General features: G+C 39.1%; 4 protein-coding genes, 1 long non-coding RNA gene, 1 other non-coding gene and 1 pseudogene across 9 annotated transcripts; 4 read left to right on the top strand and 3 right to left on the bottom strand.

Annotated features, from left to right (window-relative positions):
• The first annotated feature begins 22,602 nt into the window (after window positions 1–22,602).
• On the top strand, window positions 22,603–33,258 carry LOC131328856 (uncharacterized). The gene is made up of 4 exons (XR_009200559.1): window positions 22,603–23,115; window positions 26,353–26,402; window positions 27,328–27,900; window positions 28,313–33,258. It is a non-coding gene; the product is annotated as an uncharacterized LOC131328856 (long non-coding RNA).
• A 7,224-nt stretch (window positions 33,259–40,482) lies between these two features.
• On the top strand, window positions 40,483–52,395 carry LOC131328501 (DNA polymerase zeta catalytic subunit-like; annotated as a pseudogene).
• On the top strand, window positions 46,405–46,512 carry LOC131331620 (small nucleolar RNA snoR100). Its single transcript, XR_009201430.1, has one exon. It is a non-coding gene; the product is annotated as a small nucleolar RNA snoR100 (small nucleolar RNA).
• Window positions 52,396–55,102: 2,707 nt separating the features above from the next.
• Window positions 55,103–59,003, top strand: LOC131328857 (uncharacterized). The gene is made up of 2 exons (XM_058361815.1): window positions 55,103–55,960; window positions 58,327–59,003. The coding sequence occupies exons 1-2, from the start codon at window positions 55,336–55,338 to the stop codon at window positions 58,950–58,952; spliced, it is 1,251 nt and encodes a 416-aa protein (XP_058217798.1). The 5' UTR covers window positions 55,103–55,335; the 3' UTR covers window positions 58,953–59,003.
• Window positions 59,004–71,548: 12,545 nt separating this feature from the next.
• Window positions 71,549–89,711, bottom strand: LOC131329830 (O-fucosyltransferase 10-like). Of its 2 annotated transcripts, none has more exons than XM_058363205.1 (10): window positions 89,159–89,711; window positions 86,771–86,849; window positions 86,510–86,577; window positions 82,729–82,817; window positions 77,320–77,517; window positions 75,593–75,797; window positions 75,325–75,492; window positions 74,487–74,654; window positions 73,402–73,592; window positions 71,549–72,432 (listed from the first exon to the last, which is right to left on the bottom strand). In XM_058363205.1, exons 1-10 carry the CDS (start codon window positions 89,588–89,590, stop codon window positions 72,237–72,239), a joined length of 1,794 nt encoding a protein of 597 aa, XP_058219188.1. In that variant the 5' UTR covers window positions 89,591–89,711; the 3' UTR covers window positions 71,549–72,236. The 2 variants fall into 2 exon arrangements, with proteins under 2 accessions (XP_058219188.1, XP_058219190.1); XM_058363207.1 differs by having other exon boundaries at window positions 89,331–89,581.
• Window positions 89,712–112,050: 22,339 nt separating this feature from the next.
• LOC131329419 (ubiquitin-fold modifier 1) lies at window positions 112,051–135,730 on the bottom strand. 3 transcript variants are annotated; one of them, XM_058362519.1, is made up of 4 exons: window positions 135,498–135,730; window positions 135,266–135,363; window positions 132,006–132,038; window positions 112,051–112,468 (listed from the first exon to the last, which is right to left on the bottom strand). In XM_058362519.1, exons 1-4 carry the CDS (start codon window positions 135,569–135,571, stop codon window positions 112,401–112,403), a joined length of 273 nt encoding a protein of 90 aa, XP_058218502.1. In that variant the 5' UTR covers window positions 135,572–135,730; the 3' UTR covers window positions 112,051–112,400. The 3 variants fall into 3 exon arrangements, with proteins under 3 accessions (XP_058218502.1, XP_058218503.1, XP_058218504.1); XM_058362521.1 differs by lacking the exon at window positions 112,051–112,468 and adding an exon at window positions 113,001–113,189 and having other exon boundaries at window positions 135,498–135,667; XM_058362520.1 differs by lacking the exon at window positions 132,006–132,038 and having other exon boundaries at window positions 135,498–135,667.
• A 2,972-nt stretch (window positions 135,731–138,702) lies between these two features.
• On the bottom strand, window positions 138,703–142,514 carry LOC131329346 (pathogenesis-related thaumatin-like protein 3.5). Its single transcript, XM_058362438.1, has 4 exons — window positions 142,125–142,514; window positions 140,697–141,122; window positions 140,301–140,538; window positions 138,703–139,128 (listed from the first exon to the last, which is right to left on the bottom strand). The coding sequence occupies exons 1-4, from the start codon at window positions 142,405–142,407 to the stop codon at window positions 139,002–139,004; spliced, it is 1,074 nt and encodes a 357-aa protein (XP_058218421.1). The 5' UTR covers window positions 142,408–142,514; the 3' UTR covers window positions 138,703–139,001.
• Window positions 142,515–144,179: the final 1,665 nt, after the last annotated feature.

The raw sequence follows: 144,179 nt of genomic DNA on the forward strand, positions 1-144,179 counted from the left end.
CATTTTAAATAGGAGCTATAATTTTAACTAGTAGCGTCTTTTGAAAATGAGCTATATATAATCATAACCCCAAAAACACCGACGATAGTTATTTCAATTTTTGAAATACAAAGTGTGAGAATTTGTAGTATTATCCAAAGAAATAGACTGGCCATAAAGATATTAAAAAAATTCACGATTGTGTTAAAAAAATTAGAATTATTTTTAATTTGGAAAAGATTGGATATAAAAGAGTTGAGTGATATGATATAGAAATTTCCAAATTAACTTCCCCGAGAAACGAGAGAGGAAAAGCCCGAATTGGTGATTTAAATGTGGTACATAGTTAGAGGGAGAGTGGTTGATTATTAGTTGTTTGTTGATCATGTAATTTGTTTACAAATATGTATGGTGTGATATACTAGCTAGTGTGAGAGAGAAACCCCAGAGAGAGGGAGAAGAGTTAGAGAGAGAAATCCACTACATGGGTTTGTTCTTACAGAGTGACATATATTGTTGTAGTATGATTGTTTGTGAGTACTATTAATTTTTCTCTCCCATGCTCACCAAGTGAATGAATTTGCTCTCTCTTGAATTTGCTTTCTCTTAAACCTCACCTAAGTACTTAACTTATTGAACAAATTCAACAAATAATTGATTAACATAAGTACCTCTATACATAAGTATCTCCTCGTAAATATATGATGGTTTATGCTATTTGCACAGGCAGGCAGGCAGCACACAGGAAAAATTTTAAACCTTTCTTGTGCATGAGTGGCGAAATATACATGAGTGGCTCATTTTAATATTTAAAGGTTCAAAATAATGTTCGAAATATATTTTAATGTTAAATGCATATGTTATATATTAAATATTTCAATTATATGCTGAAAAGTGTGTGTGGTGCAGTTGGTTGAAGCTTCTATGCAAAACTAAAGAGACCAGGTTCAAAACCCCGTAAGAGAAATAAAGAGGGATTTTTTTCCTTAGGAAAACGCCACTTTTAATCTCGGTTTTTTCAAAAACTAAGATTATTTCTCTCTAAACAACCACGGTTTTATAATAAAACCGAGATGTTAAGCTGTCAAAGGTCACGGTTTTGTCATTTTTAATCACAATTTTTACTTTTTTAGTCACAGTTTTAATGAGTTTTAATCACGATTTTTATCACGTGGTTAAAAGATATGGACTTTTAGTTACATCTTGATAGACCACAGTTTTGAATGCGAGATTAAAAATGAAAGATCACACTAAATGACCGAGATCTTTATCTATTTTTGTAGTAGTGGAGAAATATCAGATAGGAGGAGAAAAATGGATGGTTTGATTAAAGTCTGGGTTTTTAACCTGTCGCTCCTTTCCAAAAGGAGCTTTAATCTATAGCTCATTTCCAAAAGGAGCTATAATACTTACAACACGCCTTTGTAAAAGGTGTTATAAATCTGACTTGGACTCTTTGCCACGTAGGAAACCTATAACGCCTTTTAAAAAGGAGCGATAACATATTTTTACAAAACGTTTAGAAAGATGGGTATTCTCCCAATTTGATTACAATTTATGGCCATTTCGGCCAAAAACTTGAGTTATGTCGGTGGGTGAGCCTGGTTTCTTGAACTGTGGCCCTGAAATATGATAGTGAAAATATGAATCAGGTTACATGACCCGAAACCAAATAAAAATATGAACCGGGTTATTGATATCCTATCAACTTCATTTTTTTATAGAGATGCGAACTACGGAGTATTTGATTAATACATTTTGAAGTGCTCAGATTAAATTTGTTATATATTGGTTAAATTCAAGAAAGAAGATAGGAACGTCTTATGAAAAATTTCCTACAATTGTCAAATTAGACGGAATTAGGTGCAGATGCAATCTTTCACAAAAGCCAAAGTGATTATGTGCAACAAAATTGAATGTTGGGGATGTATTTGCACCCAATTGCGAAAACTTACCCCTCTGTAATTGCGAAACGATTCCCAATACCCACTCATCTCGTCACAACGGGTCCTGCCCTAATAAGGTCAGGAGGGGGGCCGCTATTCGCAGCCCAATTCCTGCTACCCACAGCCAATTAAAACTTTTACCAATTACAGACAAAAATGCCCTCATGCAATTTGACCATTATACCCCTAAAACCTCATGTTATTTGACCATTTTACCCTCTAAGAATATTACATACAACCACATTCCTCCCTTTGATTTCCCTGATTTTCCCTCCCCGTCCTTCAGAGAACGATGTCTCCTCGCTCCCCATTCAAACTCCTTCATTTTCATCCCTACCTAGCTCCTACCACCCACCAGCAGGCCCCGCCCAACCAACCCTGCTTGTCTTCCTCCCCTCCTCTTCCTCCTAAACTTTCAATGGAAACCTCGATTGCTTCATCTCCCTCCATTCATAAACAAGAAATAGTTGATCCATCAATATACCACGATTTGGAGTTAGAATATCACACAATGGAAGTTGAGAAACAAGTTGATAGCACAGATGTTGTAGTGACGGAGCAAAAACCGCTGCAAGAGGTAAGCCTGCCCTCCATTTTCAATTTCTCTGGCCCGACACAGTCGGACACACAGTGTCGAAACTTTACTAACTTTTCGGACTCTAATGTCTAAATTATGTACAACTATTCGGAAATTAATATCCGAATATTGTCAACATTTTCGGACTCTTATCTCCGAATTTGGTACCAGTTTCAGATGTTAATATCCGAATGAAATTGCAGAGAATCTTATGTTGACCTGGTTTGTCTTTGGGTGTTACAGGGTGACACTTCAACACTTGGTAGTTATGTAGGGCCATCGATTATACTTACTTCCACTCGTCCTCCATACGATTATACGAAGCATTTTACAACGAAGACAGTGAGTGTTTTTTGATGGAGCATTTATCATGTGCAATCTTATATTATGGGCTATAATTTTTTTTTATGTGTGTAGGTTTTTCCATTCGATGAAGTGTTGGTAGATTGGATAAGATGCACCGGTAAACAACACTGATTTATCATTGTGATTTAGAGCTCTAAAAAATGTATTAAAAATCGCACACCTAGGATGAGGTTTTCATGTAAAAGGAGCAGTAAGTATATGCCGTTTGTGAAAAGGTTAATGGGAAGAAGGTAGCTGTGCGAGCACCAAAAAATGTGAATACCCATTTGAATTAAAAGCTGTAAAGGGCAATGATGGTTGGACTGTCTCTATCCACAATGGCATTCACAACCATCCTCTAGCGGTGTACTTGGAGGGCCATTCGTATGCCGGGAGGTTGTCGGCAGAGTAGACTAGCACGATGGTTAATTTGTAGTCTCTTTGGTGAAATCCAGAGAAATCCTAACCCATTTGAAGGTTCAAGATCCTGAGAACGTAACGTCTATCAAAACCATGTACAATGTACGACAAAAGTACCGAGTGATAGAGAAATGTGGGAAATCTCAAATGCAACATTTGTTGGATCGGCTAGAAAGTACAAGTACGTTCATTGGACCCGTGCGAACGAGACTAAGAATGTCACGGAGTTGTTTTGGTCTCGCCCATCTGTCGGGGAGATGTTACGTGTTTTTTTCTGAGTGTTAATGATGGATTGCACATACAAGACAAGTAAGTACAAGTTTCCTTTGCTTCAAATTGTTGGTGTAACATCGACGGAGATGACTTTTTGTGCAGCGTTTGCTTTCATGGAGTGTGAAAAAACGAAAAACTACACTTGGGTCTTGGAGAAGCTAAAAGGTATGATGGATCCCAACGCGCTTCCATCTGTTATCGTCACGGATAGGGAGTTGGCGCTTATGAATGCCATCACAAATGTTTTCCCTCATGCTACCAACCTCCTATGTAGGTGGCATATTGGCAAGAACGTATTAGCCAAGTGTAGAAAGATGTTTGATGACAAGATGTGGGAGGAGTTTATTTGTAGTTGGGGCCTAGTCGTCATTTCAACGAGTGTTACACAGTACGAGGAGCGCCTTTGTATTTTGAAGCGTGATTTTGAAATGATACCAGCAGCACTTGAGTACATCGAGAAAAATTAGTTGGTACCCTACAAAGAGAGGTTTGTAGGAGCTTGGACGGACAAAGTCATGCATTTTGAGAACCTAACAAGTAACAGGTAAACACTTCATTTGCAACTCTGGCACTTTCCTTAAAAATCTCTATTTTCAATCTATATGTCAAATTTCAAGTAATTAAAGTATAAAACACATACTTTTTGAATTCTAGAAGGCCAAAAGTAGATTTTGCACGATAAGTTAAATTCAAAGCAAAATGGTGTGTAGCCAAATCTAGGTTGGATTTGACATTCCATTCGGCATATAGGTTGAATCAAAGTAGAATGCCAAAAGTTACCATTTCTACGGTACGTAAAATTTGAAGCCATGAGTCGTTACAGAGATGCTTGCGCGTTCCAAATTAAATTAAGGTGGTTGGGTAGTAAAAAAAGACAACTTATTTTTTTGAATTGAATACATAAACCATTGGCTTTTATAATAACAAGATCTAAACAATGTCCCGAGAGTTCTGATTACTAAAATGGAAAAACTCTCTGATTACTAAAATGGAAAAAATTTCTTACGTGCAGTTTCAACAAATCTTTGAATCAAGACTTGAAAGGTAGAATAATTTGAAGATGGAATCAAAACTTGCAGATTGGGAAGCTCTTTCAATCGATTAGAGATAGACCTTGAGAGCCCAAGATCAATCACAGTCAAATTCAAATAATTCGTGATTTCTTTGGAGATTTTACCTACAAATTGATTGCAAGAAGCCCAAGTTGTCCCAAAGTTGTCTCAAAACCATAGATTTTCCCAAGTGGGTGGGAACAAAACTAGTGAAATCATTGTACAATTATATTAGGGTTATAGAGAGGAGAATTAAAAACAAAAATTGGGTGATGGAGGATTGTTGAAATTGCACACAATTCCCTTCCAGAGAAACAGAGCGTGAGATGGGAGGGGAAAGAGAGGTCGGGTGAGATGGAGAAAGGAGAGAGGGAGTGTACTATTTATATTCTAATCTCAACCATTTATTTTATTTATTTATTTGATCAAACACAAACATAATAGCCATTTATGTCAATGGCTGGGGTTTTGTGTCAAAAGTTGTGTTAACGATTATGTCTTTAGAACTGGCCCTCTTCCCCGAAGATCAAAACCGCTCTCTCAAAAAGTACTTTAAAACAACTCGAAGAAAATAATAATAGGACAAACAAGAGTATCAAATTGACAATTGCTGTGATAAATTTGGTAATTTTGATGGAAAATAGTAAATCATCAAACTAAAAAAGGAGAAAATTTACAACAAAAAAAAATGATATACTCCCTCCGTCCATTTTTAAGTGTCATGTTTCGTAACTCCAATTTATTAAAAAGACATTATCATTATACATTTCACATCAATTTTTTCCTCCACTTTCCCTACTTACCCATCATTATTACACTTTTACTCATTTACTTTTTAAAATAAATCTACTTTTAGGGACAAAATAAACAATACACCAACTTTTACCCACTAACTTTACAAAATGGAAACTTATTAAGGGACAGCTCAAAATGGAATATTGAACTCTAAATAAGGAACGAAGGGAGTATCTCTTTTTCGAATATCGACATTTTTCTAGATTGATAAAATTAATCAACTTTGAACATGGTGAACATAACCACAACTTTTTATAATCAAAATATATTTCCCCTTGATTCATTACAATAATAAAGTGAATCAATTTTTGATCAGACTAATCATTATTGCCTTTGAAGATGATCATATTTTTAACTCCACCGTAAGAGTAGGCAATTCATATGTTACATAATTTTTTAGTAGAATCATTCGTTTTCTTCTCAATTTACTATTTTCCACGCTCTCAATTCTTAATCTACCAAATTTACGGTTGGTAACCATTTTATTTTTGGTTTTGGTTTTTGTTTTTACTGTTTTGAATATTAATGAAGAAACTTGTTTGGTAACTGTTTATATTTTTTTTTCATAAATGTTTTTAGAGTTTTTGTAAATTATGAAAATTACAAAAAGGTGTTTTCTCCTTTTTTTTTTTTGGAGGAATACAAACATAACAAGGAGATCCCGATCATTTTTATTTCATCCCATCCTGATTGTTTCCTTCTCCACCATCCTTCCACCCGCCCCATCTTCCTCTCTCCTCCTCGAAAAAATTTTCAGTGCCAAGCAAGTACCACATGGTGCCCGCTCGATGCATCCGAGCCGTCCATCGCATTTTTTGACAGCTCGGATTTGGAGAGAGAACGTATTGGGGTGAGAAAAAAGAGAGGGTTTCAATCCGAACTGTTAAAAAGTGTATTGGACGGCCCAGATTGTAAAAACTCGAATTTTTGCCCTATTTTTTTTTAATACAAATTTATAATGTTAAATTCTTAATTCAATAACTAATTAGATTGAATTATTAAAATACATTATTATGTGTATAATTGATATTATTTACACACTTGTATAGGATATATATTTATACATTAGATATACAAGAATCCATACTCATCTCTTCTCATATCTAGCCAAAATTCTATCAAAATCAATATTCCACTCCCCTTTAAACTCTCCCTAAACTATATCTCTCTCTCCTCCCGCATTCCACCACCTCCATACTTATCCTTAAAACCCCATTCCTCTATCACAATACAACACTCCTAGTCCACTGCAAAAATAGAAACAAGAAAAGAGGGATCACACCATTTCGTTTGTCGTCCATATCATGTACCTCTGTTCATGGCCTTTTTCTTCCTTGTTGATGACATTTTTAGGCCTGAGTTTCTTCGTGAATGTTGTAGAGGGCGTCGAGAGCTTCGACTTCAACCCAAGAATCACCCAAAACGGTCAAGGATTGATAGAGTTATTGCCGTCCAAAGTTCATTGAAATTTTCAGAGTTCTGTTTCCAGACAGCACACAGGACTTATGAAAACTCCCACTTTTCTCCTAGTTCGACTAGTTTTCAAGCTTAGGCTTCTTCACAAAAGTTGTAGAGTGTTTCAAGATCTTTGCGTTAGACACAAGAACCATCCAAAACGGCAGAGGTTTGGTCAAATTATTTCAGTCCAAAGTTGCTGCTAGAATATATACCGATCTTTCGCCACCAAACGAAAACCTACCGGACTCCACCGAATCGTTTTGTCCGGATTAAAGGTAGAATAATCGCTCATCTACTTTCTCCTAAGTATAATTAGTCGTCCCTATATGTTGAGTTTAAGGAGTTATAATGGTGAAAATCGGACTACGGATTGAAATCGTGAAATCTAAACAATACTCGAAAGTCGGAAAACCCACTGTTGCATGCACGAAAGGTTGAGGAATCAGAAATGTTTGACTGTAATTTCACTTAGACCCCTGTGCTATTTTTAGTTTTCAGATCTAACCCTAGACAATGTTTCTATTTATTTCTACCACTATTTGTTTATAGAGTACTGCTATGGGTACCGACGGTACCCATAGGGAAAATGCACCGACGGCCACCGGACGGCCGTCTCCGGTCACCGGACGGCCGATCCGAGCCGTCCAAAAATTTTAAAAAATAAAACCGAGTGGCCTTACGCGAGAATCAATGGCATCCGAGGTGTGTAGGGTACTTGATCCGAGCACCCATTTTTCGTGTATATTTGTATATACGTGTATATACACGAAAAAGGGGTACTCGGATCAAGTACCCTACACACCTCGGATGCCATTGATTCTCGCGTAAGGCCACTCGGTTTTATTTTTTAAAATTTTTGGACGGCTCGGATCGGCCGTCCGGTGACCGGAGACGGCCGTCCGGTGGCCGTCGGTGCATTTTCCCTATGGGTACCGTCGGTACCAATAGGATTTCTGTTGTTTATATATTATACATGTAAAGTAATTGATGCATGCTATGTACTGATATGTTGTACTTGGGCCCTAATTGGGTTACCTCTCTACTGTATTTATGATAGAATCATATCTTAAGTTGTTTCAATGTTATTTTTATGATTTAGGTGTTAATTTAAATCAATGATGTAACGACCCTGAATTTTGGTCAATAAAAATTTCGTTAAATATTTGAATTTTATTTGAATTACTTATTTTTCTCTTGTGTGGCTATATGATTACTTATTAATTTCCATCGTAGTTAGATTTTTTGGTCATTGGTTAAACTCGTGACTAGAAAAACCCTACGTGACCAATTTAGTTAATTTCCAACCGACTACTTGGAGAAACCGAGCAACCAACTTACCTAGTTACTAGATGAACCTTTTGAAACCTTTGGACCTTTTGAACCTTTTGCCTTTGCCCATTGGTCCATAATGGTTAGGGTAATCTTTGTCCATTGGACAATAGGCCCCCCATTTAAAAATTTTTGGTAAGTACAAGATATAATATTTTTATGGTTTATAAAAAACTTGTGCTAGTACTTATATGCATTGTTTATTGGGGATTCTCCCACCCCTCCATTATCCATTGGTTAATAACCACAAGGGTAAATTTTGTCCATTGGATAATAAATTTTTTATTATGAAAGTACATGTAGTCATTCAAAATCTTATTTTAAAATAAATGGTACTTGTACTCTTTTGTCCAATGGTTATTAACCGCAAGGGAAATTATTATCCATTGGGTAATAACCGCTAGGAAAGTTAGTAACCATTGGGTAATAAAGTCTTTTGACCAAATAAAGTACCGATGTGACTAGGGAACCTTCCAATAAAGTTGATGTGACTAGTCAACCTTTTCAACCCTAAAGAATTACTTATTTATTTTCTTTTATTGTTTTAGTTTTATTCTTTATCCTTTGGTTAATAAATTTTAGGGAAACTATTATCCATTGGATAATAGAAACCCAATTCTTTATATTAAAAGGATTGTTTTAAAGATTTGAACAAAGTACTATAATCTTTTGAAAGTAGACTTTTATAATTACTTTAAAAGTACTTTTTGAATATATTTTACTATAAAAAGTACCCTAGTAACTATTGTCCATTGGACAATGATTGTTAGGGTAATCTTTACCCATTGGACAAAAGCTTTTCCTTTATTATATTTGGCTAAGTACATATATATAAACACATGGGTAAGTTTCAAAAAGGACATGTAGTCTTTTAAAAGACTTAAATTATGATTTAAAGTACTCGTACCTTATTATCCATTGGACGATAACCGTTAGGGTATTTATTATCCATTGGGTAATAGAGTTATTCTTTCACCAAGTACATGGGCTTATTAAACTAGTCATTTTTTTCCTAAATTGCCCATGTGATGAAGTACCAAAATTTTATTTTGAAAGTACTTAGTAGCCTTGTAGCCTTTAAGGCCTAATATTCTCCTAAATACCTTTTTATTATTTTGAATTGGGGTTTTTGTACCCAATTGGATTTGTTTAATGGGAGGTGTGATCTACCTAGATTACAAGTACCCTAGTTTATTTATTTAAAGGGGCATGTGCCTAATTGGATTTCTTTAATAGGTATTTGATTTTGGAAAATCTTGTACTTTGTACCTTTCTTATTCTTTCTTGCATATATATGTATATATGTGTGTGTGTACTTGAGAGAGAGAGAGAGAGAGAGAGAGAGAGAGAGAGAGAGAGAGAGAGAGAGAGAGAATGCCGAGAGAGAGAGAGGGAGAGAGAGGAGGAAGGAGAGAGGAAGGTTGGTGGTACCATGCTTGATCCTTCCTTGATCTTTCTCCATCCTTGGAGAATCTTTCCCCTAACCAAACTTAACTCCCCATTTGTACCTCCATGCTTTGTTTAGTACCCAAATCTTGTACCATTGTCTCCTATCCTTCCAACAAATCTCCCATAGTCCAATCCAAGGACTAAACTAGCCTTGCAAGCTACCATATTAGGCCTTAGTCTTTTTATGCCTAATGACAACCTATGATGGACTATTATGACATAATCCTAGCCTTTATTAGCCTTAGACCTTGACTACAAGCTAAACCTAGGTTATGACTACCTAAAAAGCCTAAGATCTTAGTTGATTACATAGCCTTACACCTAAGATTTAGATTGGACAAGCTATGACTTGGTTGAAAGGTTGATTTGAAGACTTAATGGAGCAAAATCCATGGGAGATATAGAGAGAGAGAGGGCCGGCCATAGAGAGAGGGGGAGAGCCAAGATTTTTCCTATAAATAGGACCCCATTCCAAGCTTTGAACTCACACCTTCACCTAGCAACTTCTCTCTCTAGAAAAATTGTGTTCTTTCTTTGTTCTTTCTTTTGTTCTTCATGTTCTTGAGTAGTTCTTGAGTTCTTCAAGAAACTCAACCTAGGCCGCCACTAAACCGCCACTCGACCACCCTTCGATCCATAAAGTAGTAGTAGTTTAGTCAAGTAGAAGTTTCGAGAGAAACCTTTCTCTTTCGAAGCTACCGGAGACCACCGTAGGAAGTTACCCCGTCCGACCACCGACGTACTTTCCGTAGCCGACTAACCTTCCGTAGCCGACTACCGCCAAGAAGTAAGGTAGAACCCCTTGACCCTAACTCTACGTATAGAACCGTATGATATAAAGTAGGTTATCTTTATTTACGTACTTATCGTTTGTTTAGAAGTATTCGTATTTTGATCTTTAAGATAGTTATGAGTATGCGTATATGAGTTGCTTGTATTACTTGTGGTATGTGATAAAGCATAAGTGATTTCACTCCAAAGACGTCCGTACATGTGGCGTTGTGCTTTGAATAAAGCACAAGTGATACACTCCAAAAGCGTCCGTATATGTGGCGTTATGCTATAAGTAGTGATTGAGCGTGTTAAAGTAATATAGAATTGGATGATCTTGTTAGAAAGATTCATGTCCTACCGCGGAGTCTTTGTATGTAAACGAGACACGAGAACCGAAAAAGTAGAAACATGACACCTAGGGTGTGGTTAAATAAAAGAAATGTTTTCCGATGAAGGAAATATTTTGAAACTACATAATGACCAATTTTGGGAGGCATTATGTGAGTCGTGTGCGTGTGTAAAAGAAACATTTGAAAAGGGTGAACTGTTTTGAAAACTGCAATGTGGCCGGACAGGGTAGCCCATTGTGTGGTGTGTGTTGAAAAACCCAATGAGAACCCGGAGCGGCGGAATCATTGCGGATACTCGGGAACCCGGAGCGGCGGAACCGAAGTTTTTAGATTTCGAAAACCCCAATTGGGAACCCGGAGCGGCGGAACCGAGGGTTTTGAAATGTGTGCATTCCCATGGGAACCCGGAGCGGCGGAACCATGGTGAGGTATGGCTTGGTTATCCGCGGTATGGAGCCAATGCAAATATTTTTGTGTGCCAATGGGAACCCGGCGCGGCGGAACCGAGGTTGGGTGTGTAGCTTGGTTATCCGCGGTACGGAGCCAATGCAAATGTTTTGTGTTAAACAAATGTCTTTTGAAAGATTGTTTTATAAATGAAAATGTTGACACGGTCTACGACGAGTCGCGTAGGAGAAATACGAAACTTTTGGACACTAACGTTAGTTGATTAACGAATTGGGATGTGTCATTGTTAGCTGCGTATATATGTATCATGTGGAAATCGATGTGTTATTTCCTGTTGTTTGTAAGTATGGGTTAGCGGGTATGGGATTACTCTGCTGAGCTTTGTAGCTCATGGTGTTGCCTTTTTGGTGACCCTGACATATTATATCGGTGATGACGCTGGTATAATGTGTCAGATTTTGTAGATGATCAGGGTTAGCAGATCACCGTGGAGGCTTTGGAGCTGAGGAGCTGGCAAGAATAGAGGAGCTGAGGAGCTGGCAAGAATAGAGGAGCTGAGGAGCTGTAGTTAGGAACCCTAGAATCCCCCTTCGTTTATGTAAATATTGAACTCTTGAGAGAGTTTTGTTGTAATAACGAGCCAGACTCCATTTGATTTTATGAATAAAATGTCCTTTTTAACGTACCCAAAATTCAGGGCGTTACAGATTTTATCAATAAATTGTCTTCTTAACGTACCCAAAATTCGGGGCGTTACAAATGAGGACACGGCCTGCACTTCTTAAATAATTGTGGTTTGGAAGTAAACTATAACTCATTTAAAAGTTGGAAAATACTAGTGTTAGATTAAAATATTAGTTGTTACAGTTAAATATATATATATATATATATATATATATATATATATATATATATATATATATATAAAGAGAAACTAGTAACTATTAGATTTTTATGAAATAATAAGACCATTGTTTTCTCATAATAAGTGAATGTTATTAGCTTACTAGTTTACAAATATAGAATTACCTTTACACTCAGCTTAATGACTAAATTACTTGTTCACTTAATATCTTAAAGGCGTCGGCCTATCATAAAACGCTACATGTTTTACTTACTCGCAAATTATTAAATATTATACTTATTGTCTCATTGAAATGTACCATGTTTGAGCTGTTGTTGATTGTATTATGTTGTACGTGCTAGAATGGACTTAGATTCACAGGGTGATTACGAGTAGTGACTCACGTAGACGATGTTAAGTAAATGAAAAATGGTAAAGTTGATTGAGGATGTTGGGTGCCGGTAAAGGACCCTGGTACGGTAAAATACCTTTAGTTGAGTTGGGAACGGTAAAGGACCCCGAGTACGGTAAAGTACTCAGAGTGTGTGGAGGACGGTAAAGGACTCCGGGTACAGGATTTGGGATACGGTAAACGATCCTAAATGCAGTATAGTACCCAGTGTGTGTGTGAAGGACAGTAAAGGACTTCGGGTACAGTATTTTGGGAAACGGTAAAAGATCCCTGAATATGGTATAGTACCCAGTGTGTAGATTAGGGGTATGGTAAAGTACCCAGTGTGTAGAGTTGGGAGACGATAAAGGATCCTGACAATGAGATAGTGCGACCCCTAATGCTAAGTTGTCATGGTGAGCTGTTCCTTTATTATGGTTGTAGGCGAATCCAGACTTAGTACATAATTTAGTAGTATTCGCTTAGAACCTTGGTGCAGGACAAATAAAGGGAGAGTTATTCCATGGGACGGTCAAAGTTGGTGGATGTGGGAGGAAAGGATCTCGTGGAGAGGTTCCTTAGATTTCATGTAAGATAATGGATAGTGAAGAAAAAGACGATGTGCTATTATTCTATACCATCTGTATATTATCAATTGTTATATTGTTGAACTTCTAATTGTAAAGTAAGAGTTGGTAGGGTTAGGATTATTCTACTGGGTGAATTATCACTCACGGATACGTTTGTATCCTGGTAAATCGGTTGCTTTGGCGATTAATTTGCCAGAGGGTGCAGGATATCAGGAGACCGAAGAACAGGATCCTCTACAAGCTGATCAGTACTAGGGTGAGGACCTCCTAGCTGAAGAAGGGGAGTTTGTCGAGTCTTGGATGTCTTACCCTTAGAAGCTCTGTTAGTTTAAAATACTGTTATTTGAATTTCCAAAGATGTTATCACATTAGTCATATTTTATTTTATTTTTTGGGTTGTAAGACAATTAAGAAATTTTGACTTTAGTATTTGAAATTTTCGCTGCTAAACTCTGTTTAATAAAAATTTCATTTCTTAAATCAGTCATATGAATTATTAAATCCATTAAAAAGGATTTAATTAACTTATTCGAAAATCGGGGCGTTACACAGATGTGCCGAGCGGGTACCACGTGGATATACCCACCCGGCACCGAAAAATTTCTCATAATCCCCACCTCACACCCAACCACCACTTCTCTCCCATCTCCTCCTCACAAACCACCACCACATCTCTTCCATCTCCTCCTCACAAACCACCACCACATCAAACTCCTCAGGGCTTAGACCCCACCAAACCCTCTTTTCTCTTAGCCCGCATGAGCTTCGTCTTCGACCAAATTGATGCCATCGAGCGCGACCGCTCCGAAAAGGACGGCGCCCTCCAGCGTATCCACCCCTGGCCTGAGTCCAAAAAGACCAAAATAGATGGAAAAAAAACACGGCCTAAGGTTTACCCCGAGCGAGTCGAATGAATCGGGTGAGTTAGAGGTGAATAAGGAGAGAGAAATGGTGGGGGTTGGTTGATAGGAAGGTGGAGGTGGTGCACCCGTGGCCGGAGTGGATTGAGTTGATTTTCGGTTGGTGCAGCAGAACTACTTTGACATAAAAGGAAGGATGAGGACAAGATGGTGGAGGATTTAGGGTTTAAGATGGATGAGGTTGGTGAGGTTTCATTCGGGGTTGATTTCACTAGGGATTGGAAGACTGTGCAGACTGCCTGCCTCAACTTCGGGCATGATCAGTTCGATATCTTGAGGTCTATGTCTTTGGTGCCTTTGTTGTGTAGCCTCCCCACTCATTGCCAATTGATTTTGAATTGATTGCTTTAACATGTCTTAATGTGTGGTCTCTCCATTCATTGCCAATTAATTTTAAATTAATTGCTTTAACATGTCTTAATGTGCCTATCATCCATGAAAAAAGACATCGATATTTGTTTCAATAAGCATATTTGTCTCGAGAAATGTATGATTAGAGACATATGGACGGATCCTGACATCCATATGATTTGACTAGGCATTAATTGTGGATATCCTACCACCTAGCTTTTTGTTTAGAGTGGACGGTTAACACATTAGAATGACCTACAAAATGAATGGCTCGCATGTTCTAATACGATCACTGTGGTTTTGCGTCATATGATGGAAACATGAGAAATCATCACATGATATGATCTCAATATCATGAGGTTTGTTTCTTTTGGTGCATTTCTTTTTTTTGCTGTCTCAATGTGCTTATCATCCGTGAAAATAGACATTGGTATCCGTTTCAATAAGCATATCTGTCTCGAGAAAAAAGTCTCGTTAGAGCAATCCATAAGTGATAGAAACATATAGTAGAATTCTATAAATAAGATGTTATTTCTAAGATGAGTGAAGACATCTAGAATTCCATGTATCATAAGGCATTAGAGCATCCACAATGTAAAATTCAAAATCAAAAAGTTGTTAAAGTTAGCAATGTTTGCTCAAAAAGTGCTCACATTGTAATAATCAAACTTAGCAATCTCTTGGCAACTCATCAAATCTTGGCCTTTGAATAATCAAAACTAGCAACCTTTTGCCAATAATCAAATCTAATGGTCCCCATATTTTCTCAATCAAGTACACTTATCATTACATAAAAACCTTCTCTCTCTCTCTCTCAACAATATTTTCAGAAAATTATTTTTAAAAACTATTTTTTTTTCAAAAACTTAAAAAAACCAGTATTTACAAAAAAAAAAATTACACAAAAACTATTTTTTTAAAAAAAACCGGTTTCTAACAGTTTTTCAAAAAAAAAAATTCACTAAACTATTTTCTTAAAAAAAAATAGTTTTTTTCTTTCAAAAAGAGTATTCAAATAATTGTAAAAAAAATTAGTTTTTAGAATTTTGTAGTTTAAAAAGGTGATGTGGCAAATTTTGGTTATCCAATTTTGATTATTATATTGTGGATCTCTACATTGCTAACCTTAGTAATGTCTTAAATGGATAACCAAAAAATGATGTGGCAACTTTTGGTTATCCAATTTTGATTATTACATTGCGGATGCTCTTTTTATCAAATATCTAATCATGCACGCCTATTTATCGTTTGAGGTATTTTACTTCGAATGGTTTTATCCAATGGCTTGTCTAATGTTGCAGCCCTTATCAATCAGCAGTTGTGATGGATTCTAAGCACAGTGGTGTGAAAAAACTATGAGGCTCTCACCTCATGTGGCTTGCAAACCTCAACTGTGCTTCATGAGCTGTGTCTTGCCTTAAGGTGTTTGAGATGGTTCTGCTGCACCTCGACTCCACTTTAACACTTAGAGTGCCTTGCCTAACCAAGCTTCTATGAATTTTTTTTAGCGAAGTTGAATCTACGTGTAGTTAAAATTACAATCAATCCTATAAAATGACACCTTATTTGATAAGGGAAGACTATCCTTTTTAGAGGTACGTATCATCTATATGTTGGAGCAGTCAAAAATCATGACTAAAATCTCCTTGGGGTTCAAAATAGTGCCCAGAATATTCATGAGAATAAAATGTGCTGGAGAGGTAAAGAATGGTTAGCATTTAGAATGAAGGAATACAGGAGTGATTTGGAGGGGTCGAGGAGGAGGCATAAAACGTGACCAAGCCTGAGTCATTTGGGCTGCCTACGTATCCCGGTGTACTGGGAATCAGGTCAAACGTAGTTCCATCTTCTCAGGGAGATAGTCTCTCCCTCTCTCTGAAAATCTATCTTATCTTTCTAGAGGAGATGACTTTCTCTCTCTAGAAATCTGTCTGCTCTCTCTAGAAGTCTATCTGTCTCCTTTTTCTCTCTGTGTGTGTCTCTATTTCTCTCTCTCTCTCTCTCTCTCTCTCTCTAGAAATGAATACCAGCACGGGTATTTATAAGCAGGGACCAAAGCCTCTACCGGACCCATCCTGCTGTGGACCCTGCCCGTTTGCGGGCTTGCCGCGACCCCATCAGTCTGCGGCCCTATCGCGGGACACAAGTGGGCCTATCGCAGCCCTGTCAGTTCGCGAGCCTATTGCGGCCTTGTTAGTCCGCGACCCTATCTCGGGACCTTGGAGGCCCTGCCGCGACCCTATTCGCAGGAGTCTGGCGGCCCTGTCTGTGGGACCCTGTGGGCCTACCGTGACCCTACATGCTGGAGCCTGGCAAGCTTATCGTGTCCCTGTATGTGGGAGCCTGACGAGCTTACCGCGGCCCTGTATGTGGGAGTCCACGGCCCTATCGTGGCCCTGTCTGGCATGTCACGGCCCTGTCTGGCATGTCACGGCCCTGTGTGGCATGTCGCGGCCTTATCTGCTGGAAGTTGTGTACATCTCCAACAGGCACGAGCTTGACGCATGTCACTCATGTGCAGGTGCTACATGTCTTCTACTGATATGGTGGTCAAAGTTTAGACCTGGTCAACTAAGGCAATTTTGACCTTCCCTACACTATATAATATGGAAGGGATGTTTTTGAACTTATACATAAATCCAATGGCCAACTCTAATGGATGGTTCAGATTAACTAGAACTTTTCGCTCAAGGGTTGAGATTGAGAGCTAATTACGCGAACGGCCAAGATTTTTTTAACTCACCTAAACTATTCCCACCCATATATTTTGCCCTGAAATAGAGACCCACGTTCTCAGCTCCCCACGCCTCTCCCTCAACCGCTTCCCACACACCCACCCCTCTCTTTCAACCGCTCCTTCTCCACTACTATGACTTCCCCCTTCACTCCTCCCTTTTTTAGTTTCTCCCCCTTCCTATCCACATAATTGTTCGAGCACACACACACACACACTCTCTCTCTCTTTCTTAGTTTCTCTCCCTTCCTATTCCACAGAATTGTTCGAGCGCGCGCGCCCACACACACACACACTCACACTCTCTCTCTCAAACTGCATTATTAGGTGACCCAGTATAAAAAATGGCCATGGCCACAGGGCCTTTGATTCACCTCAGGATATGATGCCAATTTTTGGTCTGTTTAATGTTTGACGAAATGTCTCAATGAAGTGCTTCATGTGTTTGTCAAAGAAGTATAATTTGGTTTAATTTTTCTTGGTTGGAATTACTGGATTTAATGAGCCACGGTCACACGGCCTTTGTTGTGTACATTTTTTGGCGTTTTAGAACATGTACTTCAATTGTCTTCTAAGTGTTTGATAAAATGTGCTGACTAAGAAATTGTGCTTTCGTAATCTTGGCTTTACTGCCTTCTAAGTGTTTCATAAAATATGTCATAATTCAAGTGTAAGTTTTTTGCTTCAATGTTCATTGGTGGTCCATATTTTAATTTGCGAAGTGTCTAATTTTTTTGTCAACTTTACCTATTTTTAATTTTTTAGTACCTATATCACTGTTTTATTCCTTGAGTTATCTCTTCTATCAACAAGCTTTACTCATTTGGGTACTAAACTCATGTGTGCAAACCAATTATCATAATACATTGGAATCCCGGGCTTATAGGTAGGAGAGATTAATTCATTTGTTATCTCTAGTCGAATTCAAGTGGTTATTACCTAATACCCCTTTTGTCTTGCCTATACACCCAAGCAGATTTTGTCCATGTTAAATGGAACTAAAATATTTACTTCAACTAAGCCATCCACAGTGGCATAATCAAAAAAGGATAACCAAAAGTTGACACATCAGCTTTTGATTATTCACTTAAGAGGTTGTTAAGCTTAACAATGTTAAGCTTCACTATGATTACTTCTAGTCCATAATCAAAATATGGGGTCCACTACAATTTCATTCTCTCTCCCCCCTGTTTCCCGCATTCACTTCTCTCCATTTACGTTTTTTATGAGTTAAAATATATCGATTCCCTTTCTTAATTTTGAAAAAAAAATCGGCGACTTCCTTGCCTCTTATTATGATTTTTTCCTTCTTTTTTTTTTTTTTTTTGGGTGAGTAGTAGAAACAGGAAAGAAGAGTGAAACACCTTAATCCGGCGACGATGGATTGAATTGTAGATGATCGAGAGATATGAGTTTCACTTTTGGAGGAAAAGAAAGAGAAATAGTTTGTTGGTGAATTGAAAAAGATATAGAGTAGCGAAAAAGCATGGCTACATAAAATTTTTATTCTTCAATTTTATTTTTTTAACCAAAAAAAAAAGAGTGGGCGAAGAAGGGAAGAAGAAAATACTAGTTGAAACACGTGTGTATACAAATTTTGAAACTAGTTAACTTATGTGGTGTAGGATCCACAACTTTTGATTATTGAAATAGATTGTTAGTTTTGGTTATCCAAAGCCCAAAATTTGATTATTTCTAAGAATGTTGCTAAGTTTGATTATACCATTGTGAGTAATCTTTTGCACCAACATTATTAACTTTAAAAACAATTGGCATTTGATTATACCACTGTGGATGGCCTAAACTCAACTTTATAAATTGGCAGTTAGGACAGACTATAAGAACTGACAATACTCGTAGAATTGACTATGAGAATTGACATCTGTCTATGAGAATTTTGTATTTTTCATGAGAACTGTCTATAAAAACTGTGTATTTTCTATGAGAACTATGTATTTTCTATGAGAATTGTATATTTTAGTGTGTGATGAGGTCAGTTCATATAGCCCAATTCACATAGACACAATTCTCAGAGACAATTCTCATAGACACAATTTTCATAGCCAATAGTATTTTTATCTGAATTAATATAGGTCAGGACTATTTTAAAAAGATTGAATAAAATTAATATATTCAGAGTTGGGATGAAAGTATGAAACCAAAGCTAAAAAAAGGGGACTGGCCTCTAAAAACCCCATTTGTTTACCAAGAGCAAGTCAATGTGGTTCTAAAATGGCTATAACTAGCCATTTGCTCTTTTTAACACCAAGACTGGATAGTTCTAAAATAGAACCATCTCCTTTCTTTTTAATGGTTAGTTTTAAAAAAGAATCAAAGAGTTTCAAATATTAACTGATTTTCACTACACCTCATTTTCTCCCAACTTTTTCCATCCTAATTCAACTACTACTTATGTTCAAAAATAATTGTCATGCATGTCCGCCAAACGAGGACTTTAAAAAAATATTTTTTGAAAAAAATTATCTTTTATTTTTAACTTTTGTCCAGAAAATATTTTTGAATTTTTTTCTTGAAAACTACTGTATGTAATATTTATAGCTAACTTTCCCTTCACCTAATTTTTCCCGACCACCATTCTCAAACTACTATTCTCTCAACCACCATTCATTGGATACCATTAACAATCTTTTCTTTCAAACTACCATCATGAACAATTTAACCCAAAGAATATTGTAGGGAGATTTTGACGGATCTTCCTTCGATGAAGAAGAAACTGCAATGACACAACTAATTATGGCCAGACAAGTATCAAAAAATGCAAAGAAGACGTCACAAACAAGGATAGGAATGGAGCCAGGGAGGGCCCAGTAGGGGCGGTCGCCTCTGCAAGAAGAAAAAAAAACACTACTATTATATATTAAAAATAATAATTCATATGAAAGTATATAGGCTCTGTGTAGAATTTTGAAAAAAAAATTATAATAGTAACCTTTGAAATACGAGGATACTAACATTAATTACTAAATGCTAAGGGTTAAAATATAACAAAACATAAAACTAGAGGGTTAATATTGTGAATATTCAAGTAATAAACTTCCACCTTAGATGTGTTTAGTATTTTACAGTTTATTTCTTTTTGCACTAAAATCTCAATAGCACACCAAACACCACCACCATCTCCCCCCCCCCCCGCTCTCGGCACAAACATCTCCAATTGTTATGACTTCAAAGGCAATTTCAAAGAAAATAGCAACGGGAGAGAAGAGAAGAGATTTTGGAAACCCTAAGTAATTTTGGTGAAATCTAAATTGTAGGTATGTCTTTCTCTAATTATTTTTCTAGACTTCTAATTCTTTGTTTTTTGACTGGTAAAATCAAGTAACATGAAAGTCTATGTACCGAATTCGTTCAGTTGTGTTGAATGAAAAAAAAATGAACAATAAAGAAAAATAAGATACATACATTAAGATCGATCCCATTAGTTAAACTGATTTATGCATTTATGTTATTTTGAGTTTTAATGTATTTACATTATTATGCATGTGTATTTATATTTTTTTTCTTGCATGCATGGTCGCTCCTGCATGATGAAATTTCTGGCTCCGTCCCTGAACAAGGAGATCATGTTGGTTCTACAAGTGGTCGAGCTTGGATCCCAAATAAACAACCCCATATAGGACTTTGTCATTTTCCATCCCCTTTAGAACATTGAGTTTTATAATGGGGTGATGAAAATGGCTATAAAACTCCATTGGACTTGCTCCAAGTAGTATCAAAGGTAAACAGTAAACACCATCTCCAACTTATTGTATGGTGCATTACTCCCAGCATTAGTCCAAAAACACATTACTAAGCTGATCCGTTTCATGCAACTCCATTGGACTTGCTCCAAGTAGTATCTCAAAGGTAAATAGTTGTGCATTGTAACTGTGGTAGCGTGATTTTTCGGCAAATAATGTGGTGGCCTCCTATTTTACATGGATTGCTAACCATTAATGCAATTCTTTATGCAGTAACAAGATAAGATAAGATAAAAGGAGTACCATAACGGTCATCAAACAATAATGCAAATTGGGCTACTAAACGAACTAAACTACTCAAATTTATTTATTTTTACTGGTGGGGTGGTAACTAAGTTGATAAGCATTCTACACCCCTATACACATGCTGTATCAGGAGTCAAATTTAACTGGCAAAAACTAACAACCAACATTTATAGTATGTCTAAAAAAAACCTAACCAAATTTGATACTGTGTTCACTTGTTCAAAGCTCGTTCAAGATCGATTCAGTACTTATACAAACTAAGCTTGAACATTTTTTTTAATCTCGTTAGGGTTTCAAGCTCGAACAACATTTTTTTTAATCTCGTTAGGCTTGTTCGACATATGGAGGATATAAAAGGTTTAAGCTATCCGAGACCGGCTCGATCAAAGCTCATTTGAGATCGACTGTTCTTGTTACCAAGCCAACTATATAAGCTTGGACACATACTGTATTATTTTTTTGAATGACAAAGAAAACCTCATTATCATAAAGATAAAAAAATTGAGGTTATTACAATAAGAAAAGCAAATGCATTGAGAGAGTTTCTAAGAGTTAAATACTCTCATAGTGTTGCAACTCATATAACTTAACCTACCTTCTAAAACCCTCAAGTTTTTAATAAAAAAGTTGACAAGAGGTCTTGTTTGTTTGGGAGTTTTGAGGAAAGTTTTTTGAAAATAATGAATGTAGAAAGATAGATAGAGCAAATTTATTGAAAACAATGTCCATAAATTTTGGGACTCCAAACGAATAAGGTTAGCTTGGACGTATTTTTAGAGAGATGCTACATACACTACACCAAACCACTACATTTTTTGTGGAGCCTACTCAGGATTTCACAAAAAATACAAAAAAATATCGAAAAATTTTAAAATAATGTTTTATGAAGCCCTGTAAAAAACCAATTATAACGGATATCGATAAATATTATTTCTGGGTTCGTATGTTCGAAACTGCGCAATTGAGCATTTTCGCTCCTACAAAGCTAGAAATAATACTTACTGATACCCGTTAGAGCTGATTTTTTACAAGGCCCCCTAAAATATTATTTTAAAATTTATGGATATTTTTCAATATTTTTTGTGTGATCCGAAATGAGTCCCATAAAAAATATAATGGGATTGTTTAGACTCCGTTCCAGAAACCTTCTTAAAAAATAAGCAGCTTATTTCATATTTTCAAACTCAAAAATAATATAAATAAAAAATAATTTTTTAATTTTATTGCACCGTATTAAAGATCGTGATGAGATCTATTAAACAAGATTCATATTGATGGAAGTGTTGGTGGAAGTGGTTGTGGTGGTGGTATGACGGTTGAATGTAAGTAAACAAAAATTCAGCCAGAATTAAGTAGCTCAAAGCTACTTAATTTTTTTCAACTTTTTAGCCTATATTTTAAGTGGTACTTAATTTGTTAAGTAATATGAAATGTGATTATCAAACCTACTGAATCACTTATTACTTAATTGATTCAGTATTAAGTGTTGAATTTAGATTATCAAACAAACCCTTACTACACCCCTGAATGCAAACTTGGGGGCGAAGTTTCAAAACCCTCTTCTGGAGGCAGTTATAAAATCCCTCTAACGGTGGTGAACCAAATTTCAACTCTTCTCTCCCCCTCTTTTCTTCGTTTCCCCTTCCAGTTTCTCTCTCCTGTGGAGTATACGTAATGGAGATTTTGCACCCGATTCGAACGTTTTCAGCGTTCGTATCGTCTCCATCTACCACCCCTTCCTTGGTCGACTCCTGTATTTCCGAAACTCTATCCCTTCCGCGCCCCTACCCTCCTCGTCGGCTGGCGCCCCAACTTCGCCTCCCACCAGGACAACCCCGCCGCCACCCTCCAACTCTGCGTCGACTCATCTACTCCCCCACAATCCCTTCCTCCCTGAATCGACTTTCTCGCAAACCCCGCCCACACCTTCGTCGACGTGGGCATCCCCAAAGACGTGGAGAACCTTACGGGTTACTACGGTCTGACGGTGGCGAATGCCGTTGATTTGACAGTGCCGGCATCGCAGGCTTACGGCGCGAGGGAGTTGAGGAATGCCAGGTTGGCGGTTCTTGCGAGGCAGGTGTTGGGAGCGGATGTTGTGAAGCCGAGGAGGGTTACGATGAGTAAGTGCGATAATGACTATCTTTACCCTAATCAGGTGCAGTACGCTTGCATTGATTATTTATTCTTGAATGCTGCTGGTAGTTAAGTGTTAGGGTTTTGAACTATTAATGGAAAAGGGGGTTTTGTGGGTGTCGTGAATAGTTTTTTTGTTTTGTTTTTGGGGTGGGATTTCGGGATGATATGTGGTTATGATTGAAAATTGGATGGTTGGGCTTCTGGTGAATCTTGAAGATACAGTATGTATGGAGAACTTATCTTTGATTTTCATGTGCAAATGCCTGCTAATGTTGTTTTATGTTAGGCCTCAATCCCTTCCTCCCTCATCGAATGCCGCGGTTTGACGGTGGCAAATGCCCTCGATTTGAGGGTGCTGGCGGGCGGCGGCGGAGTTTTTTCTGTATTGTGTCTTGCCTGCATCATGTAGTCGTATCTGTGGTTCACAGCACCCCCCTTGACTACTACCATAGCCCTTAGCACTATCATTCTCATTTCAGGGATTCAACAAAGGACAAGTAACCTTTTCCCGTGGGAAAGTATCTCACAGATCTAGCATTAACATAAAAGCAGTCTCTGTGTTTTGTAGGGCTCTAATGACACATATGTAGCAGGAAGTTGTGCTCAACCCTTTGCTGATTGCAGAGAACTTTGTTTTCATTGGTGGCAAAGAATCAAACATAATACCTTCTCAACTGAAAATAACAGTCTTTTGTATAGTGCCAGGCTGCCAGCATAAGAAGCGTGGTGACTTCCATTATGCAGCGTGTTTGTGTTGAGTGCACCACTTCTGAGACAAGCCATCAATTCTTGTCGGATAGTCAGCAATTCTAGTCAGACAGTTAGAAGGTATTCATAACCATAAGACAGATTTCATAGTCGTAGACGTATATAGCACTTCATCCTTGGAAGTTGGATTTTTACACCTTGAGCTGTACCACTTGATGCACATCTGATGTTACTGATAAGAAGTACGTTTGATCTAGCAAGTTATAGAGAAACATCCTAGCCATTAACAGTGCACAGTATTCCTACTTGAGACAAAAAGTATTTGATTATAATTTTGAGGTATTGACCAATCCAAAACTAAAATAAATAGAAACATTGTTCCAATAAAGGGAACCCAAGGACCATATTCTTCCCCAATGGACTTGGGTTCGGGATGTCGGTGGCATGTTGATTACATATGGTTTTGGTTTGAAGCTTGGTTTGGAATGTTTTGGAGCTGTGCCCATTGAATGTTCAAATTCTCCTAGGAAGAGTCATTAAGTTTCACAAGGTGATATAATATAACAAGACAATAGAAGTTAGAGGGAGGGGCCTCTCACGTACCCGCTTCTATATGTATATCAATTTTATGATTAAAGAAAAGGATGGCATTTTGATCACAAGGTCGCAAAGAGGGGGGGAGGGGGGTGGAAGAGGATTGAGAGCTTAGGTATTAGTATTACCTAAGCATAAATCAAAAGTGTGGTCAATTAGCATATGACACATCGATATTTGACTATTTTGGAAAAAATAAATTTATCTGGATTGTTGGATTGTTCTTCCACTAAATGCACCAGCATGCTGTCACTGAAGATTATTTCTGTTTGATTTCCTTGTCATATGATGTAGGCTTTACCTTATTTGTACATTCTGTGTGCAGATTTAGTTCAGCCTGACCAAGACGTGACAATGTTTTTCAATTTTTTAGTTATATCTTAAAGACGCACTTCCATTTGTGTTGCAGATCTGCATGCAGGTGCTACGCCTAATAATTTACAACACACTTGCGCTTAGTATTGCTTTTTCTGTGTGTCTTCATTAACTGTAGCACTATCTCTTGCAAAATATTATCATCACGGATCTCAGGTGCCACTTGATGACAAGGGATCTAAGTTATAATCTTGTACGCCTTGTTCATGTAGATACATAGGTTTTTCAAATTAGAGGTTCTCCTTGGTGTAACCTGTTAGGCAACTTATATTTGTTTTTACTTGGTTTTAGTGAACCACTTTGATTATTATTAAGTGCTCATGTGACATGTGCTTGTGTATTTTATGATCTCTTTGGGCAACCTGCGCTTGATTTTTCTAGCGATTGTATTCTGATGCCGGAGAATATTTTGCTAGATAGTACTTTGGGCGTTTTCTTGTTCAACTCTAGGATTCCATGTGTTCTTCTTCATCACATCATTTTTGTCATTAGAGCATCCGCATCAAGCTCTTTAAATTTTGGACCAAATTACACCTTAAAAAGCCACTTTGTTACTTTAGCTAGTCACTTTTAAAATGTCTACTGCATCAGGCTCTCTATATTAAAGGTATTCCATTAAAAATATTTTTTACTCTCAGCCTCTTTTAAATTAAAAATTTCCTGTCTATGGCCCTGTTTGGGGCACAACAAATGGGCAAGAAGTTGATGATTTTTGTGGGGGCCATTACGGGTCCTACAAAGATGATTCAGGCGATCAAGTCATTTTAAAATATTTTTGTATGGATTCTTGAAATTTTTTTTTAGCTCAATTCGATGTCAGTAAGGGCTGTTTCAGAATTCATAGGGCGCCCTGTGAATTCTAAAACAACCTACGAATTTTGAAATAGTTTTTACCGATATCGGATTGAGCTAATTTTTTTTAGAAACCCATAAAAAAATATTTTGAGAATGACTTATGGTTTGAATCATCTTTGTAAGACCCGTAATGGGCCTCGCAAAAGAATCAAAACATTTTTAAGCTGGAGGGTTTTATTCTTTGCTGAAAGTAATATTTTATTCAATCACGAGGGAACAGTGCCACACTTTTCTGAATGAGGTACTGTAGCAAAAACTAAATACACCGAGCCAATGACAAGGCTGATGCCGTGCAATTTTTCACTTTTGGCTTGTTAAAATAATCTAACGGGTCTTGAGGCGAGTGTGATACAGATGCTCTTATTATCATCATGAGTATTACCGTTATTTAATTTGTTTTTAGCATGGTTATCTTTTTATGTACTTGTTTATTGAAGAAAACATTATCATTATTATTGTCATAGGTATTTTATTCTTTACTTTGTCTTGTGTCCAAATCTGACTTCCGCTAAATATCCATTTGACTTGTTTATCTTGTGCATAAAAAGTTGATGATGGATATAATTGCAAGTTGCAACTTGTATCAAGGTGTTTGGTGTTCAACAATTTAAGGTTGGGTTCTAGTGTTTACTATCATTAATTCTCCTTCGTATCCATTATTAGTGTACATTTCTTTTTGAATTATTCAGGTGCTGCATGATCAAATTCAATCTCTCTTTCCTTTGAGAAGGCACTGAAGGTATCCTCTCTCTCTCTCTCTCTCTCTCTCTCTCTCTCTCTCTCTCTCTCCGGTGTTGTCTTTTCCATGTTCAAATTTGATCTCTCTTTCTCTTGAGAAGGCACTGAAGGTATCCTCTCTCTCTCTCTCTCTCTCTCTCTCTCTCTCTCTCTGTGGTGTTGTGTTTTCCATGTTAATAGCTGTTATTGCTCATATGCTGTTGTTAATGTAATTTTGGATGTAACTCTTACAGCTTAAAGGTAAAACCAGTTTAAAACGACTCGTTTTTGTTATTTTATTTGGTGGACTTCTTGCCCCCCTTCTACTGAACCTTTTTTAAAAACCCTTTTTCGATAGTATTTTTTTGTTTCCATAAAAAGGAAGATAATTGTATTCCCTTACACGTCACCAAATTTATAGATCTCCACCTCAAGACGCTTGTCTGATGTTATTCAATAATTCTTGCCTACGTGGACTAAAAATTTAGTTCTTTTTTTGTAGCATATCCTTGATTATGGCATTTTAAGCTATTATCCACATGATGTCTGGAGATTTTAAGCTACAAAAAAAGGAATTGTAGCATATCCTTTTTAGCTCTTAGACGTATTATGGCATTACAATTCCTTTTGGTAGGGCTCCAGGCTATGTCTGGAGAATCTTATTTTCTTTCACTTTAGTTACTTTTATCACTTTTAGATATCAATGTAAGGCTGCAAGCTCTGGAGAGTATCTTCTTTTTCTTTCATTTTCCTAGAATTATATGGCGAGGATATTATCAATATTTTGAAACATGTGATGGAACACCTTGACGAAATTTTAAGTTATTATCCACATGATGTCTCTTGTGCTGCATTCATTTCTAGGAACATCTGGAGGGTAGCTTTATGCCTCCATTTACCTTGCATGCAGAATATTTCTGTGTTCTGATGTGGAAAATTCTCATTAGGCATATTCAAACAGCAATTCAGCTTTTCATTCACCGATTTGGATATCCTCCACAATTCCAGATGGCTGGATGTGGGAGTTTCCTAGCCACCTTGGTTCATCCTTTCAGGATGTTCATCTTGTTAAGCGGCAAAGTACCTGTGAACTTGAGGGTGATACTACTGTTGAGGGTTTGTTTGGCTTCACAAATTCGCCATTGAGATTTTTACATTTGTACCTTCATGGATTCCCAGCTGAAATGACATATCATGTGGTCTTGCAGATATACTTAACCAGCAATTCAAAATGTACTCATCTCTCTCTCAAATCCATTCAGACGTGAAAATGGTCCAGTTGCTGATTCCAATTTGGGAGGCGTGCATGTCTCTTGTATTTGCTGTTCTGTCCATAGTTTAGTATGTGGGTCAACTTTTCTTTTCTTGTAATAGGAGGAATATGAAAGGACTGGGATGCATGATGCGGCATTTCCTTTTTTAGCAGCTTTTATTTCTTTTTCGTTTTTAGTGGTTGTAGGTTTCTTACTTGTGCCTCTCAATGTCCAACAAAGCCTTGTATGACAACTACCTGAGTTCAGGTATCCTCCAGTATCTGCTGTTTACATATTTTGTTGCTACTTTTTAATGTGCCATTTAGTGGAAGTAGTGCTAAGGATCAAGCACTATTTCATGCATGTCGCCGTTCAAAAAAAAAAAAAACTATTTCTTGCACACCTGACTTCTTTTCTACCAAAGATGGCTTCTTTCTCCTGCTTTTTGTTTACATCGTTTGCATTGCAAGAGATGCTAGAATTGTGTTTTTTGGTTTTTTATGTGTGATTTTGTTCAAGTGTTATGCTAATAAAGCGAGTTAATGCCGTCGCTGATTTGCTAAACTTAGTTTTGAATTTTGACCATTGTAGAGTTTGCTCTATGAATTGGTTATTTTAATCTGATTTGATCCATGTTTTCCAGAAGTTGCTCACTTTTCCCCCCCTCAAGATTCTTCAGGTCATGGAGAAGGAAGCATTGAGGCTTCTAAGTTGGCTTGCCTCCTCTCAGGCTGCAGAAGATATAAACTCCGACGATGAGCTTGCACGTGAAACCATTTTGACTCCCTTGTTGCAGATAAGGTGCTGGAAAAAGCTAACTTGGATTTTTAGAGTGAATCCCAACAGGAGTGTCAAGATATTCTTGATTCTGTTGACCATTCAAATAATTTTGAAGACTTGAAGGGGGGATCTTCTTCTGCTGATCATAATTACTGTCTACAACAACCTTCATGGGAGAACACAATTCCCCAAGTGGATGGGTCCGCTGATGATCAAATCTCAATTCCTACTGCTGGTAAGCCATCGAAAGTAGAGATGAGCAATGAAATTGAGCATTCTCCTCAGGACAATGAACAGGAAGAAATTGGCTCAAGCTTTAGCCATAAGAGCAAGAAAAGAAAGCCATTATGGGGTTCTTTACCCTTTTCCTTGACTCAAAAGGTTAGAGATGACCTTGAACCTTTTAGTAGATGCTGCACAGAAACTGTAGAAGGTAAGTTTACAGGTTCTGGATCTGGAAATCAGGCGGACAGAGATATGTATGACGCCCAGGATGAAAGTAAACAAGTTGGATGCTCTGTGCGTGACTTGATGAGGAGAAAACGAAGGGTCGAAAAGGCTTCTTTGGAGGAGGAACAACACTAGTTACACTACCCAAAACCCTTAGAGGATCACACGATACAGAATTATGGGAAGGATGAGAGGCCTCAGGAGTTTGCCAACTCTGAGCTTTCTCCAAGAACGGAGGTAACCAGAGCTCATGATGTTAGACATAGCTATCACATTGATGACGTTACCGCTCAAGCATGTGGTGGTTCTACAGACATTACCACCTCATTTCCTAGTAATCCATCAATGTTTTTTACTTCTGCAAATCAAAATTCGGATATTTCTGTAGCCTGTTGTGAGAATGATAGTATGGGAGACTCGGAATGTGTTGATTTTAAGGAACTCATAACTTCTGAGGCATGCGTTGGACAAACCATATTTGTGAGTTCAGATGCAGATTTTTGATACTGATGACAACCTATGTGATAATGAGAGATTGAAGCTAGGAGACCGTACTGGTAAAAGTAGTTTGTCAGCTGCTTCTTTCCAAAAGGAAATTTTAGGTGTAGATGATTGTGTATATAAGAATGCCTAGGATGGAAAAACCTCGATACCCAAGCAATCTAAAAAGCCATCTACAATCATTGGGGTCATGAAGCCCACATCTGACTCAACCATTTTACAGTTTGAGAATTGTGGTAGAGGACAGCATGGACAAGCTACTGACTTATCTGTGCCTATCAGTTCGGTTTCCTCTACTATTGACTTTGGAACCAATCCAATGGAACTCGTCGGCATGACATTTCATAGGAACCCCCCATGGTGGACCTTAATATTATCCAAGGCATTTCGCTTGAGGGAGGGGGAAGTTGCGGAGGAATATCAGGTTGCCTGCCTTATCTTTAAATTATTTTTCTACTGCTTTTATCTTATGTTTCAGCAATAAATCTCATCCATATAATCTTATTATAGCAGTTGAAACAGCTATGTCCGTCCAACCTGGAATCCCACTCACTACATGTGGACATCAATAAACATGATGCCTGAATGTGATAATGATGCTGTCTTTGATTGTATCTAACATCTTGCTGGAATTCGAAGTCAAGAAACTTAATGCCTTGTTTGGATGGATTTTCAAAAAAATTTGGGTTTGCTCTTTGGGATAATGAGTGGAGAGAGAAATTAGGGTAATAATTAGAGATATGGATAATGAGTGGAGAGATAGAGAGAGAAATGAGAATAATGATCAGAGATAGGGGTAATGAGTGGAGGGAGAAATGAGAGTAATGATTGGAAGTAGGGGTAATGAGTGTTTTTTGAGTTGGAAAATATTTTTCAAATAGCCATCCAAACAAGGCATTATCTTTTTGGCCACTAGTGTTAAGATATGAAGCTTTAATGATAGTATCTAGCTAGGAGATTGGTTTTTATGTACATTCAGTCGTCTGAATCTGTGTTGCTCCAAAAAAAACAAAGGTCTTCTGCTTGTCTATTTTAACTTTATTTTTTCTTGATCCGCCTATTTTAACTTTATTAGTAACAGTTGGGTCTAGTTCTACTTCCTAATTTCTCTTCTTTTTTTGTTATTTTGCTTGTTGTAGTATACTTTGAAAATTCATTTATTCCTTTAGTCGTTGATGTTGTGGATTCGACCCAAAACCACACAACACAATCAAATGAAGCATAATCAAGCAAAAACACTCAAAGAAAGCACGACACAAAGATGTGCATGGTTTCCCAATTGGGTACATGTACATCCATGGCTCACTCCAACTTTTTACTATGCATCGAATGAAGGGGAGAGCATAAGATACACCAGCTGCTGCGTAGATATCCTAAGGTTTCACATCACCAATGACAGTAATACCCTTGTTTCGGTGGAACCTAGTCAGAATTCATTCAGTGGCAAACCAAACCGAATCATACTTCACAAACCCAATAGAAGTGTGTTAGCTATAAAAGAGGAGAAAGTTATTAGCCTCGATGGGTGGGCGAAAAGTCCTTGGGAATGTATGGAAGGAAATTGCTTTTGTTATACGTTAAGTGCCTTGGGACTCTACGTATCTTTTCTTTACATTTGTTCATTAGGTGGGCAGAAAAACTGACTGATGGCAAGGAAAAAGCCTCAAGGGAAATGTGCCTTTCCATATTTTCTTGGCATTTTCCTGGCTTAACAACCCCCTGTTGGACTGTCTTTAGCATGGCCAACAGGAAAAGGGCATGTAACCAGAAATGTGGTTGTGAAGAGATGATTTTATCTTTGATTTCTCCGGCACAGCTACTTTTCTTGTATTAAGGTCATATTTCCTAATTCCTACCATGCTGCTGGAATGAACTCTTGTTTTGTTGAGATGATCTCGCTAATTTCAGCGTACAAGATATCCTGTATCTACTTTGTTTAGAAGAACTACGAAAACGGTTGTAGTTAAAATAATATGATTCGTATTTTATCTTCTGATTTGAACCAATCTTGCTGCACTTCGGAATCAATTGTTGTTGAAGCTTATACGACAGAGAATCTTGAACAGTTAGTAATTACACTAAACTATATTAGTCAAAGTGTCTGATACCTAACAAATGGGTTGTTTTTTCATGCTTGTTTGTTGACTGTCCTGTCTTCTTTGTTGTTGTCTTTACATCCTCCAAATAAAAAATCCTAAAGCCCTTGTTTGTGGGCTCTATGGGAAAATATAGTAATTTTTTCCTTCATCCTTTTTGTTACTTTCGAGACTCCTTTTTAAGATTGAGAGTGTGATCTCTGCAGAAGATTGCACAAGAAGTTGCTTTCCTCGCACTGTTTTTCTCATGTGACTTTATAAAGGCAACTTTGTATGGTTTCGAACATTCAAAAATTTGGCAACATCAATGCAACCTATGGGGGGAGAGAGAGAGATTGGTTAATATAGCAAACACCTTACTCCATTCTTGATGTGACCAGTTCACAGGATAAAAGATTGAGAGTGTGATCTCTGCAGAAGATTGCACAAGAAGTTGCTTTCCTCGCACTGTTTTTCTCATGTGACTTTATAAAGGCAACTTTGTATGGTTTCGAACATTCAAAAATTTGGCAACATCAATGCAACCTATGGAGAGAGAGAGAGAGAGAGAGATTAGTTAATATAGCATACACCTTACTCCATTCTTGATGTGACCAGTTCACAGGATAAAAGTGTTGTATCATTACGACCAACAACTATTCTAGGTGTCTGTGACTGAGGGTGGTGTGAGCAGATATAGGGGTTAATACGCCTGTAATGTTATTACTTTAGATGGAGATCTCAGGGCGCATGGGATGCTTTTGTTTACTCGACAGAAGAACCAGTTGCCAAGTAAGGTTCGATATCAAAAACCCAGCCTGCAGGATTTTCTGAGAAATGTGCGCAAGGGTTTGGGTTGCAGCCAAGTTTTGGATCTGTGGTGAAATTGAAGGTAAAAGAAGGTAGAGGAACAGTTGGCTTATCAGAACTTTACATTGGAAGGTTCAGGACTGACTTGCTTTTGCAATAGATTTTGGTTGTGAGGGTTTGTTTCTTGATATTTCGATAGACGTAGACCTTGGGAAGTGTGTGTTAGAAGCGGGAGGGAAGGAGATACTCTTTCCACTTGTTTGATTTACAAGAAGACGAAGAAGGGAGGATTGTGTCTCCTTCCCTGTGTTTGGTTTACCAATAATTGCAAAAGGAAAGTGACGGGGATAATATGATTTTACCTTTATCTTGAAAATCTTGTGTTATTTATCTTGTAAACACTTTTCGTTACAACGTCATAACTTGTATCACTGTACTTCCCCTCCATCTCTTCCCACTTTTGATGGTGAAGCGATGTGCTAAAAAAGATTATACTCTTTCCCCTCTATTCCCCTGACCCTTCTTTTGTTCTCCTACAGTCGTAATCCAAGCAAAAATCACCTCCAAATCCTCACTTCCCCTTGAAAGTCCAAAATCCTCCATCCCAACTATGGATTAGGATTAAATCTTGCTATAGAGATTATAAGGGAGTAGTTGGTAAAGGGACGAGGGTTAAAAGATAGTCTCTTTATAGAATTTTTTTTTTCTTGTCGGGGATACTCTTTTTACAGTTTGGTTGCAATGTGCAATGGCTTTGGTAATTACTGGAAAGAAAGAATCTTGTCTATGCTCTTTAGGTTTCACCTTTGCAAACGGTTAGGCTTCACCCATGGGGCTGGCATTAGCATTTTCCTCATACTACAAAATCAAGTTCTCCAAGTTCTGGTCTTGCTCCGTAGAGATGCTGTATAGTGATACTGAGTTGTCGACTGTCTACTTATGTTTGTCTACTATGACTACAGATATCATAGAACACTAACCATGTATCCGTATGACATTGTCTAGCGAAGATATAAATTGCCAAAATAACTTCAGTTTTGGAAACAAATAGAATTCAGGTAAGATAGGCTGACGGCATATTCAGTGACAATAATTGTCAAAAGACCATAACTACTACCATGAGCATTTTCCTTAAGACCAAAACCGTTTTTAACAGTTGTGTGACATGGTAGCCTTTGTGTAAGGTTTCCGATTCCTATCTAGTTGTTTAGCCATTCGGTATTTATTACATTAACTGGCTACCCTTGTTTAGCCATTCTTTGTTCTCTATTTCCTCTTTTACATACGTGGAGAACAGGTAAACACTATGGCACAATGCCTTCTCAAATGGGAAGTTCACGGTACCCTGTCTTACAATCTTTTGGTGACTTTCGATTGTATTTGAAAGCTCCTGCCTTAGCTTGCTAATGTTACTCCTGCCTGCTAGAGGAGGCCATGGTGTAACTGAAATTCTGAGAAGAGAAAGGCATTGATTATATTCAAGATGGTATGTCTCCTTTCTCTTGCTTTTTGGAACGTTCTACCTTGATACATACTTGCGTTCTTGTCCTTTGTCCTTCGTGCTTTGGCATTAACGTTTTTAAATTTTTAGTCTTTGTGTTAGTTGATAGGCTGAGACAAGGAAATGCATCTGTAATACTAGCGCATCCAACAGATGCATTAATGTACTGATCCGCTCAAGATTTTTTATTGAACCTCATTATTCCCCCGAATTATGTTGTGATAGCAATTTCATTACATCATTTTCATTTGTTGTGTGGCGGATACCAAACCAAACCAAACCGAGCCTTAAGGCCCAATCACTTGGGGTCGGCTACATGAATCATTTTCCTCCATTGAACTCTGTCAAGGGCCACTTGTTCACACAAACCTACTATACTCATATCGTTGCGCTCCACAGCATCTAATGTCAATTTAGGTCTATCCCTCCCCGTAGCATTGCTACCCAAAGCTATCCTATCTGCTCTCTTAACTATTGCATCTTCTGGTCTACGGTAGACATGCCCAAACCATTTTAGCCTATTTTCCCTCAACTTCTAATCTATGGGTGCTACACGTACCATCTCACGAACCGTTTCATTTCTAATCCTGTCTCTTCTAGTCTTACCACATATCCACTTCAACATTCTCATTTCTGCTACACTCATCTTGTTCACATGTTGTTTCTTAATAGGCCAACATTCTGTCCCATAAAGCATCGCTGGTCTGATGGCAGTTCAGTAGAATTTTCTCTTCAATTTTATGGGTACCCTCTTGTCACACAGTACACCAGTAGCGCTCCTCCACTTAAGCCACCCCACTTGGATCCTATGGGACACATCATCAGCAATCTCTCCATCTCTACTAATGATTGAGCCTAAGTATCTAAAATGATCACTCTTAGGTATCTCTTGGTCTTGGATCATCACTCTTTCTTCGTGCGCACTGCTTGTACCACTAAACTTGCACACCATATACTCAGTTTTACTCCTACTTATTCGAAAACCCTTTGACTCTAATGCTTCCCTCCTAATTTCTAGTTTCGTATTAACACCTCTGGCGGTTTCATCTACGAGGACAATGTCATCTGCAAACATCATACACCATGGGATATCCTCCTGAAATTGTCTAGTCAATTCATCCATAACTAAGGCAAAAAGGTACGGGCTCAAGGCTGACCCTTGATGCAATCCTACAGTGATTGGGAATTCACTCGTTTCCCTTACTGGTGATCGAATGGTAGTGACGACACCTTCATACATGTCTCTAATCACCTCGATATACCCTTTGGTCACTCCCTTTCTCTCAAGAACCCACCATATGATGTCTCTAGGCACCCTCTGTTCAGTTTTAGGGTAATCGTAATAGAGAGAAAACCCATTAGGGTTAATTTCATTCAACGTAAAATATATATGTACAAGCTGTATAATAATTACACTACGGTCCTAGATACTTAAACTAATTACATGATAAGACACATAATTACACTAGATACAAATAGATCCATCATCTAACACTCCCCCTCAAGTTGGTGCGAAGATATCAATCAAGCCCAACTTGAACACAATAGGATGAAAACTCTTGCTACCCAGCCCTTTTGTGAATATATCAGCTAACTGATCTCCAGATCTCACAAACGGCATACATATCAAACCCTCATTCAACTTTTCCTTGATGAAGTGTCGATCAATCTCTATGTGCTTTGTTCTGTCATGCTAAACAGGATTATGAGCAATGTTAATGGCAGCTTTATTGTCGCAGTAGAGTTTCATCGGAACACTGTCAGCAAACCCTAAATCAAGTAACAAAGTTTGGAGCCACAAGAGCTCGCAAACACCATGAGCCATAGCTCTATATTCAGCTTCTGCGCTAGACCTAGCGACTACCGATTGCTTCTTACTTCGCCAGGTAATCAGATTACCCCCAAGGAAAGTGCAATAGCCAAAAGTAGAGCGCCTATCATCCACAGAACCAGCCCAGTCAGCATCAGTGAATGCCTCCAATCGCAAATGGCCATGATTAGAGAATAGAATTCCTTTTCCTGGAGCTGATTTCAGATACCTCAAAATACGATAAACTGCATCTAGATGTGATGTACGAGGATCATGCATAAACTGACTAACAACACCTACTGCATAAGTAATATCGGGTTGAGTGTGGGCCAAGTATATTAGTCGACCCACAAGTCGCTGATACCTTTCCTTATCAGTACGCTCCCCCACGTCTCCACTAAGATGATGATTCGCCTCAATAGGAGAATCTGCAGGTCTACAGCCCAACATACATGTTTCTTCCAAAAAATCAAGTATATACTTGCGTTGGGAAATAAAAATACCTCTATCAGACCTTACTACTTCCATTCCAAGAAAGTATCTCAATGATCCCAAGTCCTTAATCTCGAACTCCTGAGCTAGACGAGACTTAAGGTTATGAATCTCACTCACATCATTGCCTGTCATTATTATGTCATCAACATAAACAATAAGGACAGCAATCTTACCATTACTTCGCCGGATGAACATCGTATGATCTGCATGGCTTTGCTTGTAACCAAAACTTAACATAGCCTTAGAAAACTTGCCAAACCAAGCTCTAGGTGACTGTTTCAGCCCATAAAGTGCCTTCTTCAATCTACACACCTTTCCTTCACTTTCAGGAGAAGAGAAACCTGGTGGAATATCCATATAAACTTCCTCCTCTAAATCACCATGGAGGAATGCATTTTTCACATCAAATTGTTGAAGAGGCCAATTCAAGTGGGCAGCACAGGAGAGGAGAGCTCACACAGAATTCATCTACGCTACCGGAGCAAACGTCTCCTCATAGTCAATACCATAAGTTTGAGTAAAACCTCTGGCAACCAGCCTTGCCTTGTATCTCTCAACTGTACCATCAGCCTTTTGTTTAATAGTGAACACCCACTTGCAACCCACTGGTTTCTTCCCTCCTGGAAGTGACACTAGATCCCAAGTGCCATTCTTTTTCAAAGCTGTCATCTCTTCTACCATAGCTCCTTTCTACTTAGGTATCTTGAATGCATCTTGCCAATTCTGTGGAATAGATATAGAGGAAAGAGAAGAGACAAAGGCATGGTACGAAGGAGACAAACGGTCATAAGAAACAAACTGTGAGATAGGATGTTGAGTACAAGATCTAACACCTTTTCGAATAGCAATAGGAACATTGTCAGGATCCATAGGAGGAGGTTCAATAAGAGAAGAATCATTACCAGAAGAGTCAGCTGAGGAATCTGGAACTGGAGTGGGTGATTGTGATTGACAAGGTGGTAACATACATGAAGACTTTCCATTTTTCGGTCTAACATACCTCTGTAAGCCAGCTCCCTGCAGTCGTTGTCGTGCAGGTAATTGTTCCTCAATGTCACCACCAATATCATGTGTTTCCCTTTCAACAGATACTGGTTCCTCGCCAGTGTTTTCCTTTTTCCCCTCACTATGATCATAGAAAAATTTCTCCCCCTCACTATGATTATAAAAGGTAAACATCTCTTCCTCCTGCTGGTGGTCCCCCTGAAGAGATGGTTTGGAGGGAGAATAAAAAACCTCTGTTTCCCAAAAGGTAACATCCATAGAGACAAACATCTTTCTCTAATAAGGATCGTAACACTTATAGCCTTTTTGGGTAGGAGAGTACCCAACAAAAATACACTTATGGGCTTTATGTCCTAGCTTGCCCCCAGAAGGTTTTGGGGCATGAACAAAACACACACAACCAAACACCTTCGGTGGAAGAGTCGTAACTCGACAACTGCTTGGCAGGCACTCAATGGGTGTTTTAAAATTAAGGACACTGGATGGCATACGGTTGATAAGATATGTGGCAGTTAAAATAGCTTCTCCCCATAAGTATTTGGGAACATTCATAGTGAACAAAAGGGATCGAGCCACCTCAGCAAGATGACGATTTTTACGCTCAGCGACTCCATTTTGTTGTGGAGTGTCAACGCAAGTCGTCTGAAAAATAATACCATTATCATCTAGATATGTCCGAAAAATCTTATCAATATACTCAGTCCCATTATCACTCCGAAGAATTTTAATATTTGTATCAAACTGAGTGCACACCATCTTATGAAAAGATTTGAAACAGGAAAATACTTCATTTTTTGAATGAAGTAAGTACACCCATGTGGCACGAGAATAACAATCAATAAAAGTAACAAACCATCGATAGCCCTTTAAAGAAGTAATAGGATAAGGACCCCAAACATCAGAGTGGATAACCATAAATGGAGAATCACTTCGTTTATTAATAGGTGCATAAAAAGAGCGTTTATGTTTCCCAAACTCACAGGCTTCACAAAAAAACTGATCCCTAGGACAATGTTTAACTAAAATAGGAAAGAGTTTCTCTAATATCCCAAACGAGGGATGACCCAATCTACGGTGCCACCGATGTAACAAAGAAAGAGTGGAACTCATATCTGCCCGTAGAGCTTGTCCACATGATAAAGATGGCTGAGATGGATGAGGTCCATGCTCCAGATAATAGATACCACCATGTGCTTTACCACTGCCAATCACTTTCCCCGTTTCCAGTTCCTGAAAGATACAGTGAGTAGGAAAAAATGTCACGGAACAGTTTGCAGAATGGGTAAAACTACTAACTGAAAGAAGGTTAGTGGCAAAGTTTGGAATATGGAGGACTGAAGAGAGAGAGATAGAGGGAGAATAGCGAACGGAACCTTTCCCTGAAATAGTAGAGAACGACCCATTGGCAATTCGAACCTTATCCTTACCAGAACAAGTAGAATAGGAATCAAAAACAGAGTAACAACCTGTCATATGATCTGAAGCACCAGAATCGATAATCCAAGGAATACCGGAGGAGGCAGTAAATGCACTAGCTGGAATACTTGAATGAGCAAAATAGGATGCAGTAGGAGCTGCTGTGGAAGTAGGAGCTATAGTAGAGGAAGAATCAGCCCGAGCCATAAGACGACTGAGAGCTTGCATCTCCCCCTGAGAGAAACCGCCAACAGATTCAGAAGGTGACTGAACTCCTGTACTGAACCCAGAATCAAACAAGGTAGTAAACTCTGAAACATGTGCCTGAGCCTGAGAACGCCCGGGACCACGACCTCGACCTCCACGTCCACTGCCTCGCCCACGAGAAGGACGACCATGTAACTTCCAACAGAAATCCTTGGTATGTCTAGTGTTGTGGCAATAATCACACTGGAGTGACATACGATTTATGGTCCCACTAGTAGTACCATACTGAGACTTTCCACTGCCAGATCCAAACTGTCCCTGCGGAATAGCAACCAATGCAGAACGATCAGAAGTGGGAGCTTGTAACATAGCACCCCTTTTGCTTTCCTCCTGTTGAACAATGGCATAGGCCTCTCCTAAAGATGGAAACGGAACGCGACCCAACACCTGCACTCTAATTGGATCATACTCCACATCAAGACCAGCAAGAAAGTCATACACACGTTCTTTCTCTATTCTTTTTAACCCAGCACCAGCATCAACGGAACAGACTGCCTGAAACCCCTGATAATAATCAAATTCTTGCCAAGCCCCACTGAGATCAGCAAAGTAAACAGCAACAGATCAATTGTGTTGATCCATAGTACGAAGTCGCTTTCGCAACTCAAAACACTGAGCATCATTGCCCTGCTGAGAATAAGTCTGTTTGGCAATAGTCCAAATCTGATATGGAGTGTTAAGAAGCAAGAAAGGACTACGAATATCAGCCTTCATAGAATTAAACAACCAGGTCATGGCTAAAGATCGACGAGACTTAAACGTCTTGAGTTCAACATCAGTAGTAGGCTCAGTAACAGGGCCTTCAATGAACTCAGACATCCCTTTAGCTTCAATAGCTAATGTAAAAGTACGAGACCAAAGTAAATAATTTGTGCCATCCAGTTTGATGGGACAAATATCCAGTGAAGAGTTATCCAGAGTCCCTACTCGACTCAACTCATCCTTGCCACTAGCGGAAGCCTGTTTTTTCTCTTCTGACATCTTGAAAGCAGAACAATAATGCCAAATAAACAATAAACAATGTTCCCAGCAACTTTAGAACTCCAAAAATAATAAATAAAGGTTCCAAAAGCCCTAGAACCTCAAAAAAATCAACTGAATATCTTCGAATCTGACTGAAACAATGTTGAAACTTCGTGAGAGAAGAAAAAATAGATCCGATCGGCGAGAAAAAAAAAGGCGACAGTAGCAGATCTGATCGAAGCACTGTTCACGCGAGCACTGTTCACGCGAAGTACTGTTCATGCAGCAACAAGAAGAACGTCGTAGGTCGCCTAGGTTCTATCGCTCTGATACCATGTTTAGTTTTAGGGTAATCGTAATAGAGAGAAAACCCATTAGGGTTAATTTCATTCAACGTAAAATATATATGTACAAGCTGTATAATAATTACACTACGGTCCTAGATACTTAAACTAATTACATGATAAGACACATAATTACACTAGATACAAATAGATCCATCATCTAACACCCTCTCATAAGCCTTTTCTAAATCTATGAAAATCATATAGAGATCCTTCTTCTTTGCTCTATTTTTCTACCATTCTCCTTAATAAGGTGCTTTGATTTTTATTAGAAGTTCATATTTGGTGTCACGGTGTGTTCAACTCGAAAGAGTTTTTGACGCCCTCACATTGCATCATGCTAAGTTTGATTCCATCTTTAATGCACTTTCGCTTTAGAGGGTTGCCACCAATAAACTCCTTGAGTGAAGCAGTAAGGTGGGGCTTTGTTAGATGGGAGGTACTGAAAGTTGTTACCAGAAGCTTCAAATGAACAGTAACAAACCTCTATAATGGTTGTTGAAAAGCACTTTATTCGAAACCACTACATCACTAAACAGGATATTGGTGTCTACATTGTAGTCTCTTCTTTCTGTGTTTATTAACTGACATTGTTTATTTGTCATACAACTGCAGTTCAGAGAAAACTTGTAGACGAATTCCTTCCTTATTTTAAGAGCAACTGCTTGAAAGATGGAGAGGTGCAGAAGAAGAGCTCAACAAATAACGACTTAGATCTTCACAAACGTGTCGTGGGTGTGCCCACCCACTATCAAAATGATGGCTCTTACTTGTACATGTTGACTGCGGATCCAAAAAAAAAAAATTACTTGTACATGTTGACACCTGTGGTTTCACCCTGTTTGCAGACAGTGTTTCCAGATGGCTATTGCACGGTTTTGTCTCAAACTAGTGAACAAGCTTGTCATTCATTTTATTCTTACATTTCTCATCTAATTGGTAGTTTAACAGTAGGTGATTCAGGACGAAAATCTAATGCTGCCGCTATGGAGTCATCATCCCCAAAAGGTAATGTATTTCCTTTCTTTGAGTGGAAAGAAAAACTCCTTAGATTTTTCCTGATTTCCAAATCTCCTATCAGGCTCCTCTGGCAGTCAGATCGGTTCACAAGGTTCTTGGGTAGAGAGCTGCAGGAAGAGTGTTCCAGAACCTAGGTCGGTATCTGTCAAGTCTCCTATTCTGGGTAAACTTAAACAACAAATCCGCGGAGATCTCAATGCTGAGATGAATCCTTTTGTTAAGGAAGTGACAGAAAAACAGGCCCATGGAGATCTCAATGGAGTATATCGTAATGAAAGCGATTCCACGAAAGAAAAAAAAAATCCTCTGATTGCTTGCTGGATATGTCTCAGATTTCTGGCCCAGATGGGAAATCAAAGTCAACTCCTGTAAGCCAAATTGGATTCCATGATTCAGCAAGTTTTGGTGGGGGTCAGCAGCTAACATTGTTGAGTGTAGAGGTACTTGAAAAAAGCTTCTTCCTATTGCCATTGTGTTTGTGCTTTAATAAAGTGCAGTATAATATATCTTGAATCAAATGATAATGAGATACTTTGGAAGTCAGTTTACGTTTTCTTTTAATTTCTCACACCTTTCAGACTTACTGAGATATTTAAATTGCTAAAAAGGCCTTCTGACATAATTTCTCACACACCACCTCCTTTTCTCATCCCGCTGTTCCTGACTTGCTCTTCCGGCCGTCGCGAGTTTTCGCCGGAGGTGTGGTGGCGGTTTGGAGCGGGCATGGGAGCCATGGGGTGTTGGTTCTTGCAGCTTTGTTCGGAGCTCAGGCCGGTTTCTCTGCTGGGGGTCATCGGTTCTTGGCTTAACAGCATGGCGGAGGTCTGACGGTGTTTGCTGGCACGGTGGTTTTGGTGTGTGGTTGGTGGCTACCGAGGTTGGATGGGGCTACGGTTGGGCTGCACTGCAGTGTAGAATTAGGGTTTTTCTTTTTCCTTTTTTGGTTGGGCTTGTCCCATTAGGTGTTGGGCTTTGGCCCTTTAGGTGTGGGCTTGTCCTATTGGGTTTTCTGGATTGGCTTCTTGCTATTCGAGGTTTGGGTCTCGGACTAGGCACATGATTGTTCTTAACTTAGTTTTAGGAATATGATGCCGTTCTCCTTGTTCCAATTGTCATTGTAACAAAAAAAAGAATTGAGTCCTTTGAAAAAAAAAATGGACATAATATTTACTCTGTTTGCCTGTCTCTTCTTTAGTTGTTTCTTATCATCTGCTTGAAATTTTGTTAGAGTTAGATGTTTTTTGTTCGATAAGAACTAGCTTTGCTTTCTTAGTATCTGTGTGCATTTTGAGGTAACTAGATTTTGAGCTTTCAATGGGTTGCAATTCTGGTTTTTAGGTTCAAGCAGAATCTAGAGGCGAGTTACAACCTGACCCTCATTTTGATGCCATTAATGTCATAGTTCTTGCTTTTCAGGAAGACAATGATTCCCTCTATTTCTGCAGGAAAGAGAATGAGTGCAAGTTTTAAGAGGTATACCTTTCAAACCAGGAAGGAGCAGCTAAATGTTTATGTGCTTTTGCAAAGCAATACTGAACAGGATCAAAGGTATTATTTCTTCCTCCTTTTGTTCTTTTGGCTGGTTTTGACATCAAATTGGAGTCCTTGTGTCGAACTTGGTTTGTTAATGCTATGTAAGGTGGGTCACCTTCGAGTTTTCAACAGAAAACCATGAGGTCTACTAGGGTTGGGTTTGTTTTATCGAACATAAGTGGAACTTGACTTGGAATATGTCTCGTATTGTTGGAATCTATTGTGATGAAAAAAAAACCGACCAGATAATTGTGGAAATTAAAAATAGACTGTAGGAAGAACTTATATATATTGGCAGCAGTTGAGTTGGGCTCTTGGAATCATGACTTGATGCTCGAAAACATTGTGCATCAATTTAGTGCTACACAAGGTGTGATATAAAGCAACAAGAAGAAAGTGCTACGTACACTTAAAGTGGGCTCTTAGAGAGAGGCAAATTTCAAGGGGTCAACTTACATGGATTAATTTGGAAATGTAAATTATTATTAGGGTTAAAAATAATTTTGAGGGCTTATATACAATTTTAGAGGAGAAAAAACTAGCTGCCCAGTGCTACTGGGGCTAAGAAGTATGTATAAGAAGTCTTTAATTGTTAACTGTCTTTGGTATTTTGTTTTGTCTAACGACGACCTGTATTTCTCATTTGTATTATGTTTATGATGGAATATCAGATTGCAAAGTGTTTATGATGGAATATCAGATTGCAAAGTGTTCGCTTCATCTGAGGAGAAGCTATTTAGCCACTTCATGAACATTATTTGTTCTATAGATCCAGATATATTGATGGGTTGGGATATTCAAGGTAGTTCCTTTGGCTACCTGGCTGAGAGGGCGATGCATCTTGGCATTAGTCTGCTTAATGGCATATCACGCACACCAACCGAAACAAAGGTTGCTGCCAGAGTCGGGTGTGTCTGACATAGGAATGTTGGATAATTTGCTTCCAGAACCTTTAGTTTCTGATTCTATTCAACATGGAGATCTAATAATTGATGATGAATGGGGTTGGACTCATGCAAGTGGTCTCCATATTGGTGGTAGGGTTGTCCTCAACAGTTGGTGACTGATGTGCGGTGAACTTAAGCTTAACATGTACACAGTTGAAGCTGTTTTTAGGAGAAGAGTTCCATATATTCAATATGAAGTATTGGCAAGCTGGTTTTCAAGCGGTCCAGGGCGAGCAAGGTACCGATGCATTGAATATGTTGTCGATAGAGCAAAGCTGAATCTTGAGATAATGAATCAACTTGATATATTATGCAGTTTTTTTTAGGAGGTGTGCCCTCTATGGATATATGTAGGACATAAAGAAATGATTCTTTTCTCATTCTTCATTGTGGTGCTAAGTATTCTATGTTCATGATTATCAACAAGGGCCTTTACTTATTGTGGTGTCTTGATTGATGGGGGGATTGTAGAGATGTCATTCTTTGAATTGTTTTTAACTGGATTTCGATTCACGCATTGCCTTGGTGCGAAAGTACTATGAAGTATGAGTATGAGAACACCCTCACTTCTATAGCTAATTTTTGGAGTTAGTTCTGCCAAGATTGTAACGTACATCGTGTCATATGAAATGAAAGTCTAGCACTCCATGAATGGTTAAGGATCGTCTCTGGGCATGAAACAGGGCATTGTCGACCGTGTCAAGTGAGCACCTTGTGCACGAGGGATGGTGTGAAGTGAGTCCTAGCCAAGACCGTGTAACACGATATCTTAGTCACATTGCTCTGTGCACCGTGCCAAGTGAGAATGCTCTCTGGGAGAGTTAGTATAAAACGAAGTCTCACATTGCCTGGGTACCAAAGTAGTGTGAAGTATGAATGCTTGATGGCACCCTTACTAAAATAGCTGGCTTTTGGAATTGAGTTCTGCCCAAGATCCTATAAAATGTATCAAGCCGTAGTAACTGGGGGAAGGGTGGGGTGTGCGACTTTAGCATGCATGCGGTAGGCACTGCCAAGTGAGCATGCTATGTGTGTGATGAGAGGCTGTGAAGTGAAGTCTGGCGTTGCCTGTATGTAAGTATGAGGGCACTCACTCCAAGAGTTGACTTTGGGTTGAGTTGTACCCAGGACCACGTTATGGTTATCTTTTTGCTTCCTTTGCTTTCCTATTTTATTATTTTATATGGAAGGATGACAACTTTTATGATTCATTATGCTTTAGAAACACTATTAAAATTTGAAATATAATTAATCTAATTATCCTTGCCAGTCTGAACATTGAAGATGAAACAACTTATCATGGATGTTCTTTTAATGTTTCAATTCATGCATTCCACTACATTTTCTGCCTTCAACATGATGGCAAAAGCTCATCATTGGTTGTGCATCTATCCAGGATGTTACAATAGTTTGGAGGGTGTTGTTTGAGCTTTGGACAGATTAAATGGGGTATGGAAGGGTCACAATTAGGATCTTATACAGTGTCTTTAGTTACATGCAGATACACAATGGCAAGAGGAATGCCTTGGAAATTTTTGTTTTGTGCTTGTATTTGAGTGGATCAATCTGGGCCTTGCTTGCTTATCTACAATTATGTTTCTATTTTTGCTGCCTATTTAGTATTGCTATCCCTTGAAGTGATTGCAAAACATTAACCGTTCTCTAGCTCATTCTAGTTCTACACGTCTTAACAGTTGGTTATTCAACTTAACCGACGTCTTCGCATCCAAACCCTCTGAAACTAAATGACGAAGGTCATTTTGTTCAATTCGTCTTTGCCTTATCCAAGTGAAATATTTAACTGATCATGAAGAACTGGTTACTGTAAATTGCTGGTTGGTTCAAGTTATTGTTTTGGAAATCTATGGGGGTTCTTCATTGTTAACTTTCTTTTTCTTCCGCAGCCCTCCATCTGAGAGTCTGAATATTATTTATTTTTAGCAGACTTAAGAACTAAGGTTGATCAGTTTCAGTCAATTGAGGGGGAAAGAATCTTGTCTTTTCTTCATTTTCTTTTAGCCAATATGTGTAGAAAAGTAAAAATGTTGCCTTACTTGATGAATGACTTTGCAGATAAATTGAACGTCAGAATTGGCCCGTGTCTTTGGGATTGACTTTTTCTCTATTCTTTCTTGAGGTTCACAGTATCGTGTTGAATCTATGCTTATGAGATTGGCACGCACACAAAATTATGTTGCCATTTCTCCTGGGAACCAACATGTTTTTGTCTCTTGCTTAACTCTGATGGTTTATGATGATGCATTTATCCCTGTTGACTATGAGAATGTTGCTGCACAATCATCATATGCGTGATTCATTAGCAATTTCAATTGATTTCTGGAAACAATCTGCTGTTTATTTTGATAATTTCCTTTGTGGGGTGCAATGACCTCTTGTTCTTATTTGAGTTGTTGTAACAAACCTAGTTGCAGAGGTTTTATCTTGATATTTGATATATAAAAGTATAGAAATTGCTTGGGCAGAAAGTTTTCTGCTACTAGAGGCTGGTTCTAATTTTGTAAAATGGCCAGTTTCTATCTGTTGATTTTACTCCTTATGCCGTGAAATTTTATTTTTTTAACTCCTTATGTCTGAACTATATATACCTAGTCTTGTAACTGGAACTCAAATCTGTTGACTAAATCTCCAGTCATTTTCTAAATCTCCAGTCATTTTCGAAGCTGAACTAATGTCATTGAAATGCAAGTTTTAAAGGAACAACAAAGGGAAAATCTAACATCGAAATTTATTGTATCAATAATTACCAACTTCAATGGTGTGATATTTAGAATATTCTTTTTTGGGGGGTTCGGGGAGGGTTTTTACCATTGTGCATACCGATGCTCTAGACTATAAATGAAGGAAGCATGGTAATATGCACAAAAATTGAATTGGGTCTCTAAGCCTGCCCTCTCTGATGCCATTTGGTTTTGATTTGAAGGCATGGTTCGGCAGCAAACAGGTGGGTGGGTGGGTGGGTGGGTGGGTGGGTGGGGGGGGGGGCCCTGTTTCAGTGGTTTTTTGAGAGCAACCACTTTGTGCATATTGCCACAGGTTAGGTCTGTCTCCAATCCTCTCCGCCCATGCCCCCAATGATTGGGGATTATATGGGTTCTGTTGTTGTTGTTGTGTTGTCGGGGAGGGTTTTTACCGAGCGAGAGCAGCAGAAGTTGGCATTGAAAACTGTAATGCTTGCTTTAAAGTTCACCAATTATGCTTGAAGTCATTAAGCTCTCACTTCTTAACTAGTTCAACCATGGCCTTCATGCATTACCAGAGGAGACCTTGAATACTAAGACATGACATTACGTAAATTAGCAATTGGTTTATGGTAGAGGAGAGATGGTTTAATGCATTACCATACGCATTTATGTCGGTTGTTTAATGTTAATAATGTGGATTAGGCCAGATTGTGCCAAATAGATCGCCACCATCACTTTTGATTCAGCCACTGACTAAGTGGATCAGTCTGTTGTGATCCTTTTTAGGTTATAGTGGTCATGAAAACTCTTACCCAAACTAATCAAACAACAAGATTAGGTTCATATAAAGTTCTGGTCCATTTTGAGGTATGTTTAATGCTTGTGGTTGGATGCTGCTACACTTCTATTTTGCTCATGTTGCAAATTCTTTTTTTGAAAGAGCCTAATGTTGCATTTTATGGCTGTTATGGGTTATAAGAAAAGTTTTCACTTGAGGCTTGCCTCGAGGGGAGGCACAGAAAAAATGCTCTTGGGCGTTGATTTTTATGCAGAGAACCACAAAGGCATTCACCCATCCTTTGGGGGTTCAGGGAGGTTTTTCACACGTTTCGTCCTCACTCTTTTTTTAAGTGAAAAGTCGATTCACTGTAAGTTGTTGGGGGTAAGACGAAGGGTTTTTGCTTACTTTGCGACACTGACTTGGAGTGCTTTTGAAAGTTGGATCTATTAATACACTTTGCTTTATGCCTCAACATTCTATCAACTATTTTCGTTTTCTTTTTTTCGTGAGGCACCTTTTGTATGGCACAACAACTATCCCCACTTTTATGTATTTTTATTTATGTTATTTTTTATAAATGAAAAGTTAAAACGTTTAGGATTATGACTCTAACGCTTTGAGGGTTACAACTTCTATTGATATTTGGTCACAAGCCACATTAAGTCCAATTTAATGAAATTCTCACATTTGATTAAATTAAGGATTATAATTGAAGTCATTAAAATCTCAAAATTGATTAATCATACCATGTATATTCTAGGTCAAAATTATGTGGGATAACTTTAAATTTGATGAACTTTTAAATTTAAAAAAGAAAAGGCATTCATATTGGTCAGAAGTAGATGGGGTTTCTGGTATAGTGGCTAAGGTATGTAGGAGAGTGGAGATTGGATTTTTAGCAGGGCTAGATGGTAGTTGAACCATTAACTGAGGTGACTTGGAATTTGGGTCTGATGGTTGAGAAGAAGTGGAAGTAGTTGGGGCAGGTGTAGATGTAGATGGTGGAGACGGAATTGTTGGAGGCTGGATAGGTTGTCATAGATACAATGAGAGAGAAAGGGAGTTAGAAAGAAACGAATGAGAAAGAGAGTTAAGATGCTATTTATTGAACCTTTAAATAGTTTCTAAGGTCAATATTGGAATTTTAAAAGCTTATTTGAAGCAAAAATGACACAAACTATTGAAAAAATTCTACTTTTCCGTCAATTCTAATGGAAAAACTAACAGTCTCACTTTAGTACATAGTACAAGGGGTGTAAGTGTTTAAAAATATAGTTGACGGGGCGTCGCTGAAAATTGCTCAAAGTACACGAGGTGTTAGTGAAAATTCACCTTGTTTTTTTGTTGTACTTTCTGTTTTGCACGTAGCTTCAAGGGGTTGTAGAATTGCTGGTCAGAACTGCCCTTTGATCTTTATAGGCATGTATAAGTTGTTGAGTTCATTCCTCTATTTTTATTTTTATTTGGTTATTTTTGCCAGATATTTAATGCAAGACAGCTTGCTTTGAAGCTAATAGCGAATGTGACATACGGCTATACGGCTGCTGGATTTAGTGGACGCATGCCTTGTGCAGAACTTGCAGATAGTATTGTTCAATGTGGCCGTAGAACACTGGAAAATGCTATATCATTTGTAAATTCCCATATAGATGGAACGGAAAAGTCATCTACGGTGACACAAACAGGTATACAATTGTCCTTTGGTACTGATCATGATTCGAGATCCATACAATTGAAACAGGTCTGTGATGGTAGATTATTTTTTCTTTGATGATAGAGCCACTTGTTGACAACAATCTGCACCATCGTACTTGCCATGATGAATTTCAGTCTATATTCCAATGTTTTCTTGACCTTGTCAATTTCTGATACTTGGCCAAATGTGCTGATTGCTTTGTGGTTCTAGAATATACTGATTATGATTTCTCATGTAGTAGCCATTCCATGAAACTATTTCCAGACTGAAAGCTTATGGTGTTGGTTCTATCTAAGAAGGCGATCCTCCTGTATTTGGCAAATTATTGATTATAATCAGTGGTTATTAAACGTATCTTCTTCTTTTTTCTGTTTTTGCATTGCCTGTTCTGACTTTGACGGTTTATCAGTCGAAACGGTTTCTTTGGTGCAGTATGTCTGTTCTCCTAAGAGGACGCACTGTGGAAGAATCATTTGAAATAGGACGTGAGATTGCATCTGCAGTAACTGCAGCGAATCCAAATCCTGTCACGTTGAAGATGGAGAAGGTCTATCATTCTTGTTTCCTCCTCACGAAGAAGCGCTACGTGGGTTATAGTTATGAGAGCCCTGACCAAGTCAAACCTGTGTTTCATGCTAAAGGTATTGAGACGGCCTGCAGGGATACATGTGGGGCTGTAGCCAAGATAATTGAGCAGTCACTGAGGATCTTTTTTGAACACAAAGATATAAATAAGGTGAGTATGCACTTTTTAACTTGATGTCTGTAAAATCCTCTCTCAAAAGCTTTTGCATGTTGAATCATTGACTACCTTCATCAGCTATTAAGGCCAAACTCCATATCTGTCAATAGGATATTAAATGAGAGTGTTACAGGTATTATGCATCTTTCATTTAATACTCTACATGCTTTGATCACCTCGAGCTGAATACAACACACATTTTGACATTAAGCACGCATCCACTGATGATGTTTAGATCTTTTATGAATAAGTTGTAATCGTTCTGCCTACACAAGGAGTTTGTATGTGTATCGTATATATCAATTAAAACTCAAGCATTACAATACAATATCTTCTTCTTTCCCTAGAATTTGATAGAGTGAGAGAATTTTATTAATTGGAAAAGGTTTTGGAAAGGGAGAAATTGTTATGATTTAAAAAGGACAGTCCAAAATGATATTGACAGCTTGAAATACTATAGGAAGTAAAAACAGTAACTAGTAAAACTGAGTTATCAGTTCACCGAAAGTGAACCTAGGGTCTTGCAAAAGTTCCTTCCAGCAGTACATTTTCTGTTGTTATTGCTGTTTTGATTAACCCTTTTTTTTTTTGACATGATTTTTTGAGTAATCTTGGGCATCATGATTTTTCTTTGGTGATGTCAGTGTAGTTCAGCAAGAGATACATATTCTGAGTTTTGATTCTGCTTGAGGTGTTGCTTTTTATGTAGCTAAATGTGGCAAGGTAAGAAAAGCATTCCCTTTGTGGTCCAAAATTTTTGTGCTCGTTTGTGTGTAGGTGGTCTATACCTTGCATATTATTTCTGGGAACCTATTGCCATTATGGGGCCAGGTCAGTGCAAGGCATCTTAGCTAAGCATGGCAGTTGAGTTAAGCACTTTCAGAGTGTCACTATCTTCCTGGCGTTTTGGTTATTTTTAATGAAAATATAACCTGTAATAAATTAGATTAACATAGATCTCACTCACTCCAGATTTCGCATCATTTATGAACATTAGTCAGTATTTAACAAGATACCGCGAGTACTGTCTTCAGCTGATGGAACATTGCTAGTGATGCTCCCTCATTTGGACGAACTCTAATGCTTTTGGCTTTGGAGCTACCATTGCTGTTAATAGTATAGGAATCTCCCTGATAAGAAAAGGAATAGATGAAATTAAGGTATGTTAAGCTCTCTGCGTGACCTTTTGACTTGTTCTTCTCCCATGTTTAGACGCATGGAGTAGAACTTCTCTGAGTGCATAAAAGCATTATTATTGGTAACATGCTTGTTAGATTTATATATAGATTCGCTAATTCGTACTCCCTCTGTGGCAATTTGTTTGTCCACTTTTAGGCTTTTGCATATCCCAAAATGTTTGTCCCTTTGACTTTTCGATGGATCAAATTCCCTTTTTGCTCTTTCTTTTGAAAAATAAAGTAACTTTTAAAAAAAGTTAAAGGGGACATGTTGGATAGTTGAATATGTCTAGGTGCAAGCATTGTGTGTTCCCTTAAAAAGTTAGATTCTCAGAATTGGACAAACAAATTGGGACGGAGGAAGTAAAAAAGAGCAAGTATGGTATAACTGTATATTAAACGCACATGGTCTTAAGTATTGTCAAATTAATTTTCATGTTTGAGTTGGTACAAGTTTTGTTTTGCTGTGTAGTTTCTAATGTGTGTCACTATACGATGCCTCTTTTTGTTTGAAACGCGTCGTTATTCCAGTAGTGTCTCGTTTCAGTCTCTTACAGATGGAAACATATCGGTTTGTTTCTGAAGAAATAAATGGAAATTTTATTCCTTACCTTTATGTGTGTACACAGGTTAAAGCATACTTGCTTCGTCAGTGGAAACAGATTTTATCTGGCAGGGTTTCTCTTCAGGATTTTGTGTTTGCCAAGGAGGTTTGATTAGGTACCTATAGCATGAGGGCTTCCTCATCACTCCCACCCGCTGCAATTGTGACGGCTAAAGCAATGAGGACAGACCCTAGGGCTCCTAGGGTGGAACCACTTTATGGAGAACGAGTACCTTATGTCGTAGTCCTCAGTGAACCTGGGTCCCGCCTGGTTGATATAGTGGTGGACCCGCTGGACCTTCTGGCAATCGATTCCCCCTTAGATTGAACGATATTTATTACATAACGAAACAGATAATACCAACATTGCTGAGAGTTTTTGGACTAGTTGTAGTGGACTTGAACCAATGGTTTTCAGAAATGCCCCACCTGGGACAGGAATTTATTGCAGTATTGCTAAACATCAGTCATATGCCCCGAATGCCTCATCGAACTAGAATTGATTACTACTATCTTTCGAAGCATTGTGTCCTTTGTGGTGAGTTGGTCCAGGGTTCAGCCCACTTATGTGGTCAATGTTTAAAGAATGAAGTTGCTGTTGCGATAGCTATTATTGGAAGAACTTCAAAATTGGAACAAGAGATCCAACATCTTGCTGCTGTGAGTACCATTACTGTAATCGTCTACTGTAGCATGGGATTGGTCGCCTTTATTTCCATGACTGCTTGCATCAGATATGATCCATACGAGGGGTGGCTCCAAGAATTTGAGTCAGCAGTGACATACAAGAAGTTAATCCTACGCATTCTATTTTACGAAATGAAGAACAGCCAACAATATTGAACTTTTCTTAACACAAGCAAAAGGAATATTTTAACTCAATTCACACCTCTTGACCAAGATGAGTTTCATATTCTGAAATCGTGTAGAATAGCTTTATTATCAGAACTATTTTACTTGTACTAACTAAAATGAGAGATCAGTTTGCAAGAGCAGGCAGAGAATTTGGCCCTTTGGGGGTGGGTATATAGCTAGTGGATTGGGCTTTTTTGTGTATTGATGAAGTGTGGGTTGGACTTTTTTTGGCCTGCGAGAGGGTTCACTTGAACAGCGCAAGGGGTTCATTTTAATCTCTGTTGCAAGAGTATGTTTTTCACTTCTTCTTTTTGTGCTTGCACCTCCTCATTAAAGGGTGCAGCCGCTCCAGATCTGAAGTTAACCCTTTATTCCAGGTTGTACCTTACTTTCCCTTGATTTTTTACCAGGAAACATTTTGATATGAGATTGTATTGAAGTTTGAAGAACTCTCCAGAAAGTTATGATTTCCATTGGGTCCACGAGATGATGTTTAGGGTGTTGAGATCGTCCATTGATATTTTGGACTTGTGAAATGGTGAATTTTGAAGAACTTGCAAGGCATTAACGTTTTTCATTAGACTTCGTTGTGGTAATTAGTGGATGGTATGGTGAATAAAGAAGTCTGGAAACTTCTAAATGTGGTCGAATAATACTACAATGATCACCTTCTATGATGAATTCTTTGATCACCTTCGATAATACTACAATAATCCTAGAGATCTTGTATTGCTGTTAATACTAGTTCAAATACCCTGATTCATTGCTCTCTTTTTTCTGTTGCTGCTTCTGATTTCCACTTCCAACCACTACAAGCTAGCTCTCTCTCTCTCTCTCTCTCTCTCTCTCTCTCTCTCTCTCTCTCTCTCTCTCTCTCTCTCTCTCTCTCTCTCTCTCTCTCTCTCTCTGTGCGCGCTGTGTCTAAATGTGTATGTGCTTGTGCTGAATTCATCATCAGTAAAGCTACTGGTACAGCAGGAGGTGCACAGCAGCCGCGCACAGATCGCTTTTGCGCCCGTCTCGGGTTCCGCAAAGATGATCGGAGCCGCTCATTTTGTTCAAAATACTTTGTTTAGGGTCCCTGTAAAAAATCATCTCAATCCGATATCCGGAAGGGTGTTTACGAATCATCCAACTTTGCTTCAAAATTTAGGTTAGCGGCTCCGATCATCTTTGCGGGACCCGAGACGGGCGCAAAAGCGATCTGTGCGCGGCTGCTGTGCACCTCCTGCTGTACCAGTAGCAGCGTTCATTCATCATTTATATTTTCTTGCTTTGAGTGAAATCTAATATAATAGATTGTATTGTATTGATGGTTAAATTCTCTTGCAGATTTTTTCGGCATTGTCGTGGTGGAGACTGGACCCGAAAGTGGTGTGCAATGCACATCACTGGCTTGCTCCGTCTTCTATGAGAGGCGGAAAGTCCAGAAGGAACTACAGGCTCTTTCTACCGTCGCATTGCAACGGAGGCAGGTTTATTTCCAAGATGTATGGTTGAGAGGGTGTTTCACTTCCTTTTTTAAAGTTTTTTTTTGTAAAAGTAGGTTTTTTAAGTTAAAAAATCATATGTTTACTCAAATAATTTTCTTATCAATATGGATCTTGTTTGATAGATCTCATCGAGATCTTTTAAACGGTGTAAAAAAAATTAAAAAATTATTTTTCATTTTCATTATATTTGAACTTGAAAAATCTTCTTTTTAAATTTTTTTTTTTTACTGCGCATCTGGAACACCCCATTAGTGGTACTGGTATGCTCTTTCCCCTCTCTCTCTCTCCCCTGGTTTTTGATGTGCTTGGGAAGATGGTAGTGGTCATGAGAGGTGACTGTATACACTCAGCCCATGGGGAGGTTTTTGAAACTCCACCTTCCAATACAAGCATCTCAATTTACCAAATCTATGAACGGCATAACTCTTTTTTCATATTATTTTTACAGGTTTCCCCTTCTTTTTTCCCTTCCCTTATTATTCTCCCTCTTAAAAAAAAAAAAGGTTTCGGCTTTGTTTGTTTTGCATTTTTGGATATTTTAGTTTTGGTAATGGGTGGACAGAGAGAGGTAATGAGTAAAGAGAGATAGAGAGAGAAATGAAGAAGGTAATAATTGAAAAAATAAGGTAATGACTAATGATCGGAAAAAAAAAAAGGATAATGATTATAAAACAAAACTAAAATGTGAAACGAACAAGGCCTTCATTTTTTACCGTTTAGAAAAAAAAATAGACAATCAATTTTGTCACTCTCCTATTTGTTATGCCACTCCCTTTCTTGTTTTTTAGGTGAATTTACTAAAACACCGTCATAAAATACAAGGATGTTTTAGTAAATTCACCTAATATTAGGGGTGATACCGGTCCGGTTTCGACCGGTTTGGGTGTATTTTTCGATCGAAACCGGATATCCGGTTTGAGATTTTTAGAAACCGGAACCGGTTGAGATAAAATCGGTCCGGTTTCGACCGGCTCAACCGGTTTCGGTCCGATTTATCCGGTTTTCATTCATGGGCCATATTTTTTGCTTAACACATCAAAAAATTCACAATTCAACCCATAAAATATCAACTAAAAATCTATAATTCAACCCTTTTTTTTTTGCCCAACAAAAAATGATCAATTTTGAGCCCAATATATTAAAAAAAACCCATAAAAACATAATTAAGCCCATAAAAATAGTTTTTATAAAATAAATATATTTATTAGACCAATATACACCACAAAATATCAACCAAAAACCCATAATTCAACCCCTCCCCTATGTTTTTATATATATATATGTATATATTATACATATATATAACCAGTCCGGTTTCAACTGGTTTTTAAAACACATAAACCGGATTGAAATTATTTTTTCGGTTTATAAAATTTTATAAACCAGAACCGGATCGAAATTATTCAACATGTTTAAAAAATCCGATCTGGTCCGATTTTTTCGGTTTCGAGTAGCAGCCCTAGCTAATATAAACAACAAAGGAGAGTGTGTTAACGCATTAATTTGAAATGTTTTTAAAACACGCTCTTGTGCTCTCGCACTTTTGCCCCGCACGCACGTGACATAGGGCAGTACTCGACTCTCCAACCTCTTTATAGTTAAACTCTCAGCGCAGTCCATTCTCCAACGCTTTTACAGTTAATCTCTCAATAGCAGCGAGCAGAGCATAGACCCATATCCTGAAATACCCACCATTTTCACCTCAAAAAACCACTCTCTTAGTTCTCTCCTCCAATGGCCAAAACCACAACGCCTAGAAAACCCACCAACAAAACCCACCAAAACAAGAACCCAAATTCCCCAAAACAAGAAAAACCACAACAATCTTGGGCAGTTTTCAGAAGCCTCCTCACATGCAAACACATCCAACAACAACTAGAAAGCCAGAAACATCAACAGAACCAGAAATTACAGGAACCACCCTTAGAAGAAAGCAGCAAGAAAACCAAGAAAATGAAGTGTTCTGGGTCCCTCTGTAACAACACAAAGGTAATGCACAGGGCTGAGCCATTATCTTCATCATCCCCCGAGGAAAGCAAGAAAAATGTTCTTTCTTCACTGGGTTCAGGAAATGGATCAAGTAGATCCATGAGAGTTCCACTAATTGGTGAACAAAGTAATGGGGCTATTGTTTCTTCTTCTTCTTCTTCAAACCCTGCTGCTGCTGCTGGGTCTTTCAGATCAGGGATGCCTTTTAGGAGGTTTTCTGGGTGTTATGAGTGCAGCATGGTGGTTGATCCTGTTCTTGGGATTACTAGAGACCCTTCTCTCAGATCTAGTATTTGCTCTTGTCCTCATTGTGGTGAGATCTTTACGAAATCGGAGAATTTGGAGCTTCATCAGGCTGTTAGGCATGCAGGTAATATATAATGCCCTTTCCTTCACCATATCTTTTTTCCCTTTCAAAATTTACTCTGTTTTTTTACTTGTTCTCTAATTTCTAAGTGGTGTTCATTTGCGGGTTCTCTTTCAATAGCTACTAGAATGTCATGTATCTTATCGTCTGCTATTTCCGTTTGAATAAATAAGCATTTAGGGTTTGTTTGGCAAAATAAACTAAATGGTTTATTTTTTTTGTCTTTATTAAAAAAATTCCGCATTTGTTAGTTTTTCGTCGATTTTTTGAGAATTATCTCTTCTTCATAATTAGAGAAATCTAAAAAGTAAAAAATTATGATAAAAATTCAAATTTTTTGAATAAAGAGGAAAAAATTGGCTTATTGAGTTTATTCAATAAAATTGGATTTTAATCTTAATTTTTTGCTATAATCCTAAAAAAATTGACAAAAAATTAACAAATGCAAAAAAAAAAAAAAAATGAATAATAAGCCATTTAGCTTATTTTGCCAAATGACCCCTTGCTCATTGCTCAGTCTGACCATTTGCCTTTGCCTGAATCATCTATTTTCTCTTTGTGTAATTTATCTGTTTTCCAAGTGTTACATTATGCGGATGAAAAAAAAAGTGTTATATTCATTATTGTTCTTTTCATTATAACCGGATGTGCGAGTCAGCTTGGGTTCACCTCGATTAATTCCGGGGCCCTGAAAAGTTAACAACCGAGCAAACCTTTAGCTAGTGCCCCAAGTTTTACAATGTTTGGTGTTGGTGGGATTAAAACTTGCGATCTCTTGGGGGCAAGTTTCTTAGTTATTTTCTCGTACTCACTTGGCCAAACTCAAGGTAGTGTTCTTCATTATTACTATTGTTAGTACAACGGGTTTTACAGTATTACTTCATTGCTCATTGTGACCACTTCCTTGAATCTTCTCCTTCTCGAATGCATAATAGACCATTTTTTACTTCTTTTTTTCCTTTTTTACCTTGTAATAATTTCTCTACGTTTTCAATATTTTTTTTCCATTTTTGAGCTTCAATAGCTATTGCTTTATAACTTTGTTTCATTGTGTTATTTTTAGTCTATAAAATCAATTACCCATTGCTCGAAAGCTCTCCCGTTTCCTTGCATGAAGCAAGGATACATTCCTCCATCCCCTTTACTTTAAATGTACAATGAGCCACTTGTCTATTGTGAGATAACAGGATGATCGATGCCAAAATCATTCTACTTGCACCGACGCACATTTCATTACTAAACACCAATTACAAAATTAAGTTATATACTATATGTTTCTGAGCTCTGGTTGAAATTTTTATTCGACCCTATAAAGTCATACAAAAAAATATCTAAAATAAGATATTGTGGTTATTCCAGACTTTCTCAGTATCATTGGAATTGAAACAATCAACATGTTTTTATAAGTTCAAATTAATCTTCTGGAGTACTAAAGAAACAATAGAATACGTTTTCCAAAATAGATAAAATTAAATCTAGCTATCTTACATTTTGTATAGTTTAATTAAATAGAGACTTTCTCAACTTTTTTGAAATTCTTCTAAGGAAATTGATATCCGCTCTCCATTTTTTATAGATGGCGCTCCACTTTGTTCATAAAGTTACAAGTAATTTCACGTTAAAATTGGAGCGCCATTAGTAAAAAATGAAAAAAATAACGGTCTAAGATGTGTTTTGATAATTAATACCTGCAAAGAACATGTTAAGAACATTTGTTAATATTGAAAATGTTATTTACAGATATTAATTATCGAAATACGTTCTTAACCATCATTTTTCTTAAAAAATAGAGCGCAATAATTAGTTTCCTTCGTCTAATATAAAAAGATAAAGATAACCCCCCTTGGCTCTTCAATATCAACAAAGCATTGTCAGTCTGACCCCTCCCTAGTCTCGGTTTTCAATACCCACCGTGACCCATTTATTACCCGGCTCTTTCTGTCTCTTATTTCAATGCCATTCACCCATATCCCAATGATACTCCCATCATACTTGTACCTAACGGTCGCACTTCAATCAATTACTAAATGCAGATTTTATATAGTACTACTATTGCATAGGTGGGTTTCGTGAGAGGGATGAGCTCCTCTTCATACATCATCCTTCTATACTCTCAATTTTCGTTCACATCTCAAACTTAAAATTATGATCTGACTCGTTTACAATGTAAGACAGTCAAGGAACTACATGTCTATCTACAAATTAAAAGCATGATTAGATATTGATAGATAGGTGAACGTGTTGAAAATTGCTATGCGAAATGAATGGTAAATACAAGGCCTGTGAGTACTGGCCTAACTGAAAATTTCTTAACTTTATTTATGTTGTGATCTTGTTCTGTTTTCTTGTTCTGTTTTGGAAACTGCCAGTGTCGGAACTGGGTGCGGAAGACACAAGCAAGAACATAGTGGAGATCATATTCCAATCAAGCTGGCTCAAGAAACAATCCCCGGTCTGCAAAATCGACCGCATCCTAAAAGTCCAAAACACCCCCAAAACAATCGCGAAATTCGAGGAATACCGCGACTCCATCAAGTCCAAATCCACCAAGAAACACCCCCGGTGCGTGGCCGACGGCAATGAACTCCTCCGCTTCCACTCCACCACTCTCCTCTGCTCCTTGGGCCTCAACGGCTCTTCCAACCTGTGCAATTCAATCCCCAGTTGCCATATCTGTAGCATTATCAAGAACGGGTTCAGAGTTGGCGGAAAAGGGATCTTAACGACGGCAACTAGTGGGAAGGCGGATGAAAGCGCTGCCGGGGTGGCGGATGAGGAGGGGGAGGGGGAGAAAAGGGCGATGTTGGTGTGTAGGGTTATAGCAGGGCGTGTGAGGAAGGGTAATGTAATGGTGGTAGAGGGTGGAAGTATGGAGGAGGAGTACGACTCGGTGGCTGGAGCAACCACTGGAGTTTACTCCAGTTTGGAGGAGTTGTACGTGTTTAATCCTAGGTCTATCTTGCCATGTTTTGTTGTCATATATCAAGGGTATTAGATTTTTTATTTTATTTTTTTTATCGAAGGAAAGTCAATTTCCATTTAAAAGTCATCCGGCACTTGGAAGAATTTGTTCACCAAGTACAAATTTATGATCTACACCTAGACATGATCAGATTAAGGCTCTTTAACGCATCCTGCAAACAACATATCGAAAACAATTATGGCGATAGTAAACGCCAACGATGATGATCGTAAATCTCCGGGGCATGGTACGTGCATGAACAAAGGTCATTGCTCATTAAAAAAAAAAAATTTCATGGAATTATAAAACAAAGAAAGCTATATATAAAGAAAGAAAATATATAACCCACAACACCACAAACGTACCATACCAAAGACCGGAGCTCCGTCTCCGGCAGAGCCATCGGCGACCACCAGTGACTGGCCATGTGATGGTTTTATATGGCTTTCGATGGAATTTTTTTTGCACATGTGGTGGTTTTAGATGGAATTTTTTTTTTCAAAAAAAAATTCGATACCTCCACCCACAATAAAAAGAAAAAAAGTTATTCAAAAAAGTACTAAAAATTATTTGAACATCTTAATTACCTAAAAAGTTTTGTCTTACTAGTTGTTTGACTACCTTTGAATGAAACTATAATAAAGTGACTTGAAATTGCATAGCTTAACGATATGGCCTTAAGAAAGTGACTAATATTGAACTAAGAGTTTCTTTTTTCCAAAGTATGATAAGAATCAATTATGGTAATGAAATTACAACACAAAAATAACAAATTAATTGTGAGGAGTTACTACATTAATAGGAGAAGTCACCTCAATTACCAAGGTTTGCGATGAGAAATTTGTTGTAACGTAGAAAGGAAAATATACTTATTATAGAGAATAATATAGCTATTGAAATGTATAAAGGATAATATAGTTATTGAAATGTTCTTCACAACCTCCCTTTCACTATTCAAAATAGTGTTTCTCTGAATTTTCTAATTTTGAATCAATAAAACTAATTAAGGACGCCGTTTCGCTTTCTTTCTAAACCTTTTTTTAAAAAAAGAACGTAATTTGAAGCTCAAAAATTATGTATTTACAAAAATAATTTTTCTACTAATATGGATCTTGTTTGATAGATTTCATTGAAATCTTTTAAACGGTGCAAAAAAAATCAAAAAATTATTTTTCATTTACGTTATATTTGAGTTTAAAATTACCTTTTTTTTAAAAAGAAAATTTAGTAAGAAAGCGGAACGGGCAATAAGAGCATCGGGAGATTGCCTCTGCAGTTTATCCTATGGCTACCCGAACCCCAGCCTACAGTGAGTTTCATGGAGCATTGGTACCACCAAGACACCACGTACAATTAATTTACATTATTTGGGTAGACCTCTTCGTTTACAATGGATAATTTAGGGACGAATTCAGCTAAGGCACGTGAGGGTCACGTGACCCTCTTGAAATTATTGGATTTTATTTTAACCAAAAAAAGTAAGTATTAGTACTCCTATATACTAAACTACCCAAAACATATCAAATTCGCCGTCTTGTACCAAGCGGTAAAGGCCTGCGTCTCTGCCCCATGTTGTGAGTAGCATGTGAGTATTAATTTTGTACTCCGTATTTCTTTTCATGAATGAATGAGTTCTAGCTATATTTTATTGCAAAACTTTTATCAACTTTACACTCGAGAGTTGATCCCTCTGTATGAAATTTCTGAATTCGCTGCTATTTGTTGTATGATCTCAAAGTTCTCAGCTCCTCTTATGGAAATGAATCATAAATACTAGGGGTCGGCATCGTGTCGTGTCCAGACGTATTTGTGTCGTGTCATTTCGTGTTTCGTGTCATTTTGGGTTCGTGTCAAAATACCTGTTAACATAAACGTGTCAAATACCTTGACACTAACCCGACCTGCTTAAAATTGTGTTGTGTTCGGATTGACACTATTAAAATCTTTTTTTTTACGTAAAATTATATACTTTCCCATGTATGGAACGAACTCCTAAATTTTAATTTAATAACAAAAACTGAAAACATTTTTAATACCATCATAATAAAAAAAACGATAATACCGGCCAAAACATGACATTGAGAAGTACCTCAAGCCACAACTAAACATAGGTCTCAAAATTAGACAGTTTTGTACGATTTTCAGCTAAAATAAAAAAAAATACCAATAACTATAGAATAAGTCTATATAAATTTTAAACTAAAAGACTGGGCCTAAATAATGAAAAAAATAATTTCAATAAGCCTAAATAAATTTAATTAATTTTGGATTCTTTAGTATGAAAACTCGAGTGAATAAGTGATTAGGAAATTAGATATTAATTGGTTTTGATTTTTAAAAAAAATCTCTAATGGGTGCTAATGGTATACATGTCTTATCTTTCATAATTATTTTGATTTGTTTCAATGTCAAAAAAATATGGATATGTTTCTATACACGTTAACCAAGCATGATTTAGAAAAATCAAATCTCCTAATAATTAGGACATTCAAATGAATAAAAACTAATCGTGCCATGTCGTGTTCGAGTCGTATCGTTTCAGGTTAACATATCGACACTAAAAATTAAACAGTTATTCGTGTCCTAATTGAGTTACGTGAGCCAAATCCGAGTTTGACCCATTTAATTGTCGTGTTGGCGGGTCATGTCATAGTCGTGTTCGTGTCAGAAAGTAGTCGACCCAAACCCTCTAACTTCGTGTCGTGTTCTGGAATTCCCACCTCTAATAAATACCATGCACCACCCCCCGTTGGCCACTTCACATATTAGTATATCTAGTCCTTAGGTACGGTTTGGGTTGCGCATGAGTTCTTTAGTTCTTATGTGCTTGTACTAATTAATTTCCCTTGATTAATTTGTAGTACTAGTCATTGGCTGATGATTTCGAAATTATGTTGTGTTTGATTAAAGCTGAGCAACCCAGCATGGGCTTGATTAGTTGATTACTATAGTACTACTAGTAGTTTTTGGAACTATCCAAAAAAAATTCCCACTCGGAAACCGAAATTTGAAAACAATGAAGGTAGTTTAAATTTGAAAACAATGAAGACAGTTTCTTTAAATTTTGATACTCCTAGTTTGAGAACCCACTCAGACAGTTTAATAGTAGTAAATCAATTAAGTAGAACGCAGGAAACCCATGCTGTGGCGCTAATTTTGAGAAGTGTACCTTGTTCCAATTTATTTCCGGAGAAATTCAATTAATAATCATATGGGTGCTGAGGATTACCGATTAGGGATGTAAATTTGGCCCGGCCCCCTTAAATAATCGAGTTTGGACTGACCTGGCCAAAGCCATTGGGCTCCCGCAAAAAATTGGTCCTGGCCGGACCCACCTAATGTTAGAAAATCTAGGACTCAGGTCTAGTTCGGAACCCTAATATATTCGGGCTTAGGCTCCGGCCTGAGCTATTTAGGGTCTTTTTCTTAGAACTTTCATTTCTCAAAGTTAAATTAATCTTTGAACATAATTTTTATTTTAATTGCTTTAAAATGAAGGATATTTTTAGCTACATTAATTACAAAGAATTGTTTATTGAGTGCATGACTTAAGACAATGTGTGGAACAAAATTGAATAATTTAGGCACAAAATATTGAATAAATTATTTCTCTCAATTAAACAAGCCATTAATGGTACATTCTAAAATAATTAAAATTTACATGGGTGGATAAATTGCATGTCGAGTGCATTTCAACTACTACATTATTGCTCTTCATCAACGCTAACAATTGGAATATTGCTCCTTTTTCGGGGCTAAAATGTTTGGGCCTAGAGTCGGGCTAATCAGCTAGCCAACGGTCCAGGCCGGGCTTCAAAATCTTTAGCCCAAGACCTACCCATAGGGGTCAGATAGGGCCCAGAGCCGGACTAAAATTCAACAGGCTCGGGTGGGTTTCAGGCCACTGGGCCGAATTTACACCCCTAACTAATGATCGGACTCACTGATTTTGTAGAAAATAACTTGTCAAGTATCCTCGCAAAAATCAGCTCAATCATATGTGGATAAGTATTAATCAATTCATCCAATTTCTTCGTTTTTTCTAGCCTTCTATAAATAATTTGGTATCATGCAAAACTATAAGGAAAAGATAAAAAGGGACTAATGGAACTTTACCAGGAGAGTGCCACCTAGGAGAGAGAGTTTATTAGGAGAGAGTTTTTTTCTCTAATGATTGGAGAGGAGCCGGACTCGGGGGTTAGTATAGATCACCGTCGACCTCTTTGGCGCCGTGTTCTCCTTTCCTCATGCCTTCGTTTGGTCTTTGCTTCACCAGGAGCCCGCCGGTATCTTCTCTTGGGTGTACCGGTTTGGCTTAGCGGCAAGGTGCTCTCCGGAAACTAGGATTGACGAGGTTCACATCTCACGCCGATTATTTCTGCTTGGGTATAATCCGATCGGCTTAACGGCGAGCTAGAGTGTTGAGGATGGCAGTGGGTTTCTGCTTTGAGCGATGCGGTTCGGATGGTGTCTAGTGGCTGCGTGGTGGGGACTATTTTCACTCGGAGTGGTGGTACGTGCGGTCATCGGTGGTGGTGAGCTGCATCTTAGGTCGTTTATGAGGTCTGAATCGGCGAATTCTCGGTGGTCATTGTGTAGGGGCCCGAGTACCCCTCTACAGGGGGTATCGAGGGGTACCCGGACCCCTACACAATTCAAAATATTCGCGCTAATCATAATAGTTTTTCAGGTTAATTTGCAAAATTTCTATGGATTTGCCCTGTAAGTCGCTTGGGGTGCTGTACTTTAGCCCTTTTCTCAAGAAGCAGGAGAAAAGAATCTCCACCGTAGTTGGCGTGTGAATGAGAATGTCGCAAACAGGTGCATAAAAATTCAAACTATCAACAATTTTTCCGTCGAGCATGTTAACATTAAATCACAATTACGTATATATGTAAACACAATTTTGTACGTTCTCAAACTTAGCAAGTGACAACATATATACTTAAACAAAGTATTTTTGTTATGATGTAGAAATATGGAGTACATGGTTCGGGCTCTCTCTTAGTTCAAATTCTGCGTCCGCCAGTGGATACATACACCTCTTTCGTATACAGCTAGATATTAATGAGATCATAAAACACAACTACTGGAAAGGAAACTAAAACTCTCCGTTGTAGTGAAAAAGTTTCAATGCAATGGCCTCTCACATGATGTGGACCCCATGTATGTTTGGATCCCACCCCATGTGCGAGAGGTATTACAAATAATGTTGCATTAAAACTTTTAGCCCAAGGTGTAATACAGGATCAGGTGGTTTGCTTTCTTGTGACAAGTAGAAATGGTGGTCAAGAAAAGAATTTTCATCTTTGCGAGAAGAGGAAGATGCATCTATGGTCATATGGGGCCACAGCCCCCGCGTCACTATGGTTTTTTTTTTTTTCAAATTTTAATTCTACTATTGGTTTTTTTTTTTTTTTTTGTTAAGAAAGCTTACACATTGTATTTTGTATTTGGCGTTATTTAGATATTTAAATGTTGTACGAATGTATTCGTTTTTTGTCCCAAAACCCAATTTCTCTCTCTGCACACGGTCTCAATAAGTTTTTCCTTTAATTATTAAATCTTTCTATCTCTTTCAACTCATTACCGAAAAAATCTCCCTCAAAATAAACCAAACGATTAGATTCAGGAATCATAAAATTTTAAAATCTTGTTGTTCATAGTTCGGTCCCCCGAGTTTACAAAATTCTAGTTCCGTCCCTGAATGCGGGTTGCTTAGAAGCTTTCGTACAGATTTCCGCTAAACGTTAAATTAGTATGAACAATTTGTAAAAGTCAATAAGTTGTAGCGTAAATTTTTTGTGGAAATGAGGCCTAAATAGTTGCAGTAAAGCTAAGGGAACCGACCATGAGAATACCGATAGAGTGCTGAGGGCAAGTGGGGCCCACCTTGGGTCCTGACCGAATGATCCGAGCCGTTCAATAATTCTTTTAAAAAAATCAAGTGGGCCTGCGAAAAAATTAGGTCAATTCGATATGTGTAAGTGTTTGATCTAATCTTTCAATTTTTCATTCTGATTTTAAGATCCTATAATCTGAATGAAAAAAATAAAAGATTGGATCGAGCACCTACATATATCAAATTGAGCTGAATTCTTGGGGGCCCACTCGGTTTTTTTGTTAAAAATTATTGAACGGGTTAGATCATCCGTGTAGAATACGGAGTGGATCCCGCGTGCTCATCGGTACCCCATTAGTATACTTCTAGTCGATGTGTTATGTATAGCAGGACTCAAATATCAGTCATTGGTAGAAGTGAAAAAAGAAAATCCATGTCCCAGTTATAGTGGATTATCCATGGATGAGAGAAAGTGTGTGTAATGGTTCAATTGGGGGAAGGTATTGTGCAGTAGTGTGCTTACGCATCTCCAAGCCGTCGGATTATGCATCCGATAGCTCAGATCTCATCTCGACAATAAATAGCTCTCGATCGTTGGTTGTCGAGATGAGTTCCTAGTAGTCGAATGCACGATTCGACGGCTCAAAAATATGCAGCATAGTACTGTACATCTTACTACACAAACCAACCGAAGTCTGTAATGATGGCGATACTGCTGAAGAAAGCAACATAGCATAGCACGAGAGAGAGAGAGAGAGAGAGAGAGAGAGAGAGAGAGAGAGAGAGAGCAAGCAAGTGTGTGTCTCGACCGGAGGCAACTGGCAAAGCAAACATAAAGCGTGCGGTGCAGTCTTGGCTTGGGAACTAGCAAAGTTGCATCTTATTGGGGGAATTGCAGGACAGTGGAGGTTGGGGGCAATTTATTCCCAACTCATGGACTAGCACTAGCAAAGTTGCATCTTATTGGGGGAATTGCAGGACAGTGAGGGTTGGGGCAATTTATTCCCAACCCGTGGACTAGAAAAGTTGCATCACATTTAGACAACACAGTGGAAGGTTCATGTGGGGCAACCCAACCCCCCATGTTCCTCATGATCCGTACGTGTCACCTTGTCACTGGTCTAAGGTCCCTTTAATCATACTGTATGTACAATATTGCCCGGGACCATTTTCTTTCTCTCTCTCCCTCGCTCTCTTCTTTGTTCCTTTTTTCCTCAGGGCATCGATCGGATCCAGAGTTGTGAAATTCGTTTCGTACCAACCAGTACGTATCGTACCGGTGCTTAAACGAAACACAAAAATTCAAGATCCGTTCCGGTTGAAATACCGGCCTATTCCGGCCAATACCGGATGCACCGGACGATATCGGTCTGTTTCGAACATTTTCCAGTGTTCCGGCCGGTATAAAATTATCTTCTCTCTCTTTCTTTTTTCTTTTTTCTTTTTTACATTTTGTTTATGTTTATACTTAAAATTATGCAACATGGTAGATATATATTAAATATATATATATATATAAAATATTAATTGCGGTAAATCCGGAACGGTACCGGGATACAGCCCGGTACCGGTACGTACAATTTCAATAGTGAAAACGGTATGCTAGCCGGTACGGTATTGACAACTTTGATCGGATCCCTTGGTGTAGGCAAGAGACCTAATTAAGAGCATCCCGGCAGCATTCATTTTTAGTTAGTTCCTTTTTTACCTTTTACGGTCATATTTTACTTCGTAGTTAGATATATAGTAAGTAAGAAAAAGTTGATAGAAATGGAAAGCTACAAAGCACATACCATACCTTGCAGGCCCCGTTTGATAACCCTCCAGGGGGTTAGGATTGAATTGGTAATGTGATGGCATTATGAGTACCTTGTTTGTTTTCTAAAATTGGTTCGGACTATCAAACCATTAGGACTGCTAAGACAAGCTACAATACACATACCTGACAGACCCCGTTTGATAACCCTCCAAGGGGATGAGATTGAATTGGTAGAGTGATGGTATTATGAGTACCTTATTTGTTTTCCAAAATTGGTCAAGACTACCAAACCGTTTGGACTGCTAAAGAAAAACAAGATCTTCGTACCAGTTCAAACTAATTAAAAATTGGAGCATTTCATTTTTTTTAAACTGTGTTATAAAATAAAAAATTAAGTACTCCAATTTTGAATCTGTTTGAACTGGTGCGATGATATTTGTTTTGCTGATCATATTATTCTAAAAAGGCATAGTTAAATTTTGTCTCTAAAGCTCTCATACTTAAGTTTTTGCTCTATAGGATCCCAAATAAAGAACATAAACTTAATTACTAGAGTCTTAGAGACAATTTAATTATAACCATTTAGAATAATATGATCAGCAAAATAATATCTTTGCATTGGTTCAAACGAATTGAAAATTGGAGCACTTTATTTTTTACTGTATATTTTATTTGGTTATTTATTGTTTTCTCGGTTTGCTTTTGATGCATAGTGTACGGTGTTGTTGTCCTTTAGATTTGTGTAAGGGTAAAAATGAAAATGTATACTATTAGTCCAATCCAATCCTATAGTTTGCATAAATATTTGTAAGGTCGTTCTTGAATTCAAAACTTTTATATTGCAACTCATAACATTCATAGGTTACCAAATTTCTCTTGATGTGAAGTTTTTTAAACAAATGTTATAAATTTTGGTTGCAAATGTCATGAATTTTTATGTAAATGTCACGAATTTCATGCAAAATGTTGCATTACTGTTAAAAACATTATTGATTCAAAAGCGATTTAAGGGGGTGCATTAAGCTTGATGTGTATGATAAGCTCTCTCCATTTTTATTTGTCCTTGTGTCCTTTTTTCCTCAAGAGGACCGATCCCTTATTGAAGGGTAGGCAATAGATTTAGAGCATCTCCATAACATCCTTTTTTAGTTTGAAATTTTAAATCATTGTTAGAGCATCTCCAACCCATACTTTTTAACTCCAAATCTCCCTCCATTCATTCATTTTGGAGGAATTATGCATTCCAATCCATCCTCCATATTTACCTCCATTTTGGAGGATTGATTTTTATCTTCCATATTTGGAGTACCAAAAATTTATGGAGGATCTCCTTCATTTCACTATTCATCCTTTTCATATCCTATTTTAATCATCAAATTGGTTTTGGTACATTTATCTTTATCTTTTGAAAAATTGGTACTAATTAATCAAAAGATATTTACAATATCTTTAAAATAAGACCAATCTTGAGTATTTATTTATAAAATAGAAATATGATAACTTGATCAATTTTGGAAGAAAAGTGATGAAGTTTGAGATTTAAAAGTGAGTTTTTTAAAATATAGAGAAAGATAACAGAGTATTGAGTTAAACCCTCTAAATTTACTTTTTGATTATAAAATAGTATTTTGGTCCTCCAAAATGAAGATTTGGAAAATATTGAGTTGGAGATGCTCTTAGATAGTTTAAGCTTTCGTTGCTCTGTGGTTTTAATCATTTTATTAAGTAGCAAACAATTGTCTAGATATTAAGACCATTTTTATGTGTGCTTATTTTATTATAAAGAGAGAAAGAGGATAGAGGAGAAGACGGACCCCTCGTTAACTCACTTTGGAGTTTTATACAAATGACTGGAGCTACTAAATTTGTCTGAAGTATTTTTTTAAGGATTTTTACAAAAAAAATCAGGTCAGTATGATATCAGTGAGGGCTTGATCATTTTTTTGTATTGCAAACTTATTGAACAAAAAATGATCAAGCCCTCACCAGTAGCCGAATCGCAAACTTATTCATGTTTGGGTGTGCATGTGTGTGTTCTGGGTGGCTTGGATGCATTACAAATGATATTAGAGCTAGGCCTAGCCTAGACCTAGGGCAAGGCCTAAGAGACCGCTACCTAGAGCCTCCAATATTTTTCTGGCCCAATTTGGATGCCTAGATTTGTTTTGGTATTACAATAGTTTGGTATTTGGATTACCGATCGGGACTTGGATTTGGAGTTATCATGACATGTTGAAATTAAGTTCTGAAGTTTACTTCTTTTTTGAAGTTTACTTCTTCTTCTTTTGAACAGTCTGCAATTTCATTCCAAAAGCTCGAAGGCAGTACGACAATTGCATCACAAAATACAAGAATGAATCAAAACTATCAAAATTTAGACAAGAGCACTTGCATTAGCAGGCTACAACGGCACATTCTGCTAAAGTAGGCCAACATTGACAAACAATGATTGACATAGGTCCAGTCAAAGAAATGAAGTTGGATCCCCAAGAAAAATAACTTAAACCAGAACCAGCACAGAGATGAAATCGGTAGCTATCACCTACAAAGGGTGAGAAAGTCCCACAAAGGAGATAGAGTCGTACGAGAGGGGAGCATACAGCTGAAAGCAGCAAAAAAATAAAAAGAACAAGGAAAAAACAAAGAGAAAAAACCCCGACCATAAAGGTTGTCAGACTCACAACGTTTTGAATTCCCTTTTTTGTCACTTCTCAATCAGTGTCTTCTTTTTATTGAGTAGAAGGACGTTACCCCTCTATCCTTCTCAGGGGGACTTGGCTCACTTCACTCAACACCAGACCTGACCTCAGTGTGGCCGGAGAGAGGGGAATGGGTTCGTGGAGAGAGTGGCCACGCCAAATCCATGGAGAGAAGGTACAGTGGCGGATCCAAAAATTATGAGGAGTGTGTTCACAAATCTCTACTGCCTGTAGAGACCACAACTATATACACACAAAAATTTATCTATTATTTGGGCTGTATGCATTGGATTGATTTGCAGCTTGTTTTTTGGATTGGATGTTCAAATATTTTGAGTTGGGTATTTAAGGCCCCATTTCTACTAAAAATTTTGCACCACAGCTTACTGGCTTTTGTAAAGTTATTTATACTAAATTAAAATTTTTTGTCAAAAGTTAAAGTCATTTCCATTAAACTACTCCCTCCGTCCCTAAATAAGTATCCGGCGCGCAAAATTAGGCCTTCAAAAAGAAGCATTTGTTGCGTTAAAAAAATCAATAGATAGCAATGAGTTTTATTATATTGTGAAAAAAAAATTAAATTTTTAAATAAAAAATATGCACGTTTTGTAAAGCCTAGTTTTGCGCGCCGGACACTTATTTAGGAACGGAGGGAGTAAAACATCTAACGCATTTTCTACAACTTATAGTTTAGTAAAAACAATTTGACGTTTATGGATTACAAAAACTATTTCATAACTTAATTAATGCTTAGCGGAAACGCCCCCTAAATATTTTTCAAGGACTAAACTAAAATAAAAATAAAGAAAATTAGCCATAAAGACGGTAAAATAGTTTTCATTTAGGGAAAGAATGCTAGCAAAATAGTTTTCAGTAAAGGTCCTTCAACTTTTTGAGTTTTTTAGCCATAAGGCTAAAACATGTTTAGACACTTTCATAGAGTTTTAGGATATGCACTTTCCTATTATAGAATTTTTAGTAGTTTAAGCACTTTCATAGGGTATCCTAGGGTTTTAGACACTTTCATATATAAGGTACTATAGGATTTTAGGCATTTTCATAGGGTACCCTAGGGTTTTAGACACTTTCATATATAAGGTACCATAGGATTTTAGGCATTTTCATATGATACCCTAAAATTTTAGGCACTTTCATAGGCACATTTGTCCTTACGTTTGATTGCAAAAGGTGCTTGTGCATGAGTTCAAAAAATGTAAATAGGAAGAATTTTTGGCTAAGTCACCCAAAATATTACATGTATTTCATGAAAAAAAAAAAAACATTTTGGGGTGTCCAAGTGACTACCCTTGGCAAAGAGGGGAGCCGCCACTGAGAGGTGGGGTTGAAGATGGAGGTGGTTGAAAGGTGGGGGCGGTAGAAGGCTTTGAGTCTAATTAGAGAGAAAGCGGAGAGTTTGGATTGTTTCTGTATTGTGTAATACGGAGTATTACTGTATTTTGTAAGAGCTTGGAATATCTGCAGTTATGTGATGGAATAACTCTCAGCTCTCCCCAATTTCCCACCATCCTCCAATGAAGAAGACTCTCAATCTTCAACTCCCCATTGATATTAGAGCTTTTTCTCTTCCACTATTCAAATGAATGTGCATAGTCTGATAATCTGATTGAAGAAGATGCAACAGAAAAAAACATTTTTGAGGTGGGTATAGTTAGGACTTGGTATATTTGAGTTATTGTAAATATCCTCCAAAAATGGTGAAATCCGTTGCCCATAGAATATACATGCAATTGCCAAACCACATAAAAATAGTTGGTGCGTGTGTTGTTCCAAGTCCCCTTGGTGCATAAAAGTTTCATGGACTGAACTTGGAGACACCCCTTTTCGAAACAAAGTCTTTGAAGCTTTGGAATACTTCTGCTACATTCAAAAAGGTACGTGTACAGGAGTGGTTGTGTTTATTACCGCATATATATACCGTGCGCGCATGCATGGGCACGGGACGTGTCAAGGTGCAGATTTGTGACATTTGTCCCCCCATCTCCCATCCTTATGTTGGATAACCTTACCCGCTATGAGTTGGTCCCTTCTAAATTGGACTTTGATGATCCGAGCCACACATTTCATAGAATTTGATGACAACAGTTAAGCTCAATCAAATATTGGCAAGTGCTAGATCAAACAATCCAACTCCTTGTTCAGAATTTTGCAATTACCGATTGGATTGAGTGCCTACGGATTGTCCAAGGGAAGTCCTTTAAGGCCCACTCAAAAGCAGGCTGAGTATCTATGCAAAAAGAGTGCGTTAACAAATATGCACTCATCAGTGTCAATTCATTCAAACCTACTGACATACTCCCTCATGCTAGTATTTTGAAAACTTTGATACAATTCCTTTCAATTCCCAATAGCATAAAACTTCAGATCTACACCAAAAACCATGAGCGAATTGAAAATTGTTCATGGACATACAATTACCTCTATTTCTTTGATCACACCCCAAATCAGTAGTTCAAATTACAGTACAAATGTTGCGGGAACCCTTCAGAGCAGATGCAGTCCACGAATTGTCTTCTTCAAAGGTGACACAGACGGGAACATCACCAAATAACTAAAACCACGCCAATTTTTGAGAGCAAATAAAAAAATAAAAAAATCCAAACTGCACGCTTGAACCTATATTAAATGTTGAGACCACTACTTATGGGCCAAAGTCGACATCTCATTCTCCAAACCCAGCCTATCGCCGAATATGATAATCATCTGAATCTGCACTAGAAAGCAAAATCAAACGGATGCCAGTATCTTCAGAAGCAAGCAATAATATGTGAGGTGTTGAGGATCGCCGTGTTGAATGGTAAGAAGAAAAATTGTTGTACATAAATATCCCGCCGATGGTCAAATTTCAAAACCCTCCTGCCCCGTGCTTCTCTTCCCCTCCATGGAATATTTTCTTGTAACAGTAAAAATCAACAAACAAAGGTGACTTAAGCTCCGGGGAAAAATGTACTAGTAGTAGCTGTAGCATGAGCTTTTCTTGGCCATACAAATGGGTTCCATCAAAGATATGGCGCATGGGAAGTATGGGTCAATTTGAGTGTCAAGTTTGTTGATTCCCATAGACACCTGCAGTCTGGGATAGGGTTTGAGAAAACAGAAGCCTTTCGGTTGCTTTTTCTAACCCTAGGTACCATTATCCCCTTGCGATCACTTTCGGCTACCATTGTTTTCATTTGATCCTTGAAAGCCTTCCAACTAAGAACCATTGAAAGAACATTCAATTCAGTGCTAATCATATGAGACATTCAAAAATGCTCAAAATTAAATTACACAATATTATGTATCAAGCATATTTCCAAAGTACAATGTTATCTTGAAGGATATAACTTGATTTCTATTAGATTCCTTGGAGGGTTCCAACCTAAAACCAATTGGCAATAGGTGGAGTAACCTCTAGAATTTATTAACCAAGCTTGGGTGACTTAGAGGAGCGATGTGGGACAAGTCTAACACTCTCCCTCACGTGCAACCCGGATGCACGTGGAGGTGACAGACCAGGAGTTGACTGACTGACTCGGGCGACAGAGATGGCAGAGACTTTCCCACACGAGTGAGGCCACCCAAGACCTAGCTCTGATACCATGTTAGATTTCTTGAAGGGTTCCAACCTAAAACCAATTGGCAATAGGTAGAGTAACCTCTAGAATTTATTAACCAAGCTTGGGTGACTTAGAGGAGTGATGTGAGACAAGTCTAACAATTTCAATGCTGCTCGAATGCATATATATGTCCCTAGGATAAAAGACACAAACAATTAACAACTTTTATCATTACCTCCTTCCATGAGTGGAGCCACATGAGGGCATTTGGGGGTTGCCTGACTCCACTAACAAACCCACCAGTATAGCTGCAAATAATTGAAGTCTACAGGGCCTAATTAAAAATGCGGACTTGCTTTCCCAATTCACATCTGTGAGCGACTACATTTGAGCCTTATAGACTTGGCTTAGATATTCATACCCCATCAAAATTAGAGAGTTGCCCTTAATGACTAGTGGTTTTACATATTTTCTCCCACTCCAAAAAAATTCTTCTACGGCCTGCCCTCCTTTAATTCTCTTTACTTTTATATAACATGCTTTTATACTTTGATTCATCAAGATCACAAAATGCAGAAGAATATGATAATACAGAATTATAGAAAATAAGCTATACCGAAGTTACCTGATTCTCGTGTCCTGCAATAAGAAAACAAGCTGGGTTTTATCAGGCTTGATCGTTTTAGCATGCCCGTTGTAAAGGAATCTTCGATGGCCCATCAGAAAATGCGGGAAGTTTCCACCTTGAGTTGTAACGAACACCTCACTAAACAAGCATACCATGTAGTCCAAAGCAGCCAATCTTGAAGAATAACCCTACAATGGAAGTAGTAACAAAGGAGTTAGACCAACTGACCAAGTGTTTATAACTCACAGGTTTTACTTCAACCAGAAATAGTGTTGCTTGGTCTAGCTACCACCAATTTTTTGGAAATTTAGATTTGCAGACCAACTAAAATTTTCATAATACTAAGAACTCTCTTTGGAACAATGGAACACACTTCGACTCATCACCAAAAGACACTTTGACACTTGGCCACAAGAATTTTCTGCAGCTCAATTTTTCGAGAAAATTTTCTAATTATCTCTAACAAAAAAGGTGCTAACCTGAGTGGTGGCGATAAACTGACAATAATGATCACAAAGACTAAAACAGTAGATGAAATCACATAGATAAGTACCCGGACATTCTGTCTTTCTATCTAAAGCGATAAGGGACTAAGGGTGCGTTTCTGCTAAAAAAAATTCTCTTCAGGCTAATGACAATAATCAAGTTATTTCCACTAAATGGTATTTTAGTTGATGTATGTGAGGAGAATGACCTGCCTAGAAATCCGTGAAAACATGGGTTAGTTCATTTAGTTTAGCGGAAACGCACCCTAAGTAAATATCCCACTTGACTGCAATGCAGAGGAATTCCTTATGTCTGTCACCTAGAACAATCAAAACCAGGCAGTGTGGGGGCAGCAGAAAATTTTGAAGATTTTTGTAAGTTTCCTACTATGGAGGAAGTGAATGAATGATGCTCCACTACAGGAAACCAGAATTAGATCGTGATGCAAATTGATAAAGATTAGAAGAGACGCGAGCAAGACTAGGATTTTGGTTGAAAAGGGCCAAGTTTCTGGTCCCAACTCAACAAGCGACCAGGATAGAGATTTAAAGGCATAGGAGATAACATTTTGAAATACAAGGCACTACATATTTTACCTCAAATGAAGCAAGCTCTTCTGGAGCTGCAAGAGACTCCTTAGTCTGCAGTAGAGGAAACATCTTCAATAGAGGAGCTAAGTTTCTCGCAGCACGGTAGATATTTCCAGAGGCCAAGTAGATTGGAGTATTGTTCGAAAATCCCATACCTCTCAGCATCATCCCAACCTATGCTGACAAAGAAAAACAAACGCAACCACAGAGAGTTATTGTCAGGCGGGAAATAGGACTAAGGGTCCATTTTGTTCGATGGACTAATTTTGAATGCAGGTATAATGCTATAGGATAAGTAAGCCCATCACTCTAATAGTCTAATAGTGATGGGATTAATAATAGCCCATCCACAAGGTATTAAACATTCCCATGTCTTGTGGATCTCATATCCAAAGGGTATTTGCGTTCTGTTTGTTTCAATGTAAATAGTTTTCGAAGAAAACATTTTACCAAGTTTTGTTGTTTGGTTGCATAAAGTAGTCAAAAGTTGGTGCATGAGGAGGGATTTCACGTTCCGAGGTCTCCTCAATAATAGGGTCTTCAACGTCCTCTTCTGGTGGTGTATTTTTAGGATTCATCATATAGTCATGTGGGAAATTCATGGAATCGGTGGACTCAGTATCAGAACAAGACAAAAGTGTTGGTGCCTGTGAAGATTTTAGAGGTAAACTGTTTTCTGTCATGATTTACTATGTAAAGAAAAGGAAAGCCAACTAAATAAAAATTGCCAATGCAATTACTATGATTAGCCTCTGGTAACCTATCATCCTATCTCCAAATACCATTTACGAGAAAGAAGAACTGAAACAGAAAACAAGCAAAATTTTTGAGTGACAAATACTACCTCCAAAGGAGTCATAGGGCACTTTCCATTGATCCGATTGAGATCAGGTGCAATTATGTGAGCTTTTCGTTTGAACTTCTTTCCCCAGCCCTTTACCCTAATTGAATCCATTTCACTTTTTTCAGCCTCTCCTCCATCATACACACAGCATGAGAAGGCCACCATATCCTATGTATTGAATACCAAAAACTATGCAATCACAATCAACCAAAAACTACATAAATTCAAGTGTCTTGAGAACACAAAATCCAAAATCGTAAGTCAGTACCTCCTCAAATCGAAGGTGGACAGAAACATACTTTCCTTCCGAACTTGAGCTCTTGTCAATCATTCGGTTGACTAGTTTTTTTGCAAGCGTAGAGATTGGAAGAGAGAATCTCAATGCTTCGTAGTTGGCTAAGCATCTCAGAAATTGAATGTCTCGTGGAACATCCAATGCCAATCTATTTGCAAATGGAGCAATGCGGATAACTCTGTATCAAAAATGATATTATTGTTAGGGAGAATGACTATTTGTGCCACAATATTTAAATCATCTTCAACTCTTGCCAAATGCAGAATGCAGAGTAAAAGTGGAATTATCCATCATTCTCATGTTATGGGTCAGAGCTATAGAGTTAATAAGTGATGAAGTTAAAAGTGAAATAATCCAAATTCTCATTTTGTTCTAAGAAATGGAAAGTTATGAGTCTTTTCAATAGAATTATATTTTCCTTTTCCTCACTATTATCGACTGACCTAAAGACATCCATATTTGTCTAGTCAAAAATCAAAATCGACTGAACATAAGTTTATTCAGAAGTTTACACAAATGCACCAGGTGTACATCATACACCTTAAGGTGTTCGCACCACAATTTTAAGTTGCACGGGCTCTTGAGACTTTTCACTTGTATTTCTTGGGTGCAATTTTTACTTATGCATAAATGTTCAGGACAGCCAAATAAACATACTCCTCCAGTTTTTTTGTCAAGGAGCATGGATACGGACATGGGAAACGGATACAGCACAACATGCTGAAATGACCATTTCAAAACAAACAGTTTATGACTCGGCAAGGAAACATCAATAAACAAATATACAAAGACAAATATTTTCATTAACAAATTTAAAGTTTTGAGATTTAGAATTTCTTGAAAAAACAGGGGAAGGATTTTATCTTTGCATCCTGCGTATTTTTTTTCCACACGTGTTGCATGTTTCATTTGCCTAATGGATGGACAAGTGTATCCTCCAAGTGTCCTACACGTGTCAAGTTGCAAACAAGAACAAGTACTAATATGACACATCTCGACAATTGTCCAACAATTGTCGTAGAGTGTTCGACAATGTCGTAACGATAAGTATGTAACGATGCTTTCCAGCTAACTGAAGCAGTTAATTGAATTGAGTTGTAGATCAGTTGACGATCCCTTGCTTACTCCGTGGCTTGGTATTCCTAACTCAAATAAAAGCACACCAGCTTTGAATTATATTACTACAAATAGTAGTAACTGGATATTTTTCATCCTTCCTTATGGTATATGGAGGATGCATACACATCCATTCGACCAAATCAACGATCCTAACAGCAATTTAACAGAGTGACAAAAACAACCATAACTTCACCTTGTTCAACACTATTTTCTGGAACTGAAGAGTAGAAATCTAGGGTTTTAAATTTTAGAAGCTATGACAAAACAGAATATGGCATAAATCATACAGACACGTTTTTCACACTTTTGAATTCCTAGTTAGCTCCAAGACTCGTGGAGTTCGCATCCTAAATATCAGTAGCATGAAGCGACACAAGCCAAGAGGCCTGTGGCCTAACGGCATCAAAGGGTGCACTTAAATGCAAGGGAAAGGTGGTCAAGAGTTCAACTCCTCCTCCAAGGTGTTAATCTAACTATTCTAACAATACCGACTCTTGCCAATCAAAAAATAAAATAAAATGAGGCGATACAAAGTATAAAATTAGAGAGGGATAGGGAAAAGAAATCTGTGAAGTACTTGCCGCTGCTCACTTAAGACTGGATACACTTCTTCTAAGTAATGTTTGGCTGTAGCCCAAGCTTGTACTCGGAAAATTGGTATATTGCTGATGTTGAAATCGTATACTTCCATCAATTCCAGAGGTAGCTCATGTACCACTTTCACAGAGTCTTGAAGGGTGGTTGTGAAATGCTCCTCATCATATATATCACTGAACTGACTGCAAAAAAGCAAAAAAGAAATTAGTAAAGGATAACGGGAAAGCATGCACAAATTTTCTTATGCTCTTGTGATGACACAGTGAATGTGCAAAATACATAGCCTGAGAAATAAGAAAGCAGACGAAGGCAGATGTATGTTATCCAAAAATCACAAAAGAAAACAAAACCTCTTCGTCATAAATACATGGAAGAAAAGAACAAAAGAAAATACATGAATGGACCAAATCGCCCATCCAAATCCTCGTTGAGAGGTCTAGGTAAATCTTCCCCTTGAACCAAGTGGCAAGCCAAAAAAATGCCACATCAAATCTGGCCACATTTTTAATTCTCCCTCCAAGGTATTGGTTTACCATCCAAGGCACAGTTAAGCAATCTAGAGATCAGTTTCCTTGGCACACTCAACTTCCCACCCCTAGTAGTGCAAACTCTACTCGACTTTGATCTAAGCATGTCCACCTCTATTCATGACAATATACCCCGACTCCCCTCGGTTTTAGGCCATGTCCTCACTTAAGAACACTCATTAATTGAAACTGGTTTACTTTGGTGCCAGTACTCCAAAGTTATGTGGACTAAAGTGCTACCGCATAACATATGCTACATAGACTCTTTAGATGTATAAATTACACAGGTACTCCACATTCGAAGAAAGAGTTGGATACCTGGCTGCCATGTTTGGTAATAACTTCTCCTAGCAAGCATATGTTGTAATCAAAATTCTGTAAACTATACATAGAACACCTTGTAGGCAGCAATCATCTGAATAAGAAATATTTATAGTTTGGTGTCTCACGTGTCCTAGAGATAGAAATTTAAAGAAATTGACACTCAGAGATTTCCCGCTCCCAATATCTGTCCTGAGTCCATGTTGTAACTTCACGCATATGCATGGATTATGTTGTTTGGTGACAAGCTGAAGGTTCATCAAGGTGCTCCTTCTATACTCACGACGAGAGTCGGACCTTAGTCCAACTTAGAGAGAGAGAGAGAGAGAGAGAGAGAGAGAGAGAGAGAGAGAGATCCACTGATAAGCATAGGGGGTTAATTGTAATTGTAGCTTGTATTCAGAGCTTTATGGGTAATATTGTAATTGTGAGTTGTGTCTGTTGGAGAGGAGTTGGTTGTTCTGTTAGGTTGATATAAGCGGTAGGAGTGCGTAGGAGAGGGGTGTGGTTGTTATCTCTTTTCCTATTTCCCTCTCTTTCTTCCTCTCCTCCTGTAATTTCTCTTCTCCTCTCCACATTTCTTCTGTAATTCTTTCCTCAATCAATAATAAAAGTCCGATTGGTCCGATTCTTGGCTGCATTTCACTACAAAGGTCTATCAGTGGTATCAGAGCCTTGCTCCTCTGACTGTGGGCAATCGGAATCATGGCAGAAACTCATGCGCAAGAGATTAAACGTTTGGAAGAATCTATTCGGAAGTTGACAGATGCAACCAACAACTTCATTCAACGGCTGACAGATGTTACGGAGCCGCAGCTATGGATGGGTTCAACGATACGATGGATGGGAGATCAAGAATCTGATCACCACTCTGAACTCAAAGTATGAACAGATTCAAGAAAAGGTATCTTTGACTTCTTCTTCTCCACTACTTCCAAACCCTAATCAGAATCAGGGCCATGTTCGTCTGTTTCAACCAAAATTAGATTTTCCTAAATTCTTTGGGGAAGACCCTGAGGCTTGGATTTACAAATGTGAGAAATTTTTCGAGTTAACTGCCATAGACGAAACCCAGAAATTACATTTAGATTCTCTACACATGGAGGATAAGGCTATGCACTGGTATCGATGGTTTAAGAAATCCCACACCCTACGTACTTGGAGGGAATTTTCTAGGGTTTTGCTCCTTAGGTTTGGGGATAGTGCTTTTGAGAATGCTATGTGGCAGTTAGGTGGAGTTCAGATGTTCCAACCAAGATCCATATCCCAAGCTATGGGTTTGGCACGACTTCAAGAAGACACAGTTGAGGCTTTAAACAAGAAAAATAGGGCCCCAATGAAACCTGTACTCTCTTTTCCCACTACCCCACAAATGCCTCAAGCTTCAAGTTCTAAGACTGCAGAATCAGGTGGGGTTGTCAAAAGGATAACTCCCAAGGACTTTGGTGACAGAAGGGCAAAAGGGTTGTGTTTTGGTTGCGATGAAAAGTATTTTAGAGGCCATGTGTGCAAGAAAAAACAGTTGTTTATGATTGACATTGAGGATGATGAGGAGGAATTTGTAGAAGCCCAACAAGAAATGGCTCCTGATGACAGTTCAGAGGAGTTCCATATCTCAGTACATGCCATATCAGGTATTCAATCGTATAAAACTATGAGAATTAAAGGGGTTATCAAGAATACAGAGGTCAATATACTTGTTGATTCTGGAAGCACACACAATTTCTTGGATCCAAGGGTGGCTAAGAGGGCAGGAGTTCAAATCCAACCAACCAATCCTTTAACCATTATTGTGGCAGATGGCACTAAAATCAGTAGTAAAGCTTTGGTTACTGATTTTACGTTTGAGTGCACCATGCAGGGTACTGATTTTACGTCTGAGTGCGATTATTGCCTTTAGGGGGTTTTGACATGGTGTTGGGGGTACAATGGTTGTCCACCCTAGGGCCAGTACTTTGGGACTTCAAGAATCTGCAGATGCAGTTTTCAGTTTTTGGGAAAAAGCTTACTCTTACTGGGGATCTTGCTACAGATGTGAGACTTGTGGATGCTAAGAAGATGCAGCATTTGCTAAACAAACAATCTCCAGGAATGTTGGCTCAACAATCTCCAGGAATGTTGGCTCAATTATGCAGCATCCAAGTTGTGCCTTCCAAGGAGGTACATCCAGATTTGCTTCAGCTTTTGCATACTTTTGATGATGTTTTTATGGAACCTAAAGGTCTTCCTCCTTTTAGATCCCATGACCACCAGATTCCTCTTAAGCCTGGTGCTCAACCCCCCAATATCAGACCTTATAGATACCCTTATATTCATAAAAATGAGATTGAGAAGTTAGTCGAGGAAATGATGGCAACTGGAGTAATTAGACAGAGTGTATCCCCTTTCTCTTCACCAGTTTTGTTGGTCAAAAAGAAAGACAATACTTGGAGGATGTGTATTGACTATAGGGCTCTGAACCATCAAGGACAAATTTCCCATTCCCATTATTGATGAATTGTTAGATGAGTTACATGGAGCAAGATATTTTTCTAAACTAGATTTGAGGTCTGGTTACCATCAAATCAGGATGCATTCCAAGGATATTGAAAAGACTGCATTTAGGACCCATGAGGGCCATTATGAGTTTTTAGTCATGCCTTTTGGTTTAACTAATGCTCCTTCTACCTTTCAAAGCCTCATGAATGATGTGTTTAGGCCTTATCTCAGAAAGTTGCGTTGGTCTTCTTTGATGATATTCTCATTTTCAGCAAGACTTGGTCAGAACATTTGCACCATGTTTCCTTAACTTTGGCTAAGCTGAGGGAACACCAACTTTTTAGTAAGGATTCAGAGTTGGTCTAATAAGGTTCTGACATATGGAGGGAGAGTTCAGCTTATTAGTTCTGTTTTGTGGAGTATCCAATTATATTGGAATCAGATCTTTGTTCTACCTCATAAACTTATCAAAGGGATTGAATCCAAACTTATGGCATTTCTGTGGTCTGGATGTGAACTCAACCATAAATGTGCTAAAGTCAAATGGGCTGCGGTTTGTACTCCAAAAGAGGAAGGTGGTCTGGGCTTTAGGAGGCTTAAAGAATGCAACTCTGCTGCTATGATAAAACATCTCTGAGCCTACAGTAAAAAAGCAGATTCTCTATGGATCAAGTGGATCCGCACGTATATCATAAAGGGGCAAAATATGTGGCATATGTCTCTGTCTTCTAATTCTTCCCGGACAGTTCGGAAAAAATTTCAAATGAGGGATTTATGCCAGCCTCTAATCTTTTATAAGATAGGGAATGGTGAATCTACATTTGCATGGCTGGATAACTGGCATCCCATTTGTCCCTTGTATGAAAATTATGGGGATTGAATTTGCTCTAACATAGGTCGAGCTCTCAATGCTAAGGTCTCATCTCTCACTCACAATGGCATCTGGCAATGGCCCAGGGGGAGAAGCAGAGTTATGCAGGAGATTAAAAACCTAACTCCTGAGGGTTCCTTCCTGATGGTCTCAGTGATATGGGTCCCTTCTAAGCATGGTATTTTTAGCATGAAGTCTGCCTGGTTCTGTATTAGCGTAACCTATCCTAGACAAGAGTGGTGTTCTGTGGTGTGGTTCAAGAAGCATGTGCCCAGATGGGCCGTCATTCTCTGGATGGCTATGCAACATCGTTTGAACACAAAAGATAGGATGCTGGTATGGGGTATCATCTCTGATTCTACTTGCAGTTTGTGCTCTAATAACAGTTCCAAAGATCACAACCATCTATTATTTGATTGTCCCTACTCCAAGGCTGTATGGGTGAATATTTTGCAAAGGAATCAGGTAGCTAGACTCCCAATGAAATGGTGGGTTGATGAAATAGCTTGGTTCACTAACCAAGCAAAAGGTAATAGCTTTCGGAAGAATGTGCTCAAGCTCTCCCCTGCTGCTGTGGTTTACAGCATTTGGTGTGAACAAAATGCCAGAGTTTTTCAGCATAACTTTCTGGACCCAAGCACCTTAAGTGCTAAAGTTTGTTGCTCTATCAGAGATGCTCAATTATCCTGGCGTAATATGAAGTCTAAGCAAGAGAATATAGATCTTTGCAGATTTTGGAATGTTCATCATGTAATTTTTTCTCCTTCTCCTTTGTAATTGCTGTGTATCGCTTCTGTTGATCAGCTTGTTGTTTTCAGCTTTATTTCTCTTGCTGTAAGGTCATGTTCGGGCTGGTAGATTCTGTAGTTCCTCTTTTGGAGTACTTTGTTTCTTTGTTTGGGGTTTTCAATGGAAACTGGAAAGTATCTTTACCAAAAAAAAATATTCTTTCAATACCACCATCTTGGGAATGAATAACTATATTCTTTTAACACCACATATAGCACATGAATGTGTAAATCACTATGGTGTGTTCATCACTCCTTTGTAGGCTAAATCTTACATGCACAAAACTGTGTCTATCATAAGTCACATATTCTTGTATACCGTCATCAATGAAAACGGAAGTTGCATAATAGTAAAGGATCTCACAGATTTACGGAACAAATGAGGAAGGATTGTTATGTATTTCTTGCCTTGGATCCTTCCAAACACTGTGGAACTCAAACTGAGGGATAACTAGTGTCGCATTCAAAAGTCCAGCCACAGCCACAGCATTGCAGATCTACAGAGAGAGAGAGAGAGAGAGAGAGAGAGAGAAGGAACAAGCTTCAAGAACACAAATGCAGAATAAAGTGGGATGTCGAAGACACACGTGGCCAGCTTGTAAATTCAATAAATGAAAGGAAAACAAATCACATAGTGGTAAGAAACATAATGTTACATATGAATCACCATGGATTTCCAGGATTTAAAAGAACCACAACAATGCAGAAAGCATTTAGAGGGAAAGGGGGAAAAGGGCGATGTTCAACCTTCTATATAAATTATTCAGGACATATGTTTACGGCTTTGTAAATTTCTGATTGTTGAGAAGCGGCCACATGGTTTATGCCTTGCTTGGATCATACCTTGAAATTTTTTTTCCAACTCAAAAAACACTCATTACCCCTACTTTTAATCATTCCTCTCATTTCTCTCTCCACTCTCCAATCATTATTCTCATTTCTCTCTCTATCTCTCTCCAATCATTAGCCCTATCTCCAATCATTACCCTATTTCTCTCTCTAATCATTACCTTAAAAACCAAACTCAAAAATTCTCAAAACCCAATCCAAACACAGCATTAAACTGGCTTCAGAAGTACGACTATTGTTGGGGAACATTTATGCAACGCAGGTTTTCAACCATTGTTCCAGTGTGCACGTGTATGTGTTTCGGTTACACCGTTTCAGGAGTGGTAGTGCTATTAAGCATTCAGAAGAAGAACTGGACAACAAAAAGAAGGAAAGCATTCCAAATAATTTGATTCAAGCACAATAATAATCAACTTGGTCAAGGCTTGTGACCAAGTTGATTCTCTTTTCGTTGGAGGTAATGCCTGTGATTTTTTCCCTACAATTTATCACCAACTTGGTTCACAGGCACTATACGACTATTGCTACTGGTTACGAAGCTTAACACACGGTAGTTACACTTGATTTTTAAGTGTTGGCCCAGACGAGAAGAGGAGAGCTCGTCTCGTTATGTTTAAAGACAAAGCAGGCTAGAAGTAGGGCCACGCTAACAGACATAGAGAGAGTAGAGAGAGGAAAGCCACGCTCCTTGCTTCTTCTTTTAGACGCCCCCCCATTAGTAAGCTTAGATCGAACATATCCCATTTTGACAGGGCCTTGAGGTTATTGAGGCGAGAACTCATTTTCGTCCTTCGCTCGCCCTACTTCTACTAGACTGCCTTAGTTAGCTACAGCAGCGACCACCACGCATCATTACCACCAGCCATGTCACTCGAAACTGCAGTCTATCTTTTCCCAGATCATTGCACCTCAAGCAATAACATTCTCGGGTGAGGATATAGATGCTAGTAGACACCCGCACCTGGATGCTGTCTACATTACCACCTACGTAGGAGACTGCAGGATTAGACGAAGAATGGTCGGTCAAGGGAGCAGAGCGATAGGATTCCCGCGTGCCCGAGTGGGAGCAGTTGACATTGAGCTTCAAGAGCAAGCGATATAAATCTTCTTTGCCATACCCCATGTGTCTTCCACGATCATGTAACAACCTTTCCTTATGTCAGGTTGGTTTCGACACTAAGTGAATCGAATCGCAATAACAGAGAGAGCACCACTCAGGGAGGGGGGTGATCTCGGCATCTTTACTGTCCTTAACTTCCTGAAAGATAACTAAGGATAAGGAAGATAGCTTCTCATGAAAATTCAATTCACAAAATATCGTGCATTGCATTCACCATAATCGAACACCTCTTTCTTGCTTAGCTTTCTTCCTTATCCTTAGTTATCTTTCAGGAAGTTAAGGACAATAAAGATGCTGAGATCACCCCCCTCCCTGAGTGGTGCTCTCTCTGTTATTGCGAGCCGCAGTAGCCGCATTCCCACTCTTAACCACTTTTCCTACTTCACTTACCACAACTAACCCAGACCCATAACGGAGTGAGAAACGACTTGCTACTTCTTTCTATTACTAACCGAGAAGACTACTATGAAAAAGACAACAATTGGACAGTTACTCACATAGAAAGACAACAAGGCAGGCACAACAATGGTGGGCGGTTGGAACGATCAGGCTTAAGGGCGGACCTCAAAAGCAGCCATTTCGCAGCTATATGAGATAGACTTTTTTCATTTGGATTGACCTCGTATGAGTGAAAATCAATTCATGACAATTCACAGCTATATGAGATGCACTTTTCTCATTTCTATCGTAGGCTTACGAAGGGAAAGTCAATTCATGGAAATTGTAGCTATATAAAATGCACTTTTCTCATTTTTCAAGAGCCCTTATTAGTGAAAATCAATTCATGACATTTCACAGCTATATGAGATGCACTTTTCTCATTTGGATTGACCTCATCTGGGCCAAAAAAAAAGGTTGGTGAAATACCAGTTCTGGAAGAAAGAGTCAAGCAGGGAGTGACTGAGGAGGAGATTTCTAATGCTTTTTAGTCTATCCTGCATGCCCTTGGCTACAGGTACAAGTAGGCTAGGAGCGGGCTAAGTCTTCATGGCTGTAAATCAATCGAATACTAACAAGGGAAAACTAGAAGGGCTTTAACAGCAAATTAAGGGAAGTGTTGCCACATACTACTGTTAGCTGTTACGCTTGCCCATCCTTCAAAGTCTCACTTCTTCTCTAAGAAAAGGAGCTCAACGCATGAGTTTTGACCGTTGAATGTGGTCGACCAACCATTCATTAGGCTTTTTTTTAACCCATCTTTAATGGCGGTCCTAACTAAAGAAAGAACAATCCGCTGCGCTAAGGATTGGGAAGTACTTGACGATCTGGTTTGAGCCTGTGCTTCGTTACTTGAATTCTCTACTTCTGCACAGGGACCCTCTTCTAGGCAAGAGCCCCTTGTATACATACTAACGGTGTATACATACTAATGGTAGCAAAGCGAGTACTGAAGCGAGGGGAGTTTACAGAACGAACAAACGTAGCAAACCGTTGGTGGGAAGAAGACCTCTGGGAGTCAATTATTCAGATAGATAGCGGAGCCAATCAGGTGGGGCTTTAGATACGTTATTTCATTCGATTGAGAACCAACTGGTAGCTATTTCCAAGTCGAGAGATAGAGAGAGATTTCGAGGGATTGCTCAAGAGAAATCCTAAAGCTAAGAGCTCCAATACAGCCTAGGATTATCCGATGCATAGCTTCCTACTAGCTACTCAGATAGCAATCCAACAAATAAAAAAAGAAGGAAAAAAAGACGAGAACTTCTCGTCTTTTGGGTCTTCTACCTAAATATATCTTTAGAGTAGACAAACAGTAGTTTAGCCAGCCTGATAGGAAGCCCCCATTCATCTGCTTTATTTGGTCTCCCCCTTCCCAACCTCCTACTTTCCGGAGCAGAACAATTTCCCACTATCCTATCAACCGATAAGTCAGTAATAGTCGGAGCTTTGGGCACCGGGCACACAGCAAGAAGTAGCTCCGTCAACACAGCTCTAGGCGCACGCAATCCGCTCAGGAAGAGCACAACGCTAACCAGCGGCGATCAGCTCAACTGAGAGAGGGCGCGGTTCTTCAACGGAGCCATCCTCGGGGATCGACTTCCTCTCAGAGGGGATTCCCGTCCTTGATAAAAACTTTCGTCATGGCCCATACCATAACAGTGCCTGTGAACCAAGTTGGTGGCTATATAGGTCAATTGAATCTTAGGTGGAAGCATAACAATAGTCGTATAGTGCCTGTGAACCAAGTTGGTGATAAATTGTAGGGAAAAAATCACATACCGATGACCTCTGTTGATTAAGCCCACCATTAGCTTCAACAACCAGGTATTTGCCAAGCATAGAGGACCCTGAAACGAAAATAATTAGCTCATCAGTTCATATACAGAAAGTATGGTCCTTGAATCAGTTAACTTTCTTTTATACCACATTTGTAGTTTTTCACATCCAGATACCATTTATTAGTTAACCACATGGGACAAATTGCAAAGTCAATATCTCCAATCAAATAAACCACACAAAATCCAACATAAACAGATATACCAAAGTTTCGACCACCGGTTTTTTGTGGGCAGGGTTTCTGCTCTTTCAGCTTCCTCTTGTATCTCCATATAGAGGACAGCTACAACAAGAAACAATAAATCATCAACCAACTGATTGCAAATGTGTCATCATATTTACTAAGACAAACCAATTATACAATAGCTTATTCATTCTGAGATTAGGCATGATTCTGGGATCAAGAAGTCAAGATCATAAAAACACGTTCCTCCGATAAAAACAAGAACATCACAGAAGTTCTCTAGAAGTATCTTATTACACGAACATTTTCCTGTTCTCTTTTCTTGGAACTTAATTTGAAGAACTATGTGAATGTGCACCACGATTGACATCTACGAACGGCAATTGGTCTCTGTTCGAAAAACCTATAGCAGGGTGGTGATACAATTAAAAGCACAACAGCGGCCTTGCCATGATGCTTTCACACTTGCGGGGAAAGAGTACCGTAGTGAACTACATTCACGAGGAACACTTCCCAAGAGAGAAACCAGTTTCCATAGTTTTGTTTCTCAAAGCCACTAGAATTTCGAATCTTTGCTGCAATATAAAGAAAACTCTGATTTTCTTTCCCTTCAAATACTTCTGGAAACAAGCCGGTAAATGCGATATCATACGGGAAGCATTTCTGAAGCCTCAAAGTATTGCATAATTGTTTTACTGCTTATTCCTGACCACAAAGGCTGTTTATCCCTAACGACTCCTAATTCCATTAAACTTCCCATTCCTCAAATTATATCACATATCATATTTTTGCAATCCCCCTTGGCCGTAAGTAATGTCTCTAAAAACTTTGGCAATCTATTTTCTCCATTTTAAAAAAAAACAAAACAAAACAAAACAAAAAAACAATTATATTTCATGGTCCTCCAAACACATGGTAAGGGCATAACAAATCATCAAATGCCCTCTGCAATGGTACTCTCCAGTCCAATGATAAAAGTAAAGTATCACAATGCAATATTTAGGTACCATAGGGCTCGCATATTCCAAAGGACGGGACATGGAGGGAGACAGGGGATCCAACCCCAAAGACAAAATATTGAGGAGTCCATTTGCCGGGGCTTTTTACAAACAATCCAGCAGCGATGTTTCTAATATAAAAACAGTTTATTTGAAACTTGCAACGAACCTGAAGATCAAAAACTAGCCATGCATCTAGAACTCCAAGTCGGTTTGACAAGTGAAAGAGGAGAAAAACATATTCAGTTCCACGTTTATGTGTAGGGATACAAAACGAACCAAGTGATTCTAGCTCAACTTAGCGTTTTACTAGATTAAGATTGTTCAAAACGAGCTCCATTTATAATCAAATCAAGGTTCAACACATTTTCCGGATTCCTTCTTTTATGATACCAAGCCTGAAGAAGTCACACACTCAGGACTCAGCTTGTTTGCTTAGAGACATAGAGGTTCAAAATTAGTGCTAAAGCTTTTTGGTCTCGACTCGGGACAAATTCTGTAGATTAATTATTTTTCCTAAGAAGAGGAATTTAAAAACTAAAAGAAATTTACAACCCAAAGCAAAACAAAAAACAAAGACAGATGAAAAAAATGCAATTTTAGCGGCTGACTTTTCTGAACTTTTTTTGAACTCCCGGCAAATTTTCATACTTTTCTGATTTTGTGTCGACCTCGTTTCTATCTTCACCAATCCCACCCAAAATTGACAAAAAACTAAAAACAATTTACTAAACAGTAATTTATCAATGGTCTATCAGAATTCAGAGCAACCTATTTAACAAACGGTAAATGGAAAAAAAATAATGAAAAATGGCCAAGGGAGACGACAAGAAAATGCACAATTCTAATGGGATCGCATGATAGGTACTCTGTTGTCAATCAATCGAGAGTTTATTTCCAGATTAACTTTACTTTACCACGATTTCAAAGCAACCAAATGAAAACTGGGGGAACTTAAAATGGAAAACAAATAAATAAAGTTTCAAACAAAATGTGGAAACCCAAGACAGCATGACCAGAACATTGCCGCTTCTTTTTCTTTTCCAAGCATTTTCTCATCAACCAAATAGAGAATGGTACTACCTCCATCCCAAAAGAAAGATTGTCCTGTCCATAAAACAAGTACTAAAAAATAGTAATTCATTTTCGTCTAAATTCAAACTCTTTTTTTGGTAAGGGAGGAACCGCCGTACAGCCAAGTCACGACCCAACTGCATAATTCAAACCCCAAACCTCTAGAAGCTAGAAGAGCTAGCACAGTCACACCAGTCACAGCCCTCACTTACTTTTGGATATTCACCCGGTGGAAAATTGAACCACGTACCTTGAGAGTGCTCCCAAAGCGTAAAGGAACACTAATAAAAGTAAAGTAAAGTAAAATGTAGGAAGGCCATTAATAAGCAAAAAGACCTCAATCGCGGAGGAGTTATCGGACCGAATATCATCCCAAAGCTTGTCAAAAATCTCGTGGCTGCGGTAGACCGACCCAGGTAAAGGTCGCGGGTGCATGATCAAAGAGAAGGGACCCACGCACATGATCAAGCCCGAGACTAAGTACAGTAGAGGCAGCAGCAGGAAGTACCGGATGCCTCGCCGGAGGAATATTCCGGCGATGAAGCTCTCCCGGCGGGGAAACGAGTGGACTCTTTTGGGAAGCCGGCGGCGACGGCATTGGGGAAAGTTAGAGTGGCGGCGAGGTGATGGAGGTGGGCTGGGAGAAGTGCTGTCGCTGGAGTTATTGGCAGTGGTGGTGGTTGCAGTGGTGGTGGTTGCAGTGGTGACGGGGGTAGTTGTGGTGTAGTGGTGGGCCTTGGGTTTCATGGGTGGCGATGGTGAGGCCATGCAACTATGCGAGAGAGAGAGAGAGAGAGAGAGAGAGAGAGAGAGAACAGTGGTGGGGAAATGGGGGTGTGATAAAAGCTGGGCTTTGAGTACGGAGGCACGGGGTCCGATGTTCTTCGTCCTGAAAACAACCGGTTCGTTTAAGAGTTTTGAATTTAAATTTTAATTATTATTTTATTTTATTTTATTTTATTTTATTTTTTTTTATTTCTCTTCAATTATTATTTATATTTTTAATTATTACTCTATTTCTCTTTACACCAATTACTTATAAATTCAAAATCTCAAAACGAACATGGTAATATATCTTTGTGTTAGTGGTTTTTCAGTTGTTGAATTGTATTTTTTTTTGTTTGTTTTAAGTTTAACGGCAGAAAATCTCAAGGTATAGAGGAATTTTCGGCACAGAAAATTCTGCCTCCAGAAGCACGTATGACTCAAGGGTTCATGGATTAAGGCTCTGTTTGGAACTTAAAGAAATGAAAGAAAAGGAAAATTAAAAAATGTTCTCTCCTATTATTTGGTTGTAAGAGAAAGAGTGAAAAAAATATTAACAATTTTAAGTTTTGTAAATAGTAAATTTTTCCTTCTATTTTTTTTCCATTTTTCTTTTGTCTTTTTTCTTTCTTTTCTTTTTCTTAAGTTCCAAACAGAGTCTAAGAGGGAGAGAGGGGGTGGCTTGACTGGGCTTCAAGTTAAGAGCCGAGAATGTTGGCGTTGTTCTTGGGTTAACTAGTCATTGAGTATTACTCCAAAAATACTATGAACACATCTTTTAAGGCCCGTTATGTTAAAAATAAGCTAATTGATTTTGTTTTTATTTTTATTCAAAAAAAAATTGGATTTGATAGTTTTTCGTCAATTTTTTGGAGATTATTGCATATCATGACGAGAAGAATCCAAAAAGTGAAAAATTATAATCGAAATCCATTTTTTTAATAAAGACGAAAAAATTGGCTTATTGGCTTATTTTTGTCTTTATTCAAAAAAATTAGGTTTCGATCGTAATTTTTTACTTTTTAGATTCCTCTTGTCATGACGATGCAATAATCCTCAAAAAATTAACGAAAAACTAATAGATACGAAAAAAAAATTGAATAAGGACAAAAAAAATAAGCCAATTAACTTATTTAGCTGAACGGGGCCTTAGTGGGACTCACTAAATAGTGTTGTGGGTCCTAACATCCCCTTGTGGGAGAGATGTAAAAAAATGATGTAAACGTGAATATATCCCGAGCATTGCTAATATTACTCTCATTACCCCCAAACCTTCCTTATAACTCAAACCAAGGTTTGATTATTTTTGTATGATATAAAGTTTTGATTATTACTGATATCATTCGTGTAATAGTTTCATATAATTCTAATAATTTTAGTTTAATTTGATAAAATCGGATTATTTTACATTCTTATTTTTAAACTTTTTCATAAGAAAATAAGCATGCGAGCATTGTAGTAGTCTAACAGATATCACTATATCAGTAAGTATTATTTCTAGACTCGTAGGGGCGAAAGTGCGGAGTTGAGCAGTTTTACTCCTACGAATCCAGAAGTAATATTTACTGATATCCGTTGTAGCTGATTTTTTACAGGACCCCATAAAACATTATTTTTAAATTCATGGGTATTTTTTGGATTTTTGTGGGACCCAAAATGAGCCCCACATGTAATGATGTAGTGTAATTATGTAGTATAAAATGGTAGTGTGCCTATCTTTAGTGCAAAGTGATTCACCTACTTTTAAAATTTACTGCATTACGCTAATATAATTTTAATATAGAAATGTATTATATTGAATATAAAAAATTCTAGAATATAATAAGCCTGGATTTAAAAAAATATATGTTTATTAAGTCGGTCCCCTCTATTCAAAATCTTGGATCCGCCACTATTTAATTTGTCTATTTTGTAAAGTCAGCATATATACGTCAGTTACAATACAAACATTTGGAAGAATTATGTAAATACAGATAGGATAAAGTAGAGTTTTTCAAAAAACAATATCAAAAGCAACAATAGAAACAAATCAGATCACAAACTAGGATATGTAGAACGGAGTAAAAATGTGAACGCAAACAATAAGGTAAAGTCGAATTCCCAATGTGCCAAAAAAAAAAAATTTGATAATGCCAAAACCGTTTTTGTTGGTGCCAAAACTCCGGTGCACAAAAGTCTTGTACCATTTACAATGTACAAGTCTTTTATGCACTAGAGTTTTGGCACCAACAAAAACGGTTTTGGCATTATCATTTTCCAAAAAAAATACTCCGTAACGTCTACCGCTCCGTTTGTTTCGATGTAAAATGTTTTACAATGGAAAATATTTTTCATGTAAAATTTTTTTTCAGAAAATAAACTTCAAACTTTTATTTTCAGGTGTTTGGTTGGCACTTGAAAATATTTTCAGAAATCAACAAAATAGTGTAAAAATATCTAGAGTGGGGGCATTAACGGTGGAGAGATCTGAGAATATTGGAATTGAACACAAGTCAGGATTGATGATCGAGGAAACTAAGCAGTAAGAATTGCCGTAGAAGGCAGCGGGTTCATTTCAGAAAATAACATACAGAAGATTTAAGAGTAAGTCATTTTCATCCAATTAATGAAAAATATTTTTCTCATTTTTTACATAACCAAATACCAGAAAATAGTTAAAATATTTTACTGAAAAATATTTTATGCTCAAACAAACGGAGCCGTAAAATTGAATTTCAAATGTACCCAAAAAAACAACAAGGTAAAGTTGAGTTTTTCAGGGGGAAAAATAAACATGAAAAGAAACAACAGAAACAAATCAAATCAGATCATCAAAATAAGATATGCGGTTGAACGAGAACTAGGAACGCAAACAGCAGGGTAATTCAGTAACATTGATACAAAAAAAATGGTCTTCCAATATCTTAAAGGTAAATTACATCTAACCCCCTCTAACTATGGCTCGGAGACATTTTACCTACTTTAACTATTATTTTTTGACACTTAACCCCCTCAAACTAATGAAAATCCTTGTCCAGCTAACTTCCGTAATGGAGAGGCCTTAAGTTACCATTTTGCCCTTCACAAAAACATGCATTTGCAAAGCTCGAAAAGCCATTTCTTTCCCTAACCCTAAATCCTAATTTGGAGCCAAAAAGGAGCTTCTCCCTACTACTCTGTTCTTGCAACAATGTCACCAACGACAATTCGTTTGACTTCAGCACCCTCACCATATCCAGCCTCAAGCTTCTTGTCGTCTTCAACTCCAACGCCGATAGAGCCCTCTACTCCAAGCCCATCACTTTTCAGCACGGGTTGCGTAATATATGTAGTTACCATAGTCACCGTCAAGAAAGATTTCATTAATGCGATTTCAGTAGAATGTAATATACAAATTCCATTTTTACTTCAGCTTTCCTTTTTTTAATAGACAAATAGATACCATTTTTTGGGCTTAATCAAATAGATCACATTGATTAACGATCTTGTTCTTGCTTTTTATAAATTGCAGGATCGAAATTAAGGTCTTAAAATAGTGAGAAATTTTAGTCTAGATGAACATTGAGCCAAATCAAAACTTGGTTCTCTAGCCAAATTTATTAGGTCTCTCTCCCTCCTAACAATAAATCCAAGGCCCAAACAGCCAAACCCATCCAATCCCTCAATTTCTAATGTTTTAATCTAGGCGTGACAAAAAAAATGATAAATAAACAAGAAAATAGCAACAACTAAATAGGCAAGGTGAAGGAGAAAGGTAGATCTGTGTCCCGTGCGCCGGCCAGTTTCTCCATGTTCTTTTCCTTCTCCAACCTCAACCCCTGCTCCATCGGCGGCAGCCTCGCCTTCAAAGCCCTCTACTCCAAGCCCAAAACTCCGCTCTTGTCTTTCGCTCGATCTCGGCGAGTACGTGGGCGATTTCATGTTTGTTGGGTTTTCGGGTCAGGAGTACCGAGTCGCACAACATTGAGTGGTAGAGTTGATGATATGTGTGTGTGCGCGCGGACGCGCGCGCATAGTGAAGAGAAAAGGGCAATAATGTAATTATCTTTCAAATGAGTGAGCATGTGACTTGCATGTGACATTTTCCATCCAATACCTAACTTAATGCAAATGGAAGTTTTGTTGGGTTTGCATTTTTGTTAGTTTGAGGAGGTAAAGTGTCTCTGAGCCATGATTAGTGGAGATAAAGTGTCCCTAAATCATACTCCCTCCGTCCCAATTTGTTTGTCCAATTGTCGAAATACATGTTTTTCAAAAATATACTTATATCTTACAATTTATAATGTTTTTTATGATTTTGAAAATTTTGTATAATAAAATTAATTGAGATCTATCAAACAAGATCCATATTGCATATTAAAAACATTACAAATTGAAAATTATAGCCAATTCTTTGAAAGGTCAAACGCTCTCAAAAAGTCAAAAATGGGACAAATAAACCGGGACGGAGGGAGTAGTTAGAAGAAGTTAACTTTAATGTACCCATATCTTAATGCATTGCGGAGAAAAGGTTCAAAGCCAGGAAAGACAAAAGGAAGGTCCTATGCACCCCATTTTCAAAACAAAAAAAATAATATCTGTGCAAAGCACCCACCCCACTGCCCCACTATCAAAAGTTAGAGAGAGGGAGAGAAAGAGACTACGAACAATTGAGAGTGTGACAACTGACACCTCAAAGGCGGTAGAGCTTACAGTAGTTCAGTTTTAAAAAATTATTTGTGCACCCTTTGAAAGGGTGTACTATATGCATTTATTTTATGGTTCATTCATAATATTTTAATGTATTTCGTAACTTTTGTTATAGAATTCATAATATTTTGGTGTATCTCATAACCTATATACGATTCGTAACTTTTCAGTAATACGATTCATAATATTTTCTCTATAATTCATAACATTTTGGGAGGTGCATATGATACACATTCAAATAAGTGATGTGTATTGTAGTGTTTACCAAAATTATTTACATTGACAGTGTAAGTATTTGTCTTCTTCAAATCAATTATATTGCATCACAGCGTTATGTTCTATTAATTGAAACCATTGTTTTAACAATATGACGCAATATAATTGTTTTGAAAAAAATAAATATTTTATACTGTCGGTATATATAATTTATTCTTTTTTTAAAACCTGCATCAATGACAAATTGGAGCGAACATCCAATATCCTAAATTGTCACTTGTGGTGTATAGTATGAGGTTTTTATTTAAAGAAGTGAAATTCTTATATCACAAGCAGGCAGGCAATTAACTGTATGAAAATTAGTTCTATCACTTGGTACCATAGAGACGAAATATGAGGACAAATAAGGAAGCGTAAATTATATAGCCAAGTCCTATTATTTAATGAAAATTAATTTTCAAACTCCTTTTTTAATTAATGCACTCCATTTTTTGTCTTTGTGCGAATATTACACATAAAAATTTCTCTAAATGACAAAAAATGGAGAGCAGTTATCAAAAAATAGAGGGTTGAAATCATTATCCTATTTAATTTTTTAGATATCATCGTGATTTTCCCTTCTACCATCCATGATTTTTCAGCAATTGATTAGAGCATCCACAATGGGTTTAGTAACTAGTGTTTTAATTGTGTGTATTAAGACTTAGCAAACAAAAAAATATTTTTTGTGCCACAATACTTGTATCAGTTTGTGTGCTAAAGTAAGGTAAATCTTGTAGTGTGTTAGTATGTGTGTCAAGTTTGACAACGAAGCTAACGAACAATATGTGAGTCTCATCTCTATAAATTCAAAACCCTGCTAATCACACAGACATCTATGCATAGATTTTGTTGTGGGACCCGTGGGCCCCACAAAAAAGATCTAAGCCATTCATTAAATGTAAAATATTTTTTCAAGAATCTTTGCAAAAAATCAGCTCAATCTAATACCTATAAGTGCTCGATCCAATCATCTAAATTTTCATTCAAATTTTCGGATAATAAAAATTTAGATGATTAGATCAAACACCTATAGGTATCGGATTGAGTTAATTTTTCGCAGAGACCCTTGAAAAAATATTTTACATTTAATGATTGGCTCAGATCGTTTATGTGGGACCCGTGGTAGGCCACACAATGAAATATGTGCACAAATTGTCTGTGTGAACAGATTTATTAATAAATTCAAACTCCAACCATTCAATATAAATGTCCACTACTCTTAATACACACTTGTGTAACCTATTTTTTTTATTTTAAATCCTAATACACATTTTAACACACAAATATACCAAAATCATTATGATGCTCTTAGAGCATCCGCAATGGTAATAATCAAAATCAATAACCAAAATGTATTACGTCAGCATTTGATTATCCATTTGATTCATAATCAAACTTAACAACCTTTACCTCCACATTGGTTATTTTTGCATCATTAACAACAACAAAAACCCACAATATACAATACACTTTTGTTTAATTGCAAACGAATTTCAATCACGCACCCAACCACACCAAATTACTCGTCTCAATGAGACGATTCTAATGTGGGATATTTTTGAGTTATTGAGTTTTGGTTATTGGTAAAAGTTAAGTATGGTTATGGAATGGGTGAAATTTGATTATTTGCTAAAAGATTTGTTACTTTGCTTATTACAATGTGAGGTATTTTTTAAGCATTTTTGTCAAATTTGTTTATCCACACCCATTTGGTTATTATAATGGGGATGCTCTAAACAAACTCCTAAGTTAGCAATGACACGCACATATGGGACCCATTTTTATACTAACACACAAATATACCACACCCATTGTGGATGCTAAGAGTCAAATTGTTTTCCTAAATCTGCCGACTCAAGATTAACAAAAAGGAAAAAATCCCATGGACAAGTGGAATTGGTTAGTAAAATTTTAGAGAAAACAAAATTTTTTAGTGAAACATTAGACTGCCAAAACCATCATAACTACTGCCAAAATCACTTATTTGGGTTCTATCGATATTTCGTTGTCATGATTAAAAGGGTTCATTTTATAGAATTTAATGGGTGGATCATCCAAAATATTTTAATTGAAAAATTCTAAAATCAGTTTAATAGACTGACAATAGCAAGACCGGTTTAAATTTGATAGCAAATCATTAGCTGCATGGTTAGATAGTATTTATAATAAGAAATGAAGGGCCGACATGATTCAAAGAAGAACTGTAAAAACATGATTCAAAGAAGAACTGTAAAATAAATGTATTATGATTATGTGACTATCAATGTTCTAATGTAGAACGTTCCGAATTATAAAGATATAAGATCTCGTGCGATATAGACTTAGAGCACTACCCCATTACCGCATTACAAGGACCTCTTGAGACCATTTTTATCAATCATGCGCAGGGCCCTACACCGGCGAGTGATATATGCCAATGTTTAACAATCATGTGCAGGCCCTACACCGACAAGTGATAGTAGTAATTTTAAAACAAAATTAACATCCAAAGCTAAAAGGATGATACATTATTACTGTAGTAAACATTCTAACTTAATAAATGGAAAATTTCACTTACCTCCTCTGAGGTTTCTTACAAATGCCAAAATCTCCCTTGAAGTTTCTAAAATGACACTGTACCTCCTTACTTCATAAACTGTTACACATATTCCATATGTTTTCACGTTGAAAAATGACTAGCATTTTTGATTGCCAAAAAGGTAGGAGGGGACAACCAGCGTAGCAACTCCCATTGGGCGTGGTCATAGGAGCTCCCTACCCACCGATGAAATGTCCGGTTCGAGCCATAGCTAGAGTCCGAAAGGACGAGCTGTCACCATAGCACCACCTGGTACACAGTTGGCATAAGCTCCCTCCTCAATGGTCCGAAAACTCATCTGCAGACGTAAGGCCAAGCCACCTGCTGGGACTCGAACCCACGTCTCCGCCAATGAGGATAGTGAACTTTGCCAACTAGGTTACCACCTCAGTGGTGTCTCGCAGGCTCTTGGCAACCTTTTTGCAGGTCCAGACGAATTTTTTTGAACTTTTTTCATAAGTCTTTTCTTTCAATTCGTGATTTATATGTTGTTACGCTTAAAAACGCCTCACATCCATCTTTTCTTCAAGCAGCCATTTGTGGGCTCGGTCGGGTTTTTTCTCAAAAACGTTTTGAAATTAATTTTTTTGAAACTTATGATGCTATTTGACTCGCATTACACCGCACGGGCAGCCTTTGTCCGGCTCAGGCACGTTTATTTTGAAAAAAAGTTCATTCAAGCCTATTTCTAAAACTAGTAAAGCAAGATTTTCATAAAATTCATCTCTGCGAAGTACGGTTGATCGGATTTTTTTTGTAGCAATATGGGATGGGAATACGTAGGCATGCCTCTTTCGGGTAGCCAATCCTGCAAGAAACCAAGGTTACTAATAAAATGTAACATTGAATAATTTGTCCTACAACTCAGCGTAAATAGTAGTACTAGTAGAGTTTTTTTTTTTTTTTTATCTCATTGTATACATTATTCATAGCCCTGGCCCCCAAATCTCCCAAATCCTGCAAGTCGTGGGACTCGAACTGAGGCCTCCACTTAAGGGGAAAAGGAGACAATCAACTGCACTAATAGTGGTTTCTCAAACACTCATAACCACTCTACCAAAGCATGTAGGCCTTGTTTGTTTGGGGAATTGAGGAAGATTTTTAAAAGTGATGAGGGGAGATAGAGATAAAGAAAGTTTATTAGAGACAGTGCCTAAGAGATTTGAATCCCCCAAAAGAAGGATCTGGGGGTGCTGTAGTGCATCTCCTTGCAGTGCACGTGTAGGGCGACACACAGCCGTCGATCTCATCAAGTAACGGTTCACATTAAAAATCATATCTCAACCATTCAATATCAAGATTGATGACCGTGTGGACACTACAGAGTGTCTTGCAGGGCTTTGCATTATAAGATTTAATTCCCAAATGAACAAGCAGGGCCGGCCAGGGGGTAAGCCCCGCAAGCTGGCCGGCTCGGGCAACCCCCGGCAAGGGGCAACAAAAAAATATAAAAATTTGTATGTATACAAAAAAAAATAAAAATCCAGCAAAAAATATATTTAGGGGCATCATCCAAAAAATTTTGTACAAATTTTTAAAAAAAGTAAAAAAAAATAAATATGTATGGTTTCCACCTACTTTAAAAAATTACGATACTTGAGAAAATTAGGAGGGTAAAAGAGAGGTTTTTACATATTTGGGGTAAATAACAGATAAAAAAAAATTAGGAGGGCAAATTATTAAGAGAGAAAATTAGGAGGGCTTTCAGATAAAAAGAAAAAAAGAAAAGAGATGCTATAGCCAAAACGAGAAGGGACGGATGATGTAATTCAAGCTAAATGGACAATACAATCTTGTTTTTGTCCTTTTTTTGTTGTTGCTTGTATGTCTTTTTTTTAAACTTAATACTAGTGGGCAACGAGCCCTGTTATTCGCAATAAAGATTTGCAGACAACCACATAAGGAAAAACTCGTTTAGACCCATTCCAGGTCGCACAAAAATCTAGAAAAATATTAATAAATTTTTTAATATTATTTTATGAAGCTCTGTAGAAAATCAACTCCAACGGACATCAGTAAGTGTTACTTTTGAATTTCATATAGGCGAATTGAGCAGTTTCGCCTCAACGAATCCAAAAGTAATACTTACCGATCGATATCCCTTGAAGCCGATTTTTTACAGGGTCTCATAAAATAATATTCAAAAAAATTTGGATATTTTTCTAGATTTTTGTGAGATCCGGAATGAGCCCAAACACATTTTTCCTTGTGTGGTTCCCTGCAAATCTTCCTTGCGATTAGAATTTTCGAGTGGGCAACCAAGCGGAAGGTTGGGCTTGGGCAACCCAAATGTCGGGACCGGTACTGCAAACAAGGTTGTAGCTAAAGAAGGTGAAATTAAGAGCCGACTCAGCCTTGTAACACGGCTTCAGCCTCCAGGTGTTTCTGTCAGCCGCACAAATCTATTGTGGTAGCCGAATACAGTTGCACCAATCAAAGCATACGCTATTTTCCCGCATGTGGTATACGCTTTCAAAATCCAACAACCCTCCCATTAGAGCCCGTTCCAGAACACCTTCTTAAAAAATAAGTACTTATTTCATATTTTTAAACTAAAAAATAATGCAAATGAAAAATAATTTTTTAATTTTTTTTGCACCGTATTAAAAATCTCAATGAGATCTTTCAAACAATATTCATATTGCATATTTTAAGATTTTAATAAATTTATCATTTTTGAGCTTGAAATTGTCTTCTTAAAAAATAAGTTCTGATTTCGCGTTGCGGAACGGGGCCTAGGGTAGATCTTCTCCAGGAAAAAAGAAGATACTCTAAATTTAAAGAAAAGGGTGGAGAAAATATAAGTCTTGTTTGGTTGGGAGTTTAGTTTAGTTTAGTTTTGATAATGGGTGGAGAGAGGAATATGGTAATGATTAAAGAGATAGGTAATGATTGGAGAGAAATAGAGAAAAATAAAAAAGTAATAATTGGAGAAATAAGATAATGATTGGAGAAATAAATAGAATAATGATTGAAAAACTAAATTAAAACTAAACTAAAATATGAACCAAACACAACCTTTAAGAGATTATATTCTACGGAGGGGTCATGTAGAATGAGTTGTGCAGAAAGGCCATGGATGAGTGCCACGTCACCTAACGGCTCATCCAGTGTATTCAATTCCTCTCTCCAATCACTTTCTCACTCAATTACTTTAATTTTTAGACTATTTATATATATAAAATATTGTAAAGAAATAAGTATTTTAATTTTCAATCCAATTAAACTGATGTGAAAATTTTATTATTCTAGAAAGTCATAATTAATTTTTGAAAAAAAGTACGAATGATCATTCAAGCCTAATTCTAAAACTCGTAAGTCGGGTTAGTAGGGTATTAGGGTTAGTACACGGGGTCCAGAGGCTATCCATAGCCTTGGCCCCCAAAGTTCGCCCCTCGCAGGACTCAAACCGAGGCATCCACTGAAGGGGAAAATGAGACAACCGACTACACTAGCAGTGGTTTCTCAAACACTCATAACCACTCTACCAAAGCATGTAGACCTTATTTATTTGGGGATTTTGAGGGAGGTTTTTAAAAATGATGAAGGGAGATAAACAGATTAAAAAAAATATTGGAGACAATACCAATAAATATGAATCCCCCAAACGATTAAGGTTGTACGTGTTTTAAGCTGCCAACAACTAAAACAGGTAAAGAAGGTGAATTTAAGAGCCGACTCAGCCTCGTAACACGGCTTCAGTCTCCGGTGTTTTTGTCAGCCGCACAAATCTATTGTGGACGAGAGCTGCTATTCCCCCCCCTCGGCCCCACCTCCCTTTCCCGGAATTACCTCTGCCTCTTTCTCTTCCTTTTCTTTTTTTTTTTACAGTTTCCTTCTCTCTTTCTTTTTTTTCCTTTTCTTTCCAGTTTGATTTTTTTTTCATTTTATTTCTTTTTCTTTCTTTCTAGTTTGAATTTTTTTTCTTTTTAATAATAGGTTCAAGTTTAATTCTAGGTTTTGTAAAGTAATTGAGAAAAAAAAAGTGTTTCAATTGATCATGTTTATACGACTGTTTTATTTTTCTTTTTTTCTCCTTTATAGATTAAAAAATATAGTTACAAAAATAAGTGTTTCAATTTTCAATCCGTTTAAACCAGTGCAAAGATATTATTTTTCTGATCATTTCATCCTAAATGGTCGTAATAAATTTTTGGCTCCAAGGCCTTTCAATGAACACCCTAACCCTAAGAGAGTCCTAAAACTAAATAATGAGTCTTAGGGTGCTCGTTGAAAGGCCGTGAAACAAAAAATTCATTAAGATTACAATTAGTGTTTGGGAACTAATTACGAAATGTATTTTGCAAACGACGTACTAATCCAGAATATAAATGTTATATTTAGAATTACTTTTTTTTAATTATAGTACAATTTAATAAATTTGTTAACCATTATTTAGCATAGATCCTCTTAACTGATTCGGTAGTATGTTGCTTCAAATCACGTTTCTACTTCATAGGATTGCAAATGACTGGTTTCTATTTTTTTTAAACTAAAACGGAAATGTTTTAGGGGCTTCGTAGGGGCTACTGTGCCAATGGGGACAGTAAAGCCCTCGGGTTCCCCCTACTTTTTAATTTATTTTTTTATTTAATTACTTATATCTTTTTTATTTAATTTCTATAAATACACCATTTGTATATTTAAAAATATAATTTAAGAATCAAGTGCTTTAATTTTCAATTCAGTTAAATCAGAGCAAATATTGTTTTTTTTTTATTTTATTTAAAATGGTCATAATGAATTTTTTGGTTTAAGGCCTTTCAACAAACACCCTAAGACTCGTTATTTAGTTTCAAGACTGTCTTAGGGTGTCCATTGAAAAGCCTTGAAGCCAAAAATTTATTACAACCATTTATGATGAAATGATCAGAAAAATAACATCTTTGCACTGGTTCAAATGAATTGAAAATTGAAACACTTATTTTCGTAACTATATTTTTTAATCTATAAAGGATAAAAAAAAGAAAAATAAAACAGTCGTATAAACATGATCAATTGAAGCACTTTTTTTCTTTTAATTACTTTATAAAGTCTAGAATTAGACTTGAACCTATTATTAAAGAGAAAAAAAAATTCAAACTGAAAAGAAATAAAATGAAAAAAAAAAAAACCAAACTGAAAAGAAAAGGAAAAAAAAGAAGAAAAAGGAAACCGTAAGGAAAGAAAGAAAGAAAGAAAAGGGAGAGAGAGAGAGGCGGGGTAGATCGGTAAAGAAAGGTGGGGCGGGGGGGTGTGTCAGAGGGGGGCTCGTGGCCTGTGGACAGTTGCGCCAATCAAGCATCATTTTCATCATTATGCTATCTTCCCGCATGTGACGAACGATTTCAAAATCCAACAACCCTCCCATTTGATTAGGGTAGATCTTCTCACTCTAGGAAAAAGAAGGTACTCTAAAGCTAGGGGGAATTGCTGTTTAGTAGGGGTTGGAGCAATTTATTCCCAATTCATGAGATACTTTTTTGGAATTGTCCAGACATGGAAAGAAAAGAATAAGTCCCATTACATGGTGTTGAAAACAAAAATATCCTTTTCTATTATAACACACACTCAGGGAGCAATGTACACATATTCAAGAATAAGCAATATTATATGATTGAAAGAGCAATATAATTTAATTGAAGGTGCAATATTATGTGATTAAAAGAGCAGTGAACTTCCACCGATATCTTATACAGGACACCGTTTTGGATTTTTTTTTTTTTGGTGTTGAAATATTTGGTTTTATCCTTCTCTTAGAACTCTTCAACGAGAGCTCTAGAGCTAAAAATTAATTATGATCTTTGCACCGGTTCAAACGGATTGAAAATCAGAATACTTAATTTTTCATTTGGTTTTATAGTTCTCTTAGAACTTTTCAACGCGAGCCCTAAAGTTAAAAATTAATTATGATCCTTTAAGATAAAAAAATAAAAAAAATAAAATCTTTGCATCGGTTCAAAATGATTGAAAAATTGGAACACGTAATTTTTTTCATTTGGTTTTATGGTTCTCTTAAGGCTCTTCAATGAGAGCTCTAAAACTAAAAATTAATTATGATTCTTTAAAATAAAATTATAAGAAAAATAAGATCTTTACACCGGTTTAAAATGATTGAAAAATTGGAAAACTTAATTTTTTTCATTTGGTTATATGGTTCTTTTAGGACTCTTCAACGAGAGCCTTATAGTTAAAAATTAATTATAATCCTTTAAGATAAAATGATTTGAAAAATAAATCCAATTTTTTCTTAAATGATTGTAATTAATTTTTATCTCAAGGGCTCTCGTTGAAAAGCCCTAAGAGAACCATAAAACCAAATGAAAAAAATAAGTGTTTCAATTTTCAATCATTTTGACCCGGTGCAAAAATCTTATTTTTCTGATCATTTTATCAAAAATGATCATAATTAATTTTTAACTCTAGGGCTATCGTTGAGAGCCCTAAGAGAAGAATAAAACTAAATGTTTCAACACACAAAAAAAAAAAAAATTCCAAACCCATATTCAATTTAGGTCAATAAAAGGGACACCTTAGATTCATAGAAGGGACAACTTAGGTCCAAACCCAAATTCAACTACAAATCGACTCATAATCTCATACAAGGTGCAATAGGGGCAACATAGGTTTATAGAATAGACAACTTAGGTCCATAAAAGAGGCAGCATAGGTCCAAACCCAGATTCAACTACAAATCGACTCATGATCTCATACAAGGTGCAACTTAGGTCCATAGAAGTGGTAATATAGGTTTATAGAATAGGCAACTTAGGTTCATAGAAATGACAACTTAAGTCCAAACCTAGAATCAACTACAAATTGACTCAATGTATGGGGAATTTCTTTTTCTCCGTTTCACGTATGAGAAATTTCGTTTTTTCCGTTTCATGTATGGGCAATTCCACAAAAACTTGAGGGCGTAATAGTCATTTTAGGTGGCTCTTTCCATGTTTTGGCAATTTCTTTTTTCCCTTTCATATCTAGATGAATTTAAAAAAAAATGGTCCATGAGTTGGGCATTATTTGCTCCTCTTATCACTGTCCTGTAATTCCCCCTACTCTAAATTTAAAGAAAAGGACGGAGAAAATGTAAAGAGATTAAGGCTCCGTTCCAGAAATCTTCTTAAAAAATAAACAGCTTATTTCACATTTTCAAACTCAAAAATAATATAAATGAAAAATAATTTTTCAATTTTTTTTTGCATCGTATAAAAGATTTCGATGAGATCTTTTAAACAAGATCCATATTGCATATTTTTAGATTTCAATAGGTCCATAATTTTTGAGCTTGAAATTGCCTTCTTAAAAAATAAGGGCTTTTTTCTGTTTCTGGAACGGAGCCTAAGACCCCGTTCCAGAAACCTTCTTAAAAATTAAGCAGCTTATTTCATATTTTCAAACTCAAAAATAATGAAAATGAAATTTTTTTTTTATTTTTTGCATCTTATAAAAGATCTCGATGAGATGTTTCAAACAAGATCTATGTTGCATATTTTTTGATTTTAACAAGCCCATAATTTTTGAGATTGAAGTTACCTTCTTAAAAAATAAAAGCTTTTTTCGTGTTTTGGAACGTGGCCTAAGGCCCCGTTCTAAAACACCTTCTTAAAAAATAAGTACTTATTTCACATTTTCAAACTCAAAAATAATGTAAATAAAAAAATATAATTTTATTTTTTTTGCACTGTGTAAAAGATCTCAATAAAATCTATCAAATAAGATCCATATTGCTAGAAAAATTATTTGCATAAACACATTATTTTTGAACTTAAAATTGCCTTCTTAAAAAATAAGTACTTATTTTCAGTTCCGGAACGGGCCATAAATTCTACATGGAGGGGCCGTGTAGAATGGGTTGTGCAAAAAGACCATGGATGAGCGCCACATCACCTAATGGCTCATTCAGTGTATTTAATTCCTCTCTCTCCGATCACTTTCTCACTCAATTAGTTTAATTTTTTTACACTATTTGTATATATTAAAAATATGGTTAAGAAATTAAGTATTTTAATTTTCAATCCAATTAAACCAGTGCGAAGTTTTTATTATTTTGATCTTATTATTCTAAAATGTTATAATTAAATTTTGTTTGTAGGACTCTTATAATTAAGTATATGTTCTTCATTTGAGACTCTATGGTGATTATGAGAGTCGCAGAGACAAAATTTAGAATAATATGGTCAGAATAATAGGATCGTCGCATCAGTTTAAGTCAATTGAAAATTGGAGTACTTAGAGCATCTCCAACGGGAAATGTCAAAGCTAAGATGGACAATCAAACGGCTAGTTTTGACATTAAGTCACCATCCAATCATGATGTCTTCTATCATGCCAAAAGTGACATGGCTTTGAAGAGAGGTGACGTGGCTTTAAAGAGAAGTCCCAAATTGTCAACTTTGACATCAACTTTCTAGACTGCCAATTTTCAAAAATTGACCATAAGCTTTCAAAATAATTTGACATAAGAGTTGGAGAGAGGGAGTTTGATGTCAAATTAAAAATGTCAAATTGCTACATAAGTCTTCAATATAATTTGACATCTCCATTTTGACCTCTGTGGTTGGAGATGCTCTTAATTGGATTGAAAATTGAAACACTTAAATTTTAAATCATATCTTTAATTTATATAAAATATAGTCTAAAAAAATTAAACTAATTGAGTGAGAAAGTGATTGGAGAGAGAAGAGAGGAATTGAATGCACTAGATCAGCCATTAAGAGACGTGGCGATGATTCATGGCCTTTCCGCACAACCCATTCTACACACACGACCCCGGACCGTGTACAATTTTATCCCGAATTAGATATATACACTAATTTACGGAATTCATTTTCGACTACTAATGCAACAAAAAACTACCAAAAAGTCTAAACTTCTGTCTGAGAGCCCATGAAGTTTCATCTAAATGTGCAATAATTTCATAACAAGATGAAAAATATAAAGAAAATCTACCGATTCGAATGACAGCTAAGCTTTCATGGTGGGTTCGTTGGATTCATTTTCCAAACAGAGGGTTTTTTTTTCTCCAAGCAGTGGGAAATTAAATACAAGTATAAGAATTACAAGAAACTGGAAACAGCTCTACAATCGCCATAAGTTCAACTTAACAATCGTTACAAGAATTACATTAAAATTTGAATTAGCCCAGAGCAGTCTAGGTAGATTACATTTTCGATTCCATCCTTGAGTACTGGTTAGCTGAGTTAGGTTTTTTTTTTTGGGTCAAAAAGCTGAGTTAGGTTGAGGAGCTCTACTTTCAAAATTAGGTGTTGTGATTGCGGGTTAACATCGTCTCCCTGTTGCATCCCATTTTAAGAAAGGAAAGATCCCAAAAGATGAATCCAACTGATCGACCAGTGCATATCATCAAAACAGGTCTAAGTGCTGGATAAATTTTTGGGGGCACCATGTGGTACTCAAGCAGTGCATTCGGGTTGTCTATTTTGATTTCGGACGGCTCGGATTTGGAGAGAGAAAGAGGAGAGAGAGTGGTAGAATGAGAGGAGAGAGAGGATTTCAATCTGAGTCATCTAATATACTTTTGGACGGCCTAGATGGACTGTTCGGGCACCACGTGGTACCCATCCGACACCCGAAAATATCGAGCCTATTGTGAAATGTTGAATTAGGGGACTGGAGCAAAAACTGAAATGTTGAATGAATTAGGGGACTGAAGCAAAAACAGGAAAGATTGAACACAAGCTAGTATATTCGTTATCTAGAATCTCTATTATCTAGTTTATTTTCTAATATAACAAAGCTAATTATAATTTCTCAGTTGGTTTCAGTTGCTTATTTGCTAAAGTGTGTTTCGTGACTATTCAAATAAACTATAAAATAGAAATAAAAAATGCAAAGCCATGAGCAAATAAGCAATTGGATTGCTGAACAATTTTGGCTATCCACAAATATTGCGTATTCTTAATTTTTTTTTTTTTGCATTTTTTAAACCAATTAAGAATTTTAATTGATATTCTTGAACAGTGTGAAAATTTAGAAAGTATATACAAATACAAATTATTATTTTTATCCGGACGTTGACGCGGCTCTGTTAAAAAAATACTTGTAATAAATATCGGAGAGAGAAGGAAGATTTTAACCAAACACGCAATACCAATTTTGACACTTTTGCACAGGACCAATTATTTGATACTCTCAGAGTACCATGTAGCGGTATCATGCAATACTTCTCACAAATAAAAGATCACCACCACACAATGTGAGCAATTTCTTATCTCCCAACCAGCCCACAAAAGTGAATGATAAGACCTTTACTGCATAATTTTTCACTGCGTAAATGGTTAAGAGTATCATGCAGATAATGTCACGTGGTACTTTGGAAACACGGATTAATTACTCCGGATATCTCATATGGGTGGGGGGTAAGAAAGAATCAAAATGGTGGGTAAATGGTGTCCACAAAAATGGCAAAGCATGTGGGTACACAGACAAAGAAGGGAAAGTGGAAGATACTAACAAGGAAAATTTAAAGGGGGAGGCTGGAATATATCCTAAACGACACAAAAGCGATCGACGACTAAAAGGGGGAATTAGTCGAATGAGAGAGGCGCCCACCACTTCACCGCAAGGCTGATTGTTACAGCAGCGGAGCACTGGCGAATTGCGATTCGAGTACGACAAAGATAGTAATATCTATTGAGGTGATAGAATAGACCTTTAAAAATATACACACACAGGCGAAGTTTAGTCATTTGCATTTTGTAGTGCCGTGAGGTCTTCGAATCTCATGCAGATCAAATATTTTAAATTTTGAGGGAGCAATTAGAGGGTTATGGTAGTGCACTAGCGTACGAGACTGGGTGCAGTGCACCTTAGAATGCTCCAATGACAACTTGAGGAGTCATAATGCATGGAGTCATTCATAAACATCAATACTTTAACAAATATATGAAATATATCCAATTCCCAAACCTAGGTATAGGACTCTCATGCTTTACACTTGAGCAATACTCATGTACATGTAAATTATTTATACATTGTAATTGATATGCACTATTTGAATAACAGTTTCTCAATCTCTCTTAGATTCACATTTTTTATACTCCACTAACAACCTTAGAATACACAAATTAAATCAAAGGGGGTAAACAATAAAATCTTTACCAATTAATGTTTTAGTAGTTGATGTTTGCAAAAGAGAGGAGAGAGAAAATTGGTGAAGATTCTGATTGAGTAAGCTATGAACAGACGAGGAAAGAACAGGTGGGAAAGAGGATATGAGTAGTTTTAGCTTGTATCCTGTCGATTTAATTTTAGTGGATTTTTGCAAAGATTGAAAATTTATCTAGTGTGGTGAGACCATCAAATGAGTTTTAGCCCTTATTAAAAAATAACTAACGTGGAGACACCTTCAAATGGGTTTTAGACTACTTCCATTTATCCTACAGTTCTCTATGTCTCAAAAGACATACTATACTATATCCTCCTATAGTTGTAGTTGCCTAGCAGCTGGGCGGGACATGTGTTGGTTGGTCATCATCATACTCCCATGTGGACACACTGCTGTGCTGAATGAGGGGCTCTGGTCTTCACTACCATAGTTCAATTCCAGAATTAATCCCCTGTTTGGTTAGATGCAAATGTAATGATTCTAATGAATGCATTTTTTGTCGTTATCTTTCTTCCAAGACCAAAACCAACAAAGCCTTTTCAATAAAGTTAATGATGGTAGCCACACCGGTCATGGGTGAGGGACCCTCCACTTCTGTTTACACCACTACCGTTGCCCGCTGCAGATGTCTCATCAGTGCCCGCAGCCACCTGAGCGGACGGACTTCAAAACAAGTTAGAAAAGAGTAAATAACATCTCAGTAAAGTCCTTGTAGTAGGAGTATTGCATTTGACAATCTTGTTCTCTGAGGGTGTGTTCCATGTTTCTTTTTTAAAAAATAGTATTTATTTTTATTTTTCAAGACAAGTCACTTTATTATAATATAATGCGTCATTTTAATTTAAAAAATAAATTATTTTTTAAAAAATAAGTACTTATTTCTAAAAGTGAAACACACCCATCACTCCCCATATTTTAGTAATTTGTTCTATTCTAATTGAATAATAAATTAATCATATTTTTCAATTAGTAACATTTTTTATACGTATATATATAATATGAATTTTAGTTGATAGCTTTCAATAAGCAATACTGTATTAAACAAAGTTTTCAAAATCACCTAAAACCTCATACTAGATTGCAAGATAGTATAATTAATTAAAAAGTTGCACGGACTCCCAAAAAAACTAAAAATTAGGACGAAGGGAATACTACACAAGCTTAAATTCTGCGCACACCTATAAAAATATCAAATAGCCCTAGTCTTTTTAATTTTATTTTCAAACGGAATAGAATCACATAGCAGTAGTCAAATGAATATGTGAATGCCTTTATAGGTGTGAGATCATCTCCTCTTTATTTTTCCTGACCCAAAAGTATAAAGAAGTACAATCTTTAATTTACCTGTTCATTTTTTCATCTACATACTCCAATGATCTAATCTTACTCTATTTTTGCTATTTATCCATACATCATGGCTAGATTTGTACTTTGTTGATTGAAATGGAGGAATCTACACCGTCCATATCATTTGCCTAGCCTGGAGAGGCTACGCCAGGCTAGGTAAATGTAGCTAGTGAAGTTGTTAGCCATTTTTGTTATCAAGACTTATGTTCTTAGTGGGTTGAAGATGCTCTGACAACATGCGAGCAACTAAGCTTTTGTCAATGTTTTATCGGAGATACCATAGTTTGCACACACGTGAAAGATAGGCAAGGATTTTGGCTCGATTTTTTTGGTCTCGTGTTTTTCAGTTAAACATGTAGGTATTTATTTATTTTATAAGCTCAAATGCAGAAGCTTATGAGACAAAAGGTAATTGGGCAGGACCATTTTATTTATTTTTTGATAGGCCCGGGCAGGACCATTAATATGTAAACTTGCCAAACTATTGGCTAGTGTATTGGTCTCTATTGAATAGTGTCCATATATGAGGCCTCCTTTAATCTTGTTCAACCCTTTACGCGGCCTACATTTTCTCCCTTTCTGTATGTGGGCTTTCAAGTCTTTCTTGACATAAACTTCAACAAACCGAGGAACAACGAGATCCGGATTTGAACATGGATTAGTTTAAATGTTAAAGAACGCTAATGACTTGGTTCATGCTGGGACTTCTACCCTCTCTAAGACGAGAATGGTCCCTAAACCATTTCGACCAATGAAGGGAGGATAATGTTCATCTTTTTTAGGGAGAGTGAACATCACCCATTATCCTTTCTCTTATTGGTCGAAATGGTGTAGGAACCACAAAATCATTACACTTTTTGGTGCAAGGACAACTTAGCAGAGGAGAGAACTAATTTTTTGTTCCGTCAGGTTGAAGACGTTCAATATTCAGTTTGAGGAGCTTCATCAAAGACAGTGAGTTGCGAGAATCTGAGGCTTGTAGTTGCTGAGATTCTGTTGCCAGTGTACAGATCTTTCATTAAGTGCTATGCGTCATGGACCCGGGGATGCTACCTAGTGGGGTGTCAAGCGACATATGGCCGTTCATCTCAGCACAAAAGGCTCGAATTGAATCTAAACACACAGATATCTGAATCGTCCATTGCTTGATCAAGATACAAGCCGTCGATTCCCGAAATGAACGACTAGATCGGCCACTCGACACTACTGCCAAGCACCCCCGCTTGATAAAATCTCCCAATCCCTGTAGGATGACCTTCATGATGTTTTGAGGGAGGGTGAACAAAATCACTCTTTGAGACCCTACTTGTTTAGTTTTCAGTGATGGGTTAACCCCTACTAATTTCCTTAGCGATATGATTGCATTTACATAGCCAAAAAAAAATAAAAATAAAAGGATTCAAATGCTAAAGGCTATATATTTCCCCAACACAGATTTTCTTCATGCCAAGCAGGGCATGGGCTCCTCCTATCTTCAAGGCAGAGAACTCCTGTTTAAGGCGTAGGTGGCAGGATAAAAATAGGACAGAAATCAACATCTGGGATCACGGTTGGGTACCATCTTCTCTTAATTCTTACCTTCAAAACCTAAACTGTACGATTGTGAAGCCTCAATTGTTGCTGATTTCTTCAATTCACCCTCAATGACCTGGAAAAACACAGCTTCTTCGAGCCAATCTTTCTGGGCGAGAAGTGGCTTCTACCTATGAAATGCCTCGTGCGAACATGTCCCAAGAAGGACAAGCTCATTTTGCACTCTCCAATCTAAGGAAGTACTCAGTTAGCAGTGGTTACAATACCGCGTGAAAAACAACTTTGAAGGCTAAATCCGCCCCATCTTATTTCTTTCAACCTCAACCTTCGTTGTGGAAATCCATTAGGAGTTTAAAAACACCCCCTAAGATGCAACTCTTTTTGGTGGAGGGCATGCCAAAATTGTTTTGCCACCAAAGAAAACCTCTTGAAGAGGAACTGTGCCCTATCTACTCGAAAGAGAATGAATCCGTTGAACACGTCCTCTTCATGTGTAAATGGACAAAGCCAGTGTGGCATAACTCCAACCTATATATCATCCTTCATAACCCCAGAAGCCTCTTCCTTCACTCTCATTAGATAGTTTTGTAACTAGATGCCGGGTTTTGATAAGCATGTTAAGAGCAAATTGGCCCTTGATATATAGATGTATCTGGAAAAATCAAATCAATCGGAAACCAAATAACATCTAGTCAGAGCACACTTAAATTGAAAAAATTGGGTTTTTCAAGGTTTAATCTAGTGTGCCCAACCTCATTTTGCTTCTATAAATGTTCTCCGATTAGATATTATTCGGTTTTCAATTGATTTGATTTTTGCACGGGTGTTGAACTCGACAAGCTTTACAATATATTATTCGGTTTTCAATTGATTTGATTTTTGCACGGGTGTTGAACTCGACAAGCTTTACAATATGAACGACTTCGATCAACGAAATTAATGCGAAATGGGGACACAACTGACCAAACGGCAGAAAAACCATTTTCATTCAAGAGTGCTTCAATAAAATTATTTAGGACGATCTAGCCAATCATTTGATAATAAGTTGTTTTACAACTTATTTAATCACATAATTTAAACAATTTTCTAACTTATGAAAGGCTGCACCAATCATATTTGTAACTTATTTCAAAATTTTAAGTAAATAATCCAAAAATCTAACTTATAAGTGATAACAAATGGGACCTATGGAGTGCAAGACTTTTACAGCCATAGCTTATTGGGAGGTGAGATACATAAGAAAAAGGTTCGATTTGGATGCAAATAAGTTTGATCTCTTCATCCCGGTAATGAAGCGGGAAATTAAGCGGGTACCTATATCACGAAGCACCAACCCTATCACGAGGAATCAGGCGCAACTCCGAACCATGTTTGAGGAAGACATTGCCTGAAAAAACAAAAAACAAATTTCATACAAACAAAAGTAATTTACATTGTAAACAATGGACAAACAATATTATTGCACTCTCTTTTAAATTATCAAAGTAACATTATCAACTTCTTCTAGGAGAATCAGCAAATAATTGAAATATATATATATATACACACAGTCCGGATCAAGTTCACACCCTTATATATATATATATACAGTCCGGATCAAGTCCACAACCTTACGGTCTGCACCCGTCCGCACCTCCCATTTCCCGATTGAATTTCGATGATCCGAGCCGCTCAATGTGTTCAGAACGTGATTTTAAGAGTATCCGTGAGAAATCAGCAAAAAAAAAGACCTGGAAGGGCTTGATCTGAGCCGTTTTTTTCTGAAGCGTTCAAAAAAAAACTGCTCAAATCAAGCCCTTCCTGGTCATTTTTTTCCTGATTTCATGAGGGTACCTTTAAAATCACATTCTGATCACATTGAGCAGCTCGGATCATCGAAATTCAATTGGGAAAAATACAAGTGATAAGTGCGCCTTGTGACTTGCAAAAAATACAAGTGATAAGTGCGCCTCATCATTTGCATGTTTGAATGAACAAAAAATGCAGGCAGTAGCACAAGTAGAATAAATCGATGGATTCCAAAACAAAGAACACAAGCCACGTTTGAAAATATTCACAATGTGCATTATCGGATCCTCAAGTATGCCCCCATTGTCTGGTGGTTCTTGCTTGAAAATTGAAGGGGAAACGAAAAGCGGCCACAAAAAGGAAATAATGAAAAGCTAAAGATATCCAAAGCAAGATTAATTAATGTTCAAATTTTTACTCAACTCCTCTAAATCGAAAACTGAAACCCAATGGACATACAATCTTGTAATAATCATTGGTATGTTTTTTACAAATAAATTCATTAGAAAGAATTGATTAACAGTTCTTATGCTCAACCAAGCACTATGAAATGCAAAACTACCTTTTCACAATCGAAGAGCTGAAAACAGTCAATAAACACCCCAGTAACTACACAGCCCATGTCAGACAGGCGAAATACCAAGTTGCAGTCAACTTTGTAACTTAAAACATAGAAACTGATAGACTGCAAGATATAAGTATAAAGGCTGACAAATACAAGACAAACAGTGACACAGGCACAGCACACCTGATAAATTAAGAAGTACAATAAAGGACATGGGAAGAAAACAATTAGTCTTATACCAAAAAAAATTTATACGTGGGAAGCTAGAACAAAATTCTCGGTGGTTTACATAACATCTGTATTACCATTAGCATAACATCGAAGATAAAGCTCAATACAAAATAGAAAGCACACACTGGAAGGATGTCTCATTTCTCACTGGTTATACCGCTATGTTCGAACAATATTCATTTCCTAACTCCCATTATTTCAACCAAATCCTGCCCCTTTCTTTGCTGAGAATGCTTGACTTGCTTCTACCATGTATCTACTAGACATGCATTGGCCGTGTCCAACACATTTTGTAGTGTCGAGTTCGTAAGGTTTGCATATCATCAACCAACATGTATTCTCATCATTTCTGCACGTGCTTGTAACCCTAAGAATAGTTTCAGCATTCAGACGTCTTTACAATCAGAAGTATAAATTTCATAATTTCAAAACTAGGCCTACAGGTTGTGGGTATATGATATATCTTGCAACCGGATACACCTTTTCCAAGAACTCTGCCGGTGACCATCTCCTGGAGGAGCAAGGCCTCCTCCACAGGATTCACCTCCAGGAGGAGCATGCGTCCTCCACAAGATTTACTTCCAGGAGGAGGCATGCTTCCTCCACAAGATTCACCTCCAGGAGGAGCATGCTTCCTCCACAAAGTTCACCTCCAGGAGGAGGCATGCTTCCTCCACAAAGTTCACCTCCCGGAGGAGCATGCCTCCTCCACAAGTTTCACCCCCCGGAGGAGCATGCTTCCTCCACAAAGTTCACCTCTAGGAGGAGGCATGCTTCCTCCACAAAGTTCACCTCCAGGAGGAGGCATGCTTCCTCCACAAGTTTCACCTCCAGGAGGAGCATGCTTCCTCCACAAAGTTCACCTCCAGGAGGAGGCATGCTTCCTCCACAAGTTTCACCTCCCGGAGGAGCAAGCTTCCTCCACAAGATTCACCTCCAGGAGGAGGCATGCTTCCTCCACAATGATCACCTCCGGGAGGAGCAAAGCTTCCTCCACAAACTGCGCCTCCGGAGGAGCAAGGCTTTCTCCAAAAATTCTCCACCCGCGGAGGGGTGAGGTCACCTCCGGGCACCTCACCTCCTATTCGACACTTCAAAGACTCCACGAACTCTTAAAGGCGACTCTATACACCATCCTAGGCCGAGAGCAGGGCCTAGGTACCCCGTTTGGGACCTACGGAGGAATGTGACTTGGAGGCTAGAGCAAGGGGTTTGTCAAGGAGGACGAGCTTGCCTCCGGCAAGCTCTAACTTGACCGGTCCTAGAGAGAGAGGGGGCATTGACCGCCATCTGACACCTCGGAAGAAGTATCATACCTACCGCCTGGCACCTCGGAGCTCGTATCATACCTCGCCTGACTCGGCAGATGATACGGGTCTCCATGTATCACCGAAATAGCCTCTGTCGGCTCCTTGGTTACAAGCCCCAAGGCCTGACTTGGGACTAAGAGAGGAAAAGAGGTCAACCTCCACTCTGTCCACCAATGAGGAGGAGCCCTACACCTGGCTCTCCCTCATCTCCAAGGTTCATATAAAAGACAAGCATTCAATACCGATCAACAAGGATTCAAAGGCATTCAATACGCACCGACTCTCCACTGCCATCCCTCTCTCTCTCTAAGTCCGCCCCGAGCTCTCTCCTCCTCCACCTCCGGTGGTTCCCGAGCACCGTCGTAGCAACCGCCATATACCCGGAGGGCGACCTCAGGTACTCTTCCCACTCCTACCTCCCACATTATACTCTGCTGGGGAAGAGTGGTGCTTGCTACAATGCCTCCCAAAAAGCCAACAGGAGCTCCCGGATTGAGTGGTATTGAGGGCTTGGAGGCTACCTCCGAACCCGTCATAGAAGAAATGCAACCCATTCCTCAAACCGCTATCGTCGAACAGTTGCGTTCGGTGACCGAAACCCTTGCCACGATGCAACAAAACCAAAACCTCTTGATGGAGACCGTACTCGCCCTGCAGAAGAAAAGCACCACCCCTCCTCCGCCTCAGGCGGACACGGAGGGAACTCATCCGACTGGCTCTCAAACTGAGACTCGCGACAACCAAATTGGTGAGGGAGCACAAAACCTCCAATCCAAAGAGACGCTTACTCTTCCTCCGGAGATTAGCTCCCAAAAGCCCCCCTCCACGGGCGTGGGTTCAGCCGCCGCAGTCCAGAACACGGCAAACACAACCCCCGTCACTCTCGAGCAAGTGCGAGCACTCATCCAATCCGAAAAGAAATCCATCACCTTTGCTTCCGACGCAGACCTATGCCCTCCGTACCCCATGGCGGTCGCAAGCATGCCATATCCAGAGGGATACACGGTCCCTAAGTTCATCCGTTTCGACGGAAGGAAGGGGAACGCCAAGGAGCACGTCATCCGTTTTGTGGACAGCCTCGGCGTCCACAGCGGTGACCGTAACTTAAGGCTACGAGAGTTCTCCAAATCCTTGACGGACAAGGCATACTCATGGTATGCCAATCTCGCTCCTAGCTCGGTCCTCTCTTGGGAGGACATGGTAAAAAAGTTCTATTCCAAGTTCTTTTACGTGGAGGATCGCCTCACAACCCTCCAACTGATGAAGGTGACTCAAAGGCCCTCCGAGGACTTGAATGCTTACGTCCGCCGCTTCTGCGAGCTATCGGTGGATGTTCAGGAACCGATATCGGAAGATCGCTTGGCCAAGATTTGTGTGGACGGAATGCAGCCAACCTTCAAGCCTCATTTGGTCACTCACCATTTCCCAGATTTCTCCGCATTGTATGAGGCGGCCCGGAACTTGAACGAAACAGTGGAACCCCCACTTCCTCCACCTCGCTACCAACATTCTCCTCGCGGAAGGCATCCGGGTTCCAGACAAACGGCTTACGCGGCCTTTGGCCCACCTCCTAATCGAAGTCGGGGGTATCCGGCGAAACGCCCGAAGAACAATGAGCCTCCACCTCTGCCGGTAACAGCAGCGGAGGCCCAAGCATTCTTGGATGCTTGGGTACAAGACGGCAAGGTAGCACTTCCAGAAGCCAGGAAGGAACCTACTCGGAGAGATATGGAACATCCGGACTATTGCATTTATCATAGGATGGTCCGCCATCCTACCAAAGACTGTTGGGGCCTCCGAACTTTGTTCGAAAAATTTATGGTTGAAGAAGCCGTGGAGCTCACGGCGACCAAAGATGTCCTCCGGAACCCCCTCCCAAATCACAAAGATAATGGGAAGGCTGTCATGATGGTGACTATCTCCCACCATGAAGAGAATGAAGAACCCGCCACGTGTGAAATAGCTAACACAGAAGGGCCGGAGTGCCCAAATTTTGAGGAAAGGCGGGCCTCCTCCCTCCAAAACTCTACGAAATTTAAATGGTTATTTGATCAGTTTGGCTTCTCCCAGGCAACAAGATTCGAGGCGACCAAGGCCATACTTCACGTGGCTGAGGAGCACGGAGAGCAATGCATGGGCCTATCCGGCTCTGTGAGGAAGATTCTCCGTGACAATCATCTTCCCATCACTTTCACGAAGGCCGACCGACAACTCCCTTTCCCCCACAACAGGCCCTTGTATGTTCCGATCACCATAAATGGGATGGAGTTTCAAAGAGGTTTTCTAGATGGCGGAGCCTCGCTCAACATCCTTCCTTACTCCGTTTTCAAGGCGGCAGGCATCCCATCCGGCCATTTAGTCAACCAACCCATCACAATTTCCGGATTCGGAAACCATAGCCAGCAATCCATGGGATTTGTCCAAGTGGACCTCATCGTGGGGCCGATACGATCTGCCACTAAGTTCCACGTGATCGACTCCGAGAAGACTTACCAAGCCCTCCTCGGTAGGACTTGGATGCACCGATATGCAGCGGTCCCCTCCACATACCACCAATGCATGAAGGGAATATACAAGAATGGTCTGGTCACCATTGTCGGTTCTCAAAAGCCTTTCAAACCGGAAGAGTCTCACATGGCGGATGCCATATTCTATGACGACCCAAATGAGGAAGAGCCCCCCGCTCCTCCGAGGGGCATCCCGATCCCCAAATGGGATGAGATCTCGAAGGAAGGATCTCCATCCACAAACAACCCCAACGAGAAAAAGAGGGCTAGAGATGTTATCTTGGCCAAGGCCCGAGCACCCGCGGAGGACAACGCCGCCCCCAAAGTGGTGAAGTACATGAGGCCGGACGGTAAGGAGGTCTATCGCTTGTGAAGGTGCGGGGAGCTAGCTTCCTCGCCTGGGGAAGCTGGCTCCCAAGCGGAATGTCATGAAGTCCGCGATGATGAAGGGGACCTCGTGGAACACCTCACTCAATGTTGCTCCTTATCTAGTCTCATGCAAAATCAACCGAACAAGCTAAAGAAGAACAAGAAGAAGAGAGAACCTCCCACAATTCAAAAGTTGACAACACCAGATGAGGGCCGGGAAGAACAACCCCCCAGCCCTCCAAGAAGTCAAGGTCGCTCTAGAATGCTTACAAGATGGGCCTCGGCCTCAGAAGCAAGAGTTAGAGGAAGTGAACTTGGCCCCGGAGGGCATGCCTCCAAAACCAATTTTTCTAGCCAAAGATCTTCCTGGAGAGAAAAAGAAGGCTTTCATTGCACTCATCCGTGAGTACATTGAGGTTTTTGCATGGAACTATGAAGAAATGCCAGGATTGGACCCCGGAGTCACCACACATAAACTCAATGTGGTGCCTTTGGCTCGTCCGGTGAAGCAAGGCGTTCGGTTTTACAAGCCTGACGTGGAGTTAAAGATCAAGGATGAAGTAGTCAAACTCCTCAAAGCCGGATTCATCAGGCCCATCCAACACCCCTCCTGGCTCTCCAGCATCATCCCGGTGCTGAAGAAGAATGGGCAACTCCGTGTTTGCGTGGATTTTAGAGACCTGAACAAATCTTGCCCGAAGGATGAATTCCCTCTTCCTAGCATCGACAAGCTTGTGGACTCGACCTCCGGGCACCACATGTTCTCATTCATGGATGGGTTTAGTGGATACAACCAAATCAGGATGGCCCCCGACGATGCACCTAAGACCTCCTTCCGGACTCCTAATGGCAACTTTTTCTAAACTTTTTCTACACTGTTATGCCATTCGGCTTGAAGAATGCAGGAGCCACATATCAGCGGGCGATGACCGCCATCTTCCATGATATGTTCCACGACATACTCGAGTTCTATATAGATGATCTGGTGGTCAAATCCAAAGGACAAGAGACCCGTCTGGAGGACCTCCGAAGGGTATTTGAGAGATGCAAAAAGTATCGGCTACGGATGAACCCGCTGAAATGCGCATTCGGGGTCACAGCCGGCAAGTTCCTTGGCTGCATTGTCCACCGCCATGGGGTTGATCCCGACCCCGCCAAAGTCATTGCCATCCGAGAAATGCCTCGGCCCACCAATGTGGACGAACTCCGAACATTCTTGGGGCGCACATCTTTTTTACGGAGGTTTATCCCCGCTATGGCTGAGATCACCCAACCGTTCAGCAATCTGATTAAGAAGGATGCCAAATTTGTCTGGACGGAGGAACACAACAAGGCATTTGAGGCTATTAAAACAGCATTAGTCTCTCCACTCACAATGACTCCTCCTCAACAAGGAAAGCCCCTCCTCCTGTACATCACCTCCACTCCCCGCTCCGTTGGGGCCCTCCTAGCTCAAGAGGTGGATGGAACTGAAAGACCAGTTTACTACATAAGCAGAGTTATACAAGGGGCGGAATCGCGATACTTGCCAATAGAACGCCACTGCCTCGCTCTTGTGTTCGCCGCACAGAAGCTCCGCCACTATCTCCTTTCATACCCTCTCCACCTCCTCACAAAATGTGATCCAATCAGGTACCTCCTCAATCGCCCTGCTCTGGCTGGTAGGCCGGCCCGATGGCTGCTTTCTTTGGCGGAATATGAGATCATTTGTAAAGCCCCTCGGGCAGTTAAAAGCCAAGCTCTGGCCGATCTTTTGGCTCATTTTCCAAGTGGCCAATACGAACCCCCATCTGAAGATTTGCCAGGAGATGAGTTCCAAGCAGCCCAAGTGGAGGTTGGAGAGTGGAGCCTCAGTTTTGATGGATCATCCACGACTAAAGGCGGAGGTGCTGGAATAGTTCTAACGGCCCCTAGTGGAGGAAAGATCAACCTCTCCTACAAACTCGATTTTCATTGCTCCAACAACGAAGCCGAGTATGAAGCGCTCATCCTTGGCCTCATGGCCGCCCTGAATTGCGGCATAACCCTCCTATGCATAAAAGGGGACTCCAAACTAGTCATCCGGCAAACGAACGGCGAATATGCAATTAGAGAACCTCCACTTGCTTCTTACAGGACCATTGTACAAAGATTAACAAGCAAATTCGACGCCCTCCGCCTGGAACATGCCCCCCAGAGAATCGTCATCCCGACGCTCTCGCGACCCTCGCCTCCAAGGTGGAAGTTTCAGGGATGCCAACCAAAATCGAAATTCTCAAGAGAAGCGTGCCTTGCTCCGTAGCCGAGATCTTCCCCGAAGAAGAAGTTGAAGATTGGAGAACCCCCATCTCCAACGAACTAAAGAGTACTTCCGCCGCCATAACCCTCAGCAATTTGAAACATTTCACCATTTATCAAGGAGTTCTATACTATAGGGGCTCCGGAGGGTTGCTAGCGCGTTGCATTGGGGAGGAAGAAGCCAAGGTCAAAATCCAGGAAGTTCATGAGCGATCATGCGAAACCGGAGATGTAAGCCTCTACAGACGACTCCAACGCCAAGGGTATTATTGGCCCACCATGGCGACAGACGCGGCGGCGCTGCAGAGTAAATGTCCCAAATGTAGAGAAATTCCGTCCAAGGCGGAATGCAATTTCATCGGAGTATACAGTGATTGGAGGAAACCCTACATTGATTTTCTGACCGATGGCACCTTACCTCCTGATCGAGTTGACATGGCAATAGTCAAGAAACGAGCTCCAAAGTTCTTTGTTCACAACGAAGAACTCTTTCGAAGAAGTTTCGAAGGAAAACCTCTGAAGTGCTTAGCAGGTCCTGAAACTTCAAAAGCATTAGAAGTCGCGCATGAGACCGAGCACCAGGGAGGAGCCAAGCTATTCCAACACTTACTCCATGTAGGCTATTATTGGCCCACCATGGAAGAGGATGCTAAAAACCATGTCAAAAGGTGTAAGGCGTGCCAGGTTCACGGCAATATGATTCATGCCCCCGCCGTTGACCTTAGAGCCATTGGAACCCCATGGCCATTCCATACTTGGGGCATGGACTTGATCGGTCCAATCAACCCTCCCTCCAGAGGAAACATTTGGATACTCACCGCCACAGAGCTCTATACAAAATGGGTGGAAGCCATCCCTCTCAAAAGGGCAACCGGACCAGCCGTCTCCAATTTCATTCGAGAGCACATCATATGCCGATTCGGAATTCCCAAAGTCATCCTCTCCGACAATGGCACACCCTTTGTCAACCGCCAAGTCGGGCAGCTCCTATTCTCCTATGACGTCACTCACCACAAGTCCACGGCCTATTATCCTAAAGGAAACGGGCAAGCGGAGGCGACCAACAAGACTCTCCTCAAAATATTGAGCCGAACGTTAGAGGATCACCAAAAGAATTGGGCATATGCCTTGCCCATGGCTCTCTGGGCTTATCGAACCTCCAAAAGAAGACCCACCCAGATGACCCCTTTCTCCTTGGTTTATGGGGCCGAGGCAGTCCTCCCCCTAGAAATTGCAATACCATCGGCACGGGTGGCGCTACGAAGCGAGGTCCTCCATGACGCAAGACCAAGCGAGTTGGAAGCACCGGACGAACGAAGGGATCGGGCGCAAGCTAACCTTCGCGTCTATCAGCGGAGGATAGCCCGAGCCTATGATGCCTTGGTTAGACCGCGACAATTCGCGGAGGGAGACTTGGTCTTGAAGGCAGCGCCTCATGTCATGAAAGGGAAGTCAGCCTCCAAATTTGCCGCAAAGTGGGAAGGACCGTTCGTGGTGAAAGAAGCAAACGAGAATGGATACTACCGACTCTCGGAGCTGAACTCTAACGTCCTCCTCGCACCCATCAACGCAAAGTGGTTGAAAGCATACCACCCTTAGCATATGCTCCTCCTTTATTATGCAAGCTTTTATTTGGTGTAATCAAAGAAGTTCAAAATTCTTAAGAGCTCTGTTTCATGATTGTCCTACGAGTTAATCATGTGATGGAACTCCACGAGAAGGTGAACACTATGTATTGTACCTCCTTGTTAGGAGCTTTATCAAATTATGAGTTCAATCCCCCATGTCTCAAGTCTTTCTCCATACTTACGTATTGTACCTCCTCGTTAGGAGCCTTATCGATATGAGTTCATTCTTCCACATTTTAAGGCTTCCTCCATGATTGTTTGTTGCTATAGAAAGACTAGAAGAAAGGGAATCATCCCTACCTAAAGTTCGGCAAGCTTGATTAGACGGATAAATGATAAGTCATGCCTACGGAGTGACAACTCTACAATAAATGTTACGATTCATCCTTCGGACCACCAAGCACAAGGAAGTCCTGCGTTTATAGGCCTGGCCCGGATTCCCTCATTTCCTAAATTAGTCCTACGCTTGTAGGCCTGGCCCAGATTCCCCCTACTTCCCGAATTCACTCGCCCCTCTTTCGTGAAAATCCATTTCCTAGTCCTGACTTTCCTATGATTCGGGATGACGCATCCACATCCATATTTCACCTCAAGCCATGAGACGTCAAGTCTCCAAGATTCTCCAAATGCTTTTAAAAAGGACCGGAACTCACACCATAGCAAATACAAAAAAAACATCCCTCAGGTCCTCCTCTCTTCCATTTACCTCAACCATGGCTCCTCAATCACCAATCACAAGGTACCTCCACACTCCGACACCGTCCCGAGCGGGACCTAATTCTCCGGTGTGGAGCTACATCCCGCGGATGAGGCGCCTCCCAGCCACGGGGGACACGCAATTCCTCCTACTAAGGGAGGGAATCGAATCTCCACCAGATTGGTTTATAAAAGGAGGTGTACCGCAACATCTGGTGGAGGAATACAACCACATGGCATCGTCTGGTCAAGCCTCCCTCACTAAGGAACTCATTCAAGCATGGGATTCACTCCCATTGCGCCATCTCCAATTTCACCGGTCACCAAACGACCTCCCGACGCACACTCACCAACTCCGAAAAGATTCAGAATTAATCCTCCCATCTAAAGTGCACCACGCCGAGGTTCTTTCAGCTCACGGCTTTGATCAACTGAGAATCACAGCCGAACAATTGATAATGTACGGCCAACCATCGTACCGTCTCTCCGTCACAACTTTTGTCACCCCCGATCAATCCCAAGACCTCGGACCAGCCTTCATTCCCACGGCGGAAGAACACCCAATATTCAGCAGCGACACACCAAGACCCTCCACCTGTCGCTCAGTAACAATTCTATGGTGGAATTGCGAAGGAGCCACCCGCATGAGTTTCTACAAGTACTTTCTTGACACCGTCACACTGCACCAACCAGATTTGGTGGTGGTTTCCAACACATGGATCGGCGGGCATCTCGCCAAGCAGATGAGCTCAACTATTGGATTCGCCAATTCCGCCATCGTGGATCCCCTTACCCCCTACTCATTGGGAAGGATATGGATACTGTGGACTAACGAGCTCCACTGCACTATCTTAGGCACCTACCACAATGAGATCACCGCGCTGATAGACGCGCCGTCCATGTAATAACATTACCGGAAGATCGAATCCTCCTTATAACTTGCCGGCAAACTACCCTTTCCCCACATAAAGAGGATGGGGACTTAGCCTTTCTGTTTAGGCTCTCTCCACCGCAATCGCCGCCGTGCATAATTTCATTCCATGTTTGATTATCGTACTCTAAAAAAAAAAAAAAAGACTCCATACATGATTTGCCACGGCAAATATAACGCCACGTATCGCCTCACTCGATCGCCCAATGAGATATTGTCTATCAATATTCTCAGCCGCCGCGCTATGGGAATCGCAAGTCTAGCCTAATCGGGGGGTTGTTGATCCACCCTTTCGGCGCTTGGCCAACCTGCCTAGCACGGGTTGACTGCCAAAGCACCGCCGGACTCCATATAAGAATCGCCGTGGAAAATATAACGCCACATATCGCCCATTGAGATAGTTTACTAATATCATCCGCCACCACGATGCGGGAGTCGCAAGCCTAGCCTAATCGGGGGTTTGGCGACCGTCCCATCCTCCATCCTGGGCTTGGCCAACCTGCGTGCTTAGCACTAGTTGACAGCCGAAGCACCATAGGATCGTCTCCATCCACGAATCGCCATTGAAATCACAATGACATCGAGCGTCGCCTTATTTTTAATCACCAATAAAGATATGGCCCGAGATCATACAATCCCCCCCCAACTGCACGCCTCGATGCTCTCATTCCGCCAAATTAACAAAAAAAAAAAGGGGCAAAGATCGGGAAGACACGCCTCCCTCCCTAGAAAAATCTGGACGATATACCCCAATGGGGAAGCACACCTCCCTCCTAGGGAAATCTGGAAGACACGCCCCTTGCCTAAAAGCGACGCCCTCTCACACGCCCAAGCAGTCACGCAACTCCGCTGAAAGAAAAAAAAAAAAAGAGAATCTTTTATACAGTTCGGCGAAACGACAACCAAAAGCAAAACGGTATATATAAACAAGAGATTGCAAGACGAGGGTATTCCATGCATTCATTACCAAAAGTCCATTACAAACGAGAAGTGAAAGCACAAAAAGAAAGGCAAACTCCCAAAGGATTCTTCCTCCAAATTTTCCGTTACCAAAGGTTCATTACATATGAAGATCATTACTATCATTACTAATGTTTATAGAACATGATAGTTCAAGACATTACAAAAAGGAAATGAGCATCAACAAAACAAGAGTGAACCACCTGGCGCCCAATCCGTCTTCACCGCCGCAACCCTTGACCGGCGTGACTAGACATATCGAAGTCTCCTGAGAGGGCACTCTCGCGCTCGGCTACTTCACCCTCAAGTTTTTTCTTCCTCTTCCTCAACCGCGCCGCCGTTACTTCCACCTCCTCCAATTCCTTACTTACTTTCTCCAACCGATCCCGCCAAGCCGGGAGCTCAAGAAGAAAGGCCATTTGATCTATCCTCTTACGGAGCCAATCCACCTCCAATTGATAACCTCCCAACGCAGCCAAACCATCGTAAACAGATATAAACTCCTCAGGCGTAGCTTTTGGCAAACTGACATCCTCCAATAATTCCACAAACGATGCCAAGGAAATTAACGCCAACCTCCTAGCAAAGGTACTCACGTTGCCAAGCCGAACAAAAGTACTGGGCCACTGAAAAAAGATGTCAGACAGCAAAGGTCGATGCTCCTCCCGAGCCTCGGCAAACAACACACTAGGCTGCAACGTCACCTTCTCCTTCGTCTCCAAAGTCACAATGACACTTCCATCAGGATAGCGCGCTATCATAAAGGCACCCTCTTTCCACCAACGACGACTACTGCGCATTTCGGTCTCATTCGCCCCCTCCGGCAAGCTCGATGGCGCTAAGTCTTGCGCAATTGACTCGCCACCACCACCCTCCTCCACATGGTCGAATCCCACCTGGTCCTCCACTAAACCGGCCTCTTCCTCACCCTCCTCCTCAACCCTTCGGTCACCATCACAATCACCCTCTTCACTCTCTTCTTCCTCCATTTCCTCCTCTCCCTCTTCGCTCGGCACCACACCCGACGAACGCATGTGACGGAGTGATTTACCCTTCCATGGATGAGACCCCCCCATAGCCGATCCCCCCTCATCCCCCCAGATATCATTCATAACTCCATGCACCGCCACATTTTGATCGAAAGTGCCTATCGCCTCCAAAGAATCGGAAGGCACCTCCAAACCTCCTCCGGCCGCCATTGTTGAAACCTCCACTTGTGGTGTTTTTCTCACCTCTTCCACAACATCGGGTTGAAGCACTCTCCCGGAAGACACTCCCTCATCCCCCCAGATGTCGTCCATACCTCCGTATGCCGCCACATGTTGATCTAAGGTACTTATCACCTCCACGGAAGTAGAAGGCACCTCTGAACCTCCTCCGGTCTCCGTTTCCAGAATCCCCACTCGTGGCGTTCTTATCACCTCCTCCACAACACCAGGTTGAACCGCTTCAGAGCTCTCCTTGTTTCCCTCCGTAATCTAAAAAAAGGGAGAGAGAAAAGCGTCATTACACCAACAACTTAACAAGAATAGAGAAAATTAAAGACATGCAAAGGTGACAAACCCCAACCTTCTTTCGCTTGCTGGGCTTGGCCACCTCCATAGCATCTTTTACAGGCCTTTTTGAAGTATGCTTGCCACTCAATCGTACTCCCTCCGCCCGTCCCTCTCCAGCCCCGTCACTCACGGATACACTGCTTCCCACATTCTTCTCCACAATACCATATATAGTTTCCAGATGTTCTTTCACCCTCCCCAATACCTCCTCATTAACATATGGCGAACGGGCACCAAACGAGGCAAGGACCGGATCCTTCACCTTCGGAAGACACAACTCACCATCTTGGCTCACTACATCCTCCACTCCCAAGGACACGGGAACTCCTTTCACATATTCCAAGAAGCGTACCAGGTTATCCCTCCAATACTCCCCATAGAGTTTCGTACATCCTCCCATCCTTTTAGCCCCAGGCAACGTGATTGTATTCATTGACCTAAGCTCTGCCGGGAAAGCCGATTTCAAGAACCTCTTCCACCCATCTCCCACACCCCCCGACGGCAGAAATGGTTTCGGCACCCCCTGATCAAACCCGAATTGGCGTGCAACCCTCATCGGATCATACATCACAGAACTATACTTCCCATTCACAAAACATGGTAACTCCCCCCTCATCATACAACTCATCCTAAAAAGCTCCGCCGTGGATGCATCATCCTTATTCGCAAAGGCCACCACATCCTCCTCCGAGTACACGTTAAAAGGAAATACCCCCTTCGGCATGTTCACATACGGTCGAGCAACAAACTCTCCCTTAACATCAAGAACATCGGCAATACTACCCCGCACATCCCGGATGCCACTTCCTGACCATCGCGCCGACCGGCATACATTTCGGCACGGTTCCCCCTTCCCTCCACTACCACCCGCCCCAAAATCGTTCGGTTTAGGTGCAACTTTGGGAAACCGCTCAAACAAGAACATATGAAGAAAGTTGGTGGCCACATAAATCGGCAAGTCATACCTCCCGCAAGAGCGTCGCGCCGCATCTTGAAGCATGTCTAATCTTTTGAACAAAGTCCCCAAAAACAACGGGGCCAACGGTACGGATTCCCCGGAAGCAAGGATCGCCGCAAGTTCAAACAATGTCGTATCAACACCATCCTTCGGAGGACCAGGAAAAATGTACCAAGTTAGCCAATAGGCTAAGAACGCTGCCAAGTGAGCCGATTCTTTCAATCCCGGCCCGTCCGTCACTACATGAGCTTCCTCCCCGGCCTTCGACGCACCCAAATCCTTATACCAATATCGTGCCCATTCAGTAAAGGTATTCTTCACTCCATTGTGGCCCTTCTCCCGGCGAACGGATCTCCGAAGTGCATCGACCATATCTTGTTGTGCAGGAGAAAGCCTCCCGGCGGACGGGTCAACTTTTCCTAACATGGGCAACCTCAATAGACAGCCCACATCCTCCAAAGTGGGTCCGGTCTCACCCCAAGCTACCGGAAGAGTATGAGAATTGGCACTCCATCGGGACACCACAACATCCATCCACTTCCGCTCCCGCAGAACAACCAATCGCAAACTGTTCACCACGGCACGATGGACATCGGCTTTTCGCAATAACTCCACAAAATCGGCATTCCCCAAAATATCATCCGCCCAAGTAAATGCAGTCGGAGGAACAACATAATTCCTGTAAGCAGACAAGCAGTGTGGAAATTCACCACGCTCAACCTGGAACCTCAGTACTGACTTGGGAGAAATAAAACAACCTTCCTCCACCGAAACCTCCTTGTACCCTAACAACGACTTGTCAACCACTTTCCCAATCTCCGCATCCGCCTCTACTAAGTGCCACAATTTATCACCGCCGCCAAGATAGGGTGCCCGAATAGAATTCCGGATTAGGCAAGGAAGGAGGTGGCTTGTCTTTCTCCGTTTTAAGAGATTTATTGGATTTCAAAGCCGCGGAAGAAGCACGTTCCCGCCGTGGTTCTACCACGGTACCGGCACGGCTAGTGACAAGAAGTTTGGGCCGCACCGTCATTTCTTTCAACCACAATGTGTCCGAACCCTAGCACCTATCAGACAATTACCAAACAAGACAATCAAGATTCAATTTTGCGAGGGAAGGGCGCCGCATGCATCCCTTTTGCACCCTTGGCAAAAACAAAAAAGCTTCACTTTTTTTTGCAAGGGGAGGGAGCCGAATGCATCCCCCTTGCACCCTTGGTCCACAACAAAGATTCATCAAGGAGGAAGCGCCGTGGCACTCCGCTTACTCCCTTGGCAAAATTACAACTTTGAAATGAACTAAAAGAGGTTACCTCGAAGAACCCCGTGAAATCCACCGCACGAATCGCCCCCACAAGCTCGAGTTGCCTCCGCGAGATCCACCACACTTCCTCCTTCGGCACACACCTTCCTGCCGAAACCTCCTCTTGCCGAAACACCCACCCGCCAAAATCTCCTCCTGCTAAAACCCCACCCCGCCGAAACCCCTCCCGCCGAGCCCCCCCTTCCCGCCGACACACCCACCTCCCGCCGACACCCAGTTCCCACCGACCCCCCCTCCCGCCGGGACCTCTACCCGCCGAAACCCTTCCGCCCTCCTTCGGCCTGAAACCCTCTCATCCACCCCTCGGCCGACCCCCCGCCCCTCTCCTCTCGGTTTCTCCCTCTCCCTCTCCCTTTTCGGTTTCTCCCTCTTCCTCCTCTCCCTCTCGATTTCCCCCTCTCCCCTTCGGTTTCTCCCTCTCCCTCTCCCCTCTCGGTTTCCCCCTCTTCCTCCTCTCCCTCTCGATTTCCCCTTCTCCCCCTCGGTTTCTCCTTCTTTTTCTCGTCCCTCACCGAAAGCAAAACAAAAAAAGGAAAAGGGGAAGAGTTGTTATGAAAATATAGGAGAGGAAAGTAAAGTAATAAGGGGGAAGAGATGTTAAAAGAAAAAAAAAAAAACGCCGGATGGGTGGAGGTTGGCTTTAAGTCTTGAGTGAATTCGCGGAGGATCACGCCACCCTCCTAAACTTACTTTTCCTTTCCGGAGTTGTAGGATCCGGATATTACTTCCTCCCTATATAAAGAACCCACTTACTTCCTCCAAGAATATCAAAATTGCACCAAGTTCAGGAAGTTTACTTTCTCTCTCTAAAAAAAAAAAACCACCAAGGCTCTTTTAACCTCTCTTTTGGGATGAAAGTAAAAAAATGAGAAGGTAAAATGAATTTATACTACTCCTCCTTGCAAACTGAAGAATCACACCATTTTTGGAACGCAAGGACGTCCTTTCATACTCCTAACTCTGATCAGATGTGAATCCTTTCATTAAAAGATGCTGCGAGGATCCGGTGGATATACAGTACAAGGGGACATTATTGCCCGCACACACTCACCTCGCAACATGAGTACATGCGCGCAAGGGGACATTAACGCGGGCATACGATACACATCACATCCGGATGAGCATCCTAAAAAAAAAAAATCTTCCGGCAAGTCATCCTACGAGGAACGAGGTTCCCTCCGCGATTCAATTATGCCCGCACACACCCACCTCGTGACGTGAGTATATGCGCGCAAGGGGACATTAATGTGGGTATATGATATATCTTGCAACCGGATACACCTTTTCCAAGAACTCTGCCGGTGACCATCTCCTGGAGGAGCAAGGCCTCCTCCACAGGATTCACCTCCAGGAGGAGCATGCCTCATCCACAAGATTTACCTCCAGGAGGAGGCGTGCTTCCTCCACAAGCTTCACCTCCAGGAGGAGCATGCTTCCTCCACAAAGTTCACCTCCAGGAGGAGGCATGCTTCCTCCACAAAGTTCACCTCTCGGAGGAGCATGCCTCCTCCACAAGTTTCACCTCCCGGAGGAGCATGCTTCCTCCACAAAGTTCACCTCCCGGAGGAGGCATGCTTCCTCCACAAAGTTCACCTCCAGGAGGAGGCATGCTTCCTCCACAAGTTTCACCTCCAGGAGGAGCATGCTTCCTCCACAAAGTTCACCTCCAGAAGGAGGCATGCTTCCTCCACAAAGTTCACCTCCAGGAGGAGGCATGCTTCCTCCACAAGTTCACCTCCAGGAGGAGGCATGCTTCCTCCACAATGATCACCTCCGGGAGGAGCAAAGTTTCCTCCACAAACTGCGCCTCCGGAGGAGCAAGGCTTTCTCCAAGAATTCTCCACCCGCGGAGGGGTGAGGTCACCTCCGGGCACCTCACCTCCTATTCGACACTTCAAAGACTCCACGAACTCTTAAAGGCGACTCTATACACCATCCTAGGCCGGGAGCAGGGCCTAGGTACCCCGTTCGGGACCTACGGAGGAATGTGGCTTGGAGGCTAGAGCAAGGGGTTTGTCAAGGATGACGAGCTTGCCTCCGGCAAGCTCTAACTTGACCGGTCCTAGAGAGAGAGGGGGCATTGACCGCCATCTGACACCTCGGAAGAAGTATCATACCTACCACCTGGCACCTCGGAGCTCGTATCATACCTCGCCTGACTCGGCAGATGATACGGGTCTCCATGTATCACCGAAATAGCCTCTGTCGGCTCCTTGGTTACAAGCCCCAAGGCCTGACTTGGGACTAAGAGAGGAAAAGAGGTCAACCTCCACTCTGTCCACCAATGGGGAGGAGCCCTACACCTGGCTCTCCCTCATCTCCAAGGTTCATATAAAAGACAAGCATTCAATACCGATCAACAAGGATTCAAAGGCATTCAATACGCACCTACTCTCCACTGCCATCCCTCTCTCTCTCTAAGTCCGCCCCGAGCTCTCTCCTCCTCCACCTCCACCTCCGGTGGTTCCCGAGCACCGTCGTAGCAACCGCCATATACCCGGAGGGCGACCTCAGGTACTCTTCCCACTCCTACCTCCCACACAGGTATGCTCAACTGATGTTGGAGCATTGGCCTTCAGTCTATAAAAGAACATGGAAAAGATGGTGAACATAATACTTGAAGGGTCTCTAACAATTCCATAAGAAAAAAGTTTGATGCACCAAATAAAGTTTTCCAATGCACATCAACCGTTTCTCATTTATACATTGTTGAGGCTTTGCTTTTCATGTGATGGTGTCCAGTGTTCATGTCTATGCTCACTTAGAACCTATCAAAAGTATCCTCGAGTCTTTATCACCTTTGCGCTAAACCAAATTTTAGAGACTGCTAATCTGACTTGTCTTATGGCTATGGAGACCTATAATCCCCGACTTATGAATTGAAGAATCCATCGGTATGCCGTCATATTGAATCACAACTAGTGGTATTTTAAGCAATTAGTAGCGTTTCAATATTTTTTTTCACAATAAATACTACAGCATATCACTGTTCTTGTACATTTCCTAAGAGTTGAAACTCCCCATAGTTTCCAACTCTAGATGATTAAGACATGAGAGTCAATTTCCCTAAAAGTAAAGCTCTATTGATTTGGTGGCCACTGACTCGCATAATTTTCAATAGGTTTCAGGGCTTTGCAATTCTCACTTAGTGCCCTACACCTGCTTAACAAGAAGACCCAAGTCATTTCCTCTCATTCAACCTTCAAAAAGTGACTATAAACTTCTTGCTCCAATTGTCCAAAGTAACATCCTGCACCCACACTTTTGATCCAATGCATTCCAACACTCTAAGAAGATTTCAACTGAGTGCAATCACCAAATCCTAATTTGGTTTAGAGAGACAACGCATTTTAGAACAGATTCTCGTCCCTTCTACACAAGATTTCAACCTTTTTACCTTGTTTCCTGAAGCAAAGCAAAGCAAGTCTCAGACAGTACAGAAATCATGTTTCCGCTAGTATAACTGGATTCCCACAATATTCCACAACGATTGGTAATTATATTGGAACATGTAAATCACCAATTTATGTTAAGTTGGTAACCTATATGGGTAACAAAATCCTACCAAGAGCATTTAACTTGGGAAGATTATGTAACATGCAAGTATTGATACGTAAAAACACATCCAAACTAGGGATATTCAACAGTATCCATGTTTTCTTACAAGAAAAATAGTATATGTTATCAATGGTGATACAAATGAAGAATTGCACACACAAAGATATATAGCAGACCTTTTGGGCAGTTGCATATCTAAGCAAAAGTAACAGAAAATTCAAAACAGGAAACTGGACATAACCAAAATGGGGTAAAAGCTGGCATACCGGCACTTTGCTGAGGATTAATCCCAACTCCATCTGCATAAATGAAAATAATGCTTAAAATGACTTATAGTAGGAGGAATAAGAGGCACATTGGAACAACTATTCAAGCATGCGGAACCTGTTAAAGTGAAAAGTCTCTTAAGATGCTTTCAAAAACAGATTAGTCACTAAAGGTGATTAATAAGATCACCAGGCAAATCTTGCAACTAACGAATGTATATGTATGCTCATAGACCTTTTAAAATGGACATTCTTTACGTGACAAGCAAAAGCAAACAAAAAAGGGGCTAACAGAGAGGGATGAAGGCCATATGACGGTTGCCTATACATTGCAGGGAATGCAACTTCCTAATTCTCTGACCAAGATTACCTGGAACATGGATCAGTCAGTACAAAGGAACAGAAAGGGGACGTGGTTCAGTACATGTGCGAAATTGCGGTCCCATACGGATGCACTTCTATATTTTATAATAAAAAAGTCAAAATTTACTTCTTGCAAGTGATAAACATCTTATTTTTCAAATAATACACAAACAACACCTTTATCAGAGCATTTCCACAAATTATTTTACGCTTTGTCTTGTAAAGCTCCTCTCAATCTTGACTCTTATTGAAATAAATAGAAAAAACTTTGGGCTAATTTCAACATCTTGAAAAGCATTGAACCATGTTTCAGAACCTGTGTTCCAATACATAAATTGCTAGTGTATTAGCACTATCTGGTGACATAGTTTTTCACATCTGCGAAGCATGCTAGAGCATACTAAGAACATTCTCCTATCCAAAATGGTCTACTAATTTTCCAAAACAAAACGTAAGCAAACATATATTGAAGCAGACTGACGAAATTCCAAGGTAAATAACTAATATTTGGATGTTTGGCACATCTGCTAATTCCAAATGAGAAGCGTCAAGAATTAGTGAGGGCTCAAATGTCAATACATTGACCACAATGGCGAGGAGTTGGGGATGTCTCACATTTATTGTACACGAGAGATGACATTTCACGTGTCCAATGCTAAAGTTACTAACAAATTAAGCATTCTTACTTGAAGTTTCTTTTGACAATTTTTCTCACAAATAGTTGCAGAGAGACCTTGATTCTGGGTGAACAAACACACGAGCAAAGGAAAAAATAGATGGTCCATTGTATAAATTTGTTGAGTTCTATTAGATAATCCAATTACAAAAAGTAGGCATGGCATTATAGTAGATACAGGGAGTCCACTCTTAGCATGAGTCAAATACACCACTTGCTATAATTAAGTTCTCCAAAGTACAAATGATAGTCAAACATCAAGAAATAACTAGCCTAATCTTGCTAAGTATTAAAAACAACGAACACTTATATGAGATTGCTTGAATGGAAAGGCATAGGATAGAGTTATACACTCCCTGAATGCATAATTCCAAAGCACGTACAAGCAGCTTTTCCTTCTTTTTCAGGAAAAGTGCGTATGGGGCTTCCTTTGACATATCTCTCATTCACATGTAGTCTCCGTCTCAATTTATAAATCGACTACGTACCAAGCTTAAGTCCTATGGCAGAAATCTCAAGCGGTGTGCAGAATGAAAACACCAATGGTCTACCCGTTGGATTCAATCCTGAGATCTCATATAGAGAAGTCCTATTTCCTGACCACTTAGCAAGCCCAAGTGCTTTCAATAACCACTAACCTAATAACAAGTTTGGGGGTCCCCTTCTAGCTCACATAAAATTAGCAATTTGGATCTATTCGAATTACTCTTTTCATAGTCATTGAAATTGCAAGCAATTGCCAAAGATCCAAAATAAATAGCCAATCTGGAAAAAAAAATTGATAAGTAAATATTTATATAAGTAAGGCATTAAGGGAATGCTGCCCGTATACATAAAAGGCCGTAGACAAAAAAAATTGAGTATAATAAAAAAAATAATAAATTATTACATCTGATTCATTCAAATCAAGCATTTGATTATTTCAATTATAAGACAAAAGTCCTTAAAAACCTGTAGGAAATCCATTCTAGCTCCAATAAAATGAGTAAATGAGTCATCTTTTAATTTTAGGGCTACCAGTGCATGAGGCTCCTCCTAAGGCTCCTACTACTATAGGTTTGGAGAAGGACCAGAAGGTTTGGATGTACACAGCCTTATCCCCTCAAGCGGAGAGGCTATTTTCTTTCACATTCTGATTAATCTAATTTAACTCCCTGGACTTGTAAAGGGCTGCCATAGTTGTGAAATACAATAGAATGATCTGGATGCACAGACAAATCCGACAAATTATAATGAAATTATCATTGGAAAGGCTGTAAAACATTTTGCAGCAGAGAAGTATTTCACAATCCTTTCTAACATGCAACACAAAACAGTAAATGCATGGAAGACATTGGTGATAACTAATGCCCGTATAGGCTCCATTTTGGATAGTTGTGAATTTGAAACGAAGGGGATTCATATTCAATTCAAGACAAATATAAGAGGTCTAACTATAGGTGATCTGTGAAATTGTAGTGGAAGATGGCGATTCGAGGTAAAGAGAGAAATTTGGTTGGGATTCTGATAGTAACTACGACCGTGTTAACATGGAGATTCAGGAGACCCCGAGCTATCAGTCAGGATGCCTCGGCTGCATACATCTCTGCCACCTTCCACTTAACAACTATCGTAATGATAAACGACTCATCTCGCCATCCTGCACTGAGAACTCGCCTGCGAAGTGAATCTGGAGAAAGGAAGGGCTGATGTGTGTCGAACCCCTTTGCCGGGATGGGAAGAGAAGGACTAAGTACTTTTTTTCTCTGGCAACTCAATTACAAACTACCTCCGTTCCAAAAAGATTGCCTAGTCTGCAAAACGAGAACTTAAAAATAATGCACTTTTGTGTAATAAAATTCAACTTTTCCCACCTAATTTCGGATATCAATGAGTTCTTTTAATCTATCAAATAAAATTTGAATATTTCTCGACATAAGTATATTTTTTTTAAGTCCTTGTTTTGCGGACAGTACAGACAAATATATATATATATATAAATATATATATTTTTGGGGGGGGGGGTGGAAGAGTAATTAGTATATCAAATCCACAACAACAAAGCTTCTCAAATTCGTTGTTGAAACCACTGGGAAGCGATGTGATACTATATAAATTTGAGCTACTCTAATCTAATTAGATAACGGAGTCAAATCCCAACATTTGAAATCCACGTTTGTCTATCAAAACGGAGCAGGGTAAAAATAACATTGTGGTTTTGAGGGGGAAAGTGAAGGAATACCGTTGGTGATGATAGCGCTGGTCTGGGGAGGAACCTTGAACTCTTCGGCTGCGAATTTGAGAACAGCAGTGAACGGGGCAGCTTCAGGCACGCTAAACCTGAACGAGAACAACACGAATCGAGTCACCGTAAGTTAAAAGTCGATTTGTTAAAAGAGATGAAAACCAATCATTTATTTATTTATTTATCAAATTTATTTATGGAGGTCTAGGTTATGGGGAATTGTACGGACACTTTGAAAGGAAGCTTGGAATCCGAGGTGAGTGTGACCTTGAATGACACCTTCCCACCACCAGCGCTCGTCATCTTCTCCCCAAGTATTCGAGGGCCGGCCGGCCTTCTTATCCTGCGATACGGAATTACGGACAGATATCAGTGGGGGTGGGGGATGAATGGTAAGAGCTTCAATCGTCCATAAGTATTAGGAATGATTTTGGCACTCTACCATTGTTGGAGCGCCAAGAGTCTTTTTTTGGCACCAAAATCTCAATACTTTAACTACTCATTCCGTCCTATTTTTATTGTTTATTTTCGTTTTTTCGTGCCGTTTTTTTAACGCATATATTTTTTCAATATGAATCTCAAAAAATATACAATATGGATCTTATTTGATAGTTATCGATTAGATCTATAATACAAAGTTTTCAAAATAATGAAAAACATAATAGATTGAGAGATATAAACGTTGAAAAAACAGCACGAAAAATGAAAATTGACAATAAAAATGGAACGGAGGGAGTATAATTGTAGGCAAGTAGAGTGGAGTGCAGTTGGCCTCCTTTACATACTCTTATGCATATGTGCAGGGTTCGATATCCTTTAGCGCCATCCCCTCCTCCAAATCCCCTAGAATAGTATTAGCGAATGAAAAAAAAAATTCTATACTTGTAGAGTAGCAAATACATATAAGAGCATCTCCACAAAAATTTGAGTAAAAGCATCATTTGATATGAAGCAATTCAATGGGCAAATGCAAATCTAGGCATAAATTTGAGTAAAGATTTTATTAATGGCATAGTTGTAAATTTGAGGGAGAGAAAATAGCCTTCAAAATTAGAGTAAAACTCAAATTTGGTATGAGTTTGATTGTTTGAGTAAGGAGTGGAGTGGTGTTTTGGGTGATTTTTACACAAATTTGAGTAAGGGTGGAGATGCTTTAACCCTTTGCTACATAAAATCCGCACCCTCGTAACGATTTGCTAAATATAACCCAAAAAATACTCATGAGCTTCCCTTTTTGCCCTTCTCTACCAAAAAACTAAGAGAATTGATTTTATCACTCCCTTTTTGTTAATGTCACTTTTCTTCTCTCACAAAATAAATCATCTAATAAAGATACAAAAGGGGTGTGACATTAACAAAAAATAGGAGTAGCAAAATCACTCCCCAAAAATAAATTCTCTCCAAAAATTGGAACTGGCCTTCCCTTCCTATTCTCCCTCTTTTTCTCCCTCCTCCTACTGTCACCACCACCGAGCTCCATCACCATTCACCCCTACCATCGAGCTCCTTCACCCACTCTCGTCACTCCTTCCCTCTCCTCTCCACCACTCATTCCCGTCACTCATCGTCGGTAACACCACCAACACTAGCATTCAAGTCTGTCCTGACAATGTCAGATTTATATATCCGAAAGTTGGACATATTTTTGAATTTAAAACCCCGGCAAAAATTATAACTTGAAAGAGTTCAGAGCAAAGCAGGCTGTGGATGAAGAAAGACAACAAAAAGAGTATAAAATTACCTTAGTTCCCTTCCCTGTCGAATTAGCAAATGTAAATTTGAATTTGAAAATAAATTGGCATGTAATTACCTCATACAATCTTCTTGTTATTTGATATATGTTTAATTTTGAGTAAAATTTATTAAATTGAGGTTTCCAAAAATTGGGGCATTTCAATCTCTCTCTATTTCATGAATATAGAAAAACGTAACTGACCTAGAAAGCAATAGCGTGTGTATATAGGGCTACCACAGAGACCTAAGGATAAATACGGAACGGGCTTCTTGTGTAATTAAGAAATCATAATCCTTCAAAGATTCTATTTCCTATTGCACAAATTATAATTCATACCTCTATAGAATTATAATTGCACTCTTGCCTCTATCTCAAATTATATTCTGAGTTTCACGTTATTAAATACTTAAATTTTTCCCAACGTTTTTTTTAAACTGTCAATTTCATATCATATTAAATCACGAAGGCAATACAGATTTCATCAATGATACAAGAATGAACTAAAACTACCAAGACTTTGACACAAGCGCCCCTTGTAGAAGCAAGACTAACGAAATGCCTAGATTAGGAACCAATCTAGGTCCAGGAAGTAGAGAATCTCAATGGACCCCCAGCTCAAACTTGTAGAAAACAATGAGCACAGCTGAAATCTAAAAAAAAAACCAAAAAAACCAACAACAACTAAGAAACAACTAAAGAAAAGTACAGCTCTTCAGGCCGGAGTAAACACCGATTGGTTGATTCACCCATGGCTCTCCAAGATTTGCACACCTCCTCTGTCGGATCGAGTTGTTGACGGCCCAGAACAAGGACAAACTCAGGCAAACAAAACTGAACCCAAGCTGCTACCGGAACACCCCAACAACGACGCCACTGCTACCACTGCCGAAAACCCCCAAGAAGCACCACCGACACAATCGTCGACCACTGCAGTCCTCACCCCGCCCACCCACCAAACCCTAACTACCATATTACGCCCACCACCCCAACTGCCGTGGTAATTTCTCCTAACGTTAAGATTATAGATACCTGTTAATTAAATCAAATTACTGACAATTATATTTCATCAACATTTATAAAATTCCTTGAGACTGTCCACTTAACTTATTCGATATGTCAGATACAAATATCCACCTGCAGAGTTTAACATAATCGAAACTTATAAACTTACTCGGGGGGTATCATCAATTCTTTCCGAGACGTGGATTCCATTAATTATTAATAGCTATCATACATGTAATGTTGTGACTCAACTCACCGAGATTATTGATCCTAACTCTCTAATATATCAAACTCAACAACATTAGACATATATACCTAATTATCTTTGAATTAAGAGTATAAGCATTTATAATAACTATGAGGTTCTAATTGTCTTATAAAATCACAACAAAAACAATTACCTCAAAACGGTCTCGTTCAATACACACAAAGTGTATGCACAATGAGTTGGAACTAGTTTTGTTCCCCATAGTCTAGACATACCTACTAAAATATTGTGCTACAGTCTTACTAATAGTGTGTCCAGTTCCATCTAAGATTGTGAACTAAAGCTCATATTCCTCAAGAATCGATAATTCAATCTTTAGTGTATATGCAGTACTCTACACACTGGATCATCTACTTTACAGAATAAAAGACACACGAGTTTAACATTCAATAATATTATGCTAACAATGTCCATAACAAATTCTCATCAAAAAGGATAAAACTGATTAATATAAAACAAATCAAATATTAATCCATTACATAAAAGTATGACTTTTAGTATAAAAAAATTTCTAACAATGGTCAAATATGGATTATAAATTTTATGTACAACCATTTTGAGCACTCGTGCTGTGAAAGAGGAGGAAATACCAATATTCTTTCACAGCTTGCACAGTCCAAGTTCCTTGAACATGTCCCCGGGAGAAAAACCAATAAATTAAAGAAGTGAACAAATATTGTGCAAAAGTCTGACAATAAAATAATTTCTAAAAAGCTTCCACTAAAAGATCATCCATAAGTTATCATAAGTGGGAGTCCAAGCATCAACGGCCACCATTTTCCCATCAAGGATTTTTTGCCCTCTGATCCGTTGCAATGAAGCTTGTTGTTGTGGTATGTGCACACAGGCTTGTTCCTGAAAAAAAAAAAATCATCACCGTGCCTAAAGGATGATGTTGTTTAAAGCCAATGATCATGCAACTTAAAAAGTCTGGTACCGGGAATCAAGCTTTCTTTTTGATTCATCAAGAGGAGAACATTTATTCTGACGTAGGAGTTTATAGAAAGAGACAACACATCTTTTGCGTACTCTTTTTTTGAAATTGTGTATATTCTTCCTATACCAATAGAGAAAGAGAAAACCTTTTTTAACGGCGGAACAGTGAATAGTTATTTACGGAGCTAATCGTGACTATTCAAAAAGTGTTTTGGAGGGTCTAGATTTTAATAGAACTTTTCCAGAAAAAAGTACTTCCTTGGGAAATTTTCATTTAAATCCGAACCGTCCAGAACAGTTTTGGATAGCCCCGATTGGTTGCTGCTGTAAAGAACTTGTTCACAGTTGAGCCGTGTATAAGTTTCTCTCATTCCAATGATGCCCCTCTCTCAAATCAGCTAATGCATCACTTGTAACTTGACATGAACGGTTATAGTTGGGCAAAACAAAAATTGGTGTTAAATCCGCCTTATTATATAACCACTACTCTACCATGCACAATAATCCTAAAAATGTGCACTCACACAGGATCTGTGCCCCAACCTGCTAATGAGAACATGAAAGGAGCACAAATGGAAGCCCTGTTAAAGAGCAGGGCTGAGGGCTCAACTACCGGGCCACTACAATGCACGCGATCGAGATACATAAGAATATGCTATGTTGCATTCTTTCAACCTTATTGTATCTGTAAAATTATCCAACGGTCGAGATCTAAAACTTCATACATTCCATAAATGTATTCATGATAAGCCTATGATGAGTGCGGTAAAATACGGTGAGGTGCAATTAGAGTTCGTTCTGTTCGTGTTGTATCGATATCTAACAGACTTTCCAAATGGGGCTTGTACACTTTTTGATTTGGTCTAACCATTAGCCATGGATTCGGAGGGGTTAGAAGGGGGCACTAGTACGTACCCTCGAAGCTGTGAAAACCATTCATTTTTCTGCTAAAGAATTCTTAAGATACTCGCGAACTCATAAGGATTTGTACTGTTCTGTCATGGGGATTTGCCTCCCCAGAATTAAAATCCTGTCAATAGTTTGAAGGCTTAAAGGAAAGAAGTTTAGAAGTATATGTATATGAATCTGACCTTGACGAGCACAATGTGATGACATAGTCCGTCCCTGAGCAAGTAAGAATGCTTGTGGGATCATCGTAGGCATAGCTATAAGCTGCAGGGCACGCTGCCTTGAATGTTTTCGAGTAATTCGTAGGTTTACATGTAACCGGACCTCCATAAGCACCTCTGCAACAGTACTCGTCTGTGTTGAACACATCGCAGGCACTCCGACATGCTACTGTCTTCCCATTAGCCTTAACAGCAAGCTCTGTCGACGAAACGAAAACGATTTTAGAAACATAACCTTAATACAGAACAACAACAAAAAAAATCTAAAATAACGACATTGTGGCATTTTAAGCATTGGGGGATCCCAATAGCGAATGTTTTAGTTCAAAATAAAAGAATAAAACCCCATGAAAATACCCTTGGGACAAATAGGCCTCAAGTCCCCATTACAGCCGGCAACGCTGCAATTTCCCTTTCCATTAATAGGTGTCACAGCCAAGGGTATGTTGAACCCGTCCACGAGGCTAACGTCATAAAAATCAGGTGTGGCGAGGGTAAATTCAGCAAGCGTGGCAGGGGTCTCGCCTGAGCCAGTGCACTTGAGGGAGGTGCCACATCGACCAGTTTGGCAAGTCCCGTTGCCATTCTTGTCGAAGTTGCAGCCCGTTCGGCCCCAGATTCTACCGGACCATGCCACAGGGGCTGTGAGCACAATGGATTGGCCTGATTTCAATTCAAAGCCGCCACCACCGAAGTTCTCTCCCGGGAAGATTGCAGGCCAAACTGTCTCCTTGCAATCGTTTATGAGAGTGAAAATTCTCGCGGATTCGCACACTTCTGTCCCTGCTCATTCAAGGTGCATATGTTTATGAGAAGACACATGGTTGAAAGATTATTAGTAAAGTTCATAGTCGTGCGGTCATTGGGCAACAAAATGAAAAATGTTATGTTTGTGCATAGATTATTAGTGAAGTTCTTAGCCTTGCGGTAGGATACTTGCATTGCTCTCTCACAACCCGTTTCGTGGTTCAGGCTGCTCCCAACGAAAAAAACGACTAATGCTATTCCTCCAAAACTTTTCTATCTGAGCAAATATATGTTGTGACAATGATATGTTTAACTATCAAAGTCATCTGGGCAGTCATTGTTTGAAATCAAAATATCTTCGTATACCAATGACAAGGAGTGGAGAGGCCGCTCAGCCTCATATACTATTTTTTGGAGAAGATAAATAACCAATGTGGGACAAACTCCAACACTCTCCCGCACATGCGATAATTAATTTGCACGTGGAGAGGTAAACAAAGGATCCATAACACGTGGATCACAACAATCAACAGTGCACTTATGGCACAAATAAGGGGTAACAAATTCTCCGCAACCCTAGCTCTGATATTATGTTAAAGCATTCAACTCTAAATCAATTGCGAATGAGTGGAGAGACTGCTCAGGCTTATATATACTAATTTTTGGAGAAGATAAATAACTAATGTGGGACAAACTCCTACAGTATGTTTTGTTTGCATACCTAATTAACCGGTAAAGAAAGAAGAAAACCATTTGTTTTTTCCAAATTTTCTACTAAATCTTTATGGGCAGTAGTACTAGGGATAGAATTGGCTTTGATTTTTTGAGGGCTTAAAGTAAAAATAAAAAAATATGGTCTCTTTTGTTGAACTATAATAAAGGATAAAAAAGTACGAAGAACCCTTATAATTCGAAAAAAATTTAGAGGCCTAAAGTGACCGCAACATTTGTTTTAGGTAGGGCCGGAAAAAGTACCACTCGGCTCACGAGGTTTATAGTTACAATAAAGTTTTAACACAGAGCTGAAACTTGAATTACCTGCTGAAACTAGAGTCAAAACCAACACAACTGTCGAAAGGATGCTATGATCTGATGCCATTGGCTCTATCCGTCTCTGTCTCTTTCTCAAGAGGGGGGGAAGTATTGATGGTGCATAAATTGTTGTAAATAAGGGGCCATGGGAGAGGTGTTTATGAAGAGAGAATACGTGTATAGTGAGAGTAGATATATAGTAGTAATATAAAACCACTGGCAAAGCCACTGTTGGAAAGCAGTTTTCTATGGAAAGATGGGGGAGAGATTCCTTTCCTAGTCTGCTCATTCAAGATTAGAACATTCTTTCCCATCCCTTGTCACCAACTGATCAGTAGCAACTTCTATTTTTAATGGTTTTGGTGGACCCATCAGGCCATTCCACGTGGCCAAATGTGATTTGTAATCCACTTTAGTCATTAAAATTTCCACAAATTGAACATGGAATATTTGGTTTTGGCACTTCTCCATTCTATATAAGCCGTTCGATCCTTAAATCCTCATATGAACCATTGAATTGAAATTGAAGAATTATTGGGTATAGCCGGTCAAAAATTCATACTACTCTCAACAGGGACGGAACCAAAATTTCGTAAATGTGGAAGCTGAACTATGAACAAGATTTTGAAATTTCAGAGTTCGGAAATTTAATAGTTTGTTTGGTTTAGATTTTGAGGGAAGTTTTTTAGATAGTAAATGGAAAGGGATAAAAAAAGGAATGAGATAAATAATTGAAAGAAAAACTTATGGGTGACCGTGGCGTAGAGAGAGAAATTGGATTTTGGGACCTAAAACGAATACATATTTAAAGGATTTAAATGTCTAAATAACACTCAATACGAAATACGGAGTACAATATTAAGGTTTTCTAAAAAAAAAAAACCTAATATTCATATTAAATTTTTTTTTAAAAAACCCACACCTAATCCGTCTCTGAATCTCAACACACTGCCCAAATCAGTACTTCACAGCCACCTGCTCATCTTCTTTAAGTACTTTTCTTTCTTTGTTTGTTACTCCAGTTTTCTATTTTCTTGATATTCCATTTACCCCATAATAGTTTTCTTTGATATAAATTTGAAAATCAAAAATGGAAAACAACTCAATTGAAATCTTTAAGTGCTTGATCCAATCCTTCAATTTTAATCAACAACTAAGAGATGTTATTCATTGAGTTGATTTTTTACAAGGACACTCAAAAAATTATTTTATAAGTTAATGAACGTTTCGAATTATATGTGTGGGACCTCAGAGTGGACTCCACACATCGTTTGTACATAATTGGTACTCAAATAATCGGTACCCATAGTCGAGTAACACCCTAAGAGGACATCCATTTTGAGGAAATAGTTGTCCATCGTTGAGAAAAAAATGAACAGAAGCAGGTTTGCATTGGTTTTTTTTATCGGCAAAAAGAAGATTTTATTAATCTTTGAAGATCAATACAAAGATTAAAAGGATCATAGGCACACCGGCAAAAGCCACCCGAGAACCATACCTAGATGAAGGCAAAAAGCCAACCAAAAACACCACAAGAAACACGATCTAAACAGCCCAATAGCCTAACACCAAAACAACCATAAACGAAAAGAAAATAACCCTAAATTCGAACAACAAACCGAAAGATACAGAATTGACAACCAGAACCGTCAATCTATGGAATTAAAATTCCAGAGAGAGAGAAGCACCATCCTTGAAGTTTTCATCATCCTCCAAACCCGCGTCTTCCTCCAAATGATCAAAGAGAATTCATTCTTTTCGCTAAATTGGCCTCTTCCATTTCAACATATTTCTTTAAATTAAAACTTCTTCCCCCTCTAAATTTAATGCCCAAAATGGTATCTATATCCATGGCCTTTCGAGCTCTCTTAAAAATGATGGAGTTCCGATCTTCTCACCCTCCGTTCCATTTTCTGTCATTACCCTCACCATGATCTTCTTTTTAGTGCATGACCGTGATTCCGTGTTCTACTACAAGAGAATTGACCATGATTGAACATGCTCTTTTATAGTACTTGTCTGCAGACCGACCTGTCAAAACCCGTGCGATGCACAGAAATG

This window comes from Rhododendron vialii, chromosome 6a (genome assembly GCF_030253575.1).
Source record: "Rhododendron vialii isolate Sample 1 chromosome 6a, ASM3025357v1".
Taxonomy (NCBI): domain Eukaryota; kingdom Viridiplantae; phylum Streptophyta; class Magnoliopsida; order Ericales; family Ericaceae; genus Rhododendron; species Rhododendron vialii.

Bases quoted from the DNA above. Each gene is read 5' to 3' on its own strand.
- LOC131328857 (XM_058361815.1), top strand. From the start codon at position 55,336: ATGGCCAAAACCACAACGCCTAGAAAACCCACCAACAAAACCCACCAA. The intron at 55,961-58,326 runs GTAATATATAAT...GGAAACTGCCAG, and splicing joins TCAGGCTGTTAGGCATGCAG to TGTCGGAACTGGGTGCGGAA.
- LOC131329419 (XM_058362519.1), bottom strand. From the start codon at position 135,571: ATGACGAGCGCTGGTGGTGGGAAGGTGTCATTCAAGGTCACACTCACC. The intron at 135,364-135,497 runs GTCCGTACAATT...GTTCTCGTTCAG, and splicing joins TCCAAGCTTCCTTTCAAAGT to GTTTAGCGTGCCTGAAGCTG. The intron at 132,039-135,265 runs GTATTCCTTCAC...TCATTTATGCAG, and splicing joins CAGCGCTATCATCACCAACG to ATGGAGTTGGGATTAATCCT.
- LOC131329346 (XM_058362438.1), bottom strand. From the start codon at position 142,407: ATGAGCAGACTAGGAAAGGAATCTCTCCCCCATCTTTCCATAGAAAAC. The intron at 141,123-142,124 runs GTAATTCAAGTT...TTGAATGAGCAG, and splicing joins TTTGACTCTAGTTTCAGCAG to GGACAGAAGTGTGCGAATCC. The intron at 139,129-140,300 runs GTCAGATTCATA...TTTTTTTTTCAG, and splicing joins ATCACATTGTGCTCGTCAAG to GAACAAGCCTGTGTGCACAT.
- LOC131329830 (XM_058363205.1), bottom strand. From the start codon at position 89,590: ATGGCCTCACCATCGCCACCCATGAAACCCAAGGCCCACCACTACACC. The intron at 86,578-86,770 runs GTATATCTGTTT...TTTTCGTTTCAG, and splicing joins AACCGGTGGTCGAAACTTTG to GGTCCTCTATGCTTGGCAAA. The intron at 77,518-82,728 runs GCAAGAAATACA...GCTTTTTTGCAG, and splicing joins AGTGTTTGGAAGGATCCAAG to TCAGTTCAGTGATATATATG.